This window comes from Globicephala melas, chromosome 12 (assembly GCF_963455315.2).
Source record: "Globicephala melas chromosome 12, mGloMel1.2, whole genome shotgun sequence".
Lineage (NCBI taxonomy): Eukaryota > Metazoa > Chordata > Mammalia > Artiodactyla > Delphinidae > Globicephala > Globicephala melas.
The window spans coordinates 81,674,096-81,816,571 of record NC_083325.1 but is presented as its reverse complement, the minus strand read 5'-3'; the positions used below and the strand labels follow the sequence as shown (position 1 = coordinate 81,816,571).

Below are 142,476 nucleotides of genomic sequence, written 5' to 3'. Positions count from 1 at the left end.
AGGTTGCAGATGGAATTCAGATTACTCATCACCGACTTTAAAATAGGGAGATTATCCTGGATTACCCCGGTGGGCCGGACGTAATCCCATGAGTTCAGAGAATGGGTCAGAGACATGGGACGTCAGAGGCACTCAACCTGCCCTCGAGAGCTTTGAAGATGGAGCAAGTGCTATTAACCTCATTTTGTAGTTGAAGAAACTGAATTTCTAAGACATGAAGTGACCTACCCAAGGCCAAGCATTATTAAGTATTATAACCAGGGCTTAGATCCAGTTCTCTTGAGTACAGACTCTCTTTCCATTTCTACACTAGTCGAAGGGACCCTGGGGGACGCAGGTTAGAGTCTGACTGGGTCCAGTTCCAGCCCCACCTGTGGTGTCCTCCTCTTCACCCCGTCTCCTTCCAACCAGAGCAAACCCTTCCTTATCCTCATCCCTTACTTCAGATCGTATTGACAGAGGGTGCTGGGCTCAGAAGAGGGGGATCTTGGCATTGGAATCATGATGTAGGAGGGCACGTGCATTTAGGCTTATAGAAATTTGGAGATAAAGAGCACTTAGTGTAATTCTGTCCTTTGACAGAAGAAAAACTGAAACCCAGAGAAGGGAAGTACCTTGTCCAAGGCCCCCTCCAAGTTAGTAAGACAGTCAGGACTAAATCCTGAATTGCTTCCTCCCCAGACCAAGGCTCCTCCCACTGCACCCTGGGCTGTTCCCAGGTGTTCCTGGAATCCTCAGCTGGCGTTTGGATGCATTTTCCCATAAAAGGAGGCTGTATAAACCGTACTGCCAGCAGGTCCCTGGTGGTACAGCTCAGCCTTGCTTCAGTTCATCTAGGCCATGGCTTCCTCTGCCTTTCCTCCCCTGGAAAAACGAACTCACTTGGATGGAACACTTTCTATGCGAAAATGTTACTCTTTATTTAAAAAGAAGTTCAGATGAACAAATGAACCTTAGAATGTGTAAACTGGGACGCGCCTGGCCTATCACTGTGGACTTAAGGCCTGACGATCTGGAAGACTTTGTCTCCAAAGTCTCCCTCTTTCTCCTTCTGTGTGGTGGGAGTTCTGTGGTCCAAATGTTTCTCCATCAGTGAAACGGCAGCAAGAGCTTTGGGGTCACGCCGACCTGAATTTGAATTTGGATTTAGGCCCATATATGTGACCTCCAGCAAATCACGGGCAAAGGCCCTACGAGGAACACAGGAGACTGTGTCCTGGACTTTGACCTTCATCAGGCTGCCATCGAGATTCAAATTCACCTTCATTGAGCACCTACCATATGCTGGTCACTTTCAAGTACATCTCTCACTTAACTCCCACAGCAGCCCCGAGGTGGGTAGTGTCATGTAGGTTCTTTAGAAGAGGAAACGGAAGCTCAGAGAGGGTGAGTCAGTGGTTCAGTATTATTCTACTTATACGTGGCAGAGGCCCTGACCAGGACCAGTCTTTGTGGTTCTATTTCAACTGCCCTACACCCCATAATGATTAATATAGTCAAGTGAACAAGCAAATCCACACAGCATAAAGGAAAAGACAAGAGGAAAGTATCTATCTATCTCCTATCTATTATTGTATCTACACTTACTAGGTCCATTCTCCAACCATTTTTTCATTTCTCTATATCCGTCTGTCTATCATCTATCTGTGCGTTACTGTATTTATCGAAGGACAAAAGATGGTTCAAAACATAACAGAATTTCTGTCTTGATCAGCTGAGGCTGTTATAACAAAAATACCACAGACTGGGTGGCTTAAACAACAGAAATTTATGTCTCATAGTTCTGGAGGCTAAAGAAGTTGTGGGTGCAAATACAGTTTAGTTCTGCTGGGAGCCCTCCCCCTGGCTTGTAGGTGATGTATCACCTTCGTGATGTATCCTTACATGGCAGAGAGAGAGCTCATTTCTCTCCTATCTCTTCTTTTAAAGGCACTAATCCCATCACAAGGACTCCACCCTTATGACCTTATTACCTCTCAGAGACCCCACCTCCACGTACCATCACACTGGGGATTAGGGCTTCAAATATGAATTTGGGAGGGACACAAACATTCAGTTCATGGCAGTTACATATGTCTAAATTAAGTGAGGAATAAAAGAAAATAAGAGGTAGAGGCAGAAAATAGAGCCAAGAATGAGGCTAACACAAACATGCATTTCATAGAGTCCGGCTCATTTATAAGGAGTAGAGCAGAAGTGTGGCTCTGGCCCCCAATGTCTCAGGAAAGACCTGAGCAATTACACATTTCATGGTATAAATAAGGTGAAAGCAAACCAGCTGTTCAGAAGATGCTCACCTGTTCCTGACACTGAGACTTCCGTGCTATCATCAGCCAGGATTAGCAATTAAAATTTGTGCACTGTTGTTTTACACAGTATTATATCTTTTCTTTCTTACATCAGCTCCAGAACTATTTTATTTTTCTCTTCCTTTTACAGATGAGAAGATTGAGGCTTAGGAAGGTTACATTCCTTGCTAAAGGCCATACAGCTCTTATTGGAAGAAGGGGGTTCAAACCCAAATTCATTTTTGGCTTCGCCCAGGGTTGCTAACTGCTTGGTGCCCAGGGACCAAAGGTTGGGCTTCAAATTTTGCGTTAGAATTTTTTTTTTTTTTTTTTTTTTTTGCGGTACGCGGGCCTCTCACTGTTGCGGCCTCTCCCATTGTGGAGCACAGGCTCCGGATGCGCAGGCTCAGCGGCCATGGCTCACGGGCCCAGCCGCTCCGTGGCATGTGGGATCTTCCCGGACCGGGGCACGAACCCGCGTCCCCTGCATCGGCAGGTGGACTCCCAACCACTGCGCCACCAGGGAAGCCCTGCGTTAGAATTTTGAATGACAACAGACAAATAGCTGTGGGGTGGAATGAGATTATTTTCTTCTTAGCTTTGAGAGAAATGACTGTTGAAATGCAGGGGTTCACCATTTTTGGTGTTCTTGTGTTTATTTTTAATCTCTGAAATCAAAGCAAATTTCTGGGGGGTCAGAGTCATTGCTCCCATGGCAGCAAAAAATATATTTGGTATTTGATTAGAAACTTCATTTTTAATTGGGACCAAATCCAAGCATTGTGAATTTGAACTGCTGCCAGTCTTCCTAGCCTACCTCGTGAGTGTAAAATCCGTGCAACTGTTGTACCAGCGCGTGCTGGCGGGCATGGGACTATGTTTGTGTCCCATGAGGAATTTGAGGTGGGTGGTTCAGAACATCTGTACCCAAGTGGCATGATTTTTTGCAGAATGCTGGAATACTCTAGAGGAGCTAAAATGGAGGTAGTAACTGGACTTCCAGAAGTGTTTCAAATGCATTGATTGGTTGAAACCAGGACTGAAATAATTACTATATTAAGCAATTTATAGATGCAGAAACCAATCGCCTTGTCCGCTCTCCCTACCAGGATCTGGACTTGAATAGAATTCCTTAACTCACACCTACCTTCCTTCCTGGGTTCTGTCTTAGAGGAAAATCTATCCTTTTTATTACAGATCTTCCAGAATACTCTAAGAGTCCTCCCCAAATTTACCCTTTCAGTTTTCCTCATTGAGTGATGCTTAATGATACCATCATCTACCAAGTCACCCAGGCCAGAAACTTCAGTCATCCTCAAACTCTCCCTGTTCTTCACCCATCCGACCATCCGAGTCAATCACTAAGCCCGGGGGCCTCTCCCACTAGGCAGCGCTCACAGCCGCCCCTTCCTCTTCCCCCCCACTGTCACCACCTTCCTTCACACCCTGGCCACGCTTTGCTAGAATAGCCTTCAAAGAAAAAAAAAAAGGAATTCCACGGCCGTCCAGTGGTTAGGACTCCGCGCTTTCACTGCTGAGGGCTTGGGGGTTGAATCCCTGGTTCCGGAACTAAGATCCCACAAGCTATGCGGCTAAGGGAAAAAAAAAAAAGCCTTTAAATTTGCTTCTCTGCGTCCAAAACACAGATGTCAGAGTGATCCTATAAAACACAGGCCTGACCATCCCGCCCCTCGGCAGCTCCCCACCGTGTACAGTCGCCGTTCTCAAACTGTGTTCTCTGAAGCCAGGGCTCTGCACCCAAGCCTGGGGACGCCAGGCCTCTTCCCTGAAATGACCACAGCATTCCCCTTCTTTTTTAAAAAAAAATTATTTATTTTTATTTATGGCTGTGTTGGGTCTTCGTTTCTGTGCGAGGGCTTTCTCTAGTTGGCGGCGAGTGGGGGTCACTCTTCATCGTGGTGCGCGGGCCTCTCATTGTTGCGGCCTCTCTTGTTGCGGAGCACGGGCTCCAGACGCACAGGATCAGTAGTTGTGGCTCACGGGCCCAGCTGCTCCGCGGCATGTGGGATCTTCCCAGCCTGGGGCACGAACCCGTGTCCCCTGCATCGGCAGGCAGATTCTCAACCACTGCGCCACCAGGGAAGCCCCATTCCCCTTCTATTTACATACGGACTTCTGTAAAAGGTTTTGTTTAAGGAGGACATTTGTTAAAAAAAAAGGAACTTTTTTTAAAAATGACCCCACTCTACGCATGTCTCCTGACTGCAGACCATCCCGGGCCTGCTCTGTATCGCTTGCACACGATGGGATATTCTCCAGTCCTGGGCGCTCCTGGCTGTTCCCCAAACATATGTGTGGTGCCTTTGTTTCTTTGAACACACCCTCTTCTCTGCTTGGAATGGAATTTCTCCTCCTCTCTCCTCAGAGAGCCCCACTTATCCTTCAGAAGCAGCTCAGATGTCACCTTCTGTGGATGGCGCAGAACCTTCCTTATATTCCCCGCAAGCAAACTATTGCCTCTCTCCCGGGCTCCCACCCGACCCTGGGCGTGTCTTGGTGGTGGTCCTGGCCATGAAAACCTTTTCTACATGTCTTCCTGCCTGCCCCCCACTAGATCATGAGTGACTCAAGGACAGGATTTCTATTTTACTCATCTCCTTGTTCCCACAACCTAGCAAAGCACTTGGCCCCTGCGGGAAACTAAATGAACCATCAAGTAAAGCAACACCAGTAATTATCTGCCAATCAACAATATGGATTGGAAAAGCTAAATGCCGTAGATGAATAGCAGGTAGGGTGATGGGCAAGGGAATGAGAGGATGAGGGAAATAGGAGTAAGGGGCTTCAGGGGTTGTTGATTCTGGGCTGCTTTAGTTTCACTCAGAACATATATGGTTTTTTAAAATTTTACTTTATTTATTTATTTATTTGGTTGTGCTGGGTCTTAGTTGTGGCCCGTGGGCTCCTTAGTTGTGGCATGTGAACTCTTAGTTGCAGCACACATGTGGGATCTAGTTCCTTGACCAGGGATCAAACCCGGGCCCCATGCATTGGAAGCACAGAGTCTTAACCACTGCGTCACCAGGGAAGTCCCAGAACATATGTGTTTCTGAGTATAACTTAAGTATAGTTTAAGGACTATGAAAACGTATCACATCCCTTAGGCTGGGAGCTCTAATGGGGGCCCCTGTTGGAAAAGCAGACTGTGCAGGTCCTACTTGCTTGGATAATTTCATACCAACAGTCTTCACAGCTCATCTGTGCAGGAGGCTTTGCCCTTTCACCGGAATAGTCTCAGTGAGCGCTCACTACACACCCATCCATTCCAGGGTTGTTGTTATGCCCATTTTACAGAGAAAACTAGCCCTGTGAAGTCGTACAGCCAAGAAACAGTAGAGGCAGCACGTGAAAGCATGTCTTCGGACTCCCAATCCCATCATTTTTCCACGTTGCCTCATCTCCTGACATTTCCCCAATAGGTCCATGTGCTCTGGGAAGGAGGAGACCACAGAGAAGTAAAGGAGTGGGAGAGAGAGATTTACGACCTCACGATGTGTCGTTTCTTACCAAGACCTCACACTCTGAGTGTGTTCAGAAAAAACCTCACCAAATCCTTCTTCTTACTGCATTTCCTTTTTTTTATTGAGATATAATTCACACACCATAAAATTCACCGTGTTAAAGTGTACAGTTCGGTGGGTTTTAGTGTATTCACAAGGGTGTGCAATCGCTACCACTAATTACAGAACATTCCCATTAAGTAATTTCTAATGTTTTTGTTTTCCAGATTCCAATAATGAGAGACCCTGGATGGATTCGAAATGTATGGTCTTCAAACATTAATGTGAGTAGAGTTGCTATGAATGCCCTAATTATATCAATACTTTGACATTTCAAGATGAGAGAAAATACTCTTTGACAAACTGGTTTATTGACATGGATACATGCAGTCCCCAAACCAGGACTCTGCCATTCGACTGAAGCTTTCAGAGTTGGCCTGTCGCCCTTTCTAAAGGTTTGATGAGCCCCAGATGAAGCTAGGAACATTATGGCTAGTTTCTAACCTCTTCTCCCTGCGAGCCAACCTCTGCCACGCATAGATCTGATTTTGTCACCTCCCTGATTGAAAAGCATTCAATGGGGCTTCCCTGGTGGCGCAGTGGTTGAGAGTCCGCCTGCCGATGCAGGGGACACGGGTTCGTGCCCCGGTCTGAGAAGGTCCCACATGCCGCGGAGCGGCTGGGCCCGTGAGCCATGGCCGCTGAGCCTGCGCGTCCAGAGCCTGTGCTCCGCAACGGGAGAGGCCGCAACAGTGAGAGGCCCGCGTACCGCAAAAAAAAAAAAAGCATTCAATGGCTCCCTAATGCCAACAGGAAAATGTTCATATCAGGTTTATGCCATTTGTTTGCCCTTAACGGACTGTCACGTTTATTTAATAAGAGCCCTTGCGGCTGCCCCTGAACCCCTCAAAGCCCTCCTGAAGATTCTGCCTCTTCCTCCTGTACCCATTGGCCCCTTTTGGCACTGCCCTGTGCCTGGTCCCCAAGCCTCAGCTGTGCCCTGCAGGTTGTCTCTGTGACTGTACTTAGTGCTTTGCTCTCTGCTCTTTTGGGTCTCCCTAGACCCTGTGTTCAGCAGCCCGAGGGCCAGCACCACGCCGCCCCCATGCCCACGCCAGCTTCCAGGTTCTGCTCGTGAATCTGGCTCGCTGAGCCTCTGTAGTCCGGGGGGATAATTTGCTGAAGCATCCCTGGCAGTGGTCCACCTACACCCTGGTTCTTTTCTCACAGTATGTTCGTCTCGCCCTCACCTTGCCTAAGTTCAGCAAGTTCATACAACTTGCTCTACCCCATAGATTTTAAGCCTGGGATCCTTTCCTGTGGAGAAGAGGCTTGGAACAGCTCAAGGAAAGGCTTTTGGAATAATCCAGGGAGGAAGTGATAAAGCCTGAAGACTTATTTGTCCTGACTGTGGCCTGTCCTAAACCTTGGGGATGTAGAATAAGAGTAACACTTGGTGTCTCTCTCAAAGAGCTCAGTGCGGAGAGAGACTCTGGTCAGAGTGTGGACCGAGAGGCCTAGTGCAGGGCCAGGCAGAGGGAGAGATTCTTCCTCAGATGAATCCAGGGGCTCCAGTTGAGTGAATGAAGAAGGCTGCCGAGGAAGGCCTGGCCCCGGCGACGCTGGGAGGACCAGAAGTTCTATTGATACTTCCCAGTGGATTGGCAGAGACGGGGCCCAATCAGAGCCCAGGAATCTTAAGCAGGGCAGGCAGCTAGTGGCCTCTGAGCCTGGAGTGAGGGGAGCCGTCCTCTATGGAGGAGAGGAAGGGCAGGAGGTCCCGGTAAGTGAGCCGCTCCGCCTGTGGGTAGGCGGGCAGGCTGGCCATCACAAGGTGGTGTGAGGCTGCCATTCTCCATGGCCAAGTCCCATTCTGCAGACCTGGGGGCCGGAGCCCATGGCCACCGGGTTTCCAGGCCCAGCCTCCGGCCCAAGGTGCAGGGCAATGGCCATGGTTACAAGGGAGGCGGTCTAGGAAGGGCATCTGTTGAGCCTCTGCTGCCGGGCCCTGTACTGGGCCCGTCACAGAGCTCATGCGGTAACAAGACAGGAAGCGATGGACAGGGGATGTGAAATAGGAAGTTTCTGCTGCAAGGGCGAAATTACAGAAAATCTTACCATCTAAGCAGGGGACCTGGATGTGGAGTCCAAAGTTCTGGTCACATCTGCCACTTAGAGTACGTGTGACATCGAGCAGGTTCCCTAACTTCTCTGAGCTTTAGTTCCTCGGCTGTACGTTGGGAGTTCGTCCGATCGTGACCACAGAGTGCTTGCTGTTCACCACCAGGCATTGTGTAGAAGAGAAGAGGGCTTGGAACTCAGCTTGGAGGGGTGGGGTAGAGAGTTTAGAAGCAATTCAGAAAAATGCTTCTAAGAGAAAGTGAGTCTTAGGCAGAGTCTTGAAAGAGGTGTAAGCTAGCCAGGCACGGAGGTGAGAACTGGGTGGTGGGATTGGAAGAAGGGAAGAGTGGGAGGTGACAGTGGAGGAGAAGGGAGCAGGGTGCTCATGACGGGGGGCCTCACTTGCTTTTCTAAAGACCTTGGACTTTATCCTACAAGTAATGATAATGGGGGGTGTTGGCATTGAGGGGCCTTAAGCAGGCAGTGCTATGTCACATCTGCAGCCCTGTTCCAGGGTAGTCATGGGATGGGGCTGGAGGCAGGGAGGCCATTTAGGAGGTCATCGTCAGCCTGGTTGAGCTGAAGTGCGTGGTGGACAGTCCAAATGGAGGTTTCCAGAAGGTAGCTGGACGTTCGGTCTGGAGCTGAGAGGCAAGGTCAGGACTGGAGATACCGATCTGTGGGTCAGCAGTATTGCTGAAGTCTCCAAGGGGGACAAAATCACCCAGGGAGTGTGTGTGGCCAGGGGTGGTGGGCGAGGTCACACAGGTGGGTTTCCAATCAGAACCTTTACTGTCACAGCTTTTGGTAATTTTTATGTTGTTATCCTTAGAAGATAGGTTCATAAATTCCAAAAATGCTTAGTGATGAGAGAACCCAAACGAAGGGAAAGTACAACAGGGCAAGAGAGTAGGACTCAAAATCTCTGTCTTTGCCTGTCTGTCTCTTTCTCTGTCCCTGTCCCTGTCTCTGTCTCCTACTTATTGTGCAAATAAATGTTCTAGGCACGAGGGTACACTGATGAGTGTGTCGTGGCTGGTCTTTTGCTTGAAGGGCTCACCAACCAGTAGAGCAGATAGGGGCATACGAAATGACGCAGCGACAAGGCTCTGTGAAACGTGCCGTGACGGAGTTCCATGTGGGCTGGTTAGTACAGAGAAGCCAGTGATGAATCCTTCATGGACCCGAGGAATGTCTGAGGGAAGGCTTTCCTGGAGGTCCAGCTCTCAGTTTGAAGAATCTTGGTCTGGCCGTGGGATGCAGAAACCCCCCAAATACACACCAGCATACCCATCCCTGTACACATGGAGGTTCATTCAAGGCAAAAGGCCCCCGAGTTCTGGAGGGAAAGTTGAGCAATGAGATGTTCACCCAAACTGCGTAACCCGTCTAACTCAGGCGAGGGAACATGGTACAGTTAGTCACGTGAAGCCTCCCTCTTGGCCAGCCTGTGCTTTGATTGCCCTATTTCTAACAAAAGCATCAATTCTCAGAATTCTAGATTATCCTGGCACAGTTACGTGGAACCATATTTTTCTTATTCCTTTTCTTTCTTATCTTTCAGTTTGAAAAAGGACAGGATTTAAAATGTCTTCTTGGATGGAGAGCACATTTTGTGCAGAGAGGAAGTGGCTTTTGGTTAGATTTAAATTAATTTTTGAATTTAAATTTTAAATTAAATTTTTGAATTTAAATTAATTTTTGAATTTAAATTTTAAATTAAATTTGAATTTTAAATTAAAATTTGAAAAATTTTATCCAAGTGCTTCACGTGCCTATTTTCTAGAAAATCAACTAGGAGATGCTGACTCACGACTAAAGCCAACTACTTACGTATCTTCTTTGCACCTTATCCTATGGAGTTACTGATAAACTAGCTGATTCTCACAGAGCGTCATATGCTAATGCATCCTCCTTTTTCAGACTCTGCCATTTATGTATAATCTTATCCTGTTTTAGTTTGTTCTTTATTCAGACTCTGCCTTTCTTATATATAGAATTTTTCTTGGGGAGAGGTGTGTTTTTCCTGGAAGTTATGTTTGCCTTTCTTTTTCCTTGTTAGCAGGAAAAATTTGTGCTTCCCATTCCCTGCCCGTCCTTTCTCCCCTGCCGTCCGTTCCCACAACACACACACATAATGTCCTTAAGCTTTGACTTTAGTCTATCACTTGGAAACTATCACAGTCTTTATTTTTAAGCCCATTAACTTGTTTTAATTGGGATCTATTTATCTTATTTGGATGACCATGATTTTCATATAGCACTTCGGTTTTCTTATTTAACAAACCTTATACGGTGCTTACCAAGTGACAGGTTCTCTCCTAAGCGTATTACAAACTTAACTCATTCACTTCCTTATAGTAGTTCTATAAGTTGGTCTTATTATCTTCAGTTGAGAGATGAGAAAATGAGCACAGAGAGGTTGAGCCACTTGCTCAAGGTCACACAGCTGATAAATGGCAGGATTAGGATTCAGACCCACATCTTCTAGCTCCAGAGACTTTATTCCTAAGCACTGCAACATGCTGCCTCTATAAGAAGTTTTTCTCATTCAGTAGTTTCTTATTCTTTTCTTTTATTCCTTGCACTTAGTACTTTTATCACGTTCCCTAATTTTTCCAAACTCTCAGCTGTCTGTGCAGGAGTCGTTTTTTTTCCTATGACCTCTCTCTGCAGGAAATCTCTCTTCCTGCTTGCTCTCAGTCTTCTGCCAGAGCTGTCATCTTGGGAGGCTCTCACTACATCCACCTTTACCCAGATCCTTGTTTTCTTCTTAGTTCACTCTTTAAAAATAAGCAAACTGGAGTTTTGTTTCCATGTAACCTCCCAGAAAAGGGAGATAGAAGATAAGTTTTCGAGCCCTTGCCTGTCTGAATCTCCTTTTTAACTTGACTTCACATTTGATAGTTTGGTTGGAATTAGCATTTGAGGTTGATATTAATTTTTCACAGAATTTGAATGCATTGTTTCACTGACTTCTAATAACCAATGTTACCTCTATGCCAGTCTGACTTTTGTTCCTTCCTGGGTGACCTACTATTACTATTTTCTACCTGTAAGTTTTTAGGGTCTTCAATTAATCCTCTGTGTCCTGAAGCTTCCCAGTGATGTGCCCAGCAGTGGATCATGTCTCATTCATTCTGCCTAGACCTTGGAGCACACGTCTGTACTGTCCTAGTGGACAACATACTTGTAAGCTAATGAATATCAGCAGATTAAATATGTCAGCAGACTAAAGGAAAATGGAAAACAGATAAAGGAGTGGTGACTGGAGACCCATGAAGTTCCCCTCTGTCTCTCTTATCTCGCATAGCCCAGCTTTTTGGTCTACAATTGGTATGTTTCATTCACTTAATCTTCTACTTTTGTTATGATTCTTTTTGGCATCAGATTTTTCCTTTAACAGATTCTTTTTTGTTCTCCAGTCTTTTTCTCTTTCACAGCATTCTCCTGTTTTTTGTTTTCTGAATGAAATAACTTCCCAGATCTCTCTGAGATTTGAATTTGGGAATTTCTTCCTATTAACTTCTCTTCTGTTCCCTTCATTATTTTTATTTCTTCTGGAGTCAGGTTTCCCCCTGTCTGTCATTCTCTCTCTTGCATGTTGCAGAGTTTCCTCAAATGTCTGGTGATTGGCAGTTGACTGTATGCCTGGGGTAGGAAGGTTGCCTGGAAACTCCCATGGCTGGGGTTCACTCTAACCAGTCAGGGAGCCGGTGGTTACCCAGGGAACAGTGTGGTTCTGGCTCCGGCACCTGTTTGAGGGTCTCCTGGGCAGGTAGCCCCTCCCTTGGCTGCACCCCCCTTGCAGGTATTCCAGGTTGTAACTTGCTCCGTGTTATTTCTTTTTCTAAAATTTTATTTACTTTTTATTGAAGTATAGTTGATTTACAATGCTGTGCCAATCTCTGCTGTACAGCAAAGTGACTTGGTTCTATACATGTAGACATTCCTTTTTTAATATTTTTTCCATTATGATTTATCACAGGATATTGAATATAGTTCCCTATGCTCTACAGTAGGACCTTGTTGTCTATCCATCCTATATATACTAGTTTGCATCTGCTAATCCCAAACTCCCAGTCCATCCCTCCCCCCCCGCCCCCCCACCTCTTGGCAACCACAAGTCTGTTCTCTGTGTCCGTGAGTCTGTTTCTGTTTTGTAGATAGGTTCATTTGTGTCATATTTTAGATTCCACATATAAGTGATACCATATGGTATTTGTCTTTCTCTTTCTGACTTACTTCACTTAGTATGATGATTTCTAGTTGCATCCATGTTGCTGCAAATGGTATTATTTCATTCTTTTTCATGGCTGAGTAGTATTCCATTGTATATCTGTACCACATCTTCTCTATCCGTTCATCTGTCGATGGACATCCATGGCTGTTTCCATGACTTGGCTATTGTGAATAGTGCTGCTATGAACATAGCGGTGCACGTATCCTTTTGAATTATAATTTTGTCTGGAGTGTGCCCAGGAGTGGGATTGCTGGATCATATGGTAATTCTATTTTTAGCTTTCTGAGGAACTTCCAGACTGTTTTCCATAGGGGCCGCACCAACTTACATCCCCACCAACAGTGTAGAAGGGTTCCCTTTTCTTTTCTTTTTTTTAATGTTTATTTATGTTTATTTATTATTTATTTTTGGCTGGGCTGGGTCTTCATAGCTGCGCTGTCTTTCTCTAGCTGTGGCGAGCGGGGGCTACTCTTCGTTGCGGTGAGCAGTCTTCTCATTGCGGCGGCTTCTCTTGTTGCAGAGCATATGCACGCAGGCTTCAGTATTTATGGCCCGCGGGCTCTAGAATGCAGGCTCAGTAGTTGTGGCCCATGGGCTTAGTTGCTCCGTGGCATGTGGGATCTTCCCAGAACAGGGCTCAAACCTGTGTCCCCTGCCTTGGCAGACAGATTCTTAACCACTGAGCCACCAAGGAAGCCCTAGGGTTCCCTTTTCTCCACACCCTCTCCAGCATTTGTTATTTGTAGACTTTTTAATGATGGCCATCCTGACTGGTATGAGGTGGTACCTCACGGTAGTTTTGATTGGCGTTTTTCTAATAATTAGTGATGTTGAGCATCTTTTCATGTGCCTACTGGCCATCTGTATTTCGTCTTTGCAGAAATGTCTATTAAAGTCTTCTGCCCATTTTTCGATTGGGTTGTTTGTTTTTTTGTTATTGAGTTGTATGAGCTGTTTGTATATTTTGGAGATTAAGCCGTTGTGCTCTGCGTTCTTTCTTTACTCAACCTTTCCCTTTGCTTTCACCTTCCAAATTTGATTAGATGTCTTTTCCACAGAAGATGGCCCTCCTGTTCTCTCTCTTCACTGTTGTAAGTTTTTAAGTTCTGAAGTTGCCTTGAAATTTAATGAGATGCAGTGTCTGGAAGTAAAGGGAAAAAAAACACACCCGTGTTTGTTCTGCTTCACCTGCTACCCTGCCCCAGGATTTTCCTCCTTGTTCAGCATTGTTAATGGAGCTATTCTGTGCGTGTCCGATGACATTCACTGTGTTCCTATCTAGAAATGCACTGCATATCTCTTACAGCCGATTGCGTTTCTTAGCCTGAATCACGATAGCCCCATTCTGCCGTACACGTCCCGGGTGGACTAGTGCCAAGCACCAGCACAGTCAAATCCAACAATAATGTATTTAATTAGAATCTTACAGAGGATGATTATTCCCTGTTCAGTGAATGCTTAGGTTTTATAGAGATGTCCCAGGGCTCCTTTCTCACTTGTGATAGGTAGAAACGTTCTATGAACGTCTCATTTTAGTGTGTATTCCCAATCCTCCCTTTCACCAAATCCTTCTCCCACCCCAGCGGGCATCCTGTTCTGAATTGTTTGTGTTCGTTTTCTCTTGCTGGACACACCGTGTATCGACTTATCTTGAGCTCTTTGAGGACAGAGGCATCTCTTAATCGTTAACCCCCCACTGTACCTAGCACAGAGTAAGCACTCAGAAATGGCTGGTTCAGGACATGTCAAACCTGAGCTTTCCAGTACGGTATCCACCAGCCACGTGTGTCTCCCGAGCAGCTGAGACGTGGCTGGTCCAGACCTAAGTGTGTTACATGTATAAAATACATACTGGATTTCAAAGACAGTATAAAAGAAAAGAACGTAAAATATTTCACTAGTAATTCTAATATTGATCACCTGTTGTAATGGTAATATTTTAGATTTATTGACTTTAATAAAATATTTTATTGTAAAAAAGAGAAGTGGCTGGTTGCATAGATGGGTGCATCCTTTGTGACTTCCCTCCTGCCTCATTCATGATAAGGGCACTGGTACCTGTAACACCAGTGCATCCCTAGTTAGTCTATTTTTATTAGGATGAATATATATATTTGCAACCAGGCATTATGACCCCTATATAATAATTATGCATACATTTCAAAATATTTATTGAGCACCTACTAAGTGCCAGAAACGGTGCTAGGTATTTAGACAGAAATGGTCTTTTCCTTCCTGCAGAGTCTGTCTGCTGGGGAGAGATTTTACAATAATTGCACACACAGATGGAGCATTTAAACTATGCTCAGTACATTGAATGGAAGATATGCAGAGCAGTGTGAGTGTCTAACAGGGAGAACTGACATACATGGGGACGTTAGTGATGCTTGAACTAAGGTTGAAGAATGAGCAGTGGTTAACCAGGTGAAGAGGGGAGAGGATTCCATGCAGGGGGAACAGCAGGTGCAAAGGCCTGGTGGTAGAAGGCAACAGGACAAGCACAAAGACAGGAAAATGATCCAGCCCAGCTGGAGCTTAGACTGTGTGGAGAAATAGTGGAACCAGAGCAGCCGGGACAGCAGACACGCAGTCAGACGTTTGATGCTGGAGAAGCGGGCACGTGTGTGTGTCAGAGAACCGTTTCCCATTCAGATGCTCTCTAGCTGATCCATCTGTCTGTGAGTCTCCTGAGGACACTGCAGCTGAGCTGAGCATCAGGGGAGCCAGTCGTACCGCGGTGGGTTCGACGCTACAGAGCACAGAGTGACAGAAGAGAACTGAAACTGAGCAGTGTTGGGACCGGGGTAAATCTTTGTCTGCCAGCCCCCAGTCCCTGCCTCCCACTGGAAATTCAAGAAACCCTCAACTGATTCTTTGTCTTGAGTATGCCCCACTCTGCTCAGGATTTCCTGTAGTTAGGTTAGTGATGCCCAAACCTTCACTTACACATCCCCCGGGGAGGGAGACAGGAGAGGAGAATATTGGGTGCAGGTGTTATAGTTTAAAATTAAAGTGGAATCACATTAATTTCTTCTTCTGAAACTACCTCAATGTCCTCTGAAATGAACGGAGATGCCCTGGGGTGTCATGGGCCCAGGACTGACAGGTATCATCACACTGCATGTGTGTTTGGGGGCTTGGGCAGGGGTGACGATGCAGGACTGTCTGTACCTAGGAAGTCACAGCACAGATGTGTAGATGACAGGCCAGAGCTGACGGTCCTCTATTCCCACTTCCTCTCTTTCTGATGTGGAGACTGAGGCGACATCTTTAGGGTCTTATAAGTGGCAGAACACAGACCAGAACCCAGGTCTCCAGTTCCCCAGAACCACACCCTGCCCAGGAAACCTCAGATTCCAGAAAGTTCTGTGGGATTTTATTACTGGGCCAATGTCCTTACTGTTTGGGGAGGAAAAAAATCACAGAGTGTGGCCAAGACCCAGGTCAAATTTATTGTTTTTAAGCTTTTTAACGAAATTAAAAAAAAATTTTTTTTTCTTGCTGCGTTGGGTCTTCATTGCTGTGTGTGGGCTTTCTCTAGCTGCGGTGAGCAGGGGCTTCTCTTGTTGTGGAGCACGGGCTCTAAGCTCGCGGGCTTCAGTAGTTGCGGTGAGTGGGCTCAGTAGTTGTGGCATGTGGGCTCAGTAGTTGTGTTGCAGGCTTTAGAGTGCAGGCTCAGTAGTTGTGGTGCACAGGGTTAGTTGTTCTGCGGCATGTGGGATCTTCCCGGACCAGGGCTTGAACCCATGTCACCTGCACCAGGGAAGTCCCCCAGATCAACTTTAGTGTGGAGCTTGGGGAGGGCCACTTTCCCTCTGGGGACATGGGTTACCTTACAGATGCAACCTGAGCGCTGGACCAGGTGCAGATCTAAAACTCAGAATTAGCTTTTGGAACCAGCTTGCTCTCAGAATCCCTTTAGACAGAGTGTCCCTGGCCCTTTTCTCCTCTTGGGGCAGAAGCCTCGTTCACCTCTGTTTTACCCAACATAGAGCTTCCCTAGAACCAGGTCATCCTCTTTGGGGGGCGGGGTGGAGGTAGAGAGCAGCTAATTCACTCCAGGAGCCGAAGAATCAGGTGGCAGCATTTTGAGCCCGACCTGCCCACCTCTACACAGACCACCATTCCTCTGCGGGCTGCTCGGGTGGGACACAGCGAGGCTAAGCCCAGAATTCTCAAACTGGTTATGCAAAAGATCCAGCAGTTCACTCTGGATCTGCCTCCCGTTCAGAACCCTCCACAGCCCTGCTCCAAGTGGGGATCCAGCTGGGAGCTCCCAGGCTCCAGACGCAGCCCAGATGGTCTCTGTACACGCCTTACCTGTCTCCTTCGGTCTTTTTATCACGATCACAAATCCACCTACTTTCATCCTTCAGATCCTTTGGAATCTGCAGGCAGATATGATCGTATCCTCGCATTAGGCCACCATTTTTCCATCTCCTGTTCCCCCCCAGTGGGTTTTCTTTTGCAGGTTGAACAGCTTTTGTTATTAGAGAGTGGTTTGACCTCACCTCTCAGGTTGTGGGTCGTTCCTTCCAGAGAGGCGTGTGCCATCCTTACGGAGCTCAAGTATGAAGGTGGCACCAAACGTGGTTTTGTGAGTGTGGCATGACCTGCAGAGAAAGCCAGGAAAAATGACTTCCTTTGTTTCGGGCTAACAGTCGTCTATCTGTGCAGCCCAATACCACAGGTTTGGGGAAGTGTGAAGGTTCGGGATCTTCTTCTCCTGAGGCTGGCAGAGGGGCACAGAGGCTGGAATCTTGTGGCCATGCATATGCTGGCTTCATATCTCAGTAGAAAACTGTACACTTTAAAGATGAGAATCACAATTTAAGAAGCGAGTTAACGTTTTTTAGCCTCCAAACTTTGGTAAGGCTGGGTTGACATGATCTGGAGAAACTACAAGAAGAGCCTCATATTTGGTGGAAATGATTTGTAGGTAGCTTAGATACTGCTGCTTCCAATGGCATTCTCTCACACAGGACAGAATGTGCTAGATTGGCACGTGACTTCCTGAAACGTGCTGGGTTGCATGGTGACAAGTCAACAGAGCAATGTACAAATCCCACGCAGCTACTGGGACCTACTGCTCAGCCTTTTCACATTAGAACGTCCTTTTCAGGACTCTGCCTTAACCACAAATCTATCCAAGCTACGATGAGCTAGAGACGAAAGGAACAATTCTCTTCCTTGTTAAGAATTGGTCTTACAGACGCGACTTTTCCATTAAGATTCAAAAGCACCATCTGAAGAAGACATGGGAAGGGGTAAGTGGGTTGTGTAGATCTGGAAGACCAACTCTGGCTGTAACTCTGGATTTTCCCAAAGAATGAGAAGGCCCATGGTTTGTGAACCAGTATTTTCAAGTTTTACCTTCTACTCTGATGTTTAACATCTGGTGGTAGGCATTCTGGTCATGCCTAAAGAAATTGCTTGTGAGAAAACAATCCCACTGTAATCTTAAGCATCTATATAAAGACTGGGTGCAAGGTGGTCCTCGAGATTCAGCTAAAAGTTTGAGTTCACAGTGTCACACCTGAGCAAAGACGTCTAACGCTGTGTAGCAGTATTGTCATATTTCAAAGGATTCCAGTCTAACTGTATAATAACTTTCCAGTTGATCACCATTTAAAAATATTTTTAGTTGATGGATAATACTTAAACAACTGTATCCTGTAATTACTCATCATTTTTGTCCGTGACTTAGGCATTTCAAAGGGTTCCTATATAGTTTAAATTTCTTGGAATTGATGCTTTTTCTGCAAAAAGGTCTATTATATAAATATCTTACTAGTATACTTAGTAGATAACACCAAATTTTCGTGTTCTATAAAAAATGGATCTGCTAATTCCTCTCTCAATGTTTTCTCACTTTGTTAGAGTGACAGAAAAGTCCCTTCTAGTTAGCTTTTTATAACTCAGAATTCAGCCAGGCAAAATCTGATTTCATGGAAGAATTTGGTCACATTGTGCTCCAAGCTTTCGATCAGCCCCAGCGTTGACTAGGTTCAGCTCCACGCAGCAGCCTTACTGAGCCCTCTCTCTCCTCCCCTGAGCATCACCAAATGCTGACATCATAACCCCAGTGGGGTCATCAGAATCCTGCCACCCAACAATGAGCTTTTCCCGGAGTCTTTGCAGAGGGCACGGGTGAAAGGACAGTGGAGAAGGAGAGAAAATGGCAGTGGACGAGGCAGGTTGAGGGGCAAGATCAAGGAGGAAAGAGAGAGGAGGGTAAGGCTGGGATGGGAGCCAGCCACGTGTGTCCTAACAACAGCCCGTAAGCAGTGGCCTGGGCTGAGGGGAACTAGAAAGCTAGGAGAAAGAGGAAAATCAACCAGGAGGCCAGTGTTCCCATGAGCAGCGACCTCCAGATGAAATTAATGGACGTTGAATGGGGTCCTGCCAACACGCCCTCCAAGTGGGGAAGGTGAGGATTTCTGCTGGCAGTGAAGGTAAACGGCTGGTTTGCGGGGGTGGACATAATGGGGCATCAATCCCCACACGACACGTCCAAACGTCCCCCGTGCTGGCTTCTCAGCCACTGAACCCACAGAAGAATGGCATCAGTGGCTGAGATCTGGGGACACTAGAGCCCTATCACGAGACTCTTGGGGTCTCAATTCTACCTTCTGTGAATTGGTTTGCTCTGGGGTGTTACACAGGTTTCCTCATCTGTTCGGTGTCACGGATTGCCTTCTTGTGGAGTTCTTTGAAGAATGGTAAACCATGGTGCATTATTTATACAAATATTTTCCAATATTTTATCTTAATGGGAAATGCAAAGGAAATGCCATTTAGATGTACGTGCAGGCATGTGATACTGAGAGTATTTTCAGGGAGTCCTGCAAGTTGGTGCCTAATTCTCATTAGAAGGACGAAGCAATAGGGACAGGAGCTTCGATTCGCAGACCAGGACCCAAGCAGAGCCCACAGCACCCCTGTGAATAGGTGACTCTGCCTTTTCCCTCCACCCCCTCCTGGTTCCCTCCTCCTCCCCTTGGTATAGGCCCAGAGCAGCTAGTCATGAATATATCAGCACACAAGCATTTATAGGAGGTGCAGTTTCGTTGGGATTTAAGAGAGTGGTTTCTTTCTTTGTTTTGTTATGTTTCTGAGTTGGGATATGGTGGTAGCCACAGACCTCTCCAAACAGCCAGCTTGTGTGGACAGACACCCACACCAGGGTCCCAGCTGGGAAACAGGCAAGCACAGCTCCCGAATCACTTTCTCTCCCTGGTCTCTTGCCCTTCTTTAATGGATGATGGCAGAAACAAATGAAAAATCTGGTTTTTTACATCCAAGAAGGATTTCAGTTCCAGGGAAGTTCTAAGGGCTCTCATTTCACAACGTGGGGCAGGACTTATCCCACCCGGAGCCAGTGTGGGGATTAGTGTTGTTACTTGAGAAAACCCGAGGAGTTTGGAAAGGTGCTGTCCCTTCATCCGTTCTCCATGACAACTGAGGCCTGATCATTGCTTGACCCCGGAACTGGATACCTAGACCATCGCAGAAGCCGCCTACCTCTACTGTCTTCTGCCGCCCAGCCTTCCCGCCATCCCGCATGGCCAGCCCACCCTGGCCAGATTCATTTCCATAAAATGGAGGTTTCATAACATTTCCCTCCCTGCTTATAAGCTTTTAGTGGTTCTCCAGGGCCTTCAGTTTAAAGCATCATTTGCAGTGCCATTCTTTTTGCAGTAGGCGAATGTTCACTTTAATTGTAATTCTAAATTACTTACTTTCGCGTTAACAGAGATATTTCATAAACCAAAAAGAACCAAGTATTATATATTTTTTAATGGTTAATGTGACTCAAAGAATTTTTATTAAAAAGGGATCAAGAGCTGGTTGAAATTCTCACCATAAATATAAAATATCTACTGCTATCTTTATTCACAGTGAATTCAGATCTAAGCTTCCCAAAGAGCTGTACTCTCTAATATAATAGGGATGACAAGTACTTGACAGCCACGCTCAAAGGACGGGCTTGACATAAAGCGAGGTGGTTAAAAACACCAACTATAATACGAGGCTGCACTTGAGGCCATGACGTGCTGGTCTCAGCCCACTTGCCCATATTAACTGCTCAACAAACCCACGAGGATATTCGCTCTTTGATAACCTGCACGGCAAATCCCCAACACGTTTCTGACTTGCCCACTGCCAAAACTTCGATAAACTTGTCTTTCCACATTTACCTGCAGCCCTTCCTCCCACCCCTGCAAAATCCCTTCTCTATTCATTTCCACTGCTTGTTATGCAATGATCCTTCAAGGTCTGGATCAGACCCCATCTGCTTAAGTAAATTAAGCACAGCCTGTAGCACCTTTTTCCACCCAGAACTCTCCCAGCACTCCTCCCTAACTCCTTGGGCCTTTGGGTCTTTGCCAATCATTTGGCAATATCGAACCAGTCATCTATTTTTTCTCAAGCTAAGCTGCAGAATTTATTCAAATGTCGCCAGTTTTTCTGCCAATTACTTTTTCTGTTCCAGGATCGAGTCCAGGATCCTCAATGGCATTGAGTTGTCCTGCCTCCTCAGTCCCCTCCGGTGTGTGACAGTTCCTTGGTCTCGCCATGTCTTTCACTATGTTGACACTTTTGAAGGGTACTCATCAGTTACTTTGCTGGAAGTCCCCTCGACGTGGGTGTTTTTTCAGGATCAGATAAAGTTGTTCTACTGTTGGGAAGACGGTTACAGAGGGGACACGCCTCCTCAGTGCATTCCATCAGGGGCACGTGGTGTCACTGTGCATCACCTAAGATGTTAACCTGCATCCCCTGGTTAAGGTCATGTCTGCCAGGATTCTCCACTGGCTCTCCTGCGTGGTTTCTGATGAGAAATACGCTGTAATTCATATCTTGTTCCTCTGTGTAATTTCTTTTCTCAGGCTGCCTTTGAGACTTTCTCTTTCCTTACTTTTCAGTGGTTCAATATGATATGCCTACGTTCATGCGTGTGTGTGTGTGTGTGTGTGTGCGTGTGTGTGTATGGTTGCTTGGTGATCTTTGAGATTCTTGGATCTGTGGTTTGGTGTCTCTCACTCATTTTGGAAAATTCTAGGCCATAATTTCTTTAAAGATTTCTTCTGCCTAGCTATCTCACTCTCTTCTTCTGGCATTTGCTACATGAATGCTAGACAATGTTTGACATTGACCCACCACTGCAGATGTGTATTTCTTTCTTTTCTCCTCCCTTTTACTCTTTGTGTGTCAGTTTGGCTGTTTCTGGTCACCTTACTTCAGCTTCCCTGATTCTTTCCTCACTATGTTGAGTCTATTAACGAGCCCACTGAAGACAGTCTTCATCTTCATTACTGTATTTTCCATTTCTAGCATTTTCCTTAGATTCTTATAGTTTCCATCTCTCCAGTGAACTCATCTGATCTTGCATATTGTGTACCTTACACATTAGAGACTTTACCCTATACATCAAATTTAAAAAATGCAAGTCAGATAATTCCAACATCTGTGTCATATCTCATCTCTTATTGTTACTGTCTCTTGGAAGCGTGTTATCTCGCCTATTCATGTGTCTCCTCGTTTTTTCTTGAAAGCTGGACATCCTGGTAGAACTGTAGAAACTTAGACAAATTGCTTTTAATCTCTAGAAATGGACCCACTTTTCCTCCTGGCAGGCCCTTAGCGCGGGGGTGGGAGTTAACCTGGGTAGAAGTTGGGCTGGGCTTGAGGTTCCTTGTTGCTATGGTTACCCTCAGTGCACTGAACCCTTCAAATTCCTGTGGGAACACCTTGTGTTTCAGGGTGTGGTTTGCCCAAGAAATACTTGCTTGACTCTCAGCTTTAGACCTTCCCTTTGCACTGGGCCCCACAGAGGGTCCCTTTGCCTGTTATTCTTCCTCTCCCTGTGGGGTGTGGGGTGGCAGAGGGAGACGTTCTCTGTTGTTCTGACTAAGTCCCAATGGCTGCCTCCCATCCTTGGTTCTCCGAGGTCTGGCTGCCTTGGTTCCCCTGTCCCTGAGCAGCAGATCGAATAACGACCAACATTTTTAAGTAGTAATGAGTGTCTAGGCTATTTCTCAATGTCGTCAACAACTTGTTGCGCTGTGAAAATATTTGTGATCTGTAGTTGGTGGCGTTGGTCTCAGGAACTGTTGCTACCATTGTGTGTTGTTACCCTACGTTCATAATTGAAGGGAACGCTACTAAATGTGAGTTAGAAGTTAGTGAAAGAAGACTTAATTTTTTCCACATTGAACTCGTGAATGTGTGCTTTCTCTCCGTGGATCCTCTGGACTCCTAGCATGCTTTGAGAGAGAACTTGCGGGATGAGGGATGGACGGCAGTAACCACATGACCTGTGACCAGAAGCAGCTTGCAGAGCTTCTCTCGTGAGTTAACCTTGGCTGCCGCACACCGCATGCTTCCCTGTGCTGCTCGGGGAACCAAGGGGTAGGAAGGCTATGTCCTGAGGACAGCCAGGCCGGTGCTGGGACACAATACACTACCAAACGTAAAATAGCTAGCTAGTGGGAAGCAGCCGCATAGCACAGGGAGATCAGCTCGGTGCTTTGTGACCACCTAGAGGGGTGGGATAGGGAGGGTGGGAGGGAGGGAGACGCAACAAGGAGGAGATATGGGGACATATGTATATGTATAGCTGATTCACTTTGTTATACAGCAGAAACTAACACACCATTGTAAAGCAATTATACTCCAATAAAGATGTTAAAAAAAAAGAAAAAAGATCAAAATCTCCACCCAGCCCAGAAAACCTCCACAAAGGGAGATGACAAAGAAATGCGTTTAATTATCGAATAAGCATGAAACCAGGCCGTCCAATAAGAGACTGCAAAGACATGAAGGGATTTCACATGTTCATGTAGGCAGGCTGACATGTGTTCTCAGGTTAAACGACAACCAGTCCTCAGTAAGAGGACCTGACAGCACCATTTGTCACACACGGTTTACCTGGTAACGGGGTGGCCATCTGTGTTAGCTTATTGCCTTTATCCAAAGGAAAAACGAAACTTCTAGTTCCTTTGTAACAAGAGCTAGTTTTGCACCGTGGAGCGAGGCAGGACACCTGCCGAAGTTAGGCGCCTGCCCTCCCAGGGACGCTGGGAGACAGGGGGCGGGGGGGGGGCACCTTTCTGTTTACATTTCTGAGAGGTGGCTGCCAGGTGCTAGGAATATTTCTGAGTTGTACAGGTGCCCAGAGGCTTATTTAGCTTTTAGAAAGATTTACTTTTTAAGATTTACTCTCAAAGGGGCAGAGAAAGAATGTATAGTAAGTGTCCAGTAGTAAACGTGCTAAGGAGAGAGGGGAGGGGCAGGCAACCTCTTTCCCTTGTCGCACCAGGGAAGATGGAATCTTGTCTTGGTTTGTGCTGACCGTCACACCAGAAAGGAGCAGTTGAGTCACAGCTCCGTACTTCCTTCCTCAGAACGGAAGGGACGAAGGGTGGAGAGAGAGGCCAGAGGTTTACTGAGGCAGCGTTCCCATGGGTGCCAGAGGAGGCGATGTGGACGTTCCATCATCTTTGATGCTCCTCGTAGGTGCACGTCATTTTGCTCAGGTGTGATGTTAATGTTCTGCTTTGGGTTAAGGGAAAATTGAATTTAGTCCTCCTAAGCACAAAGGAACGTGTGCTTTAAAATCCAGGAAATTGACTTTAAGTCTCCGGAGTGGTTAATCCCTCTCCCAGGCTAACTAAACCTAGCCGATCAATTCAGCAGTCATTCAGCGTCTCCTCTGAGACCTCCCTGGGGGCCCAGCATGCACTGGACACCATGGAAGAGAGACGGGGATGAATTCATTCTTGCATTCAAACTGGGGAGTCCACGCCACATTTGAGCCACAGGGCACGAGCTCCCCACTTTCCCACATGCCTTCATGGGGCCTTTCCACGTGCTGGTCCTTCGGCCTGAAATATCTCCTCCCACTCACACTTCATCGGTCAGGAGTCTTCCCCAACCTGAAGGCCCAAAACGTGATACTGTGTTCCGTATCAGGCTTCTAAGTGTTCAAACTAAATAATAACAATAGTAGTAGTAGTAATTATCATTACTATTGTAAAACTCACCAGAGTGGGCCATGTATATCGTGCCAGGCATCGCACTAAGTACTTTAGATCATTTATCAAACAGCCCGTGAGACATATTTCACCCCAGTTCAGTAGAAAAGGAAACTGAGGGTCAGAGAGGTCAAGATCACATAACTAGCAAGAGGTGAAGCTGGGATCAGAGCCCAGCGTGGAGCCCCTCGCCCTGGCGTCTCCCATCAGGCTTGATCCGGTCTTCTCCGCTCTTCCATAGCACCTGCTTCTCTTCCTCCCTCAGTTCCCCCTGACATCAAGGCTCGGATGTTTGACAGACTTACGGAGGCCTTGAAGGAAGGTGCCACGTCTGGCTCAAGGCTCGCTCTCCTACAGTGTCGAACACTGTGTCTGGGGTACGCGAGGTGATGGAAAAGGGGATACGAGCAGAACTGGGGAGCACTGGACCAGGGATGGACAAGCAAAGGTAGTCATTCCTATCATGTTAGTGACCTGCGACTTTGTACTGTAGGTTGGGAGATGACCCGAGTCAATACAATTTCTCCCTTGAAATTTTGGGGTTAGGGGAACTGAGGTAGGTGGTCATGTGAAGGAAAGAGCTACCTGGTGAGCTGTGTGTAGGAGGCAACCCTGGAGAGGAAGCAGAGGAAGCAGCTGGGAGAGGGGAAGGGGGCAGAGCTAAGCAAGTGGAAAGACAGTGAGGGACAGAGAGAAATCTGCCACAGTTCAAGGCCCATTGCTGGAATCCCTGGCCCCTTTCAATGTATCATGCTCCACACACACACACACACACACACACACACACTCACACTCACTCACTCTACTTGAGTTGTCTTGTATGGGTTCTGTTATAAGGACATTTAGAAGGAACATAAATGACATGTTGACCCTTGGCACAGGGTGCTGGGAGAGGAGATGGTGGGCTTTGAGAGAGGGAAGGCCAGCCGGCCAGGGTACAGGATGAAGGGAAGTGGACTCGGAGAACACTGGGTTGTAAACGTGACTGTGCACTTGAATCTCATGGGGAGTTCTGCAGTGTACCGATGCCTGGGTCCTGCCTCCAGAGACTGTGGTTAGTTGATGTGAATGCTGGTCTGGGCATCGAGAGTTTTAACAGTTACCCAGGTGATTCTAATATGTGAGAAGTTTTCGTGGCTGGTCTGGGCATCCAGAGTTTTAGCAGTTCCCCAGGTGATTCTAATATGTGAGAAGTTTTCGTGGTAAACACTGCTTTACCGTGTTAGGGGTGGGTGAGAATGTCCAATTCGGAATAATTTTACTTATTCTCAGAACAAGAGATGATGAGAGCGATGACTTGAAGTCCTTGAGTATAGAGTGACTTTCCTCAACCAACCCCAGGTTCTAGGTCAACGATTAAAGAAGTTGTGTTTAGTTAGGCTCCAGGCAACGAGCAGATGCCAATGTGCCTGGCTATTGGCGAGTTTAAATGCTGCATGTTTACAGATATGAGAATTTGTTGGCAAATCCTGTCCCTTCTCCTTTTTTAATTGTTTGTTTAGAGATGACAAAGGATTATATCAGTTAGCATTGAAGATTTTATCTTAACTGGGTGCAAACAAAGGTCTATCAGCTGAAAATTCTAGTAGCTGAGCAATGACCTTGGGGCTGGCCCTGAGCCCACGGCCTGTAACGGGTTGCACAGTGTCTTCTTGCAGGAAGCTGATTTTATCCTGTAGCCAGCTTCCCTCAGTGAGGTCAGAGGCTGGACCACTATGTTTAGCTTTGGCGTCCAGGTTTCTGGTGGGGCTCCACCTTCATGATTTCATCTACAAGCCTAATTCCCTCCCCATCCCAAATGCCATCACACTGGGAGTTAGGGCTTCAACATATAAATTTGGGGGGGATATAAACATTTAGTCCGTAGCAGATGCATTTCCCAGTTGAATTCCAAATATGTTTTCTTCTCAGGTAGATTCATCTAGTATGGCCTTGCCAATGATTAACATACCAGTCACCAGTCACTGTCCCAGGTTCCCTAAGTGGCCTCACTCCTGCCACCTCATCTCTCCTCTTCCCTTCACCTCCCAACCTTCTCCAGAATCCAGCAGGACCCTGCTCTGCCGTGCTACATGTCTGTTCTCATTGGCAAATGCCTGTCGCAGACCAAACAGAGTGACTGTCAGTCCCGGGCCTGGCAAAGGAGAGACACTTGTTCACTACAAGGCTGGGGTAAAAACAGGGAGGGAGGAAGGCTATAGAGCGAAACTCAGACATTTGGTGTGTGTGACGTATACACCAAAGGACATACCTTCCGAGGTGTGAGGGCTGCTTCATAGAGACCTGGGTCCTGCAGGCCTGGCTGTGGAGGAGGAAGACAGAACGATGTAGTTTCTTAGCAAAAATGTATTTCTTGTCCTCACCTGACTCTTTAGGAATCTCCCCCATGCGGCCAGGGGAGAAAGGATGTCCCAGCCCCGCTTGATCACCGGGACGCAGGCGGGGAGCCACTGCCGGGGCGGTCAAGGGACTTGGCGTGCTCCCCCTCCCCCATCAGAGGCCAGCGGTGCAGGGCCGGGGCGGGGGGTGTCTTCCTTCAAGCCCCGCAGGTGCCAGGTCTGCTCCGGCACACCCGGCCTAGAGCAGTGCACGTTAGCGCCTGCCCCTCTTCCTCTGGGGCCGGGCAGGTCAAGTCCCGCAGCCATGTCCAACCGGTCAGTTCATGGTGGCACTGAATAGGGTCACAATTTTTATGTGTATCTGTGCCATCGACCGACATTACTGCCCCCAACCGAACACTCAACGGAGGACAGACGCCGCGACTGGCCTGGTCCCCGCTGGAGCCCCCAGCGCTCAGCATGGGCACAGGGCGGCACTCAACACATAAGTACTGAATGAAGGCGGGGAGACAGACGGGGCTGGGGCTTGCGGGGGTGGTGACTGCTCTCCATGCCAGGCAGTGTGGCCCGCCGGCCAGTGGGGGACCTGCGTCTCCCTCTGCCCTGAGGCTGGGGGCTCTCCTTGCTTCCCTGCTGCACGGTGTGCCTGAGTCCCATGAGTCTTGGACTCTGCCCAGCGCGTGGCCCAGGGGAGGGTGCACTGTGCTGTCTAATTAATGTATCTGTTAGGGTGAATTAGGGTGGTGTGGCCTTCAAGCTGTGGCCAATTGTCAGCCGCTCCCCTTAATCTCCCTGCGACTTCTTTTGCCCTCTTGGATGCTTCAGCCCTCATCTATGATCCTCCCCCTAATTTGGGGGTGGGCCCTCTGTGCTTTGGTTCCAAGCATTCCCTCCCCCTGGTGTACCCTCCCTCCTCCTCCTGTGGAACCCAGGACCTCTCATACCTGCCTCTTCCCCCAAGAAACTCGCTTTGGTTAGCCCGCCCACGGGCACCCTGCTGGATTGGGACCCACTCCGCCTCTGGTGGATTTCCACACTGCTCTGTGCCCTGCCCTCCAAGGGGGCGGGCAGCACTGGGTGGTCCCTGGTTCCCATCTGATTCTTGAGGCCTCGAGCAAGGGAGTGCCTGTGCTGAAGGCCTCCAGCCAAACCCTGGCCTTGCATCCTACTGAGATTCCCTCCCTCCCTAGGAGACCAAGTCAGGCACCAGAGATAAAGTATAGCCCTCTGGGGGAAATTCATTGTTCTTTCTCTGGTATCCTTTCTGCCCTGGGCATTTACCTAACTAACCACTGTTGTCAATGTCAGGAGATGAGTCAATTGCACACCCACCTGTATTGTTTCATGAGACTCAGGTGAAGAGGGGCAAGAGGTCACCCTCCTGTCTCCCCTCCCCCTTGCAGAGCCCTTTCAATTGTGTAGGTAGTTAATCTGGAAAACTTCAGAATTCCCAGGATTGTTATTGTCACTGGATAGAAGGATGGAGATTTCCAGCTGGAATAGGGCGGCTTAGATCATTCTCGTCGCTTTTCTATGTAGAGAAGAGTTCTGACAATCGAGGAGTTGTAATTGTTTAGCCTTACACATCATCAGCCTTCTCTAGGTGTCCCTCCTAGGAGGAAGGTCAGCAGCCTGCAGGGTCTTGAGGCTGGGCAAGCCGGACAGTCTCTGTATCACAGCTGGGCTAAGCACTGAACAGATCCTGGGAATCACCACTCCTTAATGTATACGGTTCTAGAACTTCAAAATCTTTCAAGTTAGCAAAGTCCATGTATTTCACGTGATGGCCATTTCCATCCTCAAAGTGGATCTGTCTCCGATTTTCCAGATAGTGAAACCGAGTCTGAGTCTTTTTAGGATCGAGGGTGCTTGCATCGCTTTGCTCTGGCATCACTCCTCCCTCCTTCCTCCTCCAGAGGCTGGAGCAAGTTTACGCATCGCATCCCGGTGGTTTCCTTCTCCTCTTCCGAGTTGGGCTGAAAGCGGCAGGTCCAGGGATTGGCCCAGGGGATCACCTCAGCTGTCCTGGCTGAGTCACAGCTGGGTGACTGCTTGGTTGCAGACCGCACAGCAAGGGCCCTCCCAGGGGGACTCCAGCCAGGGCAGGATCAGCAGGGCAGAGGGCTTTCGTGAATCCAGCTCAGTTTATACTGAAACGTGATCTAGTGTCTTCTCCTCATTGCTTGTTGGAAACAAATTCTCCCTGCAGAGTCTGGACTTGTTTAGATGCAGTGGAAATAATGGGGATAGCAGAGAAAGATAGCAGATGACCCTAAACTTCTACCTAGAGCCAGCCGGCTTCTTCAACGAGCACCAGAAGCCTTCCCCTTCCCGACATGTCTGGGTTGGCTGGAAAAAATCCCAGTCTTAGAGTGGCCAGAAGTGCGCTCGCATTTCCTTCCGAGCCCGCATCTTCCGTCTTCCTTCTGCATCTCAGTAAAGAGCTCTAAGGTAGGCGAGGAAGGAGGGGGCGGGCTGCCCCGGCACTTCCTGCGAGGGAGGCTCTGCCGCCTGGTGCCGGGCGGGCCCTGAAAGCAGCCGAGTGGCTCGAGTCTCGTGAGGCCCCTTGCGCCGCCCCGCTCGCCCCGCCCCCGGGGGCCGGGCCGCGCAGACCAGGAGCGCGAGGCGGGCTGGGTGTTTGCATACAAAGGCGGCCAAGCGTGCGGCGCCGCAAGGTGAGTACCAGCCTCCCCGCCGCCAGCCTGCCGTGTCGAGCCTCCGTGGAGCCCCGGCCAAACCCCGGCCGCCGCCGAGGTAGGGGCCACAGCCTCTGCGGGGCCAGGCTGGGCAGGGCGGGGCACCGCCCGGGGGCGGGGGGCGCGGTCGGGCCGCTGCCGGCCGGGGGATGCGGGACGACGTGATGCCCGGGGACCACACTCTGTCCCCGCGGCCCTTTCGGGGCAAGTGTTTCAGGGAGGGAGGCGGAGAACAGGCCCAGGGACCCGGCGGCCTCGTGAGCTTCCCTCGGGCCTTCTCCCAAAGGGCTGACCTTGATCGGCGTGGCGAACTCGAGGGGTGGCCGCGGGACTCCGTCCTGGCAGGACGTGTGGGTAGTACTTGGGCGGCAAGCAGCTCTTGCTTAGCGCCGGGGACTTTTATGAAACTGGTCGGGGAGGTGGGGGTGGGTTATTTGGGATTCCTGCTTTGCTGTTGAGGAAACAGGCTCGGGGAGGTTGACTTACGTGCCCAAGGTCACACAGCTGCGGGGCGGCAGGCTGAGCCCGGGTTGGAATCCTGGTTCTCGGATTACATACAGTCTGGTCCCTCCACTGCCAGCTTCTGTGCACCTTTCCTGCAGCCTGCTGGGTGCTAGGCCTTCCATCAGATGCCCCTGCGAATAATTTTATTTTGGGGAAGGTGGGGAAAATGTAGGATGAAAAGTAGTGTTTTGGAAATACCTTGAAGAGCCGCGGAGCAGGGGTGTGTATAGATGCCCGGCTGGTCATTTGCGTGCAGGGTAGTGGCTGGAGAACGCAGATGTCAACCTGGTTTTGACCAACAAACAGGAACTTGATTAAAACAACTGGCCGTGTTAATTCAGAGAATTTTTAGAGCCCAGTAGTTTAGAGGAGTTTTTTGGAGACATGAGCTTATCAACTGTTTTTATGGGAGGGGGCGGGTAATGGGGGAGTGCTTGTGAAATTTACTGTTTGTCCCTGTTCTATAATTCGGGTCTTATGAGTTAGTAAGCAATTGTGGAAAGTACAGCAACTGAGAAGTAAACACACACGTACGCGTCTTCCCCCCCCGAAATGGTGGACATCTAAGAGTTTGTCTTCCGGTTCTGTGTTTTGATAATGCTTCGTTCACATCTGCCGACATCTGTTTTATTATCGAGTGTTTTGTGTGTGGGTGTGTGGTTGGAGCTTTTATGCTTGTTTGTGTGGAGGGCCGTGTGGTGTGGTGCCAGGCCTGGACAGAGCCCTGGACCTGAACTTAGTGGGCCTGGAGGCCTGAGCTCTCGTCTGGGTTCTGCGTTAGCTTGGCAGTGGGGCCCTGCCCAGGTGCCTTCACCATCCCGGGTCTCAGTTGCCCCAAATCTCAGCACTCTGGGAAAGAATGGCTGCAGAGGGCAAACCTGCTGAGTCTTGTTGCAAGGGAGAGAACTTGGGCACTCGGGTGGGGCACTGACGGATCTCCTGGTCTTGAGGGGACCTCGGAGAGTCTGGGAAGTCTGCCCTGGGAGGGGGCAGTGTGGCCAGCCCGGCCAGAAGGAAGTCTGTAAGCCTGCCCCCCACCCAGTCAGCTGTGTTCAGGGCCCTGGACCAGAGGGCGGGGTGGAGGGCAGGAGATGGAGAGAGATTTCAAAGGAAGGCCTGAGGCCTGTGGCGCGCACAGGCTGGTGCAAAGAACTTGGCTTTGTAGTTTTACCCACTTGTAACTTGGGCCAAAGACACATGCTCTCGAGTGTCTCTTGAGTGTTTCTTCTCCTAGGCAATGAAGAGAGACTCACACCCATTTGCAAGTTATGGTAAACGTGTTCACTGAGATACACAAGAGCCCCTGGGAAAGAATGCGGGGTCCCTGTGGTCACTGCTATTTTAAGGGAGGAACGCAGGGTGCCAGTGAGGAGGGCTAATTGTGGAGTTGGGACAGTCCTGCCTGACTCTGGCCTCTGGGCTGTGAATCAGCGCTGTGGGTCACCCCTCACGCTGCGAGTTGGCCTCCGCTGGGTCCTTTCTCTTCTGGGTTCAAGGTCTAAAAGGTACCCAAATGTGATGAATTGATTTGGGCAGGGGTGCCGATGGGCATGGATGACACTGCAGGCAGCTCATTCCAGGGAAGGCCTGTTGACGGGAATGGCCTTTGGAGAATTTTGAAAAAGACCTAGGAGACGGTGGTCCCGTTGGGACACTGAGGCTGGTGGTTTGACCTGTTTGCACTTCAACTTCCTCAGCGTGACCGAGCCATGAGAACCGGGGGCTGTTGAGGTGACAAGGAACGTGCGAGGCCGCGACGTCCGGTCAGCGTTGGGGCGAGTGCCCTGGGGAGGGCGGGCGAAGTCCCACTTCTTAGGTTTCACTGAACCCTGGCCGGGTTTATTACGCCCGGAGCCCACTCACTTAGAATCGGAGTGGGATTTGTGAAAAGAAGTCGAGCAAAGTCCGAGCAAAGCCCATCAGCGGGAGCTTTCTAAGCTGTGAGCAGAGGGTCTAGAAAGAGCAGGGGCCTGACACCTGCTTTCATTCCCGGCAGCAGGTCCAGCTCGGGGGATGCAATGTGCCGGGCTCGGGAGACCCTCCTGACAGTGGGGGGGGGGGCTGTCAGGGAGACTGTGACCTGTCCCCCTGTCCTGTGTCCTCCACACTTCCCTGTGTGCCCCTTCTCCTTCCTCTTCCCATGTCTCCCCCTTGACCCCGCCCCACCTTTTATTTAAGCAACAAGAAGTGAATACTGGCCCAGGCCAGTATTCTTCACAGTGCCGCCTGTCACCCTCTGGTCCTAAAATCAGTTTAGTAGGCCCATGGGCATTTTAGAAAAGGTGAAATAGAATAGAAGAGAAAATCCCAGACCCGGACATACTAATCTTAGGTGAGGTATTGTTTTGTGAAACTTGTTTAGCTGAGATGGCGTGTGTGTGTGCCCGTGTGCCGCCGCGTGCGAACTCTGGTGGAGGGAAGCGGGGTGTGTGAGACCCAGTGCCTGGTGTGCGGGGAGGGGCCCGCGTGTGTCAGGTGTTGGGCGAAGGGGCAGGGCTCCGTCTGGAGAGGATGCTTTTCCGCGCCGGTGATGGAAACCACATCTCTCAACACGCTGAGCAGGTTTGGGATTCTTGGAACAACCGTTTTTCCTGCTGCTGAATGCTGGGCTTTCGAGTAAAGAGCTACAGGTTGTTAGAGCAGAGTCATGGCTCTGCATCGACTGCCTGCCGACCACAGACCCTGCATTCGAGACACCCTGTGTGCCCAGTGCTCCTGGGACACCATCAGCACGCTTCTACCACGTGCCTCCTTCCCGGAAGGCCCGTTATCTCCTTGGACACATGTCTTCTCTCTTTTTGGTGAAATCTTCCTCTGCATTGATTGGTCTCTCTAGGCATCCACCTTTGGTTTACAGAAGATAGAGGCAGCGAGGGTCGTGGGATAACCGGGCACCCACAAGGCAGCTCCCCGCTTTGGCCAGAGAATTTCCTGCCGGTGGACTCTGCATCACTCCAGCCTGTGGCCCGGTCTTCGGGGTGCCTTTGGGCTCAGATTTTTGGATAAATTGGAAATGTATTCCCAGCCTATTGGAATCTAACCATACCCTTCTGATATTTCTGTATTACTTTCAACCAGTAGTATTCTTTGGCCCTGTCTTTTTGGGAGGGTTCGATCTAAATAGTTGACGTATGCAAAGCGCTGTCAGGCTGCAGCCTTAACTCACAGTCCGGCCTTCGGTGCCGTGTGTGACCAGAGGGTTAGCACCTGGCTTTCGTTTGGCCGTGCACTTGGAAAAGAACTCCACGTTTACCCGTCCTATGAGGTGGGTGCTGTTAGGGTCGTCCGTTTTATAGATATGAGACTGGGCGGCCGAGGGGTCGGTCAGTCGTTCATGGTCATGGCTTAGCAGGTGGTGGAGCTGGGAGGTGAAGGCCGGCTGTCTGCCTCTGCGGACTAAGCTTTTACCCCTGAGCTGTAGGCAGCACTCTTGAGCGTCCAGGCGATATTTGGGTGGAGGGAGCAGGGTTCACGCAGAAGTCACAGAAGCAGGGCTTTCTTTTTGGCCAAGACACAGACCTGGACAGAGGGCCCTTGCTGGGGTGGAAAGAGAGGCTGCAAGCCCTGTGCTCCATTCGTGAGTTGCGGGGTCAAGAGCTGGGGGATCGGGGTCTAAACCTGGGCCTGTTTTTCCAGCACATTGGCCACCGGGGTAGTTCAGCTGCCTCCACCCTCCACCACCCAGGCCTTTTGTGCTCCTTGGCAAGGACCTGAGAACACTCATCACACGGGATTGTAAGATCGGAGCATTGCACAATCCCAGCGCTGGAGGAGCGGTCACCCATCTGACCCTTCCGACCAAAGCAGGACCACCCCGCATCGCCCCCGCCTGTCCAGCAGTTTCAGTGCTGGGGAGACCCTGACACCGAGCAGACCAGAGTTTGCCATCCCTCCCCCAGTTCTCTGAGGTCATTAAAAATTAACCTTAAAGCAGTACATGCGCATGTAGAAAACAAAACCCAGGAACCAACGCCTTGGAAATATTTGTGATGAAAAGTGAAGGTCTCCTCCCCTTCCCCAGGCCTGTTCCCTAGGGTGAGCCTGTGAACCTTTTTGGTATGTACATCAGTCCATAATTTTTTTGTGCATATGAGAATATGTATAAATGTAATTCTTAGAAATGGGTTCATATTATAAATATTTTTGTACTTTTTTCACACAGTATATATACCTTTTCATGTTAGTATTTGGAGAACTACCTCTCCCTCCCTTTTTTTTTTTTAACAGCCTCAAAATATTCAATTATATGGTGTGGGTGGTCTCTCATTTACTTAACTGAAGTCCTGTAGATATTTGCTTCTAAGTGTCCTTATTATAATCAGTGCCCTGATTACTGTTTTGTGCATAGCAGAAGAATTGCTGGAGTTTGCTGGTGTGTGCAAAAAATGACAGCTATTGCCACGATGCTTACCCCGTTTATTACCCCTCCGGCAGGGAGTGGTGAGTGTTCGTTTCCTCCTGTTCTCACCAACCCCTCAGGTTTTTACAAAATGCTTTGATTTTGGACCACCTGAAAGGCCTCCTTTGATTTGCATATCTTAAATTATGAATAGGATTGAGTATCTTCTCATACATCTTTGACCAAATGGACTTCTTTCTCTGTGAACTCTCTCTCTCTCTTTTGCTCATTTTTCTGTTGGGATGGTCTGAGGCCATCTTAAATTGACATTAATATTTTAGAGGTGGATGGTATTAGCAGAGCCACGGGGTTACGAGAGCTATGGCTGGGGTATTGAATTTTGGCAGAAGTTCCAAGAAAGCAGTGTTTCTTGGCAATCTGTGAACCCTGGAGAAGGATTCTGCCAATTTTGGATGAAATGCTGACTCTTCTGGTGTCACAATGAGGAGAGAAGTCATGAGACCTCCCTTCCCTCATCTTGACAGGTGTTCGCAGCGCTGCCCCCTGGACCCATACGAGACTGGGGCAGCTGGCGCGTTTGTGCATCTGCTGTGTGCCCAGAGTGTGGGGCTCCTCCCCTGTGGGCGGCCTTGAAGGAGGAGAAAATCTCCTCGGCCTTCCCTTCCCTCTCTGTCTTTGCTGAGTGTCTGGAGTTATTGTGGACGCCCGCTTTCCTGACTGACTTTGCAGAGCGGCAGCCCCCTGCATCCTGGGCACACTCACGCCCCACGCCTCCTGCCGTGTACCCTGCGTCCTGCAGGATGGCCTGCAGCTGGCTCGCCCTTCCTCTGGGCCTGGAGCTGAGCTGTGGTGGGCAGGACCTGCTTAATTCAGAGAGGGCTTTGGCGCGGGGACCCCAGCGTGGGCTGGTTTTGCTTTTTGTCAGGAAGTATTGATATTAGTGTGACCTGCAAGCTTTTCAAAAGCATTGCAGGGTTTTCTGGTGACTTTTTCTTACTTTGGACCAGAGTGCCTCCTGAAGAACACTGGCGTGCCAATAAAGTCCCTGCATCCCCAGGGGTACTGACGGACACAGAAGTTTGCTCCCTTGCGTACGAAGTTTCTCTTAGTGCTCCGTTCAAGATGGTCGGACATGGGCTTCCCTGGTGGCGCAGTGGTTGAGAGTCCGCCTGCCGATGCAGGGGACACGGGTTTGTGCCCCGGTCCAGGAGGATCCCATATGCCGCGGAGCGGCTGGGCCCGTGAGCCATGGCCGCTGAGCCTGCGCGTCCAGAGCCTGTGCTCCTCAAGGGGAGAGGCCACAACCGTGAGAGGCCCGCGAACAGCCAAAAAAAAAAAAAAGATGGTCAGACTAATACATGGGGCAGCTGCTGCCAGACTCACCTGGTCCAGACTGGCCAGGGGGAGGGGACCTGCCCCAGCGTGTGCTGTCAGCGCGGCAGGGGTGGGCGTGAAGCCCAGGCACCTGGACTTCCAGTCTGGCGTTGTTTACCCTGCGTCACGCTGCACCTAAGTCATACTTCCTCGTTGGTCTATATAATTTATCACACTTGCCAACTGATAAGTATCAGTGCGCAGTGCTCTGAAGAAAGACTTCCTCTTTGCCGTTACTGTAAATAGCACGAGGAAGATACGCTGTTTATAAACCAATTTCATTTTCATGTAAGTCTTACTAGTCATAATATCATTTTTGGAATTTCTTAGAAATTGCCTTTTTTTAATGCTTTGTATGAAAACCAGCGTTTGCCTCGTAACCTCCCAGGTGAATGTGATCTTGGCCAGTTCCAGAGCAGCACGATGTTTCTGTTGTTACTCAGAGCTGATCAGACCTCACATTTGGACCCCAGACGTGGAGACAGAGTCTGGAACGTGCTGAGCAGAGCTCAGCCAGGGGTGATGGGTGGAGGCCCCCCACCCATCCCTGTGAGGCCCGGCTAGAGTGCTGGGGCGCAAGGGGCAGTCACACAGCCGTCCTCAGATGAAGAGAGAGACGTGCCAGGGCTTCAGGGAGCTGTGGGGAGAACCCCAGAGAGGCAGCCTCTGTCGTGTCCTCGAGGAAGAATGGTCCTAGCTAATAAAAGCCAAATGGCTTAAATACGCCCATGGTAGATGCTCGCTCTCCCAGAGCAAATTCTTCAGTGTCCAGAAAGGTTATAGATGGACGTCCACGTTCAGTTGTTCAGTAACTGAGCCAGCTAAGATGTAAGACTTCCAGCTTCTCAGGACAGGAGTTAGCCTTGGCTGGTGTCAAGCCCCGTGCTGGGCACAGGTGAGCTTTTGTGTCATCTGCTGGGTGCAGGGGGAGTGGACGTGTGTGGGAAGGGCTGGGATTGGCTAGTTACTCACCAGTCCTCAGAGGTGACTTTCAGATGCTTGAGGTAGATCAGGATAAAAAGGAGGAGGGGAAGGTTTTATCCATGGGCATTTAATTTAGATTTTAATGGTAAAATCTCTTTGCCCTTTTTCTTCGTTAACTCAAAAGTAATGAGACCCTTTCCAGAGCTGCAAGGTCCCTGGGGCACGGCCCTGACTATTAGCTGGTGGCAGGGCTCGGCCGAGCCTGTGCGCCTGCCCTGAGCACCTTCTGCTCACCTGCGTGTGCCACCTGGACACGTCAGAGGATGAGGCTAGTCTGCCGCTCCTGGACCAACCGGCAAGCACAGACATACCCCTGGAGCAAGCAGACCAGTTTCCAAGCCAGCAGATACAGCTCTTAAAACGTACCGCGGTGGATAACTTTGCCTTCACCGTTGGAGAAGTGAATTTATTTTTAAATGCTGTGCGTTGTATTTACCTTTCCGCAGGTGTAATTTAAAGTCTGCGCGCGCCGCCCCATAGGTAGGTCGGACCATCAAGTCATACGGGAGGCTGGCAGGATTGTCATAGTGTTGGATATAGACTGAACCTGGGTTGGATGTACTTCTACCCCTTACCCTGCCCAGGTTATATATAGACTCTCTGCAAACTGGGAAAATTATATCCCTTGCATCATGATGATAACTAAGCAAACTACTTAAACTCTTGATGATTATCCCATCTGGACAGCGGACCAGCCTTAATGGTATGTGAACACGGACAGCAGGTTTAAAGGTTTGTGTCGCGCCGGTTTGCTGCGTTATTGTCTTCGCCTAGCGTTGCCGGTAAGTATCCACTCAGTGGATATCGAGAAGTCCCTCGGATGCGCTCCTTTGACCAGAGTAGCTGGCAGGCCGGCCCGCCGGCCCCGGAGAGCAGCAGCTGGTTGGGTTTCTGGGGGTGTGATCCTGCTGCCGATCACAGGAGCACAGAGTCAGAGGCCTCGCCCTGCGTGATGTTGGGTTGGTTTTCCAACCAGGACACTCCCTGCATGTGCCTTAAACCCAGAGTCCACAGGAGTCCCTTAGGCACCTGCGGTGAGGGGAGAGGTGACAGAGCACACGGCTGTGTGCACAGGTGGGGGATTCCCGGCAGGCTCGCTCCAGGAAGCCAGGAGTCATCCCGAGGACAGAAGTGCCGAAGATGTCTTCAGATCCCAGACTGCATGAAGGAGGGTGTCTGACCTTTTAGACCCTGAGGACTGTGGGGGAAGGTTTTGGATTGACCTTCTGCAGCCCCGAGGAGGGGTAGCTGAGGAAGGTGTGAACGCTTGTGAGAATGTCGCACCCAGAGCCCACGACTGAGTCCCACTTATCGAGTCATTTGCTCAGGGAAGAAATGGCAGACGTTTGGCCTGTGCTTTCCAAGGGCAAAGACCTTTTCAAAGTCACCGTCTTGTACCTCGCTCTTGGTGACAGCGGCGAGGCCTCATCAGAGAGGCCGTGTGAAGACCCGGCCGCCGTGCACACAGCTCACAAGTGCCGGAGGAAGGCGAGCACATCCAGGCCTTCGGAGCCCCATTGACTAAACACACATGCACACCTGAAAGCGGAGAGCTATGTTTATCTGTGACCTTGTTGAGGACTAGCAGCCTGGGTGCTCCAGAGAGGTAAGAGGGGAGCCAGCGGATAGAGGAATTTTTTTGCTGAAAACAAAAAATTTAGTTGAACATCAAAAGATTACTGCTGGGCTTCCCTGGTGGCGCAGTGGTTGAGAGTCCGCCTGCCGATGCAGGGGACGTGGGTTCGTGCCCCGGTCCGGGAGGATCCCACATGCCGCGGAGCGGCTGGGACCGTGAGCCATGGCCGCTGAGCCTGCGCGTCCGGAGCCTGTGCTCCGCAACGGGAGAGGCCACAACAGTGAGAGGCCCGCGTACCGCAAAAAAAAAAAAAAGAAAAAAAATTACTGCTAATGACAGAACCCCAGACATCTCAAGTTAGAGATTTGGGAAGATGCCAGAATCTGGGCTCATTGAAACGAATTCTTTGAAATAGATTTTAATTGTCTAGGGCGGGTATCCTGTTTTTCTCCATCCTGAGTGCCTTCAGGGTGCACCGTTGGGGTGGCTGCAGTGGCGGGTGGCTTGATGGTGCAGCGACATTCATTGTTTACCAGAATGGCAGGCAGCATTTATTTTTTTGTCCTCACCCCCAATTTTATGCAGTTTCTGTTTTTTCTACTTATCCTTTATCTTTCATGGCCTGTTTGTTGTCAAGAAACGTGTTATGAGCTTGTTGCCTAAACTGCGTTTGTAGTGAATTTAGTTGGGGGCATTGTCTTCGTGAGTTTTATGTTCCTGGGAGAGAACAATTCCCGTTTTCTTAATTTCTTCTAATTTTTGAATTTTAGCACTGTTCCCCTCATACCCAGACTTGCTAAGCTACTTTGAGGCGGTGTGTGCACATCTGGAATTTTTTATGATGGGACAAAAAAAAATTCCCAGACAAATCCCTCTCCCCTACATCCCCGCTCTATCCCTCCCCTGGCCAAAAAACAAAAAAAAAACCCCAATAACCCTAAAACAAAAAAACAACTCCAAACCCCTGGTTTCTTGCTTGGGATGAAAACTTGCTTTTATGATGTTGTTATGACCAGGTCACAGAATCGTCAGCTTAGAGCCCCAGTTTTGAATTTCCTTTACAACCTCTTTGTTGGATCGTGCCTGAGATTCTTTGAATACTCCCACTGATGCTGAGCTCACTCCCTCTAACGAGTCAGTTCTCGTAGAACTGACTGTTCTAGATTGTGCTTTCCACCCTGGCTCTGGGATGGCCTCTCTCTGATTCCAACTTTAATTACAATCTCTGATCACTGGGGTAGCACTGGATACCCTGTAAACGTGTGCCGAACGTTACCGACCTTTAGAACTAGATGACTGCCATCTGTTCCGCTAAAGCCACATGACTGGTCTTTCTTTAACTGGGCCTCACCCATTGATACCAGTTCTGTCCAGCAAGAACGGGAGGCAACGCTACGCACAGCAGGACAGGGAGGGCCAGGGGTTCAACCTGGGCTCCTGTCCTCACTGCCCCTTACTGGCTGTGCTGCCCTGAACACCACGCAAGCCTGGTGCCCCAGTTCCTTGTCGGAAATGGAGTGATGATGTCGGTCCTGAGTACTCAACCTAGGCAAAGGAGTTTCATAGATTTGCATCAGATGAGCTGCCCTGGGCAAAGGAGTTTCTTGTGTCGTGAAGTGCTGAGTAAATGTCGTGTGGAGGCTTGCGTGGCCTTTCACCTGGGATTCGGGAAAAGGTGATTATTAGTGATTAGTGGCCTGCTGAGGATTTGCGGCACCCACGGGGTGGGCGTTAGGTCTGATGGCTTTGGAGTATTCCTTGTTCTCCAGAGTCAGTAGGCACCCGTCGTGGTTTTCCAAGCCCATTTAAATCTTTCTCCAAACCATCATTTTATCTTCTTGTCTCCACTTATTCTCCCTGGAGTTCCTGGTTGTTGCGTCAGGTAAGAAGCACGTGTGTTCAGACTGCACCTGCAGCTCCCCGGAGAGCCTCACGGAAACAAGAATCGGTCTGGGGGCGGGGGGGGGGGGCTGGGTTGACCGACAAAAAGTTAACATCATACGGCAGTAGAATTTGTTTTCTCAGAGAGCCTGAAATTCTGTTTCATTCTGTATGTCCTTTCAGAGATGATCCACAGGTTAGCCTTTGCTGAAATTCTAGTAGAGTTGGGGAATTTGTTTTCAGTAGTTCTCTTTCATTAGCTTCTGGTACGTTTCCTCTTTTCTCTTTATGTGATGACCTGTCTCCTCGTTCCTCATTAAAGCACTAGAATATTGTGCCCACCCGTGTGGCCATGTCTGCCCTGGGGGCCCCCTCTGTGACATAGCTTCGCATCCCCCTGCCTGCCACCGCCCCAGTCCTGTTGTGCCACGATGGTCACCAGGGAGAAATAGGCTTCTCCTGCACTCTGGTCCGTCACTCTGGGACGTGCGTTTGTTTCAAAGTGATAAGAGTAGGACCGGGGCAGCTTTGATTGTGCGTCCTCTGTTTCCATCGAACCAATGCAAAAGCGTTCCCAACCAATGAAGCATTTTCACTTTTTGGAAGACAGTCACCATATAGATTTAATTCAATCACGTCATTCCACACGTACCTATCTTAATAGACAAATACAAGAGATTAGGCTCCTGGCAAATGCTGAAGAATGTAGTCAAAGGTAGCCTGGGAAGTTAAAGGAAACGTGGTCGTGTGTGGCCGCAACATTTCCTGGGTGCCCAGAGATGAGCAGGCCCCCTCCCCGTCCTCAAGGGGGGCAGACAGCTTGCTGGATGGGGTCTCTCCAGCAGCTTGACAAATGACAGCCTGCGTTTATCAAGCAACTTTCCAGGATGGGAGGGGTTGGTGTTAACTGAACAGGAGGGCCAGTGGAAGGTTCAGTTTGCAAAACGATGAGTGATTTTGGGCGCGTAGATGAACAAGGTATCCTGATATGCAGATGAGGACGTTGGAGACGCGATGGGAAATACAGGTTAAGGGGTGATTGTAGAACTCTTGCGGGACTTAAAGAGATGAAGGTAGAAGGAAATGATGAAGGTGAGGAAGGTTTAACAAACATGGGGATTCTGAGAATTGTGTTTATTGAGACAGTTTTGCACTCTTTTTGACCTTTGCTAAGGTGAGGTTTCTCAGCCCCGCGCCCTGATCCACCAGCCTTCCTGGAGAGGAGTAGCTCCGACTTGGGTGTCGCCTGTCCTGTCGTAGCATCACTGTGTCACGGCCGGGAAGCACAGCCACAGTATGAAAATGAAGACACTGTTATTTCCTAGATAACATGCCTTCGATAATAGTCTCCTTGACAGACCCGGGAAGGGAATTAAAATCACTTTTATCCACTTGCATAATAAATGAGTGGGGATGATTCCTGAATTGACGATTAAAGGGACTGGCCTAAAATAATTCAAAGCCCCGTATTTAGGTTCTTTTTTTTTTAAATTAATTAATTTATTTTTGGCTGCGTTGGGTCTTTGTTGCTGCGCAGGGGCTTTCTCTAGTTACGGCGAGCGGAGACTGCTCTTCGTTGCGGTGCGCGGGCTTCTCATTGCGGTGGCTTCTCTTGTTGCGGAGCACGGGCTCTAGGCGCACGGGCCTCAGTAGTTGTGGCTCGCGGGCTCTAGAGCGCAGGCTAAGCAGTAGTGGCACACGAGCTTCGTTGCTCCGCGGCATGTGGGATCTTCCTGGACCAGGGCTCAAACCCGTGTCCCCTGCATTGGCAGGTGGATTCTTAACCACTGCGCCACCAGGGAAGTCCCTAGTTTTAATAATTGATGCTCTTCAAGCTGAAGACGCTGTTGATTATGAATGTTGTAGATAGAATCCCCAGTGGGAATATGCTTTTGGAGTTTTGTGCTCCATGGTGTATTATCTATTTGGGTCTAACACCACTACTGCAGTGGTTTCTAACTTAGGGAAGAGTATCCAGAAAGACGCTGTTCCAACGGCATGGAAGAATCTTAGAAAATTAGTAGTATTCCAGGAGGTCAAGCTGGAAGATGTCATGTTGAGAAAAATATATTTACCTGTTTCCTAACCTCAGAGTTAAGCACAGCTTAGAGAGCCCCAGTCTGGCCAGAGGGTTTTTTTTGGAGGTTTGGCTCAACTTTCCTTGAAAAACTTTGGAACGAGGGCTGTGGAATCCCGTTTCACGTGGTCAGTGAAGCCTTGTCAGGTGAAGCAGGCGTTTCCTGCCAAATCCTGAGATTAAAAGCAAGAGATTGAAAAGTAACTTGGAATGGGGTGAGTGGAGAGCAGGTGTCTCAAAGCCGTTCAGCGGAAGTTGCAGCGTTTGTTTTGTGCACATCTTTGGCTTCTCTTGAGGTCCTGAGGCACTTTCTTCTTCGGGGCAAACGTTCCCCTCAACGCCTGCTGGTGTGTCTCTGCGGACACCGTGGCGGGAGGGAGGTGAAGGGCGGCAGGACTCGGGCTGGCCTGGCTTCTTCACTGACATCAACTTAGCTTCTTCCTTGAGCCTTTTACTTCAAACAGAACTGACGGAAGTGAAACTTGGGAACCGGCGCCCAGCCGGTTCATTCTTGTATTCGGTACCTATTCGCCAGCCCGTATTTGCAAGAGACCCTGGACGAAGGGAAGGTCAAGGAGAGTGTGGTTGCCTTCACGCCCCTCGGCCAGGCAGGCACTGGAGGTGACGTGGGCCCAAGCTGTCACTCAGAGAAGCTTTTTAACCAAATAATGGTTCCTCTTCCTGAAATGAGTTTTGGTTAATGCAGTATTCTCCTTTACCCTCCTTGTAAAAAAATTTAAAAATGGTGGTAAAATGCACGTGACATAGAATTTATTCTTTGAACCACTTTTGAGTGAACAGTTCAGTAGACTTAATGCAATACATGCACGTGGTTGTGCGTTCACACGGGGGACGGTCACCATCCAGCTCCAGAACTTTCTCATCTTGCACAACTGAAGCTCTGTCCCCGTTAGACGTGAACTTCCCCTGCCCTGTCCCTACCCCCTGGTAACCACCGTTCTGCCTTCTGTTTCTCTGGGTTTATCTGCTCTAGGTACCTCAGATAAGTAGGAGCATACAGTATTTGTCCTTTTGTAACCGGCTTGTGTCACTTAGCGTCATGCCCTCAAGGCTCATGCGTGTTGTAACGTGCCAGAGTTTCCTTCCTTTTTAAGGCTGAGTAGTATTCCATTGTGTCTGTAATACTGCATTCTGCTTATCCATTTATCCATCTGTGGCCTCTTGGGTCATTCCCACCTTTTGGCTGTTGGGAGTAATGCGGCTGTGAACACGGGTGTGCAGGTTATCTCTTTGAGACCTAGCTTTCAGCTCTCTCAACTGTATACCCAGAGGTGGCATTGCTAGGTCATGTGGCAGCCCTGTCTTAAGTTTGTTGGGGGGTCACCACGCCGTCGCTGCACCTGGCTGGGCAGCCAGGCGGGTGTGGCTCACGCCGGGGTGGCCGTCAGAGCCCCAGCTGTGAGGAGGGCCAGGGCTCGGTGCCGGCGGGGCTCCCGTTGCCCTGTGCCCCAGCGTCTCCCGGATTGGCGCTCTGCCTCGTTTCTTCCGTCACTGCCGCCTTTCAGGCTGGCATCCTGTCTTGTCGGCACCATCACCAGAAGCCACAGGTTGGTCTTCCTGCCTTCAGTGTCTTTTCTTGGCCACCTGCTCTACATTTTTACCACAGCGCTCTATCTAAATCACGGATCGCATCCCGATCTTGTGGTTCCCAAGTCCCCAACGGCTTCAGTTGCTACAAAGCACCTTCCGAGTCTCCTGGCAGGTGTCGGCTCTCGTCCTCCCACTGCGTGTTCTCTGCCGCAGGCGCCACCCCCTCTGTGCCTGTGCGCACACCTGTCTGTCTGCGGCGGCCTGTCCACCTTCCTCTGCCGGGGAGCATCCCAGCCCTGCTCCCCACCCATCGACTGTCGGCTGCTCTGGGATGGCTCTCCTCTTTCCCTGGACGTAAGTCCCTCAGCGTCTCCTTAAGTCCAAGCAGACACGACCACGCGGACGTGTGTTCTCCTTCTCTCTCCTTCACGAGCCCGAGTCCCTCCGGGGGACGGGGTCTGCGTCTTTTTAATCTGTGTTCCCGGCGCCAGACCCCTGGTGGAGCAGAGGCCCTGGATGTTTGCTGAGTGGACTTCGGTTGATCGTCTGGGCAGACAGACCGAAGCCGAGCGCAAGTGTCCCTCGAGATGTGAGAGCATCAGGCGGGCAGAGAAGGACCAGGGTGGAAACTGTTCAAAATAAAAGTCACTTATTTTTTCCTTCTCGAGTAAAAATAGTCGCTTTTTTCTACCAGCGTTATTAAGCACCTACTCTTTTTGGCGTGGTGGGGAGTATGAAGAGGTCTCAAATACAGTCTCTCTTCCCAAGAGTCTGAAGATTTGGTCTGTAAAACCTGCACGTGATGCAAGAGCGAGCGCCACACGTACTGTGGACTCAGAGAGGAAGAGCCCGGTGACGACGGAGATCAGGCCTCCTGGGGTGGCCAGGGCTTGGGGTGGGGAGCGCTGGGTGGGGCCCGTTCCAGGGGAGCCAGACGCCCTGAGCTGGGTGTCTTTGAAGTCGGGCGTGCGGCGCGGGCACGTTCACCTTGACTGGCTCTGGAGCCTGCCCCGAGTTAATCGTTTGTGCACCTTGTGTCTCTGTCTCCTAGGCTCAAACCATGAACTACGTCGGGCAGCTGGCAGGCCAGGTGTTTGTCACCGTGAAGGAGCTCTACAAGGGGCTGAACCCTGCCACCCTGTCCGGATGCATTGACATCATCGTGGTCCGCCAGCCCAACGGGAACCTGCAGTGCTCCCCCTTCCACGTCCGCTTTGGGAAGATGGGGGTCCTGCGTTCCCGAGAGAAGGTGGTACGTGACCTGGGGGACGGGTTCTCTCCTTAGAGAAAAATCCTCGCACTTCTGCGGCCTTACGTATCCGGAGCTCCTCGCGGACCCCGAGTTTTAGCTTTCCGTTGGAAAGGGCCGGTCCCTGAGTTGACAGTTACTCAGATTGTTCTGATCTCTATGCTTGTGTAAATTTCTCCAAGATTTAGTGGCATAAACCAACTGTTTATTAAGCTCCGGGGGTTCTGTGGGTCAGGAATTCACAGCAAGTGCCTCAGGCTGGCCCATCTCTGCTCTTTGCCGCCTGGGGCCTCAGCTGAAGACTCAGGGCTGGGGGCTGGGACCCTGGGTAGATGCACTTGCTCACTCGGCTGGTGGCCCTTGGCTGGACTGAGCCGAGGCTGTCACCCAGACGCCTCCGCGTGGGCTCCCCATGTGGCCTGGGCTTCCTCACACCATGGCGGCTGGCTGCAAGGGGGGGAGCCGGGCGGACTCTGCCTTCTTTTTCTTGTCTAGCCTCGGAAGCCACGTGGCCTTACCTGTGTTGTGCTCTCTCACTGGGGCAATCACAAGCTTGCATGGACCCAGGATGGTGGTGGTGGGGGAGTAGACTCCGTTTCTTGACCGGAGTGACCAGCGGAGGTTTGGAACTGTGAGATATCTTGGGGACGTGTGTGACTGAAGTGTACGTAGAGACCTGGTCATTGCCCATGAGGTTTCCTGTTGTGATGAAGAACATATGTTTTTCCTTCAGGTTGACATAGAAATCAATGGGGAAGCAGTGGATTTGCACATGAAATTGGGAGATAATGGAGAAGCATTTTTTGTTCAAGAGACTGATAACGATCAGGTAAGGGAGCCTGGGTGGTGAAGCTGTCTCCCGCATTTTGAGCTTTGAGCAGGGCTCATCTGGGAGCGTGTGTGGAGAGGTGATGCTGGGGCCGGCTGTGTGGGTGACGGAAGAGGAGAAAAGTGGCTGTTTACCTGTCCTGGGGATTTGAGCCACAGGGTAAGTGTGTGCTATGTCTACCCAAGACTCAGCCTGATGCGTTCGCTCCCTGGTTCCAGGGAGACAGAGGAGTTGAATGACACTGGCCTGAAACCATCATCCAAAAGCATGCAAGTTATACTCGCGTGTCAAATCTCAGACGGCTAAAATGTTCTAATTTTTGTTTAGTGAGTGACTAAATCACATTACTTTTTTACTATGAAAAGATGTTTAACAGCTGTGGAGATATCATTCTCCCACCACGTGCTTCAGCCATCTCACATGTACAGCTCTGTGGTTTTTAGTGTTTTCACGGATACATGCAAGTCATCCCCGCAGTCAGTTTTAGAACATCTTCGTCGCCTCAGAAATAGACTCTGTACCCTTTAGCTACCCCTCCCCTATCCCTAAAGCCCTAACTCCCCACCACCCCGAGCCCTGAGCAACCATTAATCAAACTTTCTGTCTCTATAGATTTCCCTAATCTGAACTTCCATCTGAATAGAATCACATTGTTTGTGGTCTTTTGTGCCTGACTTTCGTGTAGCGTAATGTTTTCAAGATTCATCCGTGTTCTGGCTGTGTCAGTACTTCATTCCATTGTATGGCCGAATGATAGTCCACTGTATCTGTTTACCACATTTCGTTTATCTTTTCACGTGTTGGTGGACCCTTGGGTTTGTTTTCCACCTTTTGGCTGTTGTGAATAACGCTCTGTACAAGTTTCCGTATAGACACATGCTTTCATCTTGAGGGGTATATACCTGGGAGTGGAATTGCCGGGTCATATGTAACACTGAATTTACCACTGAGGAACTGCCAGGCTGTTGTCCAAAGCTGCTGCCCCATTTTACATTCCCACCAGCAGTGCACGAGGGTTCCGATTTGTCTATACCCTCATCAGTACTTGCTCTTTGACTTGGTGATTCTAGCCATCCTGGTGGGTGTGAGGTGGTGTCCCATCATGGTATTGATTTGCATTTCCCTAATGACTAATGATGTTGAGCATCTTTTCATGTGCTTATTGGCCATTTGTATGTATTCTTTGGAGAAGTGTCTGTTCAGATCCTTTGATCGTTTTTTTATTGGGTTATTTGTCTTTTTATCCTTGAGTTATAAGAGTTCATTATATATTCTAGATACGAGTCCCTTATCAGGTAGACGATTTGTAAATATTTTCTTCCATTGTGTGAGTTGTGTTTTCACTTTCTTGATGTTGTCCTTTGAAACACACAAGTTTTAAATTTATCTGTTTTCTCTTTGTGGCTCGTGCATTTGTTGTCACAGGTAAGAATCCTTGGCCGAGTTCCAAGTCATGAAGATTTACCCCCATGTTTTCTTCTAAGACAAACCGTTTGTTTTTACTCTTTCATTCACTGGGAAAGCCACTTTGAAGGGATCTGATGTAGAGATTCCTCAATAAAAACCGCTTGAGCTAGTTCCTTTATGAGAAGATAGCCTTTCTAGAGGAACGGCTGTAAATAGCTCCAGGCTCTAAAATGAATGCCCATAGTTTCAATTTCAGGACAAAAACATCCCAGGCTCTGCTTCCTTCTGGTCTTCCCAGAGGTGCCAGGGTCTCTCCCAGCCTCAGCCTTCCCGCTCACATGTGGATCTCATACGTGTAGCACATTGTCTGATGCTCTGTAACCCACTTTATTTATTTAATTATTTATCTTTTGGCCATGCCGCAGCCTGCGGGATTTAGTTCCCTGACCAGGGATCGAACCTGAGCCCCCTGCAGTGGAAGTGCGGAGTCTTAACCACTGGACCGCCAGGGAAGTCCCTCTCTAAGCTACTTTAAACGATCAGCAGCATGCTTGTTAATCCCCCCTCTCTTTTGTATATATTCTTTACTTCTTTTTTTCCCTAGATTTTCTTTCAAACTAGTTTATTTAGGGGTTCCATTGTCTCTCCTCAATACATTTTATGTATTTCTCATATGCTTCTTCACTCACTAGTTCACCTAGTTCCGGTTGTCATCTTGATCAGCCAACCATCTTCGTAACAAGATTTATTGACAAGTCCTGGATTTTCTGATAGAGCTTCATTAATTTCATTTACTTCTCCTGATAGAGGAGAATAGAGTTCACGAGCAGCTTTCACGCTTTCCAAAGCACCAAACTCCTCTTGTTTGTTCAGTTCTGTTGCAACTTCGGGCAGACGACAGTACACAACATCTCCCAAAGCTTCCTGGGTAAAACTGCTGATTCCCGCCGTTCCAATACCGTTTTCTGTTGTTATCCATTCATGTTTGTGAATTTTTGCATATGTGTCAGGCTGTATGTACAGTAGTTACGTTGTTCCCTTTTATCTGACGACGCCGTAAGGTCGGGATTATCACTTCCATTTTTCTGATGAGGGAAACAGACTCAGAAGTTAAGTGACTCTGCCCAAGATCACATAGCTCATCAGAGGTGGAACCCTATTTTTTACTACCTGTTACCAGGTTTCTGATAAGAAATGAGTCATATGATAATAAAATGATGGCTATCGTTTTTTAAAAAACTGGTGAATCATTATAAAACAACTATTAAATTGACAGGCGGTGGAGGTTTTTTTTTTGGTTGTTGTTATTTTTGTTTTCTTGTAGAGAAGAGGGTCAGTACCTAATCACTTGACAGCCGCATACCTAGGTGTGCTCTGGTGCAGGTGGGCACTTGGGGCACGGTGTGGGGACACTGTCAGATGTTTTCTTTAAAAATTATTATTATCCTAATTCAGTGCATGTTAAAAACACACACACACATTCTCTCTTACACACACACACCCACACACACACGAGTGCAAAACGGAGTCCAGTTCCCAGGGTAATGTGAGACTCCAAGCCCATTTTTCCTCTTTACCCTGGAAATTTCAGACCAAGTGGAATTTTGGTAGCCTGAAATAACTGATAATTCCCTCGCTTTGTTATAATTACGAAAACGCAGGATTCAGTACAAAATGGCAGTTAGCGACTTGTTGACTTTATGACCAGCTGTCAAATTCGGCAGCCGCGTCTGCAGATCGCCGTGACGCCCTGTGCTCCCCACTGCCCCCCGTGCCTGGGCCCCGGAATGAGCACTGGTGGGTCGTCGGCACCACCGGCTCCTTAAACCCCAACTAACGACGCTCCTTCTCGGAAATGTGTTCTGTCTTTCAGGAGGTGATCCCCGTGCACCTGGCCACCTCCCCGATCCTGTCGGAAGGAGCCTCGAGGATGGAGTCCCAGCTGAGGAGGAGCTCCGTAGATTGGATGAGAAGCCTGGACCCCAACACGTCAGTGCAGGTCTTACCTCCCAGCGAGACCCCTTCAAGTGGCTCTTTAGTGAAGAAGCGAAGGAAGAGGAGGAGGAAGTTGCAGCTGGACAGCCTGAAGCGGGACGACAACACGAACACGTCCGAGGATGAAGACATGTTCCCCATAGAGATGAGCTCGGATGAGCTGCAGGACAACAGTAGGTACGTGTGGGTGAAAGGCAGGGCCTCAGCTAGAACTGGGTGAATTCATTGTTTAGGATGATCCTTTTATTTATTTATTTATTTTTAAATTGACGTATAGTTGATTTATAATGTTGCGTTAGTTTCAGGTGTACAGGAGTGAATCGGTTTTTTTAATATATACATATATATATATATGTATATATCTGTTCTTTTTCAGATTCTTTTCCCTTATAAGTTATTACAGAATATTGACTAGAGTTCCCTGTGCTCTACAGTAGGTCCTTGTGGTTTATCTATTTTGTATATACTAGTGTGTATCTGTTAATCCCAAACTGCTAATTTATCCCTCCCCCCTTTTCCCTTTGGTAACCGTAAGTTTGTTTTCTATGTCTGTGGGTCTATTTCATTTGTATCTTTTTTTTTTTCGATTGCACATATAAGTGATATGGTACGATATTTGTCTTTCTCTGTCTAGCTTACTTCACTTAGTATGATGATCTCTAGGTCCATTCATGTTGCTGCAAATGGCATTGTTTCATTCTTTTTGATGGCTGAGTGATATTCCATTATGTATATATACACCACATCTTCTTTATCCATTCATCTGCTGATGGACATTTAGGTTGCTTCCATGTCTTGGCTGTTGTGAATAGTGCTGCTATGAACATTGGGGTGCAGGTATCTTTTCGAATTGTGGTTTTCTCCATATATTGGCCCAGCAGTGGGATTGCAGTAGGATTATTCTTATAAACTTTTCTTCCCCCAGAATTTCTTACTCTTCTGTTAATGCATCTGAGACTGAATTTTGGAATCCTGCAGGCCCGATTCTAAAGTTGCATAAAGATGGGATGTAGCTTGTGACAGAGAGACGATTGGTAACATCCTTGGTGATAACTCCAGCTTTCCAGATCAGAACCAAGAAACAGGAGCTCAGCAAATGAATACTTCATGCATGAAACTGTTGTTTCAGAACCCGCTTATTCCTATTTGAGCACCACCTGTGAGCCCGGTAGTTGGGCTGATGGATAGCTGGAGGCCAGTCTGTTATAGACTTAGGGCCACAGGTGAATGTAGAACATGACCGGTTTCTCCACAAGCAGACTTCAATTTTGATGAGGCCCAAAGTTGAGTGGACACCTGTTGTTTTTTTTTCTTTGCTTTTAATAGTGTGGCAGAATGCTGTTTCTGGGTATTACTATTTTGGTGAAAAATGCCATTTTTAAAAGGCAAAACATTTGTAAAGAATATTTGATGTTTCATATTTTTATGTAATTCAGTGTAATTTTTGCTCATTGTTTTTGTGTCTTGTTAACACAAAAGGGAGAAGGATGGGTAACTGAATCGCTTTGGTGTACACTTGAAGCTAACATAACCTTGTAAATTAACTATACTTCAATTAAAAAAAAAAAGGGAGAAGGACCATCAGGGTTAAGCTCTGCTTTGTTATTTAGAATAGAATTTTTTTTTTTTTTCCTGGCTGAAAATAAAGGCACATTGGCAACGTCGATTTTCCTAACTGTGGCCTCTGATCTGCTGTGGGCTCAGAAGCTGGGTGGTTGGGTTAATTACAGTCGCCTTCCCTGCATGGCTTTTAGTTCCAGAACTTAGTGTTAGGTATTTCAGATAACATCCAAAAATAGAGACCAGTGGCCTCTGCGTGAGTGAAATAGTGAATCCTATTTCATTGAGCATGCTGTACCTGAAACGAGGTAGATTTGCAACCATTTCATAATGATAAGACTACGACTGGTTGTGACATTTATTTAATTCTGCTGGACGAAACATTATCTGTGTACGGCCATACAGGGATTTGGTAGCTCACTCGTACATGGCAAGAGTTTTATTAACCCTCTGGGTACAGTTTTGGGCCCAATCTACCTCTCAGGCTTTTGAGACATGAGATGTGAAAGACAACTCCGTAGGCCCTACAGTGTAAGTAAGAAGCAGTGTGGTCATCGAGCCCATGTCTAAGTCCCAATTCTTGAACAAAATCACTTTACATTTATAATTCAGCCAAAGCATGAGCACACAAAACATTTCTCTGAGTCACTTTTTTCCTGTCCATTCCTGTCCTGGAATGTGCCTGGAATATGCCTGGGTAGTTTATTTATTTTATTTTTTTAAATCTTATTATTTATTTATTTATTTATTTATGGCTTGTATTGGGTCTTCGTTGCTACATGCGGGCTTTCTCTAGTTGCGGCAAGCAGGGGCTACTCTTCGTTGCGGTGCATGGGCTTTTCATGGAGGTGGCTTTTCTTATTGCAGAGCACAGGTTCTAGGCGCATGGGCTTCAGTAGTTGTGGCACATGGGCTCAGGAGTTATGGCTCGCGGGCTGTAGAGCACAGGCTCAGTAGTTGTGGCGCGTGGGCTTAGTTGCTCCGCGACGTGTGGGATCTTCCGGGACCAGGGCTCGAACCCATGTCCCCTGCATTGGCAGGTGGATTCTTAACCACTGTGCCACCAGGGAAGTCCCGCCGGGGTAGTTTAAAAGGAGATCATGTTAATCTATGAAGTATTAGCGATAATCAAGGAAAAAATGGAAACTTGCCTTTATTATGAATCTATCACTAATAATTCTCTGACTTTGATTTTTTTTTTTTTTTTTTGGTCTCCAGAACTCTTTCTAATGATATACCTCCATTCCAAGGAGATATCCCTAAGGAAAACCTTTCCTCAGTCATGACTTACCTTCAGTCAGCATCTTACCCAAATTCCGACAGAGAGTGGTCACCTAGTGCCAGGTGAGTGGCTGGTGTGTGTACGTGTGTGTTCACCTGTCCTGGTCCAGAGGATTCCAAGTCAGTTACAGGAAACATGTTTAATAAAATGGTGAAATCTAAGTAAAAAATGAAACAAAGTAGGACTGGAAAAAACACAGTTTAGAGTAAGAGGTACAGATCAGGATTAAAACCAGAGAATGTGCAGATCATACACTTCTATCTAAAGCAAAATGGAACTACAGATACGGCTCTTAGCTTCCCCAGGAGACACTGAAAGGCCAACCACTTGTTAAGTTACATAAAGCTAATTGTCAACAGCAGCAGACAGGTGACAGAACCTTTCTGGATACTGAGCCCTGAAGTGGGATTCAAGAGCAAAGAGATTGCTTCGGGGGCCCCTGCGGTCCTTCGGGGCTGTGAGAATGAGGCCTTCTTCCCTTGCTGCGTTTACGAATATTGATTTCCCTGAAATGAGCTCTCAAGGGGCCCTAGACTTCCTGTATCAACTTGGAGAACCAGAGCTGCTCGGTGTGCGGGGAAGACTCTAAAGCCTTGAAGGCTGTGAAACCTGTGAGGATATGTGAGCCCTTCTGAGCAGTTTTCAGGACTGGGGAGGGGACAGAACTGACGCGTGCCTTCTCAGCAGGGATAATATCACCCCTGTCGGGACACAACTTGGTCCTGGGGTGGCAAAAAAATCTTAGATACTATAATAGTGTGTAGGCTTCAAAGGGCCACAGTACATAAGCAGATGCATGGTGTATCCATGGCGTTACAGTTTCATGGTGGAGGGAGGGCTATCGGGAAAAAAAGGTCCCGGAGGTGTGGCGAGAATAGAAAAGAGGCTGGGAAGCACTGATCTAAGTGACAGCGACATCCTCAGGTTACTCGTGCCTCTAACGTGTTAGGTTTGCTTCTGGTCTAAAGGGGAGGTTTCGGAGCCCCTGAGCCCTGGCACGGCTGCAGGGCTTCCCACCTGAAGCCAGGCTCACATAGACGCCACTCCCGGTTCCAGTTTGACCCACGTAATCTCATTAATGAGATGGCACAGTCAGCGCTGTGTGCTGAAGCTGAGGTTGGAGAGAAATGGAGGCATCACATGCCTGGTTTCTAGCCGGGACCGTGACAGTGAATGTTCGTCAGCCGAGGTGGGGCTGGGGGCCTGTGGAGTCCCCTCATGGGGGGCTGTCTGTCCTCAGGCCAGCCCTGTCCAGTGGAAACATAATGCTAGCTACATACGTAATTGAAAATTTTCTAGTAACCATCCTTAAAAAATGAAAAGAAACTGATGAAATTAATTTTGATGATCTATTTCAATGACCTGGTATATCCAAAATATTTTCATTTCAGGTAATCAGTTTTTTAAAACATTATTGAGCTGTTTCAGTTCTCATTTTCATAAGCCTTGGAGTCGTGTGTCTCATGTGTACAGAACATCTCGGTGTGGACCAGTCACATTTCAAATGCTCAGTAGCCACATGCAGCCCGTGGCTATCATATTGGACAGTGCAAGTGTAAGACCTTTCTAGAACCTTGTACATTCTCTCCCTAGGCCTGTGGAGTTAAACCCTGAGGGAAAAAACACAGTACTTTTAGGAAGAAAATGATGTGGAATATTTAGAAACCACTAATAGGTAGAAAAATCTGTTCAAACACTCTAATTTTAAGCATTTTAAACAAATGTTTTAAACACAATCCTGAATATGTTTCTCTGTCTTTCGTGTTTGGCTCTGTGAATCTAGAAGAATGACCACGTCAGATTAAGTGATCTGGCCACTGTTAAATGCAATTACAAGTTAGGATAAACAGATACATTTCCATACTTGGGTTTATGTGTTTTCTTTTAAGAGACAGTTACCAGCCCAAATTATCCAGCCTTTTGGAGTAAGTCATTTGATTAGGCACTAAATTCTGACCCAAGAAGAGCAAGCGTTTATGGGCCTATGGTTGAAATAGAAAGTGAAATGGGTGTCTTGGCAGTGTCCTGCTTCTGTGGTTCAGAAGATTCGTGTTGATTTCTTAGTGATTTCAACATGTGATCCTCTGCTATTGTTGGATGTCCAAGTACCTTCACTTTCTTAAAGATGTTAGCGTGGAGAGTAGTCAAATAATTGATAAGAAATTTTGTTTAATTGAATTGACCTGTGATTTCTCTCTCCTTTAATGTGGATCACGTGGCATCCAGTAGCCTGACAGATTGCAGGGGGAGCCCCCCTCGTCTGACAGCTGCGGCTGAGGGCGGTCTTTCTAGTTCTTGCCCTCCACAGTCTTCCCACTTCCACGCTTCGGAAAGGTAGATGGGTTATCTTCCCACCGTGGATGTCTTTGATAATAAAAACTTTGATCTAACTCTTAGAACTGTGTGTTGCCATTAACCAAATTACTTATGTGGAAAATACATATAGATTCTATGAAGTGAAAATGTAGATTTAACTCTTACCAATCTATTTTACCAACTAACCAAATCACTTATGAAGAAAATACGTATAGATTATTACTTTTCCTTTCATTTGAAGCATTTGTCGATGGTTAGATTTTTTTTTTTTAAGTACTAAATTTAACTCTCTGGAAATTAGGGTCACGCATATAATTCTTTCTAATTTTGGGAAGTGCTTTGAAAAATACAACAGTGCATTGAAAATTGGGAATATGATCTCTGTTTTGTGTCTGGGGTTGTTCAACAAATAAGTTTACGAGACTTTTTTAAGATGTTGCTTAAGCATAAGGAGAGTTATTATTATAACTCACTAAATAGCTTATGGACCTTCCGGGACGTCCCTGGCAGTCCAGTGGTTAAGACTTCACCTTCCAAGGCAGGGGGTGTGGGTTCAGTTCCTGGTCGGGGAGCTAAGATCCCACGCACTTCACGGCCAGAAAACCAAAACATAAAACAGAAGCAATATTGTGACAAATTCAGTAAAGACTTTAAAATGGTCTACATCAAAAAAAAAAAAATTCCTAAAAAAAAATAGCTTATAGACTTTCTGCGTAATATAATCAGATGTTTCCACAGCACTTGTAGCATAGAATTTTGGAGAATAGCATAGGATGGACTTGAAGGTTTGGGATCCTAGGTTAGAGTCTTCATCTGAGGCAGAGGGCTTAGATTCTTGCCTCCATTCCCTCAACGTTGCCCACGCTTTGACCTGCCTGCTTTGTAGACTTACAGGGTTTTCTTTAGAAACCTGAACAGAGAAGCTGTGATTAACTTCTACCTGGGAAACTGTTTTTCTTTTTGATTCAAGAACCCAATCTCAGGACGTACTTCACTCACAGCTTACTGTGCAGAAGAAAGGCCACTTTCAAATGAGATCAGCTAAGTTGTGAGCAGTTATAACGGATGTCCCTGATTGGGATTTCAGGAAAAATGCTGAAAACTATTATGGCTAATAAATGCATTCGTTATGAAAATCAGTGACCTTGAAGCTTACTTTTGAACAACCCTTATCTTAAAAGTCTAATATTTGGTAATCGTATTAGAAATTTTGGAACCATCTTTCTCATCGATCACAGTCAGCATTGGGAGTCTTTTTCCTAATTCATCTTCTGTCTATCTGAATTCTCTCAACAAGGGCGCCGACTGTGCTCACGTATTTGGGTGCAGCATCCTTCTGAGAGGCTGGTGCGGCCTGGGGGCCAGCGTTTACTGTAGTGGCACAGTGAACGTGAGAGGTGGCACGTCTGGCTTATGGCTCACACAGGGCCGGGTCCTTTGTGAATATGAATTTGCCCACCTGCATGCCTCTATGGAAACCGTATGGCTTGTAACTTTTATCACAGAATCAGAATGTTAGGGATTCTGGAGTTGAGTGGGGTGACAGAGCGCCGTGTTCAGCGTGTGCATTCTTCTAGAGTGGGGTTTGGTAAACTACAGCCCGTGGCCCCAGTCCGGCCCACCCTCTGTTTCTGTAGTTTTATGGGGCACAGCCAGTTTGTCCATATATTGTCTGTGGCTGCCTTTGCACCGCGCGGGCAGAATTGAGTAGTTGCTGCAAAGATCCCATAACCCACAAAGCTTGGAATCCTTGCTACCTGGCGTCTTAGAGAAAACGTTTGCCAACACCTGTCTCCAGAGCAGGCCCAGTCTAAAGGGCTTGACTTCATTTTGTGCCGTGGGTAAGACGATGTATTGTTCCAAAGAATTTATAACGAAATATAAATAAATTGTGTTCTTTTCAAACAAATGATTTGAGGTTTGGGTGCAGCGCCGATGAGCGTGGGAAGTCAGTTACGATGGATTTTCCCCCGTGATGCCTCTGGAGAAAGAATGACCCAGGTCACAGTTGTCGGCACAAAGTCCCCTCGCTGGAGGCCACAGCGCTCCATTTGCGCATGTCACTGATGCTGAACGTGTAATTCTGGACACTTCGGTGCCAGAAAAGCACGGACCCTTTGGAGAAAAGTAGACTTAGGAAACTAGAGGAAGCAAGACAGATCGGAGGTGATGAACGCTTCACCTCTCAGATGTCTGGAGGGCCCAGCGTTCCTTCTCCGGGTAATCCTTCCTTATGGGCACGAGTGCGTGTGTGTGTATATGTGTGTGTGCACGCACGCATGCACGCTCATGCGTGTAGAGGTGTCCCATCGTTTACACGCCCACGGTATGCTATCTCAGGGTCCTCCTCTCCGCAGACTGGCCAGGCGGAGCCCGGGGGCTGCCACGTGCCGTTGACATGGGTGGAGGGCAGCGGGCGCCCAGGGAGGAGGAACCAGCCAGCGTCCCCCTCAGTGTGAAACGATGGAGAGAAGCAGCATTTAGTCTGTTTGTCCGAATGGCTGGACTAAAGAGAGCCAGGAGCAGTTTAGCCATTCAGGGTCCCTGTTTGCCTGAAACATGGCTGTGTGTCTTCCACGGGCTCTCTTTGTCCTGGCAGGAAAGTTCTTTTCCCTTGGAGCTGACATCCAACTCGAACAGATAAATGAAACCAAGCACATGGATGAGAGGTGACTTAGGGGAGACTGTGTGAGGTCTGTGAGAGAAGGTGCAAAAGGAAAATTACAGGGGCTTTCTTTCTCACATCATTTAAAACTGTCATCTTAGAGGAAACGGTGCAGGAGACGGAAGACCAGAGGTAATTAAATGGGTCTTCCTTCTCCTCCGGTTGTTGCTTAGAAGGCTGTGAGAACTCTGTAGATAAGGTGATGGTTTCTGTGCTTGGACAGAGGTATGACGGCTCAGGGCTCAGGAATGAAAATGTAGAAAACGCAGAGAGGCAAACCCAAGTTACAGCCACTTAAAAGCTGGTCTGAGAATTAAGCATCATGATGTGTTGTTGCAGGAAGAGCTTAGCAAATAGGAATCTTTGAAGTATTCTTGGAAGAGATAATATTTTGCAAAATCTCAGCTTGGAGGTCCCTGCCACGTTAGTGAGTTATTTGTGGTAAAGTTGGCCCATGATCAGTCTCCCGTTCCATCTCTCTTTTTTCCAACTTGCCCTTTTAAATGCTCCTTCTTTTCATCTTTACTTACTTGGAATTTGGCGGCAGGTTGGGACAGGGCTATGCAACTTGGGAGCACCTTCCCCCTTGGCACGTGTTCTGTCGACCCCTGGTGGCCATAGAGGGGATAGTCATGAAGCCGTGGACATAAGGCAGTGGCGGGTTGGGTGCATTTTTCTGGGCTCTCCCGAACCCTAGAATTCTGGGCCAAAAACAAGTTTTAAAAGTTTCCCTTCCCACTTTAATCATGCATTTGTGTTTTCTTAAGTCCTTCAGTTTCCCGACCTTCAACACCTAAAAGTGATTCGGAATTGGTCAGCAAGTCTGTGGACAGGACAATGCAAAAGGATAATCTAGAAATGCTCTGGCTTTGGGGAGAATTGCCCCAAGCCGCAAAGGTAAGTTCCCCCCCCCGCCCGCCGCCCGCTCAATTCTGCTACGCACTGAAGGTAGTTTCGAAAAACATGTAATGGGCACAGTTCTTTCTTTCAAGAAATTTTATTTCATATTCCAATGTGTTACAAGAACCTTGAATTATATTATTATATCGCAAGCTGGGGCTTTTTTTTTTTTTAAATAATAATATTGTAAGATCCTTGGAAGATGCTACGGCCTCTTGTATCCCCAGTAAATCTTTGTGATATGAATAAATGAATGAGTGAGTGAGTGAAGATGGAAAGCATTCCTATTATGACTCAAGAAGGGCAGCTCTTTGGAGACTGGGTCTGTTGAGGCTGTAGTTGGGGGTTAATTCGCTTTCTAGGTTATTTAACTTCCACGGAAAATGATGACTTCTCTGCCCACAAGTGGTAGTGCTGACCCAGCCAACCATCTTTACAAATTCACGTCGTTTGTTGCTGGAGAAACGGCACGAAAGTGCAAACCCATCACTTTTTCTGGCAAAACAGTTCCGGCCACAGATCCGCTGTTGCATTGTTTCCATTTGTGTTCGAAGCTGTGGGATCAGATACAGAAATGCATACCCTCTCCCCACTTTCTGGCCCACAAATGGCATTTCGGTTTCTGTTTGGATAAATCTTTTCCATAACTGGAAACTCCTTGGAGAGATAGAGACAGAAATGCTAATTTCCCACTCATGTGAGCCAGCCACCAAGTCTGCCCTTGTTCATTCACGTTTTGGGGGGGTAGACTTCGTTGAAATATAACACACGGGCAGAGAAATACCCAGATCCTAAGTGCTGAGATCAGTAAATTTTCACACTGTGAACGTGGCCACGTGACTTGCACCCAGACCAGGAAGTGGGGCTAAATCAGAACTTGGAAACCCTCCAACCCTTTGCAGTTACTGTTCCAACTGACCGCCCACCCCCCCCACAAACCCCCAGGATAAACCCAATCTTGACTCTAACAGCAGAGATTAGTTTTGCAAGATTCATCATGTTGTTGGGTGTAATCGTAATTCACTTGTTATTCTTATTACTGCAAACGCCCTGTGGTGTGAATACACTTCCCATTTGCCTGCTGGACGTTTGCGTTCCGTTGCTAATCTCACTCACTGCTCTTTGGTAGTTGATGTTTTCTGTGAAAGTTCATTCACTTTGGAAGTACTGTCCTTGGTTTCCAGACCTTTCGACAGGTACGGAATCACCAGGTGGCTCCCGAGGCTTCACCGTGTCCTGCCAAGTGTGGGCTCTGGAGATCCTTGCCTGCCCGGTGGTTCTTTGGTGACTCAGTTTCTCTCTGACCTTCTCTCTCCCTCCCTGCCCCTTTGATCTAGTCATCTGCACACAAGATGAAAGAGTCCAGCCCGCTGAACAGTAGAAAAGTCTGTGATGAGATGCACTTTCAAGCCATCCACAGTGAATCTTCAGACGCGTTTAGTGACCAGTCACCGACACTGGCTGGGGCGTCTCCCGTGCAGCCGCTGTTGGAGCAGAACAATCCGCAGACGGAGATTCAGTTCGCGAACGAAGAAGATGTTGAGGCCTTAGGAGCTGCAGCGCCCCCGTTGCCTACGATTGAAGAGTCCAAAGCCCTCTCCGCCAGTGCTGCCCCCGCAGCCAGCAAGACGGATTCGCCTTCTAGGAAAAAGGGTGAGAGTGCCGGCGCTTCCCAGCTCCCTCCTGCGAACTTGGGGCTCGGCAAACTACAGCTTCTTCCCCCCAAAGTTCGGGGTGCTTCAGAGTGGAAACAGGACATCTCTCCTGTTCGGTCCGTACCCTTTTGCTGAATATGTGAGTTCTCAGAATTTAGTCATAGAAAATCCGGCCTGAAGGAGGCCTCGGGGATGGTGTGGTGAGCCCCGCCCTGTGCAGGTCAGGGGTGCTGGGGTCTGGCACACGCTGGGACTGCACAAGACGTTGATGGCTAAGCTAATCTCTGCCCCCTCTCCCCTTGCCCCTAGTTTCTCTCTAGTGCATTATCCTGTTTTAATTTCTGCGTACTGTGTGTCACTATTTCAAATGATCATTTGTTTCTTTTTTTGCCTGACTTCCCTACTAGAACATATGTGCTCTACAAGGTCAAGAATCTTTTTGGTCTGTTTACCTGTTTCCGTGGTACTTAGAATAGTGGTTGGCACGTAGTGGGGGCTCCTTACATATAGCTGAATGGCCGCCTGGTTGCCTGTCTGGAGGAATGACGTTAAGCCTGTCTGTTAGCCGTGTGGCTTTGTGCAGTGTTCTAGGTTTGTATGAACCAGTGACGTAATTCTCCAGCAGAAGTAAACTGGAAGGCTGCAGTCATGGTGCCCAGGGGCCGATGGTACCCTCATTAGGGTACTGTGCTTCAGAGTCTCGATGGGGAAGTGCTTAATGAAAGCGTTATTGTTTAGTAATAATAATAATAACAAAGCCAATGCCATTAATACCAATAATAATAACAATAGTAATGGTGTCAGTATATCGAGTGCTTAGTGCTCTTCAGGTCCTTCCCAGCTGGGGAGCTGAGGCTCAGCGAAGTTAGGCGACCGGCCCAGGCCACACGGCTGGCGAGGGTGGGAGCCGCATGCGAACCTGGGCCGTCAGCCTCGGTGGCGACGCTGTGCCGCTGGCTTCCAGCTCTTGGGTTTCTTGCAGCATCTGCACACTGTGCTCAAGTGCCCTTTCTGGAGACGCTCAGAAGTCCATGAGGTTGTCTCTGGAGAACGGTGCTCTGATCTGACCCCTTTGCTGTTTTAGACAAACGGAGCAGACACCTTGGTGCCGACGGCGTCTACCTGGATGACCTCACAGACATGGATCCTGAAGTCGCTGCCCTGTATTTTCCCAAAAAGTAACAACCTTTTTATTCTTCGTATCATTTTCTGTAATCTGAATATTAATCCGGGAGTCCGCTTTTTCCTTACATTTGATTAGAAAGTGAGTGAGCAAAGGCCGCGGGAGGCTCACGTTTTACTGTGAGAAGAAACCAATGAAAGCAGTGGACCCTCTGTGGAGATGAGAGTGGGTGGGCGTGTCCCCGGGTGGCATCTGAGCGGGAACGCAGGCACGAGGCCACCTCCCCGATGGCACCAGGGTGGTGTCGCAGGGGTCAGTGGCCCGCAGCCCGAATCAGTGGCCAAGAGCGGGCAGCTGTGTGGCCCTGTCCCTCCCCAGGGGAGAGTCCCCCGTGGCCATTGGGGGCCCATCTTCAGTTCTCCCGTGATTTGCAGGGAGGGCCAGATCCTCGGAGCATGTAACAGAGGACTGTGGCCTCCTAGGACAGCGTGCTTTCTCTTCCGTCGGTTTCAATGTGTCTGGGAGAGGGTGCAGGGAGACGTAGAGGCCAAAAATGACCGTCTTCCCTCCTGAGGTCGTTCACTGAGCTTGTCTGTCTTTGTCATGGTGCCTGAATGAAAGTCTGTCCTGGGATGAAATCATTGGCTCCTCTGATTGCCAGAGCCCCTTGATACCCATGTGAGACCTCACAGCCCGTTCCACTTTTCTGCTTCCAGCGGAGACCCTTCTGGGCTCACAAAACACGCCAGCGACAACGGAGCCCGCTCAGCCAACCAGTCCCCGCAGTCCGTGGGCAGCTCTGGCGCTGACAGTGGCATGGAGAGCACCTCGGACAGCCTGAGGGACCTGCCGTCCATCGCCATCTCCCTGTGCGGCGGCCTCAGCGACAACAGGGAGATCACCAAAGGTACCGTCCGGGAGCCGGACTCAAGCCAAGAGCGCCCCCTGGTGGCCTCTTGTGGGAACGGCTCGAAGCCTGGGCTCCTAGAATGCGTTCAGGTCACGGGCGATGTTCTCTGGCCCGGTTAGTGGAGCACACGTGACCCACTGTTGCTCAGGACCCGAACGTTGCTGCCTGGCGGTTGGCTGACCTCAGGGTTCTGTGGGTCACACGTGGCTCCAGGCGACAGCAAAGCCACTGGGGTCTCGGGTCGTCAAGTGTGCTCGCAGAGCACAGCGTGTGCCCGTCCTGCAGGGGTGTCCCAGGGCGGCAGGGTCAACACGGGGAAAACGCAGTACGTTGCAAGTGTGCAGAAGTGCCGGAGGAGGGAGGGATGTCTGAGCAAGTGCTGGGACACATCCCGGCTGCATCCGAAGGGGGCACCCACCCTACTTATAACAGTGGTGTCCCAGCGTCTTACGCCAGTTATGTGGTGAGGTGGCCCTGAGACCCCCAGTCGATGCAGTCAGCCATTCCAGCTGATGATTCCTGGCCCTGGTGGCCCTGGGTGTTTCCCACCCCCAACCTGCCTTAGGCAGGTCACCGTGCTTTCATTTGTGACTTTGTTCATCCTCACGACTACCGAGGGAGTAGGCGAGGTTCTTGTTCCCACGTTACACGTGAGGGAACTGAGGTTTGGGCAGGTGGATCACTTGCCAAGGTCACACCAGTGACTGTGACTTAAACCCGGGTGGCCGGACCTTGAGCCCTGCTCCCCCGTCGTCTGCTTCTGCGGACACGTGTGTTTACCGTAGTCCCACACGCCTGCTGCCGCGTAAGCGCGTGTGCACTGATTAAGGGTCAGCCTGCCCCCCATCCTCCGAACGCCCCACCTCCCTCCATTTATGTGCAGACACTGCCCCCAAAGTAACGGAAGCCCCCTTTGCAAATAGATTTTATAGGATTGTCTGCACAGTTGGAATGTATAAACTCTCAAAATACCTGTGAACATGAGCGACTGAAAAACAGGCCTGGTTTTTGAACCAAATTTTCCTTATGTTTTCCCTATGCTTGCTTTCGCAGATGCGTTTTTGGAACAAGCTGTGTCATATCAGCAGTTTGTGGACAACCCTGCCCTCATTGACGACCCCAATCTTGTGGTGAAGATCGGGAATAAGTAAGTTGCTCCCGAAAGTCATTTCAGCTGTCGTGTGATAATGCTTCAGCTTCAGTTTCTCAACTCTAGAGACCTGGACGATAGCTCTTGGAAATATGTGAAATTAAGTCTCTGTTAAAAGTCTACTACTATCTCTTCACTCTTGGCAAAATGCTGCGTCACCATATAGCGAGAGCGTTGACGTAACTGGATCCCCGGGCGTCTACACTCACCTGCATGAGATTTCATGATGGGAGGTGTGATGTCACAACCTTGGCCCGTGGGGCTCGGCCCGTATGATGCGCGGGTGTCGCACGCTAGACAGTGCACACACCCTGTGAAAGCTTCGTTGTCTAGGGTCAAGGGGCGTGCACGTGTTTTTACAGACTGTTGGCAAACTTTTCTCTCCAAGAGGAAGCCATGGACGTTTACGCGTTAACTGAGGGTCCTAGTTTCCTTTTCCTTGAAAGGTGGCAAGAAACGCCCCAGCGCATTGGTGGTTGATGCGCTGCGGGGCGAGGGCTGCTCTCAGCTGGCCTCTTGGTCGCCCGCCACGCCGTGTGTGGTGCCAGACGGCCGTGGCCGCTGTGGGTTTGATGGAGGAGGGGCTCCTGCAAGGGCGGGGCACGTGGGGGGGCTGGGCCGGGGTGCTGGCCACAGTCGTGGGCTCTTTAAGGACCTAGCTAGGGTTCCAGAGCCTTCCACGACCGCTTCTCAGGACATGAGGTTTTCAGTCTGAGCCTTGGTCTTCTGACATCTTTTTTGTTGTTTCGTGTCAGGTACTATAACTGGACGACGGCGGCACCTCTGCTCCTGGCGATGCAGGCCTTCCAGAAACCTTTGCCAAAGGTGAGCTTTACCATGAGACAGAAAGGGACATGGAAAATGATGGCGAGATGAATGTGGGGGGTTGGAACTTAGCTTTTAATTTAGAAACCACGAGGTGAATTACACTGTGCTGTTTGGAAGTCCAAGGGTGTAAACGTCAGGGTCTCTCTTGCACCTTGACTGTCCTTCCCCTGTCCTCGCAATCAAGGCAGTGCCGGTCTGAGCCCTGCCCCCTCCAGTCCCCTGTCCCCGCACCCACCGTGCCAGGGACACAGGTGGAGGCAGAGCAGACGGGCCGACGTCTGAGCCCAAGGGAGATAAGGGGAGAAAGGGTGGGAGCAGGCAGCAGTGTTGGGCGCAGGGAGGCGCTGTACCAGGTGCCAGGTGTCACCGTCAGCATGAGGCGTCCCTCAGCCAGGAAGCGGGTCTGGGGCCGATGGGCCGAGCAGGAGCAGGTGCGGGCTCCGGGCAGCTCGTAGCTGCACCTGAGCGCAGGTGAGCAGTTGCAGGGAAGAGGCAGGGCGAGGGGCAGACGCACCGCCGCGGCCCCGCTGTGCCCGCATCCTCCCCCTGCCGGCTCCCTGGGCCTCGCCTGGGATTGACCGTTTTCTGGCGTTGAGTCTTTCTACCAGATGCTACGTTCTTTTTGCTGCAGAGGCCACGTCTCACACTTGCCTCCCTCATGTGCTTAGCGAGCGCTTTGTGCTGCCGTGGATGTTGTGGTCTGTCGGAACTCTCATCTCTGAGGTTCCTGAAGGTCTAATCCGGCTTCGTGGAGCCCCTGCTCGCTCCTTTGTGGTTGTGTGTGTGCGTGCTTTGGGATTGTGACCTCGTCCTTAGTGGTGCTTTATCTGTGAGTATCCTTTGTTGGACGGGGCCGAGGGCATGTTCTCCAGAGCGGGTTTTGTTTTGTCCTCGGCAGCTTCTGCATAGCATCCGTGGCCCAGGACAGACTTTTATGTTACGTGTCTCAGCTCTGAACAGCTCAAAAAGAAGAAAGAACGATGCACTAGATATTTAGTGATAAAGTTCACAGAAAAAGAAATGCCTCCTGAACTTAAAGAAATTAGTCTTTGTGGTAGGCGTTCTCAATCTTCCTACAGGTTGTCAGTAATTTTTTGCATTCTGTTTTCGGTGTTTATCTAATACAGAATTTATCTTTATATGTAGAATTTTTCACCGTTTTCTTTTGTGGCTGCTGGGTTTTGTATCACACTTGGATATTTTGAGAGTCATGAATGAGGTGTCAGGACCCAAATCAGTTTTTTTTTTTTTTTTTTCTCTTCAGCTGGTTATTGAATTAGGATATGCTTTGGTTGCAAGAAACAGAGTGACTACAAGTGCCTAAAATAATAGGGGTTTATTATCTGCCATAGTAAAAATGTTAGAGGTTGGTAGTTTCAGGCTTGATGAGTCTGGGTGAGCTGCTTTGATTTCCTTGGCTTCCCCTTTACGATCCCAAGATGACTGTTTTACCCATCATCTCGCATCCAAAATAGGAAGGATAGAGGCAGGCTTCTCACATTTCATTGGCCACAACTTGGTCACATGACCACCTCCAAGCCAGTTGTTGGCAACACGGTGGAAGGGCCAGTCGAAGTGGTGCTGACCCATCGAAGTTCCTCCCCTGGAGGTGAGCCTGCCTTCCCAGAACATCCTGTACAGTGTAGTCTGGTTCTCGAGCAAAGTGTTGGCTATGTTGGCAAGAAAGAAAGGGGATGATTCACCCAGGGAAGAACCGAGAGGGTCTGTCAAAGCTACCTAATTATCCCGATACCTTTCATTAGATAACTCTTTCTCCCCCTGATAGGCAGTTACAACTCTATCATATGACTACTTCCTCCGTGAATTTAGATTTATCTCTGGACTTTGTCTTCTGTTGCATCAACATGTTTACTCATGTCCCAACACTGCATTCTTTTAAATACTATGGTTTTTAAATGTATTTTAATAAAATAAATTTTATTAAGGCTCATGCCTACTTATTATTCTGTCTGAGTTTTCTTGGTGAGTTTTGTTTGTTTGTTTTATAATTGAACTTTAGAATCAGTTTGTCTAGGTTTGGAAAGAATCCTGTTAGTTTTTTTTACTTGGAGTTTTGTTATATTTATGGATGGAATAGGGTAATTGACATCTTCATGAATTGTCCTATTCGTGAATTGGGTATGCGTGGTTTGCTTTTTGGTGTATTTTGTGGTTTTCTTTTGTGTCAGGTAGGGATTTTTAAATGATAGAGAGAAGCACACGTCAGGCTAAATATGTGAATTATTTCTCTTTCCACTTACCTGCAACTCGTTCGGTTGAAAGACTTAAATCTTCCTTTCATTACTAGCTGAGGTATCAGCTACCTGATAGTTCTGTAAACCAAGGAAAGGAAATTAGATAACATTTACCTTGGTCCTGGAATTAGCCTCAAGATGGCTATTTTGTTCTTTGGAAATATGTGGAAAATTATAATTATTTAAAAAAAATTTATTTTATTAAAGTACAGTTGGTTTATAAAGAAAATTATTAATTAACATTTAATCTCCTCCTATTCCATTGGCATTTATTTAGGGCAAGAGTATGAATTTTCTTTCTAATCCTTGAGCTTTTAAATCAGATGCATCTATTAATACTCAGTGTGCCACAATTTGGAAACTTACATTTGCTAAAAAGATCCTGTGCGTTTTACCTTTCGTGGAAGACTGTTTACCCTATACCTCATGTTAATCATTTCATTTTTTATTTTACAATCATCTTATTGAGAATAACAATATCTTAATCAGTAAACCACTTTAATTTGAAAACCTCTGGTCTGACTAATCACTAATGATTTTCAATGCTTTCTTTTTCTGTTGTTGTTGTGTTGTATTTCATTTGTTGTTTGTTGATTCCTTTAACATCTTCTTAAGTCTTCATGCTTAAGTTATCTTAATGTAATTTTGGACTCCATTAGGTTTTGCTTCTCAAAAATTTTTAATTCACAAATAGTATGTTGTGTTTTCTCTGATTTTTTTTTTTTTTTAAATCTTACTTTAATTTGCATGTGTGTGTCTTTTGGTTTGAATGTGCTAAGTTGATCTTTTTTTGGTTCCATTATTTATGTTACCATCCATTTAAAACAGGCCACGGTGGAATCTATCATGAGGGATAAGATGCCCAGAAAGGGAGGAAGATGGTGGTTTTCATGGAGGGGAAGAAACAGCACAATCAAAGAGGTGAGTCTGAAAAACAAGAGTGTTCCTGCTTAGCTCAGCAAATTTTGGGTTTGGGTAGTAGGGTTTGTCTCCATGCGCGTGTCAGTGAAAGAACCCATCACACTGAGTGTGCAAGAGTCAGTCCTGCCACAGGGTACGCAAAGGCAGCACAGAATGAGGGGAGGTGGAGAAGGGCCCGGAGCGGTGAGCAGAGTTGCCGTCACCTCCTGGCTCTGTTACCTCTCAGCCTGGGGACCGTGGTCGGGTCACTCCTGCTCTGAAATGTGTCTTCATCTGTAAAAAGAAGAGATTCAACGTGATGTTTAATTTTTTTTTTTTAAGTTAAATATCTTCCTGTTGCTTGTGAGAACAGTTTTAACGAGGTAGACTTACAGCCTAGACTAATTCCCATTAGTCGTTCCACTTCGGTGGCTTTGGTTTCCATTTCTATAAATGCCTATAATTTGTTTCAGATCTTTGCCAACCTCTCAGCCTATTTCTGGAAGCACTTTCTTTGCTTGGCTTCTGTGCCAGTGTGTCTGCCTGGTCTTCCCCCCCGCCTCGGGGGCTGTTCCTCCCCTGGCTCAGCCCCTTTGTAAGTGGGTCCTCGAGGGTTGTCTTAGAGCCTTCTCTCCTGCTTCGACTGCCTGTTTTTCCCTAGGCAGCCTCATTCACGCCCATGTGATGACTCCATTTTTATTAACAAGGAGGGCGTTTTGTACTCCATGTCCGTTTATCAGATAGCCAGCTAGGCAGATACCTCCACGTGGACGCTTCAGGTACTTCAAACTTGTCATTTCTGAAATCGATCTGATGGTTTTCTCTAGAGTTCTTCCTTTGTTGGACCACCGTCAGCAAACGGCACACTGTCCGCCCACAGGCTAGCACTTCCTTCTTCCCTCACCCCTCCTGTCAGTTTACCATCCTGAATATCGCTCAGGCTTTCCATTTCTCTCTAGCTCCACACCCCACAACTCAAGGCTGCCACCTTCCCTCCGAGGATTGCTTCCAAACGGTCTTTCTGTATCCATTCTTGCCGTTTCTTCCTCATTCTCTGCAGTTGACATTGGTCTATGTAGTATAATGGCCCCATTTATATTTCTCCCTGCTTAAAAGCTTTCCGTGGTTTCCCAGCACTCTTGTAATTAAGACCAGTATCCCTAGCATGGTCTGCAGGGCTTGTGTATCCTGGCCCCTGCCTCTGTAGAGCCTCACCCTTTGCCATTCTCCCCCTGCCCTCTGTGCTTTGGTGGCCCTGGCTGAAAGTACCTTCTACCCCAGGACTCTTGCATGTGTTATTTCTCTGCCTAGTGTTCTTAGGACCCCTGTCGCCCTTCTTCACTTAATTAACTAGCATCTCAAATGGCCCTTTCAGGGCAGGTTAGTCTAGTCTGCTGTTCTCTGCTCTCCTAACCCTGCCTGTGAACTTGTCCTTCACAGGTTTTCTCATCGTTTATAATTATACACCGATTAGTACGACTATTTGATTAACATCCCTGTGTCCCCTCCAGACCCCAAACTCCATGAAGGCAGAGACCACACGTGCTCGTGGCTTGGATCCCTGGGGTCTCCCGAGCACCCGTTTTGGGACCCAGAGCAGGGGTTCGGCAGGTATTTGAGGGAATGCTGATAGTACTTTTGGAATCTAGTGTGAAGAAACCCCAAGGGCAGCGGTCAAGTTGGTTATTATAAGAGTAAAAGAAATCCCAGGAGCTCAGTTTGTTTATTTCATTAGTTCAAAGGGAAAGAGTCTGTTGGGAGGGTTTCATCAAGATAAAACTGTTCTTGGGCATTTTCTGTTGGCATACCTGAGCTTTACTGACTGTCCCATTATCTCCAAGGGGTATAGACACGGTAGAGCAAGCACGCGCTTTACTTTAGGAGACTTAAGGTGTAAGGGGCCTTTCTGATTCTCTTACTGGAGAGCAGAATGTTCGAGAATTTAAGAAGAAGGCTACTTCAGAGACCTATTTTTGCAGAGTGTCCAGAGTTTCATTGGTTGGAACTGAGAATACGGCATGCAATAAGGAAGAGTTATGAAATCTCTTAAAAACCTGAAATATATTTCAGATAGATACACATTTTTGTGCTGGTCTAATAAAGAATTGTTAATAGTGGCGGCTAAGTTACCTGCCTCAACAGATAAATTAAACATTACTGGGCCTGTTCTCACATCAATTATTTGCATGCTTATAAAAAGCTAAAGAATATTTGAAAATAGCTTGTCCCCATCAAATGTTAAGCTCATCACCCTGTTACACAGTTTCTATCACTCATTTTCTTTATTCATATTGAAAACATCAATCTCTACCCCCTGACCAAATGACCACAGATCGTGAAATTTGTAAATTCTGTGGCCTTTGACACACGTGTCTGGCCTGTGATGACTTCCTGTGACGTCTGTGGGGCTCGTGGATGTTCTCCTCCTCCCTTGCCTGCTGTGGGCCAGGCTCTGTGTTTATTTGCAGCATCTCTGTGGTCCCCATGGCAGCACTAAGAGAGGCATGTCATCATCCCTGTGTTGCTGGTGAGGAAACGAGGCTCCAGAAGGTTGCATGACTTGCCCGAGGTTCCTAAGCCAGGGAAGCAGGACTGAGCCCAGAGCTCTTAGAATTCCAAAGCTCTTTCCAGTACATCAAAGGAGCATCTTCTATTAAGAGCATGCGGTATTGAGAAAGAGAATGCGCCCATGTTTTTCTCAGGCAAAATATGGTGTGAAAATATTTTCAGGCATTTCTATCAGCAATTATAAGAAAATATTTTGAAAGCCCTCGCGTATCCAAGCAGCCCTTGATAGAGCATTTGCATAAGCTACAGTGATTATGAAGTTTGGTTTGGTGCCAAGAATACTTATGGAAAACAGACTTATTTTTGTCAAAAATACTTCTCAGCTTAATTGTAGACGGCTAAGCAAAGGAGTAACTAGGGCCCACCATCCCTGTGGGGGCGTTGCCGTTGGGGAGGGCACTGGGACCCTGCTCTGGACTTTGAGGAGCCCGTCACAGAGCGCCAGTGGTTGTGTAGGTGGTTTCCCTTTGGTGTGTTCATGATTCTTTGTCTTCTTCTTCTCCAGGAAAGTAAGCCAGAGCAGTGCCTAGCAGGAAAGAGCCACAGCACTGGGGAGCAGCCGTCACAGCTGGGCATGGCCACCAGGTACAGTGCCAAGTCACCTTGGGGCGTTGCGGCTCCTTTCCGTGTCTACGGTCAAGGCACAGATGCTGATAGCGTTCACCGAATAGCCCGGGCCTTGGACCCGGACGGACCTGGGTTGCAGACCTGGCTCTGTCCTTTACTCCATGACCTGGAGCAATTTACTCAAATGGTTGTTCCCAAGAATCAGATGGAAGCGCTTGCTCCTCAGATACCGAATTTCCAAAGTAAACGTGAGGCGTGCGTGAGATGATGTAACGAGCACCCCTCGTGCTCTTGGCATGTGCTAGCCCTCCGTTTACAGAAGGTGGGAGCAGTGCTGGTAAATAATGATGATGAGGTTGAACAGCGGCGTTAACGGGCATGAAAACAAGTTGCCCTTCTGAAGGAACTTGCCTTTCTCTAGAGTTGAAACACTTACCAGGACCTACATTGATACTTTCCTAAGTATTGGTAGGGATTCATGTTAACTTGGTACAGGAGCCCTTAGATTTTGATAATACGGACCGTATGCGTCGTGTTGTGTCTTCAGGGTAACCTACGTGTACGGGATTTGAGGGTAACTACAGTGAGGGCCATGCCGTCGCCCTCTAATTCGACGGTGTTTCTGCATATTGACGCTGAGTGATCCGAGCTTGTATAACACCTTTTACATATGACCTCACCCTTCTGGTATTCCTGTGCTTGAGAAACCCAGGGTTGCGTTTCTTATTTGGCAGGCAGAAGATGCTAACATGTTCATTGAGGGCAAGATGCATATCTCTATCCTTTTTTTTTTTTCTTTTTAAATTTTATTTATTTATTTACTTATGGCTGTGTTGGGTCTTCGTTCTGTGCGAGGGCTTTCTCTAGTTGCAGCGAGCGGGGCCCACTCTTCATCGCGGTGCGCGGGCCTCTCACTGTCGCGGCCTCTCTTGTTGCGGAGCACAGGCTCCAGACGTGCAGGCTCAGCAGTTGTGGCTCATGGGCCTAGTTGCTCCACGGCATGTGGGTTCCTCCCAGACTGGGGCTCGAACCCGTGTCCCCTGCACTGGCAGGCAGATTCTCAACACTGCACCACCAGGGAAGCCCTCTATCCTCTTTATAGCTTAGAGGCCAAGCCAGCGGCTGACCCAGAGCAGGCATGTCTTCAATGTGCTATTACTGAACTGATGAGATTTTTCCAGTATATTGTTGTTTCCTAGGGGAGGCGGGCTTAGATTTCAAGTCCTTGGATTCCTGGCCAGAGCTCTGTATCTTAAACTATTTTATTTCTAGAACTCATTGTTGGAAATAGAAACTCATGTAGGTGTCACGTAGGAAACAGTCTGATTTCTTTCTTGTCCTCTGTGGAGAAGAGTGTGCAGGACCTGATAAAACTGCATGGCAGGACCGGCTCTCGGCTGGGATGCTATCACAGGACACCCTTTCTGTTCCCTCTGCTGGTGCCCTGGCGCTGTTCCTTCCCACCTGACCCCCTGCCGGTCTGCCCTGGACAAGGGAGCAGGGTTGAAGAGCTTGTGTGTTTCTTTTCCAATCTTCACCCTCCATCTCTGGCTCATTCTCTGGGGAGGGGCTTTCCGGCACGGTTATCTGGATACCTTCCCGACCTGGAATTTTGAGTGTACCTTGAGTGAGCTTGGAGGGGGGAAGGCAGGTGGAGCCCGGGCTAGAAATGCGCGGTCCTGAGGGGGTGTAGGAGGCCGCTAGGATAGAAGGCGGTGGGTTTTCGGTAAGTAGGTGTTTGAAGCAGCAGGATGTACACGGCAGACTTTGGAGTCAGGCAGATCCGGCTTGGAGTCCTGGCTTTGGGTAAACTCCTTTCCGTATCTGAGGGAAGGAACTAGCTTGCTGTCCGTTCCCAGAGCAACCAAGGAGGGAGACACAAGCAAAGATGCCACCCTTCTGTCCTGAGCAGTTGAAACCAGCAGTTTGGCTGCACTGGAAATACCCTGCTCTCCTGGGGCTCTTTTTGAGACCCTCTGTGTCCTGCAGTAATTTCCAAGCAGAAGAGGCAGCATGAGCTGGGACTTTGTCACTCTTCTCTATGATCTTTGGCGAATTCATCAGCCCCTCGGTGTTTCCTCCTTCATCTGTGAAATGGGCACAAGACTGACACCCACACCGCAGGTGTTGGCTCATCTAATCCTCACGGCAGCCTCATGAGAAAGGAGGTGCAGAACGTGAAACCCAACAAGGCCACATGGGCTGTGCCTGTGGTCAGGAGGGTGGGTGGCTCTGTGGTGGCCTGGAAGACACAGGCTCATCTTTTTTTTTTTTTTTTTTTTTTTTTGCGGTACGCGGGCCTCTCACTGTTGTGGCCTCTCCCGTTGCGGAGCACAGGCTCCGGACACGCAGGCTCAGCAGCCATGGCTCACGGGCGCAGCTGCTCCGCAGCATGTGGGATTTTCCCGGACCAGGGCACGAACCCGTGTCCCCTGCATCGGCAGGCGGACTCTCAACCACTGCGCCACCAGGGAAGCCCAGGCTCATCTTAACCATGCAGTTGCAAGTGTTTAAAATTATACTCCACAATATGGGCCAAACGCAGGATGTCCGCCAAATCCGGCCTGTGATATGCCAGTCTGAGACCTGGGGAAGGCTGGCCAGGGGCTCAGAGAGGTTTAAAAGGGACAGAACACGACGGTGGCTGGTACGGGCTGTGTGTTCTTCTCCTTTCCAGCCGCGTGACCGCTCCCGGAGGCCGCCCGGTGGGCCGAGGGTGGAGGAGGCAGCAGGGCGCTCCTGCAGCTCTTCCTGAGCTGGAACATCGGCTGACACAGTTCATCTGAAGCGCTTCGGATTTTCTTAGTATCTGATATGATCCTATTCAGATGTTGACAGAAACGCTCTGCCCTCTTAGATAGAGTTTGGCTGTTGGCCACTCTGAGTTAGTCAGTCAGGCTACATTTTTTTTACGAAACCTGAAACACGAAGAATTGACTGTTGCGAAAAGGATTTGAGGCTCTGAAAAGTCTTCGTGTAAAGTCTCCTGAGCAGTGTACATCTTTTCATTTTTACTGGCATCCTAGTCCCCTAATTAGATTCATGCAGTTGACTGAAAAAAAGTGTCGGAGTGCTTTCCTAATTGACAGACTTGTGATTGACAGAACAGTCCCTGAAGTCTCATAATTGAGCAAACAGCTTGTCACCATGCAAGTCATTAAAATACCATCAAAAACTGCACACTGACAAGTGCGAACTTCAGTGTTGTTCACAGCTCCTTGGCGGAAGACAGACACTCGAGTGAGATGAGCCCTTTTGTTTCGTTCTGTCGCTCCTTGCAGACGCCGCGAAGCCAGTGACGTTAAGGACTGTTGCAGGACTGGGGAAGGGGGTGGCCAGGTCCACAGATGACCGTGCCCTCGCCCTAAGCGGGCACCGCCAGCTGAGGTGTACAGCTCCCACGGCAGTTTCCGTATCTGTGTTTTCCTTCCCGCGCTCCCTCAAACGTGGCATGCCGCACCGATCTAGGCGTTTTGGTTTTTGTTTTAAAGCAGCAGATGGAGATAAGAGCTCTTCTGCCTTGCTTCCGCATCCCACCAGCAGAGGCTCACATCAATCTGTTGCCACTGAGAGCTTCAGTTCACATTTGGATCTCATTTCCCACCAAACTGTTTGCGTGGAACGTAAACATTTTCCAATTCAATGAGGGGCCTGTAGCTTCATCTCCTGGGTTCCCACCCAGGCACTGGTCAGGCCGCTTGGTGCCAGGACCACGTGTACCCGTCTGTCTGAAAACCAGCCTCTAGGTCGTTGGTTGAAAAGGATCAGCGTTGTTTGTAGGATCGGCAGAGGTCGGAAGGGGAAGGGACTTCTGTGTCGTTTTACAGATGAGCCACTGAGGCCCAGAGAGGAATCCTGAGGTTGTGAGGCCTTTCCTGGGACGCCTGTTTCCCGGTCCACTTCTTTCTGTCTCGTACCTGCCAACCTCCGGGATCTCTTGGTCGGTGGGATGCCGTTTGCTCCCCTGCACTTTAAGATGAGGAAATCTAGTCTGAAAGAAAATAGTCTGAGCAGGATAACACAGCCTGAAGTTCCTGGGGTTCAAACCCGGGCTTCTCAGGTCTCCACTCTACCTAGAACCGGCCCCCAGCGTCGCAGGTGTAGATTCATTCATCCAGTTGTAGCTTAACCCCGCCATGGACCAGCCGGGATTCTAGGCTACGTGCTCTTTCCCCGTGGACATAGTCACCTGTCCCCACGGCTCGTTCACCAGGGCTGTGTCCCCCTGATGGGCAAGTCTGTGGCTCCAGCCCAGATTGTTCTGTGTAGCTCCTGGAGCCCTCGTCCGGCTGCTCTCAGATGTCCTCTGCCTTCTTAGTGTAGCACTTGTCCAGCTCTGTTGTGATTGTTCAGATAGAAAGCCCCGGGGAGCGCAGGGGCCAGGCTGCTTGCTGTATCCTCCACGCCTGGCATGGTGCCTAGAGACATCGGTGGCATGAGCTCCAGTCCACCAGCCCGCAGCCCACAGGCCGCCCCTCGTAGGGCCCCGGGAGCAGGGGCCTGGGGAGGGGCGGCTCATTCTGGACATGGAAGGAGCCGGTAGAAAGAACACAGAAGCGGGGTGCCGTGTAGTGGAGTCTTCCCTCTTGTCTGCCCTAGTGCGGGGCAGTATCGGATTGTAGGAGCTGCTTCTGGAACGAGCACATGGGGCAAGAAAGCAACAGGCTGCAGAGGAAATACCCAGTCATTTCCTGGTAGAAGGGAAGGGAGGGCGAGGGGGCAGGAGTTCACTGAGATGCAAAGCTAAGATGGAGCCCCGTGCGCCTGTCTTGCATAAAGGGATGCGCTGAGCCAGAAGCTTTGCGGCGGGGCGGGGGGCCGGGGGGGCCGTGCATCCCGGGAGTCGGGCGGGGCCTGCTCTGGGGCTGCCTAGCTTTCTCCATTTAGCCTAACAAACGTCTACGGAGCCCTTTGTAGGGCGTTAACGGCATTTTCAAAGAAAATGGTCCCGGGAAGCAGGTCTAGTACTGCTGGGTTGGGGATATGCCATAGCAGGATTTGAATCCAGGGGACAGCTAATTGCTGACATGCCTTATCTGAGCTATTTAAAGAAAGTGAGCCTGCTTCCCACCCGCACCTCCCAGCCCCGGCCACGTGGAGAAGTCCAGAAGCGCTCGGAGCGCTGGATCCTGTGCAGGTGAATAAGGTACGGCTCTGGATCCTGGGGCAGGAGTCCAGGGGAGCATCGGGGGGCCTTTCTTGGCTCCCCCGGCACCTGTTCGTGAGGCCTAGAGTATCCTCGTTACCTGGGATTGCGCGTTTGGAGCGGTGTGTACCGGGAACTGGTCAGCTTGGACGTGCAGGAAATTTGGGCTCCTGTGCTTGGCCAGCAGCCTGGGACACGGCAAGAGAGGGAATGTGAGCATCCTCCAAGGCCAGGAGGGAGCTTGAGCCCGCTGATCAGGATGGGAGCCTCCTGGTTTAAAGCAGAGTGATGATGACAGGGTGAATGAGGAGAGGCAGTCCCGGATGAATAATGCAGGAGCCGCATGGATGGCGTTAGTGATGGCATCTGGTCAGTGACCACCCAGAGATGGCACCGGGAGACACCCGATGGGCTCCGTCATCGAGTCTGGCCTGATGCTTTTTTTTTTTTTTTTTTTTGCGGTACGCGGGCCTCTCACTGTTGTGGCCTCTCCCGTTGCGGAGCACAGGCTCCGGACGCGCAGGCTCAGCGTCCATGGCTCACGGGCCCAGCCGCTCCGCAGCATGTGGGATCTTCCCGGACCGGGGCACGAACCCGTGTCCCCTGCATTGGCAGGTGGACTCTCAACCACTGCGCCACCAGGGAAGCCTGGCCTGATGCATTTTTAATGGCTACCCAGATGTACTTCCTAATTGGCAGTTACATCACTATGTGTTCCAGAATAAAGCATGAGTCATCCTCCAGTGAGGAGGAACACGCGTCCGCCAGGCTGCCCAGCACGAGCCGCCCCCCCCTGCTGTCCAGCGTTGGCTACAAGAAGACCCTGCGCCTCACGTCAGAGCAGCTGGTGAGTGTCCTGTCCTCCCCCTCCACCACGCTGTGGGCACTGGCCCAGCCATGGCCACCTGGACTCGGTGGGTTCAATGATCCGGGCGTCCCTCCCGTGCTCTGGCTCCGGCTTCAGCTCTGGCACCTTCTCTATCCAACTGCCTGCCGCCCCCCCGCGACCTCACATCCCCCTTTTGGTGCCTCCGGTTCGCGCCCCACGTCAGCTCCTGTCCAGGCTGGCTCCAAAGCATCACTTCCCCTGTGCCGGCCCTGCCGCTGCCCGGGAGGCTCCTGTCCGCAAGTGTTGGCGGAGGGCGGCCTGAAGGCGTGAATTTGTCCTGAACTATGAATGCCTGAGAGCCCAGATCTCGCAGGGCTGTTTCCACTTTTCCAGAGATGTTTAAGTCAACCGCATCTCCTGAATTGGGGGAAAAGGAGGACTTGTGATGGGATTCAGAGAGCTTCCGGTAGCAGGGGCCATCCTGGTCACAGCGTCCTCTGCTCTGTGGCCGTGCCACCAGTTTTAATCCCTGGACCCTGTTTCCCAGGAGCAGACAGCGAGCAGGTATCTGCGCTCTGCTGCTCTCCTAGGAGTTCACGGGGGCCAGGCTTAGTTGTGATGGTGTCTGATGGGAAAAGAGAACGGTCAGGCCTGACACCCTGCGCCGCTGGGGGTGACCTGGACTCCTGCCCCCAGCTGGCTTGCACTCGAGGGCCCCGGTGCCGAGATTCAGAACCGCTGAGAGGGGATTCTGCCTTCGGAATCTGATGTGATTTCCTGGGGTCTAGCTTCTGGGCTTCTGGATATGAGATGTACCTGATAACTGAGACGACTGCTTTCTTCCAGTTTGTGTCCGTGTATTAACTAGTACTCGTGGCTGGTTCGGGGAACGTATTTTCACCCTTGACTTAGATTCATCTCCCCGGCCATGGCCCTTCGTACTCAGCCGTGACCTAGTAAACGCATCCCAGTCTGAAGTTGTGATTTCCTGCGGCGACCCTCAGAGCCCGTCACTTACAAACCCCAGGGGGCGTGGGTGAGGGTGAGCTGCGCTATGCTGGGGCCTGCGAGGGGGCCTGGGGTTCAGGTTGCCCAAGTCCTGGAAAGACCAGTCCTCCTCGAGAGCAAGACAGGAAAAGAACTGTACGGTGGCCTAGGGTGGTGCTTTGAAAAGAATAAAATCCGGATCCGGTTTCTCGTGGAACAGAAACCGAATATCCCTCTCCCTGAGCCTCGTCCTCCAGCAGACACAGAGCGCATATCTTTCAGAAAAGCCTGAAGTTGAAGAACGGACCCAACGACGTGGTCTTCAGCGTCACCACGCAGTACCAGGGCACGTGCCGCTGCGAAGGCACCATCTACTTGTGGAACTGGGACGATAAGGTTATCATCTCTGACATCGATGGAACCATCACTAGGTGGGTCCCGCCGACGCGGGGCTGTGGGACCCCGGGGCCTGGAGCCAGCGCGTCAGTTCCTCTTTCCGGGGCGTCGTGCGGCTCATGCAGCTCAGTTTCTGGGGCGGTCGGTGCCGCCCGCGGAGCCATAGCTCCTTGATTTAAACAGCTGCAGTGGGGGATTGGGGGTCGCTTCCCTCTGGGGCGGTGGCTCCCTGGCTTTGTTGCTCAGTTTCGGGGTTTCCGTCCAGAGAGCAAGTCGTGCATCCCATTTGCATTTTTTAATGAGGCATTTGGTGCGATGAGTCAGAATGACTTTTTTTTTTTCCCCCTTTCGCGATGCCCTTTTAACCTTATTTTTCCTGTCTCTGTTTTTATTTAGATCAGATACTCTTGGCCACATTTTGCCCACCCTTGGGAAGGATTGGACCCACCAGGGCATCGCCAAGTTGTACCATAAAGTGAGCCAGTAAGTACCCAGCGAAGTGCTTGCGGCAAATCCGCACACGGAACCTTTGCCGACGGGCTGACTTACAGACGGGTGCCCCTCGGCCAGGGAGGATGAGCGGGTGGTGACTCCCGCCAACTCCAGATCTGAATTCAGTACCAAAAGGCAAGAGAGGAAGTGGCCGGGGAATTGCAAACTGACAGAGGAGGAAGGCGGTGGCAGCCTTAGGGGAGGGCTTGAGGTTCAGTTCATACTGAGGAATGGCGCAGATAGTCGGGTGAGGACATGGTAGTCTCTGATGTAGACCAAGGGAGTTATTTTAGGCTGAAAAGGTCCAGATTCCAAGCAGGTTTTGTGGGCCAGCCAGCAGTGCACCCCTTGCCCACCTGGTCTGGGGAGCGCTCTGCTGAGGGGCCGTACCTGAGACGTCAGTGTGGGAGGGAAGATCCTGAGTTGCTCTCGTGTGTCGGGTACATCTGTCACTTCACTTAACTCTTACAGTAGTTCCGAGAAGCAAGTAATATCATTTCTAGATTTAGAGGGTTAAAACAATTTGTCCAAATTCCCGTAGCTGCTAAGAGGCAGAACTCACTGAAACCCTGGTCGACCTATAGCTCCAAGTGCAGTACTTCTGCTCTGGTTCGTCTCCAGGGTTCAGAGCCCTTGGGGTCCCCATCCCTGCACCACCACCAGCAGGTGCTTGGTCCCACTGTCTCCATCTCTCTGTGGACTAGAGTCTCCCACGTAAGTGAAACCTCTCTGTCCTCCAGTTAGTTACAGCCGGGAGGTGCAGACATGGTCTCTGGCCTGCTGGACCTCACGCTTCAGGTTGGTGGGGCACGAGGTGCCTGGGAGGACCTTTCCTCCTGGTGGATTCAAAGCTTCTCACTTCTTAGATGCCCAGCTCGTTGATTTGACTTTCCTTTTCTGGATGTCTTCCTTAAGAAATGCTAAAAGTAATACACGCTTCTTCGAAAAAATAAATAAGAAAAACGAGAGAAATATAAAAGTACAAAGGTCACATCTTTCTCCTGCCTTACCGATAAGCTGAAAGTTATCGGCTACGAGTATTATACGTTCTCTACCAGCGGAACCACCGTGACCGGTTTGGTTCCGTGTATGCTGAAAATTCATTTACATGCTCCCCCGCCCCACGTGCACATTATTTAATGAAAGATCCTTCTGTTTCATTATGTGTGAGGTTTACCTCGTTCTTCTTAACTGCAGTACAAAATTCCATGCTGTGGATAAACCATCCTGCAGTTAACTAGTCCTGTTGGTGAACACGATAGGGCGTTTCCGGTTTTTCACTCTTTCCAATAGTGATGCAGTAAGCATTTACAGAAAGTCCTTATTATGTACAACGAGCGTACAGATAAGTAGAGAAGGTATGACGCTTACACAGGGGCCTCTGTAAGGTGGATTCTCAGAAGCAGAATTGCCGATGGAAGGTGAGCACACGGAAAGGTTTGGTCGATATTCCCGAGCTGCCCCCTGAGAGGTTCTCCCGGCCTCCCTCCTGTAGGCGGTGTGTTCAGGGCCTTCCCGCCACCTCCGCACGTCCGACTCTTTGCCTCGAAGGATTAATGCACTGATGAGCTGCCTTGACTGGCCTCACACTGAAAACTGTCTCTATTTTTAGTCGAAAGAAACCCCTGTGGATCAGGATACAGAGTAGTTCACAGGCTCATTCATTGTGGGTTTTGGAACATAAAGCTATTCCTGTTCTTACTGTAAAGTTAAAAAAAAAAAGGCACTGTGTTTTGCCGGTTTTTTTTTTTTTTTGGTTTTGATTTGTGTCTCTCTTGGGTTTTCCTAGAAAAGGTATCTTCTTGAAAAATAAAGTTGCGTAGCTTACCAAGGAATGCCTGGTTGTTGTTCTGGTTCAGTTGATTGATTGAGAATGAGTCCGGTCTGTGGGTGAGGACCTGAGGATCACAGAGTGCTTGTTGTGTTTTCATTCTGGTTGAGAGGAAGGAGCCTGACACTTAACTTGTTCACTGAGTTTGACGTGTGTCCTCAGTGGCACCCGGACGGTTAGACCAGTGATGTCCTGGCCGTCCCCCAGCTCGGCCGTCGCCTTCAGGGGCTCTGTACAGGAGCACGGGCAGCCTCCTCAGCGTGGCTCTCAAACCCTGCGGTTTCGGGTCAGCTTCCGCTAGTTCCTGATCTGCTGCTGCTTCTCCGCAGACCTTCCTGCTCGAATCCAGTCTGACTGTTCCCCACCCTGTATCCATCGTTTTCCCATCTTCCCACCTTTGCTCACACGGTGCCTTCTGCTTGGCCTGCCTTTACCTCTGATTTTTGCCTCCCGCAGTTTTTCAGCCTGTCATGCCCGGCTCAGACCCCGTGGTCCCCACCAAGCCCCTCCAGGCCAGAATCGGTGCCCCGGGCAGCCCTACGTCCTCCTCCTCTAGGCTTCCTGATACCCAAGGGCTCGGCCTGGCTTGGTGGCCTTGGTACCATCCCAGAGTTCCAGCCCAGGCTGGACGTGGTGTCGGCTTCCGTAGCTGGTTAGAACGAATGCCCGTCCAGCCAGCGTCTCAGCTGCTACCTCCTCCAAGTCTTCGGCAGCCCCAGCTGGGAGAAGGGCAGGGACGGACTGAGAACTGGCAAAGGCTGGGTGGCCGTTTCTGCGGGTGTCATGTTTGTGATCACCCAGAGACGTATTTAGAGAAATGTTTCGCATGAAAGAGTACCAGGAGGAAGGGCCGTTTAATGAGTTTTGGACTGATCGCTCTTCCCTGCTGCTTCTTTCCTTGCATTTGGGTACCCCTCAAATTTTATGCCCTGCAGTATTTTTCTAACGGAAAAACCAGTCTTGCAGATGACCACTTGCCTGGAAACAACAGAAAATGAGGACCATTGTATTTATTTTTCGCCAAATGTAATTACTCGTTTGAATAAGTCAGCCCGTGAGAAATTACCTGCCAGGTTGATTATCACCTTGTTCGTAGGGAGGATCTAAAGCTCGCTTGGTTATTGATTTTAAAAAGCGGACTTGGTCATTGATTAAAAGGAGCTATAGCAGATACAAATAGAAGAGATGTGAAACTCCCGCATGTTCAAATATACGTGTCCAATAAGTAGAAGGAAAATAAAGCAGGACTGTTTCCTAAAATATGTAGATCATTGAGCCAGTGGGGATTTGCGGGGGGCTAAGTATGGACAAAAACTGCTCTAATTTCCTACCTTCCTGGATAAATATTTTTATATTCACGTAACCGGAAATCAGCGGCTCCATGACTTAGTGAGAGGAACGCTTCCTGGGTTTCCGTGGATAAGTTAGTTCATCTGCGGACTGTACCGTCTGAAGCCGAGATGCTGAAGGCGGGGGCCGGTCGTTAGCAGACTCATTAGCGTCTTTCTTCTTTTCCTGCCCACAGCGCTGCTTTCTTGCCCTCACCTCAGGTCTTCCTAAGTTATCGCGTCATCGCTGTCTGCCAGGAAGGGAGAGTGTGGTGTGGCGAATGGGAGGGAGTTGGGGACCTGGGCTCTAGGGGCCGTAGCCGTCGGGCCACCACAGACCTTCCGACCCGTCTCCTGCTCGCGGCTTTGGCTTCCTCATCCCCGAAGGGCGGAGTTGGATCCCACCATCCCTTCGGTCGGTCCCTGCTAGGCTGGCAGCACTGCGCCGCTAGGTCGGGTGGTTCCAGTCAGTCCCGAGCCCGCGTGCGCTCCGTGAGAGCCCTGAGGATGCGCGGAGCCCGACCCCAAACCCGCTGTGCACCGGGCGCTGTTCTGGGTGCGCTACGGGGTGCTGCCAGCCCCTCCCGTCGGGCACCCTGTGACCCCCAAGAAGGACCCCTACGGCGCGCCCCGTAACGAGGCACTGGGGCGGGGTGTAGTGAGAGAGGCAGATTTTACAGACGTCAGTGAAGGAGAAATGAATTCTGATTGGAAGGGCGAGGAACCAAAGAAGGCTTCAGCGAGAAGGTGGCACCTGAGCTGAGCCTTACTGGGTGAGCAGAGTTTTGAAAGAGAGGAAGGCTCATCACAGGTGGAGGTAGCAGTGGGAAGAGGGGCTGAGAGATGGGCAGGTTCGTGGGGGTGAGGAGTGCTCACAGAAAGGAGGTCCCGGTGCAGGGGGCCTGCGGTGCAGGGGGCCGGCGGTGCAGGGGGCCGGTGGTGCAGGGGGCCCGCGGTGCAGGGGGCCTGCGGTACAGGGGGCCGGCGGTGCAGGGGGCCCGCGGTGCAGGGGGTCGGCGGTGCAGGGGGCCTGCAGTGCAGGGAGTCAGCGGCCTATGAGACTTGGAAGTTGGCTGGCACCAGACAGCAGGGCCCGTGGAGGCGGGGCTGAGAACGAGCCTGCGTTTGGCCCTGAGCTTTCCTTTCTTAAGGTGGCAGGCGAGTACCCTTCCTCTAGGGCTGCAGACAGGGCTACCGAGTTCCCTTTCCTCTACATCACTGTCGTTCAGTGGGGATTTTGCCCCCCATGGTGTGTGGCAATGTCTGGAGACATCTTTGATTGTCATGACTGGGGCGTATCATTGGCAACTAATAATTGAGAAACTCCAATATAGAAGCTTATCTTGGAAAATTAAGTAGAAGAGGTAGAAGGTTACCCAAAGGGAATCTTTCCAGTCTATTTCAGTATCTCTCCAGGCCTCTAAGAGGGATGTAGAGATTGGGACAAAAGGAGAAAATCATTTGTACCAAGCCTGGCCGTGGAATGATGCCTTCTTTTTGTCTCTGGCGTTTCCCCAGAGCCCTGTTCTAGTTGCTGAGATGTCGGAGGGTAAGTGTGACCCACGTTTGTGTGTTGCACCTCTGTTCACTGGTACCTCTTCAGGCAGGGCTGTCCTTCCTGCCCTGGGGTCCCTCGTGGCCACCTTGCTCCATCCCGTGTCCTGTTTCCGTTATAGTTGGTCCCGCGGTACACTCTACTGCAGGGAAGGGCTGTGCTGGGCCCTGAGCACGCCCAGCCCAGCCTGGCTCGGGAGTGTCCGGTGGGTATGCCTGCTGTATCCTGCTACTGGCTGCCCTTCTGAGCGAGGGTCTTATCCACGAGGGGTACCGTTGAGAGTCATCTTTCTGGTGACTCTCTGCCACCTGAGTGACTGATGGGAACACCTGGCGTTTCACAGCTTTCACCGGGATGAAGGCTCTGGAGAGGTGATCCCTGCTGCCACCAACAGGCATTTCTGCCGTTAGGACGTCCTTGAGCTGCTTTTCCAGCTACGTTTAGTAACGGCCTTTGAAGCAGAACACTGTGTGGTGAGGAGAGCCAGTGGCAGGCTCAAGCCGTGAAGCGTATTTGCAAACCAGGCCTTAAATAAAATTAGCGTCTCAGACCCCTGCAGGTGGCAGCTTTTAGGACTTTGACGTGAAGAGCTATATACAGAAATAGTGATTTTTTAAAAAAAGATTGCATTAATTAGACGGCTCAGATACAAAGATGTTTCCTTAAAGTGCTTGCTTGATTTTCAGATACATCCCTGTATTCCAAACAACCTGATATTTCTAGATTCTCTTCGTCCCAGCACGTTCCTGTTTCTTGGTTTTAAAGAACATATTATTAGGCAAATCTCAAGACAAGTCCTTTGGCCAGCACTGAGTATTCACGGTGGAGACAAGTCCTTTGGCCAGCACTAAGTATTCACGGTGGAGCAGTAGGTCGGATAGGAAGCGGGTAGTTTGTATTTACCCATCAGCAAAGATGTACAGAGTGTCTGCTACTTGCCAAGCACTGTTTTTGGCGCTGGAGTTAACAGCAAGGAATGAGACAAGGTCCCCACCCTCAGGGAGCTCATGAATTAATGAGACACAGTCAAACGGGGGGCTGTCGTGTAATATTAGTGACCGGTGGTACATGAGGAAAAAAGCAGAGCGAGGGCTTAGTGCCTGGGGTGAGGGTGAGGGAGGGTGTGTTTTATTAGCTAGGCGGACGAGGGAGGGCCCGCCGAGGAGGTACTGTCTGAGCAGGTCTCGACGAGGTGAGGGGGCAGGCAAGCCCGGAGGTCTAGGGGAACAGTGTGCAGGCAGCAGGAACGGCAGGTGCAGGAAGGGGTGTGGTGAGTGCGAGGATCGGTGAGGACACCTGGTGTCCAGCCCGGTGCCAGGGAGCAGATGGGGCTGGAGAGAAAGGCAGGGACCAGGTCTCAGTGGCCTTGCGGGTCCCGGCGAGGAATTTGGATTATATCTGAGAGAACTGGCAAGGCTTTGGAGAGCTGAGTATTAAGTTTTCTTTCTCTGTGGAGGCTCGGCGGGGGGCAGGGAGATGATTGATGCTGTTGCAGGAATAGAGGTCAGAGGTCCCGCTGGCGGGGGCAGGGGGACTGAGGGGCGGCACGGGGTTCACGGTGTTACGGGTGGGACTGAGCGGGCTTGCCGATGGGTTGCAGTGGGGATAGAAACCCAGGGGGGGCCCCTGAGATGTGGGCCCTACCCCTGGGCTTCCAGGGGTGCCTGGAAGTGTTTGAGGTACTACTCGTGGGTATCTGATGGGTAGTGTGGGGTGTGCCGCTGAGTCTATTGCTCTGGAGCTGAAGAGAGGGGTCTGGGCTACGAATGTAAAGTTGAGAGATATCCGTGTACAGATGGGGGTAAACATTTTTTGTCATGTATTTAATCCAGTATATTAAAATACTACCATTTAATCATGTACTCGATATCAAAACTGAATGGGTGGTATCTCATATTCTGTCTTTATAGTAAGGCCTTGAAATCTGGCCTGTATTTTATATTTGTAGCACAACATCTCATTTCGGACTCCTAAGTTTTTAGCGGTTCAAAAACAGGGACATGTAGTTCTCCTAAAGTGATAAAGTTGTGTTTAACAGAAGAACCCTCCTGTGATCTGTTTCTTCACTCGCGACACTTCCGACACCAGATGTGTGGGGGTTTCACACGTTTCACAATTCCCAAGTTCTCTTCAGACACCAACTGGGTGTCCATTAGTTTAATTCTGACACTAACTACCTAGTTAGTGCAGACCCCACGGGTTAGGGGCTCATTCCTGCAAGGCCTCCCCAAAGTCAGACACCAGTCGTAAGTAGTAGGTCCTCAGCTTACCCACACTTCTGCCTGACTTGGCTACAAAGTGAGGGTTCCCACATGCCCTCCCCAGGTTTGATGACGGCTCATAGGACTTGGGGAAACGCATTCACCGGTCTACGTTATCAGGGTATTATAAAGGATACAGCTGAGCAGCCAGATGGAGATGTATGAATGGTCCGGGTGCAGCTAAGTTGGACAGTTTGATGCCTCCGGCCTCAGTTTCCCTAACTGTAAAGCGAGAGGAAGACACCTACCGAACAAGGTTCCCTTGAGGATTAAACCGAGTGAGGCCGTGAGGGTCCTTTAGCAGACGGCAGGGAAAGGTGTTCAGGCTTCTTTCGCCATTAAGGTTTTATAGAATGAGGCCTTTTGTTTGGGAACTAGAGCCGCGCCCGTCCTCCGGAAACAGGTACAGATGAGGGTTTGTGCGCGAGAGGCTCCATCGTGTGATGCTGTTAAGCGGGAACGTTTCATCTTTTTCAGAAACGGGTACAAGTTCCTCTACTGCTCCGCACGGGCCATCGGGATGGCGGACATGACGCGGGGCTACCTGCACTGGGTCAACGAGCGGGGCACGGTGCTGCCCCAGGGGCCGCTGCTCCTCAGCCCCAGTAGCCTCTTCTCCGCCTTGCACAGGTGAGGGCTCAACCTGCCCGCCCCCCGCCCCGCACCGCTGGGCCGGCTCGGGACCCCTCTCTCGCTCACCGGAGGTTTTGCCAGAATAGCTGCTTTACTCGTCCTCCCAGCCGACACCCCCGCTCCGTGCTGGGCCCCGGAGATGCAGCCTCAAGTGCGGGTCTGGCCTCGTCACCCATCAGCATCCTTCGCTGGCTCGTCACGGCCCTCGGGAGAAAGCCCGAGGCCACGAGCTCGGCGTCACAGGCTCTTCACCACCCGCCTTGTCCTTCTCGCCCATCTCATTCTCTCCGGGTTCTGGGATGCAGTCGTGCTGAGCTGTCTCCGTTGTCCAGAGAGACGGTCTCTGCTCTGAGCCTTAGCACGTGCTGCCCTCCTTCGTGGGGAGCTGCCCCTCTCCCTGCGTCGCTGGCCTGAGTCTTAGTGACTCTGAGAATCTATCTATGTGCTTTCCGTCGAATCAGGGACCTCGGCTGGGTCCAGTGGCCCCTCTACCAGCCACCATCACCACCTGCCTGATCTGAGACCTCCCGTAATGAGGAGTCCAGGTCACACCGTTTATTTTTATAGACCACCAGCCCAGTTCTTTTCTTTCATTGGTTATTTTTAAAAATATTTATTTATTTTTAACATCTTTATGGGAGTATAATTGCTTTACAATGGTGTGTTAGTTTCTGCTGTATAACAAAGTGAATCAGCTATACGTATACATACATCCCCATATCCCCTCCTTCTTGTGTCTCCCTCCCTCCCACCCTCCCTATCCCACCCCTCTAGGTGGTCACAGAGCACTGAGCTTATCTCCCCTTGTGATGCAGCTGCTTCCCACTAGCTGTCTATTTTACATTTGGTAGTGTACATATGTCCGTGCTACGCTCTTACTTAGTCGCAGCTTACCCTTCCCCGTCCCCGTGTCCTTGAGTCCATTCTCTGCATTTGCGTCTTTATTCCTGTCCTGACCTTAGGTTCATCAGAAGCTTTTTTTTTTTTTTTTTATTCCATACATATGTGTTAGCACACATCATCTGTCGATGGACACTTAGGTTGCTTCCATGTCCTGGCTATTGTAAATAGTGCTACAGTGAACATTGTGGTACATGACTCTTCTTGAATTATGGTTTTCTCAGGGTATACGCCCAGTAGTAGGATTGCTGGGTCGTATGGTAGTTCTATTTTTAGTTCTTTAAGGAACCTCCATACTGTTTTCCACAGTGACTATCAATTTGCATTCCCACCAACAGTGCAAGAGGGTTCTCTTTTCTCCACACCTCTCCAGCATTTATTGTTTGTAGATTTTTTGATGATGACCATCCTGACCGGTGTGAGGTAATACCTCATTGTAGTTTGGATTTGCATTTCTCTAATGATTAGTGATGTTGAGCATCCTTTCATGTGTTTGTTGGCAATCTGTATATCTTCTTTGGAGAAATGTTTGTTTAGGTCTTCTGGTTGTTTGTTTTTATGGTATTGAGCTGCATGAGCTGCTCGTATATTTTGGAGATTAATCCTTTGTCAGTTGCTTCATTTGCAAATATTTTCTCCCATTCTGAGGGTTGTCTTTTTGTCTTGTTTATGGTTTCCTTTGCTGTGCAAAAGCTTTTAAATTTCATTAGGTCCCATTTGTTTGTTTTTGTTTTTATTTCCCTTTCTCCAGGAGGTGGGTCAAAAAGGATCTTGCTGTGATTTATGTCATAGAGTGTTCTTTCTGCCTATGTTTTCCTCTAAAAGTTTGATAGTGTCTGGCCTTACATTTAGGTCTTTAATCCATTTTGAGCTTATTTTTGTGTATGATGTTAGGGAGTGTTCTCATTTCATTCTTTTACATGTAGCTGTCCAGTTTTCCCAGAGCCACTTATTGAAGAGGCTGTCTTTTCTCCATTGTATATTCTTGCCTCCTTTATCAAAGATAAGGTGACCGTATGTGTGGGGGTCTATCTCTGGGCTTTCCATCCTGTTCCATTGATCTATATTTCTGTTTTTTGTGCCAGTACCATGCTGTCTTGATTACTGTAGCTTTGTAGTATAGTCTGAATTCCAGGAGCCTAATTCCTCCAGCTCTGTTTTTCTTTCTCAAGATTGCTTTGGCTCTTTGGGGTCTTTTGTGTTTCCATACACATTGTGAAATTTTTTGTTCCAGTTCTGTAAAAATGCCATTGGTGGTTTGATAGGGATTGCATTGCATCTGTAGATTGCTTTGGGTAGTATAGTCATTTTGTCAAGGTTGATTCTTCCAATCCAAGAACATGGTTTATCTCTCCATCTGTTTGTATCATCTTTAATTTCTTTCATCACTGTCTTCTAGTTTCCTGCATACAGGTCTTCTGTCTCCTTGGGTAGGTTTATTCCTAGGTATTTTAGTCTTTTTGTTTCAGTGGTAAATGGGAGTGTTTCCTTAATTTCCCTTTCAGATTTTTCATCATTAGTGTCTAGGAATGCAAGAGATTTCTGTGCGTTAATTTTGTATCCTGATACTTTACCGAATTCATTGATTAGCTCTAGTAGTTTCCTGGTAGCATCTTTAGAATTCTCTATGTATAATATCATGTCATCTGCAAACAGTGACAGCTTTACTTCTTCTTTTCCGATTTGAATTCCTTTTATTTCTTTTTATTCTCTGATTGCTGTAGCTAAAACTTTGTTGAATAACCGTGGTGAGAGTGGGCATCCTTGTCTTGTTCCTGATTTTAGAGGAAATGGTTTCAGTTTTTCACCATTGAGAACGCTGTTGGCTGTGGGTTTGTCATATGTGGCCTTTATTATGTTGAGGTAAGCTCCCTCTATGCCTACTTTCTGGAGAGTTTTTATCATAAATGGGTGTTGAACACCAGCCCGTTTCTGATGACCCTCTCCCCTTCCCTTCATGCCCGCATTCAGGACAGCCCAACCAAACTAAGTCTGGCCTCCTAGTGGGGGGCAGGAAAGCAGCGGCCTCCCTGGAGCTGGGGGCCCAGGGCAGTGTCCTGAGCTGCTCTCAAAGCAGTGGATTGAAGTTTGAGACTTATAATCATACATTCACTCATGTGTCTCTGTATAAGAGTCCTGAGATGTAGACTGTAAGGCCCTTTTAGTGCTAAGGAGGGTTCTGGAGTCCATAGAAGTCCATGCAGAGCCAGGACCAGCCCCTGGGCCTTCTGACACTCAGTTTGGGGCTCATCAGCGTCATCTAAATTACGTTCTGTTGAGGCGCCAAAGAATAGTTCAAAAAATACATGCAAGGCATCTGTCGATAGATAGATAGATAGATATGCAGTATCTCTGTAATATACGCAAGCTGAAAGGGACCCTTGAGATCATCCAATAATCAGACAGTGAACACCAGCCTGCCCACGACCGAGATAAAGCGAGAGGATGTGCTCTCACTCCACCCTCGGAGCCGTAATAGTGGCTGCTATCCCTGGTTGTGCGTTAGTCATTCCCTGCTCCTCTAAATAGTTAGCACGTGTATGTGTGATCCTAACCAGTATGCGGAATTGTGCCCATTTGTGAACTTCATGGAAATGAGTCACATGTTCTTCCGGAGCTCACTTCTACTGCTCAACGTGACGTTCCCAGGATCGTTGAGAGTCGCTATAACTGGCTTGTCTTTGCTTCTGTGTGGGTCCCGTTGTTAGACTCCACCACAGCCCGCTTATCTTTTCTGCTGTTGGTGGGTGCTTGAGCCACTTGTGGTTTTCTGCTCTCGGGCGCAGTGCTGCCTGTGTGTGTCCTCTGGGGGCACCTGTGCAGTGTGCTCCGGGGTACACCCCCAGGAGCAGGATTGCTGGGCCACAGAGCATGCACATGTGTGGTCTTCTTTGGCCATTGCAAACTGTTGTCCAAAGTAGTTGAGCCAGTTCGTACACCAGAAGCAAACAGTGCGAAGTGTTCCTTCCATCGGCTTTACTTTCTTACCTACATGTTGTCAGCCGTTTACATGTTTGCTACTCTGGTGGGTACGAAATGTCTCTTTCCACGCGTTTATTGGCCGTGTGGGCGTCACCTTCTGTGATGTGCCTGTTCACGTCTGTCCCTTATTTTCCTTTTGATTTGTAACAGTGTTAGAGATTGTGCACACGTAGCCTTTGTTACGAGCGCTACAAATATCTTTCTCCAGTTTATGGCTTTTGATGGACATAAATCTGAGTTGCCTTTAGTTGAACAGATCATTTCCCCTGTCGTTTTGTTCTTTCTGTGTGTTGACAAAGCCTTCCCTGACTGTGGGCCTGAGGAAAGTCTCCTGTATTTTACCTAAAGGTGTCGCCTTTCGCATTGAAGTCTGTAATTCACCAGGAATTGCTTTTTGTATATCGAGTGCACTAGGGGTCCATTTGCTTTTTCTTTATACCTGTATGGATATTCAGTTGTCTCAGCACCATTTGCTGCAATGAGTGCCCTTCTCCTCTGCTTTGACTTGTCGTCGTGGTCGTAAATGGAAGGCCCGGAAATGTGTGCCTCCATTTCTGGCCTTCGTTCGTCTCTGTAGCGATTTGAGTCACATTCCATAAAAACGTGCAGACAACAACCTGGTGAGAGTTTAACTGAAATGACAGTGAATCTGTAGACCAATGGAGAATTAATATCTCATTATAATATTGAATATTCCAATTCAATTGTAGGGTATATTTCTTCATTTATTTAGGTCTTCGCTAGTATATTGCAATAAAGTTTTTAACTCATTTAGAATTTTTGCACTGGCGTTCCCGAGTGAGATCGGCCCCCACTTTCCCCATACTTTCCTACCTCTTTCGGTTTAGTTTTCGAGGTCATGCTGGCCTCGTGAAGTGAGTCAGGAGAGGTTTTCTCTTCCTCTGTGCCCTGGAATCCTTTGTTCCTTGGATGACTGGTGGAAGTCTCTGTCGAAATCACTTGTCTGCGGTGTTTTCCTTGTGGGAAGACTTGAAAGTACGGATTCACTTTCTGTCCAGCGCTTCTCTGGGATGGCTTGACCGACTTCCGCATATTTAACTTCTGAAGATACAAAAGAAAGCGCTCTTAGTATCCCAGCACCTCTGACGGTTAAAAGTAGTTTGTTGCTAATGAAGCTGATGCTCTCGTGCTGACCCGTTATTTATTTGTTTTAACAGAGAAGTGATCGAAAAGAAGCCAGAGAAGTTTAAAGTCCAGTGTTTGACAGACATCAAAAACTTGTTTTCTCCAAATACAGAACCCTTTTATGCTGCTTTTGGAAACCGACCAGCTGTAAGTAGTCGTCGGGTATATACGAGTTCTTGAAATTACTGTCTGTTCAGATAGCCGTCATCTGAAAGGCCGGCCTAGACTCCCATGTGAAGCCAGATTCTCCTACTACTAGAAATAACTGCTAAGGAGCCGCTTGCCTACATCTAAAGGCAAGGAGATCGTCATTATTTCGTGGCCTCTAGTTTTCTTTGAAGGTGGGCTTGTGGGTTTCAGTTTGAAACTAGAAACTTTAAATTCCAAATTGCTTGCTAAATTAGTAAAACAAGAACATTAAATGGGACTAGATCCTTTCTGCCGGAATGGGACCACAGAGCACAAAGGTGAATTCAGTGTCTCAAGTTTTAAGAGTGTTATTTCCTGTAGTAAAAGTAGTACTTTGAGATTTTGTGCATACTTCCCAAATTTGCTAGAAGGGTCGGCATTCTGGAGAAGGTAGTTGGGGACTTACTTCCCAGTCAGAAAATTCTCCTGCTTTTGAAACTCATGCCCAAGAAAATGGGTCACGGAGTAACCTTAAGGAATGTTAGAATTGCAGGGGATGTCGTAGGTGGTTTACATTTTAACTCAGTTCTTGAATAGAGGGGTGAACTGAGGCCCAGAGAGGACAACTTACTTACTAGTTTCACATCCAGAGACTTTCTTTCTCTACACTACTTGGAGGTATTATTCGAGTTTAATGAAAGTTTTATAACGCAGGCAGACCTCGTTTTATTGCGCTTCGATTTGTGACACTCTGCCAATGTTGCTTTTTTTTTTTTTTTACAAATTAAAAGTTTGTGGCATCGAGCAAGTCTGTCAGCACCATTCTTCCAACGGCATTTGCTCACTTCCTGTTTCTGTGTCACGTTTTGGTAATTCTTGTGATATTTCAAGCTTTTTCATGATTTTATACATTACGGTGATCTGGGATCAGAGATCTTTGATGTGACTGCTAGGACTCGCTGAAGACTCAGATAAGGGTTAGCATTTTCAGCAATAAAGTGTTCTTTTAAACTTTTTTTTTTTTTTTTTTTTTTTTTTTGCGGTACACGGGCCTCTCACCATCGTGGCCTCTCCCGTTGCGGAGCACAGGCTCCGGACGCGCAGGCTCAGCGGCCATGGCTCACGGGCCCAGCCGCTCCGCGGCACGTGGGATCCTCCCGGACCGGGGCACGAACCCGCGTCCCCTGCATCGGCAGGCAGACTCTCAACCACTGCGCCACCAGGGACTCCCTGAAGTGTCTTTTGTATGCACTTTTTCTAGACATAAAGCTGTCGCACGCTTAGTAGAGTGCAGTGTAGTGTAAACATGACTCTTATATACACCGGCAGACCAAAATGTTCGTGTGCTTGGCTTTGTCGTGGTGTCTGGAACCGAACCCGCAGTAACTCTGTGGTCTGCCTGTGTTTGTATCAAATCTGAAATATTTGTATTTACGATGAACTCTCTTCTTCTCATTAACACTTTACCAAATATAGGATGTGTACTCGTACAAGCAAGTGGGCGTGTCTCTGAACCGGATATTCACCGTCAATCCCAAAGGAGAGCTGGTGCAGGAACACGCGAAGACCAACGTCTCCTCGTGAGTATTGTGGCCCCTCGCTGTCATCGCTGTGTCATTGCCTGTTGTCGTCATCTTGACCTTGGAGTGGTGTTTCACAGTCAACAGTATTATACCTTTTTAATCCTTCGGTGCCTGTATTTTAATCTTTAATTCCTACAAGGGAAACATACGTTAACGTGTCGGATTTTGTCCAGAACCTAACTTTTGGACAGCCTGCATTATTAAATCAGATCCCCACCAGGTCGAAAATTTAAACGAGTGGTTAGATGCTGCTGCAGAGTGGAATGGCATGAATTTGAAAACCACTGGCTTACATTTGCCGAATTCGTTTTGAAAGCCTAGAATGGGAATTAGAAATATAGCCAGATTAAAATATCATGAGAAGATATATTTACAGATGAAGAACCTATGTAGCCCTTCACATTACTGACCTGTAATAACATTCTCACCAGAAACATGGCTATGTGACGGTAAGAATTCTCGTAGTTTTGGCCGAAGCGCATTCTCCCCAAGGCCGTGGGCTGAACTGGGTTACTGTTTGCAGTGACGCCCCCTGGCTGGCCGGGAATCTCCCTTGACTGGGATATGTCTCTCTTTGGGTTCCTGACTTCTTAGAGTGGAGAGCGTTTCCTCAGCTTTGCCCACTGGGTGATGTCGGGCAGACAGGTGTCGTCCTGCCTTGTCCGTTTCAGAGGCCGTACCCCTGTTGGCCTGATCCCTGCAGACCTGGAAAACAGCTTCTGGCCTGAGCGACCCCAGGGGGCCTGCTGGGGCCCTCCTTATGTGGAGGAGTTGGACCGGGGGAGTTCGGGTCTAGCGGCTTCCCAGGGATTGGTTTTTTTGTTTGATAGAGATCTACGTTCCCCTAGGGCAGATTTTCACTTTCAAGATGATCCTTTTACCCGTTGGGAGTCTAATCCAGGGTAAAGAGGATAGTTCCAGGCTAGAGGGCGCCCTGGGGTCTGCCTCCCTCCCCCATAGCCAGGCCAGGGCCTAAGTAAGCAGTTCCCAGGGTATGTGGGGCGAGAGGGGAGTGGGGGAGCCAGGACCCGCCTCCATCCTTCACAAGGGGAGGCCGTGCAGGTGCTGCCTGATGGGCAGAACGACAGCAGGGACTCTTTCTTCCACACCCCTTTCCTTACGGTTTCTCCCTCTCCTGAGTCCTGAGCGGCCGCCCTGATAACGTCTCAGTTCCCTCTTCTCCGTCGTTCCCCACGTGAAAGTCTCTCCTCGATCTCGAGGGGAGAGCGGATTTCCATTTAGGGTTGAAAGAACTGTCAGCTGAAGGCACACTGCCCTGAAGTGGCAAAGGTTTCTGCCCAGGCAGCAGCCCAGTGGCATGTCTTGTCCTAAGAGGTGTTGAAAGGGGGATGCCAGCATCTCCGAAGGTCTGCCCAGGAGGCCTCTGAGGTTATCCCGTTCGCTGAGACGCTGGGGTAAAAATGCACGCTTTGCCCACGCCTTGGGGGAGGAAACTTTATTTATCGCCAAGGAATGGTGTCTTCTTCCACCTAGACCGGGAGATGTGATTCTCCCTGTGGGAGAGAGACTCTCCTGCCCCAGTTTAAGCACACACTTTTCTCTGGTGGTACCAAACTCGGTACCACCATTTCAGAGCCAAGTGGGTGCTTGCCCCTTGGAAGCTGGGACATTGTCTCGGAGAAGTCAGGGGCCCACGCCGATGGGGGGCTTCAGTGCTTTCCTTCTTGGCATTTATGGCCAGCAGTGTGTGAGCTCTGCCTGCTCTGAAGGAGCCCCGTGCATGGAGGGTTGGTCCGAGAGGCACAGACGGAGCTGATGATGAGCCGTGAACTGCCCCCTGCAGGGAGGGGCCACCTTCCAGAGCCAGAAAACTCAAACAGACAGGTCTCCAAGCGAGAGGGTATTTTAAAATTTTGTTTTAATCCCTAGGAAAGACGATCCTTGCTTATTAAGAGAGATTTTCCCCATTTTGTGCAAGCACAATGTTTCTCATAAGTCTTTGGAGGTCCTTTATTAAATACACACACACACACTCATCCTTATTTAAAAGTTATTTTATGCCTCAGAACATGCTAACTCCTTGAGTTTGGATTTCAAAAGCCTTTTTGGTTCTTAGCAAATTAGAGCTGGAGAGGGACCGGCGGCTGTCAGGGAGGACTCCGAGGATATGCAGGGAGGCCTGGGCTTGTCACAGTTTCTGGTTGGAGGTGCCCGGAGGTCTGAGAATGCATATTCAGTAGAGCAACTTTCTTTTGGTAGTTCTAGGCCACAGAAACTAATACGCAACATCTTCTTGGGAATACACAGAAAACAGAGTGAGAGAGTCTTGCAGGGAGCGTTGAGAAACACTGATCAGGTCCAAGTCCATATTCGTAAGGACCTGAGGCCCAGAGAGGGCAAGACACCTGCCCAGGGTTCCACAGCAGTAAGGCGGGGGTCTTGACCCAGGTCTCTTGACCCTCATGCCAACTATGGCTTTTTTTCCTGAGGCTGACAGTTAGCCAGGGCGAATTATTTTGTAGTGTTCATGGTTTATTGTTGAATAAATTTATGGAACATCGGCTCACGTTATTTTCCCGTGGCATACGTTATCTGATTTAATTCTCACGTGAGCACTGTGCACAGTTTCTCCCTTTACGGCTGAGGGAATCGTGGCTTAGAGGGATGAAGCCACTTGTCAGAGGTGGCACAGCCCATAAATGGCAGAGCTGAAGGTCAGATTGGAGTCTCCTAACCCCGGGGCCCAGTGCCCTTTCATTGCACAGTGAGGCAGCCTCTGGGTGACGCTCCGAAGATGTGCCTTCTCTGCGATTCTTGTCTCCACTGCCCCCAGGGCGGGCGGCTGTACGTCTGTCATGCTGTCTTGCTTCTGCTCCTTTGAGTGAAGTCAGGTCACACCCGCCTTACCCACGAGGCCATCTCCGACTCCCCTCCTTGGCAGACTCTCTGATTTCCTGTTAATTAGTGAGGGATTATTCTAGAACAGCCTCCCTCGTGTTAAGCACATGGTCCATTCTTGGGGGTCCTGGATCCCTCCTGACTCCCGGGCACCGCTCGGGGGATACGTGCTGGTGTCCTGCGTGGCCGAATGTCCCTCCCAGGCGGTGACGTTGTCCATCTTCCTCCCAGGTATGTGAGACTCTGCGAGGTGGTCGACCACGTTTTCCCCTTGCTGAAAAGGAGCCATTCTTCAGACTTTCCCTGTTCAGATACATTCAGTAACTTCACCTTTTGGAGAGAACCACCGCCACCCTTTGAAAACCAGGACGTTCATTCTGCATCAGCATAGTACGTTCCGGGCCACTTCCTGGCATCCTGTGGAGATCAGGCGCCCCCATTAAAGGATAGGTTTGGGAACCTGCAGTCATTTGCTTAAGAGCAGAGGAGCATTTCTCTCCCGGTGCCCCTGGCCGGGGTTGACATTTCTAAGCGACGTGTACGTCCTAGACAGGGCGTCGGGTGCGTCCCTGGTGGGGAGGCCATGCCCGGTTGAGGCTTCGAGCCTGTGGCAGCGCTGCCCTCCCCAGCCTGCTGCAGGTGGTAGCGGTTAGTGTGCAAGATGGGCTGTGAAGCGGGGGTCCCTGTGATGATGGGATCCAAGGAGGGGCACCAGGTGTGCACGACTTCTGGGAGAGTGGGGGACACATCTGTGCCACGTGGAGGGCTGTGCAGGGTCCCGTGACCTGAATCTGAGGTCTCAGAAGGGACTCCAAACCCCACCGTTCTGGGCCTTGACCTTGCGGATGTCCCCTTGTGGTGTTTGCCGACCGGTCTGATGGTTTTAATTCCTCTGGTTAAAGCTAACCTATGTAACTGGCATATTTTCCCCTACTTTTGTGGCACAAGGCTGGAATATTTATGCCTTAACGCACCCGTGGCAGATGTTTTATTTAGAATGTGCTTTTTCCAGCTTCCTGTACCTCTGCGATGCCTTAAGTTCAGATTATAGGAAATATTATTAGGGCAGTATTTCGAATCAGTTCGACACTCTGCCAGCAACCTGTCTGGCAACGCGCCGCTGAAAACGTGGGCTCGCGCAGAGCTTATGCCAAGCGGTGACGGTGTCAGTTTCTTTTGGGAGCTCTCGACAGAAACTGGTTGGTTTTAAGAAAATAGTTTGAAGAAGTTAAATTATATTCTTTGTAGATAGTATTATTTATTACCTTACTCTGATTGGGTTACTGCTATAAGCATTTTAGCCATGTTCTTTCTATTATAACTGTCAGTAATACATTAAAAAGATATACGTGTTAGACCATCCAAAGAGCCTTATTCTGTAATTCTCACAGCACTGACCTTCTTTTGGAATTTATGAGTCATACTTTTTATTTCCCTTAGCTTTTCCCACTCAGATTTAAGGGCAAGTGGATAAGTAGTCATTTGAGTGACATTCGTCAAGCCGGTAGAAGATGATTCTTTTACTTGTTTGTTAAATTGGCCTGTGGAGAAGAGAATAATTTGAAAAGTGAAAGAATTATTTTGGTAAAAGATTTCGCTTTTCGAGCTCTTACTTTGTTAAAGAGCGTTTTACTCCGGTGGTTGAGATGCTCTCCTATTTAAATCGCATGGTTAGAGTCCTGGAGGCACACAGTGAAACAGTTGAATGCAGTTTTACTCTTTCTGTGAAAGAAAACCCAGAGGCGTTGCCTCCCCTGTCGCCGGTGGGCTCTGCTGGCAGCGGACGCCTTTCCCGAGCGGTTCGCGCGGCCACCCAGAGAAACGCAAACACCTGTGCGTAGCTGGTCGCAGATTCGCGGAGCAGCACACGCCTCATGTGCAGATGCCCTTTTGGAGGCATTAAAAATGATTTAAAATAGTCCTGCCTTAACCTGGGCTAGCCATTAGTGACCTTCAGAGGCTACCTTCATTCTTTCTGTCACGAGGGTATTTTGCGGTGAACTTTAACTGCTGTGAACTAAGTAGAAGGCGACCAGCTGTAGTCCTCTCGCAAAAGCATGCAACTTTGGAACCCCCAATTTTGATGCACCCTAAGCTTCCACGCCACTGCCCTCTGAAACAGAGCACGCCTTCCAGAAAGTCGCACTCGGGTCTGTGTCAGGTTCAGAGTGTGACCCCTGGAGAGGCAGTGACATTCACACCTGCCTCGTGGCTTCGGAAAGCGGGATTTGTGCCCGGGCCGTGCTCACGCATGTGCGAGCTTGTTTATCTGTGTTCACACAACCGTAACTCAGTGACCCCAAAGCCACGTGCTAGGATGCTGTGTTTGGGCCACACATTTCAGAGTTGCCCGATGGAAACGAATCCCTCCATCGCGACAAGTCATCAAACATTCATCACACGTGATGAAGAAAAGTATATGTCCCTGGTACATTGGAGAAAATGATGACACCTTCAAAGAGGAGTCCCTTTTCCATTTTAGGTTTGGATCGCCACTTTAAATATATTTTATTTACAATGCTTGGTCTGTATTTGTGTATGCTGGTACGATGATAAAAATCACTGTAATACTTCATTGCATTGTGTTGGATGCAAAGCTAGGATGTATTGTAACAAATGAGACGAATGACAGACTTCCCTGAAAATCAGGTGTGTGAATTTTAAATAGTTTTTGGTAAGTTATTAAGATGCTGATTTCCTACTGTGTGATATCAAGCATGTTATTTTCTACTCAGTAAACAAAAAAACGAAACGCTTAATGCTGTGAACTGTTCATTCAATATTTGGAATAAAAGAGCCCGTCTCTTCTGATGCCTTCGGTGAAATACTGACCCTCTGTGTGCACTCGGCGGGGGGCGGGTGGGGGGTGGGGGAAGGAGGGGTGAAGACAGAGAGGAGAGGAGAGGGCTGCCCCCCTGGGCTTGTCCCACCTTGATGGGAGTGACTCTGGAGCAGGGAGGGTTCCGTTAAACGCTGTACCTGAGGTGCCTCCCAGGACCTGGCCTGTAATCGGTGTTTAACACGTGGCTCTTACACGGGTGGGCTCCGTTCCCTGTTCTTGAATGGGATGTCAGTCAGGTGGCAGCCACAAGAGAAAACACAGGAGAGGCTCAGGAAAACCAAGCTTATTATACTAGCGGCTTCTCAGAATGGGAGGCAGCTCGCCAGCAGGGCCACGTGGGGAAGCACCAGGGTGGTCAGGAGGCAAAAGACAAGTGATGGGGGGGGCGGGACTGAGGCCACGGCCTTTGCTGGGATTTCTGCAGGAAAGGCAGGGCAAGGTGAACAGCTTAGGACTGCCTAGTGCAAATCATTTCAGTGGCCTCTGAGCTATAGGGGTGGCCCTTGGTTGCCTGATTAAGGCAGAGGACTAGTGCCTCCTGGGGGTGCACAGGCCAGACAGGAGGCCTGGCTCTGGATCAGCTAGTTGGCACATCACAGGCGTGCTTCAGCTGGGCCCTTTGCTATCCCTAAAACATGGCCAGCCCGTCTTTCCCAGCCGGCAAGTTTTTTAAGATCCCAAAACACTATAATATACGTAAAATAAAAGACACGATACAGGTTCCCTTGCGTCATGTCCACTGTCCTCATTTTTTGGACACTTTCTGTGGTATACCCGATTTGTCTCTCATTTTGAACAAATCAGTCAAAACCCTTGGCGAGTTTACCCAGATCACCTGAACGCTGTCCGTAACTCCTATCGATGTTGTGCATCGTCGACACAATAGGATGCCTGAGGCATCCTGTTACTTACCTGTGTGCATCAGCCTGAGTGTTTCGGGAATAAGTGTAAGAATACTGGTCCCTCTTTGAAATGCTTCAAAGATGTCTCTGGTACTCTGGTACAGGGTGCCGGGCTGAGCTCCTCCTGAAGCCCAGATCCAAACAGTTCATCTCTTCACGCCTCTGTATCTTAAAAACAAAACAAACTCTCATTTAGCTGAACATCACAGATTTATTCCAACCCTGATTTCAAGTTGTAGGTGCTTGTATCTGGAAAGCAAAAATCAGTATAAACTGCATCTTGGGCCCGGCGATCCCCACCTGCTCTCCCATCACCACTTTGTCTCCGTGGAGCCAGTAGGCTCTGCTGTTTCCATTCGGTTGTGCAAGCAGCCTTCACACATGCGCCGGGGAAACCAGTTCGGTAGCTTGCATTTCCCCAATGTCTCAGCTGTAATCACCTGAATATTCAAAATAATTCCTGTCCTTGTTTTCAAACCCTGATACACCCCACCAGGTTTGCCAGTGCCGTCATGGGACCTCAAGGAACATTGCCGATGGGTCAGTGACCGCCGGCTTTGGACCTCAGAGTGACCTTTCCTATAAAAGGTAACACAGGCAGCCCTGGTACACACCTGGGACAGGAGAACAGGAGTGGAGGAAAGTTACACAAGCCCCATTTAAAAAAATGAAACTCTGGAATCTGACTTCCTTGTTCCAGCAGGAGTGTTGTCCTAACCAGCTGTTCCAGGGAGCTTTGTGACATCACCCATCATTTCCTACTTATCTGCCTCCCCTTGAAAGTGTCTGTACAAAGCACTGTGCCCTGCTTCTACGGGTCTGCAGTGGTGAAGGGTGGCGGGGTATCCCGTCTCTGTGCTAGGCAAAGATAAGGTGGTTAAAAGCGCCACTAGAGGGCTTCCCTGGTGGTGCAGTGGTTAAGAATCTGCCTGCCAGTGCAGGGGACATGGGTTCGAGACCTGGTCCGGGAAGATCCCACATGCCGTGGAGCAACTAAGCCCGTGCACCACAACTACTGAGCCTGCGCTCTAGAGCCCGCGAGCCACAGCTACTGAGCCCACGTGCCACAACTGCTGAAGCCCGTGCTCCTAGAGCCTGTGCTGTGCAACAAGAGAAGCCACCGCAATGAGAAGCCCGGGCACTGCCCCGCTCGCCGCAACTAGAGAAAGCCCGCGCGCAGCAACGAAGACCACGCGCAGCAGCGAAGACCCAACGCAGCCAAAGATAAAATAAATAAAATAATTAAAAAAAAAAAAAAACCAACCCAACCAAAAAAAAAATGCCACTAGAGTCTCCTTCCTGTTTCTGACCCCTTTTTCAACTCCTGCTGCAGTGGAAGGTGGAGGTGGGTGTCACCACCACCGCGATAGGTCTTGGTGTCTGCAGAAAACCAGAATTTGAGCAGACAGAAGCTGGCCCTGGAAGTCATTGGCCCCCAGATGGCCACCGGGGGGCGCAATCTGTTTTGGTTGGCAGTTCAACCTTTAAACACATTGTCCTGGCTTGACAAAGGCCCCTCCCTGTAGTGCTTGCCTTGGAGGCCAGCCAGGTGTGTTGTGAGCTTATGGGGAGAGAAAGGAGGGACCATTCTGGTACCAAAGTGCCTTCAGTTGGCATGGCCCCAGGTCAAACGTCATTAACCAGCCTCGAGGACGGAGCAGTTTGTGGCAGCTCGTCATTCAGGTCTAAGACCCATTTAGATTCGTGGTTCTCAAAAGTATATGGTCTCAGGGCCTGTAGCGGCAGCATCAGAGCTTGCTAGAAATGCACGTTCCTGGGCTCTTCCCTGGGCCTCCTGAATCAAACCCTGGGCATGGGGCCCACAGTCTGTGCTAATAAATCCTCCCCAGGATTCTGATGCACGCTCAAGTTCCAGAGGACACACCTGAGGCCGGATCCTGTTCCCAGGGAGCCGCTTCTGTATTATAGCCGCTGACATCTACCTTTGGCCTGGTCAGGGCCACAGAAAGCTGCTGAAGGTTGGGGGCCCCTGGAAACCCAATACAGCGCCTCGACCGAGTCCAGGGTGTCCCGAGCCTTTGAGGCTCAGCTGCCAGCCGGAACCACCTTCCTGGGCATCTCGGGCCGCTGGTCCCGGCTGGGAGGAGATGGGAGTGCGTGTGAACCCGCAGACCTGGGCTCGGCCCGGATTTCTGACGGCTCCCTTCCTCCCCCAGATTGCTGGAGCCTTGAGCTGCTGTCCTGATGCCAGCGATCCTTTCACTGGTGCAGGAAGTCCATTCAGCCTTGCATTGCTTTTAATGAGTTTTGCAAGCAAGTAGCCTCTTCCGGTGACTCATTCTGCCTTTTGTGAACCGGAGATGGTGGTTTTAGGTTTCACTTTGGAAAGTAACCACGACTTCTCTGCTGCTGGAATCCGAACAAGTTACATTCATTTTGCAACAAAGAAATGTAAGTGTAGGAGCGCCAGTCATATTTCTGCTCTGATTGTAAAAACATCCTTTTCCGAGATGCACGACAGAGCCAAGCTAGGAAGAAATGGTTTATATTTTCAAGGAACACATTCATTTGGGAACTTTATATTTTTCCTTCCAGAGTGGCCTGATAGTTTCGCTTTTATTCTTTTGTCTTTTTGATTCATATTTCAGGGATATTCTAAAAATAAACAGTGCCTGTTGACTGAGTGAAGCAGTTAACCTCTGTTTTATTGAGGGAGATCTAGTTCTGGACAAAAGTTCGCGTTCTTGTCTTCATGCAGCACACAAAGGATGATAATGGAAATAATTTCTTACGCAGTAAAATTGTTTTCGTCTGGACCTTCCGCAGAAATAAGTTTACGGTACCCGAATAGGCGAACCTCTTAGGACTGGAGAGCGTGTGTTAAGTGGACAAATGCTACGTAGCGTCTTTTCTCCAATTCAAACAATACAGGGATCTTCAAAGTGTTGCGGTGTTGAACTAAATCATTTTTATATAGTTGTATTAAGTACGCATAAACAGAAAGCAAGAGCCCTTATACAATAATAAAAACAAAATGCCTTCAAAATTAAGAGCAGATAAAACTAAAGCACCAATGAAATTCAAATGAACCTGAATGTTATGTGGTAGAAAATGGTGTATTAAGGCTGGCGAGATGGTGCTGGGTTTGGGTTTATAATAGACGTATCCGTGTTTTATGTTTCATTTGTCAGCCTGATCCTTTTGGTTTTTTGAGCATGGTGGGTCATCGTTTAAATCATTATTAACACTGACTTCTGCAAAACACAGTAATGAAGAAGTTCTTATTTCCCATTTCCAGCAACACTGACGGCTAATGAGCGGTTGCAGATTCTTCCAACAGGATGGAGGTCCCCTCAGTAAATTGTCTGATGGGATAAGCGTGGCACTGATTTGGAAATGGGGACTTTGGTATTTAGCCAGGGCTCGCACTACCATTCCATCGTCCTAATCTTCTCTGTTTGAAGTGCCCTAAAACTATCGTTTGGACATCGTGCGACATCATTCGGTACTTAACGCATCAGCACACTTGGAGGCTGGGTCTGGGGTGCCCATTGCCCTTCTCTCCTCCAGGATTCTGGTTGATGGAGCACAAGTGAAGAAAATGGGCACTCACGGGTCAGCTTTTTTCCCCAAAATGACAGAAGTTATGGAAGTTGCCTGAAGTTTCATTGGAGCGTTTAAATATCTCTTTTCACCCCCCACACTAGAAAATTCCTCCCGTCTTTGGCTCCGTGGAGAAGGGAGCGTGCCTGCCGCTTTTGGGCCCAGCTGGCCTGCACCCGCATCGTGCAGCAGAAGCTCAGCGCCCCCACCCGCCAGAGGGAACAGCGAGGATGAGGCCTGCTTGGCAGCCCCTCACACAGGGCGGGGACCGTCCCTCCAACGATGTGGAGGGTCTGATGGGCTAAATGCACATCTGCATGCATTAGGGGAGGCAGGTGGGCAATTCTGTTTCCAGGGAACCAAAGCGATTTTGAAACTTCTAAGGGTGGTTTTGCTTGCTTTGGGAGAAAGTTGGCGAGTGGTCAGGTAAGAACCTTTGTATGAATTTGGGGGGCCCTGGAATGGCTTTCCCAGGGACTGGGGAACCAGGCCTGGCACCTCTCCTGCCCATGAATGACAATGAACTTGACTTGGGCCTCAGAGAAGGCGTGGCTTTTTCTTTCCGCAGAATGGCAGTACCTGGCAACGAGCATCCTTTTACAACAGTGTAAAATCATCAGCTAAAGTACAGAAATTGAAATTCAGATACAAGAAATAACTTAGGGCTGTCGATGTACAACGTATGAAAACGAGAGCTTATGAAAAGGGCAGACATTAAAACTGAGCGTGTCCTGCATGTCTGTGGGAAGGTCTCACCCATGCCTGTGGATAAAACATGGCTTTTCTGAGGCCGTTTGTTTTCGGTATAGTTGATATGCCTGTTCATATTGATAAAAGAAATGCTCACATATTGAGTTCCGGGGAAGTCATTCTGGCTTATACATGCGCTAACTCGAATTTTATGCTAATTAGAACAGCTTTCTTTGTGACCTACCAAGCACACCTTGTACATCTGCTTTAATTATTAACGAAAAGGGCGCAGTGACCAGAGCTAAAGAATGTCCATTTAAAAAATAAAGATGAAACGCCTCCGTTCCTGGGACACCAGTGCTGGGACTCCTTTGACGGTAGGACTCCCTTCCCAGGTGCCGAGGCCATACTGACTCGCTGTGCACATGCTGGTCTGTTTTTTTGTTTTTTTTTTAAGGTTGAAGAAATATATCCCTGACTTCTTCCATGTCCTTTGTTCTGATAACATATAAAACTGTGCTGAAAACCGTGCTTCTCTGGAGCACTTTCTCAGAGTAATCTGGGAAGGTGGCTTCTGGGCTGTAGGTCCTCAGTGTGGCTCAAATAAAACGCTTTTTTATTCTTATTAGAGATCGTTTATTGATTATTTTCTTTGACAATATGTTCATTGAAACAAGTCCTCTAAGGACATCTCTCAACTCGCGTGCCGATAGGCCGCACTTACAGTAGTGCCCCTCTGAGCATCTCTTTCCAGTGTACGGAGTGCTTGCACATTCCTGGGCTCACTGGCTTGGTCCCTGCCGCCCCCCTCCCCCCGCCCCCTTCCGCAGGCGCGCCTCAAGCATCTCTCAAGGCCTGGTGTAAGCCTCACCTTCCTGTGGTCTCCGTGAAGCTCTCTGGACGGCTGCCGCACGCCAGTCATTCAGTTCATCCTGACTTGCTGAGCAAGACGGAGCCGGGCCAGGAGCAGGGAAGTCTCCCTTTCCCTGTGTCATCCCACTTCAACTCTGAGCCCCGTAGAAGGACAAGCTCTTATATTTCTTTTCCAAAGCAGTGATTGCACTGCCTGGCGCCCCATTTATGTCCAGAAAGGTTGATTTGTAACCCTAGTCGGTCTTGCAGTCTTTCCTCATGGGCACCAGCATCCTACCTGGGCATGAGTTTCCTCATCTGTGAAGTGGGAGAGCATCGTTATCCCTGCTGGCTCCACACGGTTGCCATGCAGCAAATAATGGCGCAAAATTATGGGCATGTCTGTGCTTTGGACATGGCACTATCCTAAGCTTTATTGTCATTGCTGTTTCAGATCACTTTTTACATTCGCTCTGTTTTACTGAGGAGAAAATTGACGTTCAGAGAGACTGTGATTGGTCGAAGGCAGAGCAGGAACCGGGGTCTCCAAATCTAGCATGATCTCAAGTGTTAACAGGCCCTGTCCCACTGCACCCACCGAGAGTGGCAGACGTATGGGTGGCCACTGGGGCGATGGAGGTGAAGTGAGCTAAGATCAGAGCAGCCCCACGGTGTGCCCAGAACTCTGCACACAAGAGAGGCACCAACACGTGTCCTGGCTGAGCTGATGGAGACAAGAGGACACAGAGCAGGGATTAGGCCGTGAAAAAGACCTGAAGCATCTTCCACAGATTACTCAGGGCTGAATCATTGTGCGTACCGCAGTGCCTTTTCGAACTAACACATTTTGAAAAAGGGGGTAAGCGCTTCCTGTTTTGACCAGAAACGAATGCAAACCAGGCCCTGTTCCTCTCACCAAGCAGAGCTTGACCTTTCAATTCAGAAGTATCTGCAAGGACCCAATTCTGCTTGGGTGGGCGAATGGAGCACGTGTCACTGAAACTCCTGCCAAAGACACCGACTCTGGGCTGCACTGGAGGACTCGCCAGGCACCATGAAACCTACCGATTGGACGCACCGGAGTGTGAACTGAGGAAATAGCGTCTGGGGCGCGGGAGTGAGTGAATGGTACTCGTCTTCGGCCTTCTGCTCTTTGTTTGCCACAGATGTGTTACAGCAGCCTAGGAACACAAAGGAATGACACTCATGTTCAGTTGCTGAATTCCTGCTGTATAATATCCTGGTGGAAATGTTAATTGGTTTTGGACTTCCTGTGAAAATGGGGTAGGGCATTTGGAGACCCTGAGCTTTAGGAGGTAGAGCAGAGGTGGTTAGCTGTCCTCTGAAGAGTCCTGCTGTCCTGGAGAGTCGTTGCTGAAAAACAGCTTCCGCCCAGGGACTAAGTTCCCTAGACCCCAGCCTCCAGCCCCACATCTAGGTGGGGCTGTGTCACCCCCATCTTGGCAATGGAATTATAAGCAGCAGTGATCTGACCACCTCGGGGCCAAAGCGGTTGAAAACCAGGTGTGCCTTTTCACATTCCCTGTCTCTGCATCACTGGAAGCGAAGGTCTCCAGGGCAGAGCCACAGGATGGAAGGAACCTGGATCCCCGACTCACTCTGTAGTGGGCCGCCTGCCAAATACGCAGATGAACTTTGCAGAGGGAGAAGTAAGTTTCCATGGTGATAACCTCTGAGATTCAGAGGTTTATTTGCGACAGCAGCTGGTGCCACCTAACCGATCCACAGAACGAGAGAACAGATGAGGGAAGGGATTCTGGTTGGAGAGAAGCACGATGACAGAGCAGTCCTGGGGAGGGAGGCGGCCCAGGCCTCCTGTGACAGCGAGGTCACTGTGCTTTAGGAGAAGTGGTGTTTCATCCTGAGTTCTGTGTTTTCTTTTCCTGTTTGTTAAAGAAGGAGAAAAAAGGAGGGAGGTATTTGACAATGTGAAAAATGCTACTGAGAAGCTTTCTTCTCCCGTAAGATGTTTTTTTGGAGAAGGGAGGAATTAGAACTACATTGAAAGAATGATAAGCAATAACAAAGGAGCAACTCTCCGCCCCAGGAAAAGTAAAAAGTTATAGAAATACAAAATATCATGGCGTTTATACTAGGAGGTTTGGGGATGGGAAAAGAGGGCATATGAAAGATAAAATCTTCATCTGTCATAGTAAGTCAGTAAGTATCTCAATTTGGTTAATGCAAATATTATAGTACGTTCATGTTATTTAGAAATAGAAAAAGTGAAATCCAGAATCAACAGCTGAAAGAGTTGGAAAGGCCCGTCTCCAAGGAGCAGAATGGGTATGTGTGTGGTGGCCAGGCCAGGCTAGAGTTTGGTTCTGTGTCTTCTAGTAACACTCTTTGACTTTTAGGACTATGTGAATATATTATTATGGTTTCAATAAAACAGATGAAAATTTTCAAAGGATGCCAGCAAAATAAAGTGAGAAAGAAACAAAAACAACAACACAGCAGGAGCAGGAAAGAAGCAGGAAGAAGAGAGAGAAACGACCTGCGGAGACTAGACCCAGCACCCGCCTCCCGTCGCCTCCATGCTTCCACTGTTCCTAAGGGACAAGGCTTCTTCACTCATCAGACTCTTCAAGGACAGTCCTTTTTATTCCATCCAGTGGCCAGATCTCAAGAGCGCCAATCCATTTATTTATAAGCTGCTTTTTGCCTAGAGTGAGTGTTTATGGGACAATGAGTGGTGTCTGGTACCTTAGAGCTAGTACTTGACAATAAAGCCAGCCTCTGAAGGAGTAAAGTACATTGCAGACCCACTATACGCCTGAAGAAATGCTAGCTGCTAGGGGCTCCGAGGAGCCCGTGCTCAGGAGGAGATAGACGTTTAAGAAATGGTGTGCTGAGGTGGGGCAGGTGCAGCGATAGAAACGTCCAGGGTCCTAGGCGGGGGTGGCAGCGTGGAGGGAAGGGTAAGTTTATCTGGGGGCGGGGACGGTGGGTGTTAGGGAGGTGCCTGGACTGAGTCTCACTTCTGGCTGAACAAGTCTCAGGCCCTCTCAGAGCCCCCCGGAGCCCAGCTCCGAAAACGTGTGAGCAGGGGGGACCCACCTTCTGCTCGCTCCCCTCTCGACCTCCGAGCCCAAGGCTGGCCGGGTGGGCTCCCAGCATCTTCACACCTGAGGAGAGGGAGGCGGAGCCTCATCTGGGCTCAGGTCCAGGTCATCTCCATCCCAGCTCTTCTCCTGTTCTTCCAGGAGAGAGGGGGCTGTGGACACCTTGTCCAGGTTAAAAAAAAAAAAAAACCTGACATTTGGTTCCTGCAGGCCTGTTAGTTCCTGGTGCAGAATGGAGGAGGAGTCGCTGATAGATCTCGGTGCGTTCCGGCTGGGAATCTCTGAGCATAAAGTTTGCGAGTTTTACATGAAGAGAAGCAGATTCTTGGTGGGGAGGCAGAGTGTTTACAGACCCTGTGGGCCTCCGTTGTCCTTGGGGAGGCTGCAGCTCTGTGCCCCCATCAGCATTACAGCTGTGACTGATGCTGGTTTAGAACAGAGAACCTTCGAGTTCCTACCATCAGAGATCCTCAACCTTGATTGGATTTTAGAATTAATGGGAGGGGGGTGGTATTTTAAACATCACTGATGTGAAAGTCCCGCCCCAGACCAACTGGATCTGAGTCTCTGGATCTCCATCCTCCAGGGAGGTGGGGCTCGGCTTCCTTGTCAGTGCTCACGTCGTAAACTCTGATTATTAGGGATTTGAAAGACCCAGACAGTGGGTTCAACCACAGCAGCGTGATGGTGGATTTTATCTACAAAAGGATAAAGACCTTTGTGAGCCGGGGGAAGGAGTTGTTTTATGAGGGTTATTCCATCTTCTTGAGTAACGCAGAGAGAAAAAAACCAAAACGGAATTGTCAGGAAACAAAACGCTACACATAAATGTGGTTTGCTCTGCTGAGGGAGCAGAGATTGATGGGATACACGGTTAGGCACTGGGGGTGCCAGGAACGCCTGGGGAAACAAATGAAGAGACTTTAAGAGGCAGAAGGGAGCCCGTAATAAATACGGAGACTTCAAATTTCTCAAGTTTTCAGGAAGACGGCAGTGTCTCAAATGTCACTTTCTGAAGAGCCATCTACTCGCAGCCATCACCCCGAACCTCCTCCAAGGGAAGGCTTCCTGCTGAATTTGTGCTTCTGGAAAAAAAAACGCAACCAAAAAATGGCCAGACTCACTGGGCTTCTGCTGCAGCTGAAACCAAGCAGACTGAACTTTTCCCGTGTATTTTCCATTTCTTGTCCTCTCACAGGAATTTCTGAAGTCTGTAGCGGTGGGCTGGGTGCTGAACTGTGCAGGGAACTGGTCTCGCCACCCTAATTTTCACAGAGCGAGGGATTTGCTAGGGTTTTGTAACGTGTGGGTGGTGGTGGTGGTGCTGAGGTAATCTTGTGGTTCTTCATGGATCTTTGGCAAAATGAGGCATACGAGAGACTTGGCATTGGATTTCTGCCCCTTTGCGAGTGTTAAAAAAAAAAATCATATCCCTTCCATTGGAAGGAGCTCAGGAAGCAGCCGCTTTGGAACAAATCCGTCCAGAATCTACTTTCATCAGGACCTCTTTCTCTAATTCTGAGTAGAATGAGACATTTGAAAGGAGAATTATTTTAGATGCGATTTCTTTGGCCTTTAATTCCTATGTGGAAATTTAAAAATGGGCAACAATTTAGTGTCCATATTTCAGAGCATTCTTTAATATATATTTGGGCTCCGTGGACAATCTCTCCAGGGCTGTGTTAGACTATATGGCTGAACTTAACATACAAAGCGGAATAGAATAAAGGTGAATTTTCAGAAGAGGGGAAATGTGGCCTTGGAGTTAATTATTGTCTTGTTTTTTCCCATCAGAGCTTTTGGTGATACACATGGAATAGTGATAGGAATTGAGGGAGTGGGTTCACACCTTGGGGAGTGTGAACCCCCAAGGTTCACACCTTGTGAGGGACACCTCGGGGAGTCCCCATCAGGAGGACAGCTGCACTCATAGACACGCATGGAATTCGATGTGAATGCAGAGTCTGGTGGCAGCAGCCACCCTGTTGGTTTCAGTCTGCATTTGATCAGATGGAATAGCCTGGGGGACTATGGGTGACGTAAAACATTCCAAACACTATCCCAACAGCCTACTCGCTCACTGACCTTTCTGCGGTTGGTAAAGTGGTCCTCAGAAGAGATCACATTTTAGAATCATCTTTCAGTTTTCAGTTGTGCAACATTTCAGGTGGATTATGGGTTTGCTACCACCTCATCTCAGGCAAATATCCGCTCTCCGGTTGCATTAAGTTTTCTGTTTATTTAACCAAAGGTGCAGACACCTATTGGAAGTGAGGTGGTCACACAGCGCGGAGAGCAGAGGATTCACTGTGATGCATTAGAGTTTCCTCTGGCCCTTCGTTTATCTGCAGGACAATAGCCAAGTAGGATAGTCTCTCACTGGGTCTATGAAAGTAAATTTTTTATTGTTCTGTAATATCCAAGACAGCCCAGTCCTGCAAGTTCACCCCTGGACTGTCATTTAATATTTTTTTATTTAGAGAGAGAAAGAGGGTGAGGGAGAGGGAGAGAGAGAGAGAAGAATTGGTTCACAGAGTTGTGGGTGCTGCAAGTCTGAAATTTGCAGGGCAGGCTGGCAGCCTGGAGACCCAGGGAAGAGGTGATGTAACTCAAGTCCAAAGGGAGTCTGGAGGCAGAAGTCTTTCTTCCTCAGGGGACCTCAGTCTTTTCCTCCGAAGGTCTTCAATTGATTGGATGAAACCAATCACATCATGGCGGGTCCTCTGCTTAACTCAAAGTCTACTGATTTAAGTGTTAATCCCACCTAAAAAAATACCTTCACAGCAACATCTGGACTAGTGTTTGACCAAACATCTGGGCACCAGGCATAGTCTAGCCAAGTTGATGCAGAAAAATTAACCATCACAGATGATAAAGCTGAAACTCAGAGAAACGGGCTGGTGTACCTAGGACTTGAGTCAGGAGCTGACTCCAGAATTTGTTCCATCAAAGCCACACCGTCTCATTTAGCGCGTGTATGGATGGGTAGGGGCACCGGACCTGTTAACCCCGGGGTCTGCTGATGGCAGCAGGCATTTTTCCTGCCTTGATAACCTTCTGGTCACCTTCCTGGGAGAAAAATCTGGGATTCCCCCGGGCTTCTCAGGATAGCATCTCTGGAAGACAGTTCTCGAAGACCTGGCTTTGTGGGAAGGTAAGGATTCCTGGGTAGATGCTGGAGGCTGGCCCAGTTCAGTTCAGTTCGATTGAATCCAGCCTGAATTCTTTTGCCCTGACCGTGTGTTGGTTTGCTGTGGGCTACAGTGTAGGGTAGGAGAAACAGAAGAAAATACGTGGCTCGTGCCCTGTGGCTTTGGTGGAGAGGGAGGCAGGCAAGCACAGAAACAAAGACTGCACAGAATAGAGAGGACTGGGGTACATATTATAGTGGGAACCCAGGGCTGCCCCCGGGGATGACCTGCCGCATTACTCAAATCAAACCTTTCTAATTCAGTCCTTAATAGACAATACCGAAAAACACAATTTTTAAAAGGCCTATTTAAATATGTGTTGCTTTGACATTTTAGCCAAGCTTATTTTGCCTTTGACAGAGAGCTTTATGATAAAGAACTTGTGATCAGCGGTGACGTGAGTATGTGTATGTGTGTGTATAATTTATCAGAAAGAACCAACAAACATGGATTTGAATCCTAATTGCTGCTGAAATTAAAATAAAGGTAAAATCGAGACTCTCATGGAAATACATAATGAATACACGCCGAGAATTTTATTTAACTCATTAATTAATGAGGAAACCAGTAAAATGTACAGGCAGGTCCAATGGAGAATTCAAAGAACACACAAACACAGGCAGTCAGGAATTGGGAAATGAATTTGCAAATAGATGCAAAACAATTCAGTGTCCACAGGGCAATAATCAGCTGTGTCTCCGAGGACCAAAATTCACTTGCATTTCCGTGGACAAGAATTGTTTGCATTACTGTCAGTTTTCTACAGTTTACAGAGTAGTAAATAGCACAGAAGTTTTAGATATCTTGAAAGGATGCTCTAGAAAAAACACCTAGTAATCTGTTTTATTCCCATTTCAGAGACTTTCACAATTTTTTCTGTGACCCGGGAGAAGGCTGGGATAGTGGCTTTGGGCGTGTTATTTAACCCCTTCATTCCTCATCTGTAAAATCAAGCTGATATTTCTTCACCGTCTTGTTTTGCAGATGAAAAATAACAACATACATATAAAGTTTCTGACATAGAGGATTTTTCCAATCAATATTAGATCTTCTTCTTGCACTGTATTTTTTTTCAAACGGATACGCGAATTTGCTCTCCCATAATCACCCGTGCATTTGTCCCTTCCACTTTTGCTGTAGGCCCATGACACCAGGCACGTGCCAGGCTCTCACGCACAGCTAACGATCACACGATGAGCAAATCGAAGGCTAGGAGGAGCTTTAGACCGGAGGCAGGGGGTGTTGAAGAGACAGACCCACAAGTACATCAGTAATTATGATTTCCTGTGACACGCACAGGGATAACTGGAATCCTGGGAGGGTAGCCCAGGGCGTGTAAGTAGTGGCTCAAAGCAATGACTCGGGAGCCACACAGCCTGGGCTAATGAACTGTGTCCACGGGCAAGTTACTTACCCTCTCTGTGCCTCAGCGTCTTCGCCTTTAAAATGGGGAGGATACCTGTAGCTTGTGCAGGTTGAATAAATGAATTAATGTTTGTGAACATTTGAAGCAGCTCCTGGTGCCTATTCAGTGCATTCTAAGTATTAGCTATTACTAGTTAATGAATTAATATACGTAGATTGAACAAAAATAGTTTCTCCATAAAAACCCAAGTCAGGGAAGGACAAAAATCACAGGACAACATTCATATCTCCTGTTGCTAGACTGCGCTGATACACCACACTCAGGCAATCACTTGATGTTACCGTGTTCTGTTTTCTCCCGCAAGTCGTTTCTTCCCCAGGCTGAGCTGGTACGGAATTAAATCTTATGGACCCCACTCGGGCCCTAGCCCGGCCAAGGCGCTCTGTGTTGGTGGGAAGGGTTCTTTTTCCGTTCGGGTAGGAGCAGCGGGAATAATGAAACTGAAGCTGAGATCAAAGCTGCACAGGCTTTATTCAGTGGCCAAAAGATGGAGAAGCGGGAACTAAGTTCACAGAGCAATTTCTTGCCCACGTGGCAAGAGGAATTTAATTTAAAGAGTAAAGACAAAGGGAGGAGGAGTGAGGCTAATGACGGGGGGCATATGCATTAGTCTATGGGGAAGGGGTGGGACTTTTCGAGGGAGAGGAGTGCCACCCCCTTTTTATCCTTTTTTGGTCCTTAATGTCTGGCCCTGGTCGTTGGTAGGTAGGCGTGTCATTTAATATGCTGATGTAGTCAAATCAGCATATAAGGAGACGGGATCTGTTGGAGGTCAGATTGGTCACCACCTTGGTCCCAGCTGGTTCCGTCTGTTTTTGTTTGTTTGTTTCTTGGGGGCTTCCTTTCTTATCTCTGGACTCTTTAGCTTAAAGATTTATGTTTCACTCCTGCTAAAGACTGGTTGGGCTGGTCTTTTGGCCTCAGTGGCTGCCGGTCCTGAATGCAGGGGACACGTGAAGGAGGTTGAAAACAGACTAGATTTAAAAAGCTCTTGCAAACCCTTAACGACCCCCAGAAAGGGTGAAGCTGCTGACGCTATGGGCCTTTTCTCCTACCCAAATGGACCAGCTCCTGTCAGCTCTGCGGAACAGCCTCCGAAGGCATTTTTCACAGTTTCCACCTCGTCAGAGAAGGCATCTCTGATTCTCTGCTGTTTTTTTCTGTGTGTGGCACAGTCTTCAGTGCATATAGAAATCTGATGAGTCACCGTTTGGCCCAGGGTCAGAACTACAAGGGGTGAAGTGATGACTTGAGCACGTGTTATGTACCAGGCATCGTGAGGGGAGCTTCGGACTATTATCAACCTCATGCTCAAGACCACCCTCAAGGTGAGGGCAGTGAAGGCCGTGTGTATAATGGACGTAGACTCGAACCCAAAGCCGGTGTCAAAGCGGCTGAGTTCCTCTGCACGGAGATGGTGAAGACCTGGCTCTTCACTGGCTATGACTGGCTGTTGGGCAAGCTTCCCTGAGCCATGCTGCTCAGTGGTAAATGGAGGGACAGGTGAGCAGAGAAGGGGGTATGGACAGGGAATCTCTCACAAGGCTTGGGGCCCGGCCGGGTGGGCTGCGGGGCTGGGCTGGACTGGAATGGATCTCACCGGCCACGCCTTCCCGGCCCACTGCCCCCAGCCCAGCCACACTGAGCCACCAGCCCTCCCCATCGCCCCAGCTCTTTCCTCCCCTGAGAAATCTGGGGACCATTTTCTGAAAACGTTGGACAGATCTCAGGCAATCCCTACGCTAACTTCTGTTAGTAGTTCCCAGTCGTAGAGACAAGAGCGTCACCGCAAAAGCAAGCTCGAAGGGCCCTGGGCGGGCGGGCTAAGACTGCCTTGCCTGTCAGGAGCCCCCCTCCTCACTCCTGGTGTCACCCCCGGAGAGTCCCTTCCCCTCTCCGGGCTCCTGTTTCTCCACCGTGAAGTTAACTGATGGGGCTGGACCACAGTTCTCCAAGTGCGGGCTCTGGGCGGGCGGCCTCAGCACCCCCTGAGAACTCATTAGAAATGTGTGTTCTCAGGCCGCACCCCAGACCTCTGGAATCAGCGTTCAGGGCTCAGGGAGCAGCAGTCTGTTTCCCCAGGCCCTTCGGAAGGGGGTGGTTCTAGTATAACCTAAAGTTTGAGAACCACTGGTTAGGTGAATTTTAAGTTTCCTTCTGGCTCAAAGAGTCTACGCTTCTCTCCTCTAATCTACGAAGAGGACAGAGTATACCTATTACCAGTACCACCTGGGATGATGACCGGCAGGAGAGTGGCCTCACACGATGAAAATGGAGCTAAAATAGGTGGCTCTGGAAGTTCCTTTCAAGGCATCGCCTATTATCGCTATTACCTAAATGCCATTTGCTAGTTTACTGAAGCAAAAAGCAGACCCGTGGGAAGGTCCTGACAGCCTGCAGTGAACGCATTAGGAACAGCTCTGTTGTCCCTGGAAAGGTGCCCTGTGGGCAGCACCTGAAGAGGGAGGCTGACAGCACCATTGTGCATCTCAGAGCGGACACTGTTTCTCCTACTGGTTGCTGACACAATCGGGCAAGTGTGCACTGGCCCGGCCGGCCTCCAGCTGCAGCTGTGTGCCCCGCGCTCCCTGGAAGGGCGCCTGGCAGTCCGAGAAGGGGCGATCTGTTTCCCCGGGAGGATCCCCAGCTCCTGTGGACAGGTTTGTCGTTCACAAAACTTCTGCTTTCCGGAGCTAGCCTGGGACGGAGCCAGGAAACAGTTATCTCAGAGCCTAGCACGTAGTAGGTGGGATGAACATCACACATCATCATCACTGCTAAGAGTTGCTTCAGGGCTCAAGCGGAATCCCAGAATCAAATTTGGGCAGCTCCTTGGCTCCTGGTGTTGCAGGGAGGGACACATGATCTCAGCTTCCTGCTTTCCCCAGCTCCTGTCTAACGGATAAGCCGTGGAACGAAATTACATTTTGCCACGTGGCAGGCTTGATGGTTTCACGTCTACGGTATCGCATTACACTCACCATGGCATTGCTGGGTGGAAGTTGTTTCTAATTTCCAGATGAAAACTCTAAGGTGCAGAAAATAAAGATCCTGACCAAAGTCACACAAAAAGTGAGTCTAGAGTCAAGATACTAAATTTAATTTCATTTATTGAGTACTTATTATGCAGACAAATAATGTACTCATTATAGAATGGGTTTCTGTTTCTAATTATCCTATGTATTTAGTTATTATATCTACTTCTTTTTATTGATTTTATTTAATATATCTATTTAATTATTCTAATCATCCCAGTAATGCTTTAAATAGGTGTTATTGTCACCATTTTACAGATGAGTAAACTGAGGCTTAAAGGGATAAATTAACCTACCCTTGGTCACAGAGCTAGGAAGTGGCTGGGCTTGAACTGTACCCCAGTAGGTATTTGGATGGATGGAAAACGTCATAGTCTGTTCTCAGCCGTGTTCCTCTGCGGTGTGGATTTGAGTGCATCCTGGAAGAACCTTGCTTCCTATCCGTGGTTGCAGTGTCTGAATTTTCACCAGCTTAGAATACTTAGGCTTCTAATCTCCTTTAGCCCCCTTTAGCAAGTGATTCATTTTCTCAGTGAGTGTGGTTAGTCCTGGACAGGTGAGCCATCAGATAAGTCACATGAACTGTACCTGATGAGACATTTGGTGAGGCGTTGATGTCACAAGCTCACACACTGAGCACGTAGTTCATCTACAGGCTTTCCTTTGGGCAGAGGCACCTCGAGGGGTATGGGAACCCCTGGAGCTTGGGCAGGAGGTGGGGCACCTGTCCAGAGGAGAATTCCGAAAGGAAAGGGATGGATGAAGAAGAGGGAAGGAAAGGAGAGGGATGAAGAAAACCTTCACTACATTTGCCTCTTGGGGCCATGTGCTCTCCATCTTTCAGATGAAGAAGTGGGCCTAGAGATGTTGGAAGACAGGTTCCAACTGGAGTCACTCAGTCAGCAAATCATTGACGCCCACGACAAACTTATTCTGAGCACCTCTCTGTGCCAAAGAAGGGGAAGACAGACAGAAGACACCATCCCCACCTGCAAGAAACCCACCATCGCATGGCAGATAGAAACCCACCATCGAGTGCAGATAGATAGGCTATCCTAAGGGATCACACAACAGGACACGGTCTGTAATTTTTGTCAAATAACCTAAATTTCACAGATACGAGAACAGTGGAGAAAACGCCCTTCCTGACTTCCAAGTAACAACGATGAGCGTGGGGTCTGCAGGTCACAGAGCACATTCACACGTCAGCCAGAGGATTGAACGCATGGCTGGTGAGGGAATAAATACCACCCCACGTAGACATGTTTTGCTGAGTCTAAGATCACACGACCTGTGAGGGGCAGAGCTGCAACTTAAACCTGTGTCTGAGGTTTGAAATCTCACGTGGTTGCCAGCATCAGGGTAGGTGGGCAGGGGCAGGGCTGGGACAGTGAAGTCTATGGATGGGAATAAGCTGGGGAAGGCTGGGGTGACATCACCAAAGTGTATCCCTCAGACCTGAGAGATTCAGGTCAGAGCCGAGAGCAGGAGATAGAGGCAGAGAGGTCACAGAATGGCAGCGTGCCTCACGGCAGAGTCCTGGGGAGGCCAGGGAGGGGAGGGAGGAGGGATGAGCAATTACTGACTCTGATCGGGCGTTCATGATCTTGCTTAGGGATGAAGGGAAGTGGCTTGCTCAAGTCTGCCTTGTTAAGCAGTGTCAGAGGTGGGTTTTGAACGCTGCTCCCTGCCTGACTCCAAGTCCACTTCTATTCCTACACTGGCCGGCATCCCCATACTGGGTTCCACCCCATCCTGTAAGATCTTTACTGTGGCATCCGTCTCAGCTGTCCTGCCCCAGCCGTGTTTCCTGTGGTGACTCGTGGTGGATCATACTCTAGTAACAATTTTAGTTTGGTGTTAGGGTCTTACAACCATCTAGTGGAGTAAACTGGTAGCCATCGATCCAAGAGACTTGCTGTAAGAGGCTCAAATGGGAAATATCAATATACTGGTGTGGGACTAACTCGGAAGAAGTGCTTCATTCTAGAGAGATGGAGAGAAAGGAAGCGAGCAATCCAGGCTCAGGGAACAAGTGTAAGCAAAAGCTTAGCTGGGCATGCAGAAGTCTTGGAGTTTATATGCCTGGAGTGCAGGCCCTCTGAGCTGGTGGTGGGAGATGAGGCCAGAGTGGGCAATCTGGGCTGAATACAATGGCTTGGAGTGCCTGTAGGTGATAAGGAGCTAATGGAGGGTCTTAGGGAGAAACGCAACACCAAACAATGGAGAAAATTCTTGTCCTGTTAGTTGGGGCCAGGGAGCAGGGACTCCTGCAAAGATAAAGGTTTTTGATTGAGTGGGTCTTTCCCAAATGCTGAGAGGGAAATGCATCTCAGGTGGCCAGGACTAGAGTCCCCCTCAGACACCTCCTCTGAATGGCCTGAGTCACTGGAGGCTAGAACATTCTGAGGGCCGGCCACGTGCGTCTGTCCAGGATGACGCCGTGTGAGCGCTTAGATCCCAGTGCTTCTGTTCATGTCTCCGCTGATGCCTCTGCTCAGCTGGGGCTCCTTCTTCTATCCGCACTGGTCCAGTGACAGGAGTCAAGGTCCCTGCTGCCTTGGCATTGCCCTTGTAGTTGAAGTACAGACAGTAACCGTGTAATCAAGAGGCTGCTCTGAAAGGTGCCACCTGGAGGTGAGGCAGCATTATTGCAGGGGCCGGGTGGGGGGAGTGGTTGCTCTGGGGAGGTGACTGGCTAAGGTCTGTGCTGAAGTTGAGCATTGAGGGTGAGAACAAGTCATCCATGAGATGGGCTGGGGAGAGGGCTTTCCAGGCAGAGGGAACAGTAAGTACAGAGACCTGGGGCTGGAGAGAGCCAGGTGTGCTCAGAGCAGTGAAAGAAGGCCAGTGTGACAGCAGGGGAGGGAAGGGACATGACAGGAGCTGAGAGAAAATGGCAGGTGGCTCATTGCTCAGGGCCTTCCTGAGCCATGGGGAGGAGGTGGAGTTTTAAGAGCACGGGGAAGTCACTGAGGTATTTTAAGGAGGTGGGGGGAAGTGGTGGGAAGGATGAGTAACAGCAACAGTGAACGTGAGGGTCAGGTGGAGGCTAGCCCCAAGGAAGGGGTGGTGGGGGCAGTGAACAGCAGGTGGATTTAGGAAATTCTGGAGGTAGAGCCAGAGGGATTTTGGTTGTTTAGATGGGAGGCTTAAAGGAAAAAGAGAAATCAAGGGTGTTTCTTGTGTTTGGGGTTAATCTAGCAAGACGGTGGTAGCAGATAAAGTGAATTAGGAAAGGCAAAGGGAGAAGCCCACTTAACTCCATGCTGGACACGTTAAATTTAGGATACCCGTTGGGTGGTTGGATACACGGGTCCGTTGGACTTGGCACCATGGAAGGCTTTAGAATCCTAAGAAGAACATTTTCAGAAGAATGGATATGAAGACATGGAAGCAATGAATTTGGATGACCACTTTGAGGTGTTCTGCTCTGAAGGGGTCAAGGGGAACTTTTTTTTTTTAGACAATTTAAATTTCTTTCTTTTTTTAATTGAAGTATAGTGATTTACAATATCACGTTAGGTTCACGTGTATAGCACAGTGATTCAGTTCTACATATGTATTTTTTTCAGATTATTTTCCATTATAGGTTAATACAAGATACTGAATATTGTTCCCTGAGTTATATGGTAAATCCTTGTTGCTTATCTATTTCATATATATAGTAGTGTGTATGTGTTAATTCCATATTCCTAATTTACCCCTCCTCCGCTCCATATCCCCTTTGGTAATCATTAGTTTGTTTTCTGTGAGTCTGTTTCAGTTTTGTAAATAGATTCATTTGCATTATTTTTTAGATTCCACGTATAAGTGATATCATATAATATTTGTCTTTCTCTGTCTGACTTACTTCACTTAGTATGGTAATCTCTAGGTCTATCCATGTGGCTGTCAATGGCAACATTTCATTCTTTTTTGTGGCTGAGTAATATTCCAGTGTGTGTGTGTGTGTGTGTGTGTGTGTGTGTGTGTACACACACACACATATATACACACACACCACCTCTTCTTCTTTATCCATGGGAAATCATTTCTTGATAAGCTAGGGGTTATGTGCTGAATGGTATCCCCTCAAGTTCATATGCTGAAGTCCCAACCCCAGTGCTTCAGAATATGACTGCATTTGGAGATGGGGCATTTAAAGAGGTGATTAAGTCAAAATGAAGTCTTTAGAGTGATCCCTAATCCAGTATGACTGAGGTTCTTATAAGAAGAGGAAATCTGAACGTGTAGAGGCACCAGGGATGTGTGGGTACAGAGGAAAGACCATGTGAGGACACAGTGAGATGGTGGCCATCTACAAAGCAAGAAGAGAAGCCTCAAAAAACCCAACCTGCTGACACCTTGATGTTGAACTTCCAGCCTCCAGAACTGGGAGAAAATTAATTTCTGTTGTTTGAGGCCCCAGTCTATGGTGTTTTGTTACAGCAGCCTGAGCTGACTGATACGTTCAGCTAGTCAACACCCCTAAGGACATTTGTCTGCCTGTGCACTTGGGCCTTTGACTGTCGGCTGAAATGCCCACCCTCCCTGCCCCCGGTCTGCTGGTCAATATTGCTCAAAGGTCACCCCCTCTGGGAAGCCTTCCTTTATCCATCCTTTTCCAGAAGCTCCTTAGGGGAGTGGAACTGTGGGAGCTGGTGCCCTGCACTGTGCGGCCTGCACTTCTCATTCCCCTGCCTTCTTCATTGTATCTTTTCTGTAGCGTGCATCACCTTCTTACGTTGCCTGTGCTTTGCAAGCTTGCCTTGTCTGTCTGTCTTCCTCCACTGGGATGTAAGCTGCATTCAGACGGGCAATTTTGTCCATCTTGTCGCTGCGGCATCTCCAGGGCCTGGGACAGTGCCTGGGACCTGGTAATCACCCAATGCACTTTTGTTAATGAATAAATAAGGGAGAAATAATGGTGCAAATCTCTCTGCCACTGCTAGGCATCTTGCTGTCCCCGAGGGAAGGTCCTGCCGTTTTGATGAGCCATTTGTTTTTGCCGTAAGGATCATAACTCGGTGTTTTTTTTGCCTTTGTGTTCCAAAAAAATGAGGCAGTGTTTGGCTTATACAGTGAGTGTTTCTGACATGCACCATAGCGATACTGTTAAGGAAGGCTGATCAAAAGTTTGCTAGCCTGAAACTTAGTTTCACATCCTGTAATATATGATCTTCTCACTTCTCCGCCTTTGCCAAGCTTTGGTAAAAAAGTGGAAGTGCACCTATTCGCAGCCCTGAACCAGGCTTAGAGTCCCAAGGCCTGCGGGACTGCCCCACAGTCAAGGTGTGGGCAGTGCGCGTTCTGTCGCTGTGCCGTGAAGGGGAGGGCCAGGCACACCTGGTCCGCAGGGGGTATACCTGCTCATCCAAAGGAGAGCAAAGGCTTCAGCTTCTGTCTTCCTCTCTGCAGTTTTCCTTGCGTAGATGGAGTTTTCCCTCAAACCCTTTGTAGAGTCCTTCCCACGTGGGATACAGAGTTGAAAAGGGGTCATTTAGAGGACAAACAGCAAAGGAAGCCAGCTGACTCTGCTACCTGCTCCCCAGCCCCCAGTGTGCGCGGGAGGCTGTCTTTGCAGTGCAGTGGGTGAGGTGCTGGAGCCAACCCCTCGAGTGAGGCCGGCTGCCCCGCTTGACAAGCTGGGCGCCCTGGGCAAGTTCCTCTGCTTCTCTGAGCCTCTGTCCTCATCTGGCAGAAGAGCCTGATGACATCTGCCTCGAAGCCGTTTGTGCAGGTCAAGCAGCTGGTGCACAGTGGATGGTCACTAACTGTTGGCGCTCTTCTCCCTTCCTGGGCGGGATCATTGTAATCTAGGACTCAGGACCTTGGGACAGGGATGAAGATCTCAGATGAGCAGATTTACCACTGGTTTTGGTCATTTTTGTCCTCTTATTTTTAAACCGTTCATTTAGAAATGAGGGAACAGTGCTGCTTCCTAGCTTGGGCACTCGGGAAATCCCATTTTCTAGGTAAATATAAAGAGAAATCAGAGCCTGAGCACAATAACTGAGTGCCCAGTGCTGGACCACGTTTGTACAGGAGCCGAGCTGGATGCAGAAGCTTCTAGATCTCAGTACTTCTGACATGCTGCTGACGTGAGGGTCATTTTTCTCTCTGACTGGCTGTGCATTGTTCCTCCGCAAGTTAGGAGCCTCCCACTTCCCCCCCCCACCCCCTCCAGAAAGTCAGCTTCCCTTGCCGAGCGGCTCCAGACCAAGGGTTGAGAGCTGCCTGGTCCTGAAGCTGGGATCTAGTGGCTGATGGTGTGCGGGTTCCTTCCCGCTTTGACTCTTTTTCTTTTTCTCAGAGGGTTTATAAGCAGCTTGTGCTCATTCTTTCCTGTACGCATTCAGTGAACGCTTACCAAGTATCTACTTCTATCTAGGACATGCACAGATGAAGATAGTGCTTTATGTATGGTAGTAAAGTATGAACAAAGTCTCTGGGTATTCAGATAAGGGAACAACTAAATAGTGAATGGGGTCGTGGGAGGAAGTTTCACAAAGGGGTGATATTGGAGATGGGTCTTGAAGGTTGAATAGGAGTTTGCCTGAGAAGGAGAGTCATCCCAACCAGAGAGAAGTACTACAAAGATTCAAAGATGTGACAGATCCCAGCGTGTTTGGGGATATTGAGGTTTCTGTGCCGGAGTCCATGACTGGTGCAATTTTTGCCTGTGTATAGGAGTATGGATAGTAGGTATGCTTCTGTGTTTATAGGAAGGTTGTGTGTGTGTGTGTGTGGGGGGGGTGATGGGGGGGGAATAAATGGAACGGTTGGTAGGGCCCAGCATGAAGAGACTTGATGAGCCTGAATATCACCAGACATTGGAGAGGAAGAAGGGTCCTAGTCTGGGACAGGAAACAAAGGGGATAAAGCTGTCACAATAGTGAATGTTTTTTCAGAACCCTCAGTGGTGGCTGCCACCGGCCACCTAGGACTGGTTCGAGTTCCTTTAATTCGGCGCCTGCCTGTGCAGCTTGATCTCCTTCCTAATGTGGCCCCTCCGGAGCAGCTCAGGGCTAGGAAGAGGTCCAAAAGGAATCAAACCCCTCCCAGGCTTTGAAGTAGTTTGTAATCTTGGAGGATGATAAAGCCCCGGGCATTTCCTGAGCGCCACTGACAAACACAGCTGCTGTTCTAATTTTTGCATTTAGTTTTTCCTATTCTGTTGGATTTATACAGACAGATTACAAAAAGATCCAGTTACTGAAGCCTGGTCCAGTCATTCACGCAGAGAACGTTTATGCTTCAGGAACTATTCCAGGCTGTATGAGCTCAGAAAGAGGATGGATTTTTCAATGACAGCAAATTCATCGTCTTGCCCTCTGTGAAATTAATTATCTCCCTGAACCTCAGTTTTCCATCTGTAAAACTGGCAGAGCAATTCTCACCTAACAGGAACGTAACATTCAAGGTACATGGAAGCATCTGGCTCATCAGAGGCAGATTTTTATTGCTCTCCTCTGACATGTACCTTCTCTCTGAAACATTGTTTTTACTTTGTTTGGGCAGGGAGATGGGTGTGGTTCCCCAGGACACCAGCAGATGGCGCCCAACAACGCACCGTGCTGGGAACGAGGTTTCCCCCGGTCCCCAGCCCTCCCCTTCCCCCTGTCTCCCCCACCCACTCCATCCCCTTCCTTGCCTTCCTCCCCTTCTCAGTCATTCCAGGACCCAGGCAGAAAGTCACACAAAACACTTTGTGTTTGTCAGCAGATTCCTGGAAGGTCAAGCTGAAGGATGAATGCTCCCGGGTAGGACTGGAAGGTTCTTTTTTCTTATTTATTTTTTTTCTTTTCTCTTCTTTTTTTTTTTTTTTTTTTTTGTCTCCCATGAGTTGCATCACTGGGCAGCCTCTTGGCTTTATTCATCAGACTCCTATGGTTTTTAGACCTTTCCCAATTGTTCTGTGTCTGCTTCCTTTCCAGGTCCCTTCTGACCAAGGCAGGATATCCAGTGCCGGCTGTGGCCAGGGAGCTGGTCCTTGTCCAGAGTTTTCTATGGTCACTCCTTCTGCCCACCCATCGTATCTCCCACTTCCAGAGCCCAAACAGATGTGGTCCTGGGGACAGAGACCTGACATTGCTGTGATCCCAGGTGACTGTCTCTCAGCCCCAAGTCCCACACAGGGGAGTCTTGTCTGGCAGGGAAATGGGTTTCATCTTCAAAGTCTGATTTTTTACGTTGGAAACCCTGGCCTTTTCCCTCCCTCTCCCTCTTCCCAACCACACATGTGCTGCTGCTGGTATTTTTAATTTTGCCAGGTGTTCAAGGAGCTATCCCAAATTGGGTAGCCATTTGTTTTGCAGGTATCCTGGGATGGTCCTAATGTACCATTCTGACCCATTGTCCCTGTGTCAGGTTTTAGGACCAGAGAATTGATATTTTGTTGGAGGAAGGGAGACTGGCCATCCAGAGGCATGCGGTATGCGCTGTAAGAAAGTGCTTCTTTGCTCATCACCCTCACTGTATGCTGGGCACTGTGAGTTATGGCAATGAAAATAGACCCGGCCCCCAAGGAGCCCTTGGACAAGGGGGCATTAGAAGACAGACACAAATATAGTCCCTGGAGTGAGACATGCTGTGGAATAGGTAGATCACACGGGTCCAGGAGCTAAGAGATGGGAGCAGGAGTGGCTCTGCTCACCATCGCCCCCTAATGACCCACTTGGGGAATTTATGTTTCCTGTCACTTCTGCAACTTTGGGCTCTGAGGGTCTAGAGGTCTTGGGTCCCAGAGTGGCAATGTCATCACCAAGGAATACAACAAGAACCCATAGACTTAAAGCTACAGCATCTGCTGGCCATTTTGGGCTCTTTGTGCCAATAATCATCAGGCAAAGAAAGGAGTTCCTCTACTGGTAGAGGTAATTGGCCGTGCTCATCATGAGGGAGTGGGGCTGCTGCTTTCTAACGAGGGCAGGGGAAGTACGTTTGGCGTTGAGTTGGCCCCCTGGGCATCTCTTGGCACTCCCACACTCGATTTTGACAGTAAATGGGCAAGTTCCACAGCTATGGCTTAATAGGGGCTCAGGCCCCCTTAGGGGATGGTCGGGTCTCCCTCTGCCTCGGGAAAATCCACATAGGTCAGCAGTGCTAGCTAACATGGTGGGAAACAGTGCGGGTGGTGGAGGAAGGAGATGATGAACTTCAGATACGACCTTGGGAACAACGCAACAGCCCCTCTCTTGTAAGTTTCCGCAGGAAGTCTGCCCAGTCAGAATCCCAAAGAAGCTGTGCCTTAATAGAGTGAACTTAATATGAGAGGCAAGGGATGTGAGTGGTGAAGCGTTGGACCGCATTGCTGATGCCCATGTAGACCCCTTCTACCTGATAGTTCCTTCTCTTGAGAATTGCCTTGGATAGTGGGTGCAGCCCTGGAAATGCTTGCAAGGTTACATTCTCCCCCAGAGGATGGGTTCCAGCCAAAGGTTAACTCGGGATACAGAAGACTAGACTGACCCCTTGCCTCAAGGTAGGACAACGCTAGGGTTTCTTTTATGGTCCACATAGGCTTCAGCTGAGCCCAGATTTTTGCTTAGCTCTCTCCACTGCCCCATCTGCTTCCCTCTCCGCTGTAAGGATCTTACTGAGAGCCCTCCCTTAATGGTTTACTTGCACAAGGATCCCTGACTTAGTTCTAGAGAGCGTGACTGAAAATCAGTAGCTGTTGGAACAGAAGAGAAGGAGATACGTTTGTCTGGGAGCTCAGAGGAGTCTTCCTTCGGGTAGGTCTCGAAGGATGCATGCGAATTTGATGATAGGAAAAGACATTCCAAGCAGAGGAACAGCATAAGAAAGGTACAATAGTCATGTGCTGTGTCTCGAGAATATCGGGATGTTTTATTTGGCTGAAGTGCTAAGCTTATGGGGTAGGAAGGGCTGTGAATGGCAGAAGCAGTTTGAAACTAATTTGTAAAAGTCCAGGTAAGAAGATGGACTTCAGGCTTTACATCCGAAATAACCCTGGCTGGAGCTTTTCCCTGGCTCTGTTGCAATTGGCTCGGACCTGAGGGACCACCACTTAGGAGTTAATGGCTATATCAAAAAAGCATCCTATGTCACATTCCAAGTCAGTGGGAGAGTTAGGGTGTAAAACTCATGCTCCCAATTTCCAGCCCAAGGCTTTATCCTTTGCTCATAATACTGAAATCCTTTGACTCCTAAAATAATATTTTTAGCCCACTCCTGCACTGTGGAGATAGATGTGTCCCGATTCATCTAGTCCTAATGTTCTTAACTTTCTTTTTTCTTAACAATTCCTAACAATAGTAGTTCAGATTCATTAGCCTCACTCTACGTCAGATGCTTTCATGTACATTAACTCATTTGATTCTCACAACTGCCCAGTGAAGCACGTAGTGTTATTCTCATGTTAGAGATTAAAAAATAGAGTCACTGGGAGGCCAAATAAAGTATCTAATGGAGAAACCCAAGATTTCGCCACTTTACTACTAGAGTATGTTTTCTTCTATGTCATTTATCTTTTGTTGCATAACAAACCACCCCAAATGTTAGTGGATTAAAACAACAACTCATTTATTTGATGACTCCCTGGGTTGGCGATTTGGACTGGAATCAGCTGGGTGGCTTTTCTGCCTCGACACCTCTGTTTCTCGAGATTAGCTGGCTTATGGCTGGGGCACTGGGACAGTTTGTCTCTCATCACGCCACAGACAAGCCCAGGCTCTGTCGCACGGTAGTTGTCTTAGGATCCAAGAGCAACCAGGTTAGACAAGCTCCAGCGTGTGAACGCCTTTTAGCCTCTGTTTGTGTCACAACCGCTAACATCCCGCTGACCAAGTTACCTGGCTCAGAATCTGTGTGGTGGTCGCTGCCCAAGGGCATGGATGCAGGGAGGGAATAATTTGTGGCACTGTTGTCCATCTATCACATTCTGTTTTCAAAACACTTCTTTTAGATTATAAAAATGAATGTATGTATGATATATTTATATCTTATACATGTATTATACGTATATTGTGTTCGTTTGGAAAATTGGGGAGATACGGAAAAATCTAAAGAAGGACAAAAATCATCTATAACGCGCCACTCAGAGATGATCATTGTCAGTATTTTAGTGTTTCCTCCTGTCTTACGAGCATGTGAGTGAATTGATGACTGTGCGTGTATATACGTTTGTGTAATATTTTCTTCTAAAAGAATATCAGAGCCTGCCTTTTAAATTGACATTATATTATGAACATTTCCCCATGTCACCAAATAATTCTTGCAAATATGGTACCTTTCAATATTCTATCGTATCTCTCCACCGTATTTATCCTTACCCTGTCTTTAATTTATTAATTTTTTTTCTGCGTTTAGGTTGCTTGTATTTCTTTTTGTTTGTTCGTTTTTAGGTATTATAAACGACAGTATATTGAAGACTCTGGAATATAAATCTTTATCCACATTTCTGGTGATTTTCCTAGGACAGATCCCCAGAAGGGAATGACTAGATCAAAGAAGATAACATTGCTAGGGCTTTTGATACATTTTGCTAAACTGCTTTCCTGGAATTTACTCTCTCACAGCCTGCATTGTGGCACTCTCAAGAGTGCTGAGTATTCTCTGGAAAAGAGAAAAATGATCACTTTTGCCAATTAGGCAAAAAAAGGTACCTTATTTTAATTTGCATTCCTGGTAAGCAGTAAGGATAAACATTTTAGAAATGCTTATTGACCATTTATAGTTCTTCTGTGAATGTCTTTTTCTTTAAAAAAATGTTGTCCATTTTACATCAATTTGTATGAATTGCCCTGTATTCATGTTTGCTAAATTACAAATATTTTCCTACTTAGGTTGTCATTTGCCTTTTAATTTTGTTTGGGGAATTGTTTTTTATTTTTATATTTTTTTAATTTTTGCGGTACACGGGCCTCTCACTGTTGTGGCCTCTCCCGTTGCGGAGCACAGGCTCCGGACGCGCAGGCACAGTGGCCATGGCTCACGGGCCTATAGCTGCTCCGCGGCATGTGGGATCTTCCCGGACCGGGGCACGAACCCGTGTCCCCTGCATCGGCAGGCGGACTCTCAACCACTGCGCCACCAGGGAAGCCCTGGGGAATTGTTTTTGACATGTGGGGTTTATCGTGTTTTGTTGTTGAATCTATTTTTCTTTCTTTTTTGATAACAGCCATTGCTTTCATGTTTAGAACATCTTTTTTGACCTATCTCTTAAAAAATGTAAGATGTAGTGGCTTTGCCACTTAGCAGAACAATGTTCAGAAAGGCTTTCTGTCTCTGGAACCAGAACTGACAGGTAGAGCTGATGTGCTGTGTGACATTTCCCCTCCAGCTGAGCTTGTGTCCACTGCCTCCAGGGTCCATGGTTAACTGACACAAGGATGCTTGGCAAAGGCCTTTGGGGCCTCGTGGTGATGCTGTGAGCCCATCAGGAAGCCTGCGCCTCGCTCACACCCGCCGCTTTTCCTCTTACCATTGGCCCCAGCCTCCCATCATCCTACCTGGGAAGCGGGGGCCACACTCTTCTTTGTGTCTTTCATAATCCTGGCTGGACTCATCACCAGATACTCTGAGGTGCACGCTGCGTGGTAGTCTGTCGTCTTCCCCATGGTGTGAACTTGAATCCCAGTGGCCGTGAGGCTGGTGTGTGACGGTGTTGCTTAGCAGAGTGATGAGCAGAGCCATCCCTGTCCATCCCTGTATTTCAAAGTAGCTTTTTAGTGCCACCTGTGGAGTAATCGAGTGGTTCTTTCTTCATGTGCACTGAAGATGCAAGGAAATAACATTGGTGTTGCAGATTCTCATTTGTACTGATGGGGATCTGAGGTTGATTTCCTAGTGGCAACTGGGAGGGAACATGGTTGTTGTGGAAAAAGGTGAGGGATACAGAGCCATTCAGAACGGGGTTCCCGTTCCTTTCAGCCTCTTATTATGTTGCTCTGACCAATCACTGACTTTCCTGAGCCTCTACCTCTGATCATTAGTAGAAACTGCCTTTCTCAGAGAACTGTTACGAGTATGGAATGAGGTGATGCAGATCATGTATGGAATGAGATAATGAGATCATGGTTGACACATAATAGGTTCTCAGTAAACGGTCAATAGTATTTTTTTTTTTCTTTTTGGCAATACCGCACGTCATGCGGGATCTTAGTTCCCTGACCAGGGATCGAACCTGTGCCCCCTGCAGTGGAAGCGTGGAGTCCTAACCACTGGACTGCCAGGGAAGTCCCGGTCAATAGTATTTTTATCCAGAAAAAAAAAGCGATCGAAGTAAAAAAAATTAAATGATGGTTTACAGATGTTGGCAATTTGTGAAAATTTCAAGAATAATTTTTTGGAATGTCAGGGATCTGTCACTATGCTTTCCCAGAAACATGAGGTGAGATGGGTTAGGTGTAATGCAAAAACACAGCACTGCCCACCTTCTGTAAGCATCGATTTTGATATTAAAACACACAGTTATATGTAATGGAGTTGGATGCAAAATTCACATGAACTTCTAGGAAGAAACATAAGGCTTCAAGGAAATTGCTCACCAGGGCAATTTGAGGGAGCAGTTTCCTCCCAGCCTCCTGGAAGAGAACCTCCCAGGAAGGTTCCCTCCTCTTGGGCACGCGCAGTATCTTTATACACTCCTTGTGGGGACATTGGAGCTGTGGAGAGACTATATCTTGTTCTTCCGGCACTCCCCTGGCCCCTTGACATTTGGTGTAACTGTGGGACTTGTCATAGACAACGAAACGTGGGCAGAAGTGATATTTGTCATGGGAGCAGAAGCTCATGAGCCAGCATCTGGTTCGCCCTTTTGCTCTGTCCAGTCTCAGCCATTGTGGAAATGGGACGAGCTTCACTGAGCCTGGGTCTCTGGCAGGGTCTCCCAGTAGGTCACAGTGACATGTATTGGGTGGGCCAGAAGGTTTGTTTGGTTTTTGCCGTAAGATGGCTCTCGTAGCACTTAGTTGCCTTTAACTTCATTAGAAACAATTTTGTTAGATTGTATGTGACAGCTGTCATATCAGCGTGCATTTAAAAAGTGACTTATCAAAATTGGTGAATTTTTGTGTAGCCATTTTAATATTGAAGATGGAAGAAAAAAAGCAACATTTTCGGCATATTATGCTTTATTGTTTCAAGAAAGGTAAAAACGCAACTGAAACGCAAAAAAAGGTGTGTGCAATGTATGGGGAAGGTGCTGTGACTGATCAAACGTGTCAACAGTGGTTTGCGATGTTTCGTGCTGGAGATTTCTCGCTGGACGATGCTCCACGATCCGGTAGACCAGCTGAAGTTGATAGCGATCAAATAGAGACACTAATTGAGAACGATCAATGTTACACCACGCAGGAGATAGCTGACATACTTAAAATATCCAAATCAAGTGTTAGTCATTTGCACCAGCTTGGTTATGTGATTCCCTTTGATGTTTGGGTTCCACATAAATTAAGTGAGAAGAACCTTCTTGACCATATTTTCTCATGCCATTTTCTACTGCAATGTATTGAAAAAGTTCTGTTTTTAAAACAAACTGTGACGGGCGATGAAAAGTGGATACTGTACAATAATGTGGAATGGAAGAGATCGTGGGGCAAGCGAAATGAACCACCACCAACCACGCCAAAAGCCGGTCTTCATCCAAAGAAGGTGATGTTGTGTATATGGTGGGATTGGAAGGAAGTCCTCTATTATGAGCTCCTTCCAGAAAACCAAACGATTAATTCCAACAAGTACTGCTCCCAGTTAGACCAACTGAAAGCGGCACTCTATGAAAAGCGTCCAGAATTAGTCAACAGAAAACATAATCTTCCATCAGGATAACGTGAGACCATATGTTTCTTTGATGACCAGGCAAAAACTGTTCCAGCTTGGCTGGGAGGTTCTGATTCATCCTCCATATTCACCAGGCATTGTACCTTGGGATTTCCATTTATTTCCGTCTTTACAAAATTCTCTTAATGGAAAAAATTTCAATACCCTGGAAGACTGTAAAAGGCACCTGGAACAGTTCTTTGCTCAAAAAGATAAAAAAATTTGGGGAAGATGGAATTATGAAGTTGCCAGAAAAATGGCAGAAGGTAGTGGAACAAAAGGGTGATACGTTGTTCAATGAAGTTCTTGGTGTAAATGAAAAATGTGTCTTTTATTTTTACTTAAAAGACCAAAAGCACTTTTTGGCCAGCCCAATAACACAAGCGAGAAATCAGCCTCTGTTGTTTTAAGTCTCTGGGCATTTGGGATTATTTCTTTCTGTAATTGCAGCAGAACCGAGCTTATCCTGACTGATACACTACTTGGGGGCAGAGGTGGAAATGCAGATGGCTTCACTTTGCCCATATGGCCTTCACAGTGCTGCATTCACAGCTGACACTCAGATGTGTTTTATTTCAGACACTAATGGAGCAGGTCTGGGCCTCGCCGAGAAGATTTGGGTGTGAGGGTGACTGAGCTGGAACATTCCATTGACACCTGCCCCCGCTGGTACTAGGGCCCCAGCACTGGTTTGGCTCATGAGGCTCATGAGGAGAAATAAGGGCAAAAGGACAGACCCTTGTTCAGCATCTACTGGGTAGCAAGGCCTGAACCAGATGCTTCCTCTATATTCTGAAGATCATAGCAGCCTAGGGAGTTATTATTATTACTTCCCTTTTATAGATGGGAATGTGGTATCTCAAGGAAGTAACTTATTCAAAGCCCCAAAGCTGGTAATGGTCCAGGCTGAGATGCAAACTCAGGCTGAGGAAATGAACTATGAAGGGAGAATCTGTGTCCTTCTCATCCATTATTTATATTTCTCTGAAGTGCTGATTCTCATCAAATTAGAGCCAGGAAGCATTTTCTGACCACTCAGTCTAAAAACGATCTTGTCCCCTGCCTCTGCATCATCGTTTTTTTCTTACCGTGTGTTTTCCTCCATAACTCTTAATTGTTTACTATCTGCCCCTCGCATCATGCTATAAACGCTAGCACAGAAAGGATCACATCCTCTCACTACCTCTGGGGTGCCCAGGACCTGTTCCCTGATGGCACATAGGAGGCATTTAGTAAATGGTTGCTTTATTCAATAAATGAAGATCCCATATGTTGATGGAGGGTAATGTAGAGGTTAAAAGCACAGGCTCTGGAGCCATACTACCTGGTGTTGAATCTCAACTTTGCTAATTCCTGGCTGTGCAACCTTGGGAAAGTTACTTAACCCCTCTGTGCCTCATGTTTCTCATCTGTTGAATGAGGATAATACTAATAACTTTCCTCATGATAGTTCTAAGGATTGAAAGGTGTGTAAAACAACTTGTAAAGCATTTAGAACAGTGCCTGGCACACAGGAAGTGCTCAGTGAGTACCAGCCATTTGTATGTGTGAGTCCACTGGACAGTGTCCAGAATATGTTTCTCATACTATCGCTGGTAGAGCCCATGAGAAAATGGTTGATGCTGCAGTGCTTGAAATCATTTGCTACAGTAGAAGGATCATGGAACTTGCAGTCAGACTGACCTGGAATGCTCTCAATACCTAAGTTCTGTGACCATTCACCAGGTTTGATAAACTGAATGTTTGTGTCCCCCCAAAATTCATGTGATGAAACTTAACCCCCAATGTGATGGTATGAGGAGGTGGGGTCTTTGGGAGGTGATCAGGTCATGAGGGTGGAGCCCTATTGATGGAATTAGTGCCCTTATCAAAGAGACTCCAGAGAACTCCCTCCTCCCTTCCACGTGAGGACACAGCAAAAAGACTATATACCGGGAAGCAGGCCCTCACCTGACATCGGATCTGCCATCATCTTCATCTTGGACCTCCAGCCTCCACAACTGTGAGAAATAAATATCTGCTGTTCATAAGCCACCCAGTCTCTGGTGTTTTTGTTACAGTAGCCTGAGTGCATGAAGGCACTAGGTGATTTGGGCAAGCCCATTGCCCACGTGAATTTGTTTCCCCGTCTGTGAGTTGTGCTGTGTTAGCAAGCACATAGACCAACATTGCTGGGAGGGAGTGATACACACAATAATGATGAGAACAGCAATGACATATATGCATGGCAGACTTAGTATGTGGATAAGATGAAACTTGGTCTGTGAAGACCTCCTGCTCAGTGTAGGCGAAGAGCCTGTGAGTGTCTGTAACAAACGTGAACAAATGTATGGATGAAGGTGGATTTTGCTGAATGAATGCAAAGAAGAGACAGCATTGCTTTTTTGGTTTAGGACTTAAAAATGTCGTACTGTGTGGGTAGAAGAGATTATGTAGGCAACAAGAATTTCTCGGGGATTAGGTGAAATTCTGGCATCGAGAATCGCATTTTGAAGATTTTGCCAGGCACAACGTTCCTCTTGCCCTCCTCGTGGGGCGGCCTGTGTGGGAACGGCTCTCTACTAATCTGTCGTGACACGGCCTGAGCTCATGATCACGTCTTCCACTTACTACTGACTATGTGGGAACAAAGAAATCAAAACCATGGTTCCTAAAAGATTCCCTAATGGCTGCAATATTTTGGCTTCCTGAGCATAACTGAATTAATTCATGGTTTTTGTAGACTAGTAATGGAATCCATCGACCTGTGGCTCTGTCATGCTTGTTTGGGAGATATGCCAATTGGTTCCATTAATTCTGGGAGAAAACAGTCGTCAGCCAGTTTTTCTTTGCACCTCACCTGCACAGTGAAACATTGGGTGGTCTTTTTCTCCAGTTGAATAGATTAATCTGTTCCTTGTATAAAAGGAATCGTGAGCTGAAACATTACATCAAACTGCTAGTCTGCACCCTACACTATGGAATATCAGTTTTATTAGTTCCATTCTTCAAGACGTTGCGAAATAATGGGAAGCACATTGTGTAACGGAGGTACACATCATCTGTATGGCAGATTTCAGTGCACACAATTCCAAATGACCTTCTTGGTTTTCTAACTAAGTGTAAATTACTTAGTAACAATGGAGTTAACGAAACTACTATTCACTCAAAACAGCATTGCTATTATTCATTTAATACAAAGCCCACGTGAGATGCCTCTAGTATATGAAATACATTATGGGTAATTATGCAGTTGTTAAAGTCTTCTAAAGCATTTGTTTGAAAATTCAGGAAATGGAAACATCAGTAAATCCAGATGTTAATTAACCTTGACAGTGATCACAGTGTAACTCTTTTGGTAAATAAGGCTGGGAAACATACTGTTATTGTTATTTGCTAAACAAGAGGGAAAACAAATCTAGAGGTTAATAAAGTTGGCAAATCACTTCTCAGTTACTCCCTCATTTGTAACTTTCGACTCCATTTTAGAGAGACTCTGGGGAAGTTATGGCTGAACATTCTGTGAGGAAATGTGACACCTCTTGAGATGATGAAGAAAGTGGTCTTCTGATGTTGTTTGGTTTGGACAAAAACATTCCCTTTCCTTGTCAAGGTCATCCTATTTTCACAACACGCAAGCAAGAGGTTTGTTTAAAAAACTCAAAGGACTTCAAAATTGTACCTAATCAGAACTTGAACTCTGGTGCCCTCCTTAGTCACTAAGCATCTTTTATTATCTTCCAGGCACAGTGAAGGCAGGTACTTAATTGGGGAGAAGATGGAGGGGGAAGATTGGGAGAACGTCTAGATTGATTTAAAAACACCAAACATCCTACTATTATTTTACTTTTTATCCTTTTTTATGTATAAAATGTTGAAATATCAGGGTTAGAGGAAACTTTACAAGTTATTTAATCCGGTTGACCACTGAATTTCCTCTAGAGAATTTGTGTCACTGGTCTTCTAACTTCGACTTGAAGTTGGGTGGTGGGAAGCTCAGCAGGAACGAGCAGTCTTCCTAGCTCAGCTGTCTTTCACTAGATTTTGTAAACAATTGAAGTGTCGTTGATTTACAATGTCATGCTAGTTTCAGGTGTACAGCACAGTGATTCAGAGATATATACATACATATTTATAGATAGATAGATAGATAGATATGGCCATTCTTTTACAGATTCTTTTCCCTCATAGTTTATTACAAAATATTGAGTAGAGTTCCCTGTACTATACATTAGGTCCTTGTTGGTTATCTCTTTTATATATGGTGGTGTGTATCTGTTAATCCCAACCTCCTAATTTATACCTCCCTCTTTTTGACTATTAATTTCTTCCTTACTTATTTTAAAATTTAGCTAAAATTCATTTCCTCATAAAGTCTCTTGGTCCTAATTCCTTCTCCACCTGCCTCCACCCTCGCTTTCCCCTTATGGTCTCACACCTACGTCTAATTCTTCTACGAGACCAGCTGTGTCTGATAACATCCCTCTGGCCCTCCAGACCCTCTCTTCACCTCGTCCCTCTGCTCCCTGCCCTGGGACGCTGACCTGTATGGAATTCAAGGGGCTTCATCCGTGGGGTCCTGTGTGCTCTGACTTCTGGTTGGCTTTGGCCATAGGAGACTGAAAGGAGAGAGGAGAGTGGGTTCGGATGTCTGTATTACCTAGGCGCCTACCTGTGGGGTTCTCTCTGGTGGGGTTTGTTCTTACTGATTGATTGTCACTGATTTTTTTTCAAGGAGATCTTCTCTCTACATGACTTTCTTCAGGTTTCAGGAACTACTTCCTCCCTACGTACTCTGTGTCTTGGGGGGACAGCTTCTCTGCTTCTAGCCTTCTTCTTTTTTTCCTTTCATACCTATTCCACTGCAAATAGTCCCTTCGTAGACAAATCTTCCTCGAATTAACCCAATTGGATAAAGCCATCTGTTTCCAGTTGGGACTCCGGCTGATACAAGAGCCCTTCAGATAATTCTAATACGCTGCATATCCACTATGTCTTCTCCACTCGAATGCCCCAAGATCCCTCAACTGTGACTAACATTGCATGGCTTTAGGAATTCTACCTATTCTCTGCAATGTTCCAATGGGGCAGTTTCCCTGATGACGTGTGGGACCTAGAGTGAAAGCAGTGGTCCCGGGCTGATCAGAACATGGCAGGGGGGCTTACTGGTGGTGCAGTGGTTAAGAATCTGCCTGCCAATGCAGGGGACAGGGGTTCGAGCCCTGGTCTGGGAAGATCCCACATACCGCGGAGCAACTGAGCCCTTGCGCCACAACTACTGAGCCTGTGCTCTAGAGCCCGCGAGCCACAACTACCAAGCCCATGTGCTGCAACTACTGAAGCCCGCACGCCTAGAGCCCGTGCTCCGCAACAAGAGAAGCCACCGCAATGAGAAGCCTGTGCACCGCCACGAAGAGTAGCCCACGCTCGCTGCAACTAGAGAAAGCCCACGCGCAGCAACGAAGACCCAACGCAGCCAAAAAAAAAAAAAGAACACAGCAGGGTTCCCTCTCATTGCCTCTGGAGACCACGTTAGCCACTGACATAGCTGAGGGCATGCGTGCAGACCGCCTTTGGACACCACATCGTGTGGTGGCAGCAGGCCGAGCTTGTAGTTGTGCTGTGTGATGTGAGGCTTGCTGTCGGTCAGACCTCAGGGTGAGTCCCGGCTCCACCACTTACCAGACGTGTGAGCGACTCTGAGTCCATAAGGTGGGCTAAAGTGCCGCTCCCTGCCTCCCGGCTGTGTCCTGAAATGAGCCAGTGTATGGGGAACTGCTCTGTGAACGGTAAAGCTATGACTACTACTATTCATCAGGTGGTGTTACCTCTGCTCTTCTCCCTTCCCCTACCTCTCCATCTCCCTCCCTCTCCTCTCCAGCAGCTGCAGGGGTGTCACCTTTGACAGAAATGTCTCTCAACACTTCATCTCCAGATCCATCAACGTTCTAGGCATTTCTCAAAGGCCAGCTCACGACGGCCGCCTTCCCAGCACTCTCCCCGATCAACCCTATGACAACCACTCTTCTCATTTTCTGCTAGAACCTTTGTATTTCTCCTGGAACGATTTGCTATTCCTAACTCTTAGAAAGCTAGAGACAGAAGGAATCTTAGTTATCCTCTGGTGCTACCTTTTTGTTTTAGAAAAATGAGTGAGTTGAAATTTAGGAAGGGGAGCAACTTGTCCAAATTTATGGAGTAAATGAGGGATGCAGTCAGAACCCAAAGGCAGGACTCAAGCCTCTGGGCCCAGAGCTGCTCCCAGGACACCCTGCACCTTGAGGACTGTCTGCCCTGCCCCATGGTGGATGGTGTGTCCACTATTCAGCTGTGATCTCTTGGAGGGCAGAGGCTGTGACTCGTTCTTCTAAGTTCTCACCTGTCGTGACATTTACCTGTAGCCTGGCCAGTCTATTCAAGGCACAGATGACTGCTGTACTGAGGCTGGAATGGAGAACAAGACTGAAAAACTGGGATGGTCTTAAGTCAACGGCTGACTGAAAGCGTCTTCATCTTCTGCCTCCTTTCTCACCCCAGATGATATACCCACTGTTTAAAATCCAAGGCCAAGATGGGATTATCCCTTTCCCCATTAATTTTGAGCGAACATTTTTGAGATTCCTGGATCTCACTGCTGAGCCCTGCTGAACAGAGGTTTTGGAGCACCGTCAAATGAAAAAGGCTCAGGAGTACGTGAAAATGGAAAATTCAGTTGCGAGGAAGTGACTTCCTTGGCTTATTGCAGTGAGAAAAGTTAGCTGACGAGAGTGAATCTTCAAAGAATTAATTCACAGAACTATGTGCTTAACATTGCAGCCTCAGCTGAAAGAGCCAGAGAGTCGGAACAAGTGCGTGTGTGGGGAAGATTACTGACGGCCTTGGTACTTTGTGAGGTAGGCAAGACAAGTCAGCATCCCAGAGCGGGGAGGATGGCCCTGGGGGCCGAATCTTCCCAATGAGGTACACTCTGCAAGGTGGCGTCTTGCCTGCTTGAGGTCCCGCCAGTAGAGCCTTCCAATGGAGTGGCCAGAGTCCTGGAGCTTCCTTTCGAGAGCCACAGAGAGCTGAGAAGCCAGGCTGCTTCTTAGCATGCCATCAAGTTCATGTTTCTCAAGGAGTGTGGTAGCCCATCGAAGCAAGACTTGTTGTGATAGCTACATGCAGGAGAGCATTTTTTTTTTAAACCATGCGAGCAGGGGCGGCTCTAACACCTGTTCCTCTGCTTCCTAACGTGGTATATCCTGTGCTCAGGTGCAAGGTTGGTATGGCGGCATGCAGGAAGTCTTAGGGAGAGAGTGGGGTATCCTGGAGACAGCACCAGCGTTGGAAGAAAACAGAACTGGGCTTGAGGCTGAGTTCTGCCTTTAACTTGCTAGGTGATAATAATTTACCTCTTTGAGGCTCAGTTTTCTCACTTGGGAAATGATGACAGAGAAACGTACCTTGACAGCTCTTGTATTGAATGGCAATCAGTATCTCCAATTATAGCTTATACTGGTACCCAGCACGTAGTAGGTGTTGCTACTGATAACGGCGCCGCTGTTAGTGATGACAGTGATGGTGGTGGTCATCATGGTGCTGGCGGCTTAGTAGCAATGGGGCTTTTTCTTCCCATTCAGTATTTTGAAGTACATGATTCTTCTTTGTGATTAGGAAGTAGCACCCAAATACAATAGAATAATGGGATTCCCTGGCTGGAGGGGATCATAGAGACCTTTTCCTCTAACCTCCTACATGTGATGCCTAAATACATTTAAATTAGTATTTCATCCTCTGTTTCAATATCCTCCTGATGGGGCATTCAGTAACTCACTACCCTGATGTCGATCAAATGGTTTCTTTCTGAGCAGTAGTTTCCTAACCTGGATAATAGGGTTGATAATGCCCAGGTATCAAGATTGTTTCAGGGGTCAGAGGTCATGCATGTCAAAGGTCAAGACAGGAGTGCAATAACTGTTTTCCTCTCTCCCTTCTCTTTCCCTTCCCTGGAAGCTGCTTGTTTCATCTTTGGATGGCTCTATTTTTTTTAAAATCAATTTCTGACTCCCCGGGCTTTCGCTCATCAGTCTCAGTTTCCCTCTCTGTGGCCACCAGTCAGTCTTCCCTAAGCCAGCCCTGCAGACATCACTCTTGTCCCTCAGTGTCTCATCTCTATCCCTGGTTCCTTTGGTCACTCCTTGTCGTCACGTGGTTTCCAGGCCTCTTGCCTTATTTAATCTTCTCTGAGTGTGTGCCTACTTCCTACTCAAACCATGGTACCTCTCAGAGCCAAGGGAGAGAGGGTGTTTAGAGAGCATCTCACTTGTAGTTTTGTATCTGGGGAAACAGACGCCCAACATGAGGAGTATTAGCACAGCAAGTTCTGTCGTGGTCGGCGACATATCCTAGTAGGTGTTTGCTGATTTATCTGTTTACAGCTGTGATGCCATTGTGGCAGCAACTTTTATACTTTCATTGCAGTGTTTCTTTACTCTTTCGAGAATGGGCTCCAGATACAGCAAAAGGGTTCTCTTGGTGGTAAGAGTATCTGGATTCGTTTTTTTTAAAATAAATGTATTTATTTATTCATTTATTTTTGGCTGCGGTGAGTCTTCGTTGCTGCGCACGGGCTTTCTCTAGTTGCGGCAAGCGGGGGCTACTCTTTGTTGCGGTGCATGGGCTTCTCATTGCGGTGGCTTCTCTTGTTGCGGAGCACGGGCTCTAGGCGCGTGGGCTTCAGTACTTGTGGCGCACGGGCCCAGTAGTTGTGGCTTGAGGGCTCTTCCCGGATCAGGGCTCGAACCCGTGTCCCCTGCACTGGCAGGTTTATTCTTAACCACTGCGCCCCCAGGGAAGCCCTGAATTTTTTAAGAACATTTTACATGCAACAGCAATTGGTGTTCCTTAGCACAACAACTTGAAATTTGGATGAGCATCCACTCTTTGAAGCTGGTGCAGCTGTACGGCAGAGGCGTGGAGCTGGTTATTTTTATTCCACATGGCAACAGGGTGGAGAAGAAGAAGGCAAGCTTCCCTGTGAGATGGGGCTGAAGTACTTCCTCCAGTTACATCTAGTAGTTCAAGTGCAGGTGCATCATCCTATCTCTCTAGACCTCAGTTTCTTCTTAAAAGGAGGGTTATGACCTGTTCATTGCCTAACGCTAAGGGTTGTGGGAAGATTATGTGAAAATAATGTATCAAAGGATTTTTTAGAACTATAAAGCATGATGCATAAACACATTTTCTTGCAATCTAGGCTGAGTAAATTTTCTACTGCCCAGTTATCTTCCGTGAATTCACAGCCATCTTGGTCACCTGAGGCAGGTTGCCAAGTATGAAGTACACTCAAGTTCACTGTTCTGGATTTTTCTTTTCTCAAGCTCAAGTTCAAGACTCCAGTTTTCCTGAATGTCTTCTTGGACGACATCAGCCATGGTGAGTTTTCTGTCATCTGAGCCTAGTCCTACCTGTTGTGATTTTTATTTCGGGCACAGTTATATTATTCTACTTCATGTCTGTCTCCCCTTTAGCCAGTTTCCAGCAAGTTCTGCCAACTTCACGTCTTACAAGACTGTCCAGTTAAATCCTTTTACATATCACAAATGCATAAAAATAGAGCTTCTGAAGCAAGAGATAAAAGTTGAGAACATGTTAAGAGTTACCTTCCATTTACAATGATTTGATTATAATCAATGATTTGATTATAGTGAGTTTACTGTTTCTCTTAAGTTTTGGGCCATACATATTTCTTTTTTCCTCCCTCCTTCCTTCCTCCCTCCCTCTCTCCCTCCCTCCCTCCCTCCTTCCCTCCCTTCCTTCCTTCTGTTACTGGACTAAACTTGGGTCCGCTTGCCCGCGCACAGTAAAGCCAATCTACTGACACCAGGCTTTGGTGAAGGAAAATGAAGCGTTTATTCGGGGCGACAAGCAAGGAATCCAGATAGCTAGTGCTTAAAAGACCAGAACTCCCCAAAGGCTTTCAGGGAAAGGTTTATAAAGACAGGGTGACGGAGGGGCATTGTGGGGTGTGTGATCAGCTCGTGGACATTCTTCTGATTGGTTGCTGCTGAGGTCATCAGGAGTCAACATCATCAACCTTCTGGTTCCAACTGATCTGGGGTCTATGTCATTGTGGGCAGCATACAGTTCACTTCTTCCACCTGGTGGGAGTTTCAGTATCTGCAAAACAGCTCAAAGGACATGGTTCCAAATATTATCTACAGCCCTTGAGGAGGAACTAAATGTCCTTGACTTTGCTTAATGGCCAAACTAATATTAGTTTGTCTTGCTTGACTGTTTTCCTTTCTTTCTGCATTTTCTCACTTCTCTGATTAAATTTATTCTTTGACTAAAGTTTTTGTACAGACAAAAGGCAAGCAGAGGGCATGGGGGAAGCCCTGTTCTGGGAAGACCCCACAGTCTCCTGCTCAGTTACACTTCCCTCCTTCCACCCTCTTTCTCTCTCTTTCTTCTTTTCTTTCCTTTTAAAAACAATTCTCATTTGTATCTTTTCCCATTACCTTCAATGTTTATTTTTCTAAATTTGTTAGATTTTGCTCTATGGTTTTTATCTTTGTTGATATACTTCAAACGTCTTCTTATATATGAAGATTATGTAAATATTGATCAATTTTATCTAAGTATTCTTATGTATTAAAAAATGAAATCTTTAATTCATTTAGAACTTAGATTATAAAATATAAGTCAGGGCTCTAGTATGGTATTTTTTCCCTAAGTGGTTAGCTAGGAGTTTCATTGCCTTTGCCAAGTAGAATCCTTTTTCTTTCCAGCTGAAACAAAATTATACCATTCCATTTATTTGCCTACCTATATTGGCAAGAGGCTATGATTCTTTCTGTTTTTGTTATTTTAGTTTTAAAGTTCATTTTAATATATTTTATTGCATGGACCCCCTCCTTTTATTTCTACTCTTCCCCATTCCCTCCCTCATAATGTCCCATTTAGTTTTATAGATTTTTTCCTATAGATAATCTTTAGGATGTCAAGTCTCCCAAGATATTCCACTGTATTTTGATTGAAATTGCATTACCACGATTGGATAAAACAGACTCCAGAAAATAAAGTAAAACAAATAATAGCAGAGTAGAAATTCAGTCTTGTACAAAAATAATAACAGAGCACCAAATCAAAGTGAAATTTGGATGGAGAGAAAAATGACAGATGTAAAAAGTCAGAAAAAAGATGATGTAAATAAACATGGACTAGAAAAAAGAATAACTGCTAGGCCTGAAGAACAAATCAGAAAAAAATATTCAAAGTAATACAGAATAAAATGTTTCTAAAACCAAATAAGTTGTGAACCTGTCAGGTGAACTTTATCCACTTTATCCAGAAGATTTAATTAAATCTGACAAACATTTTTACATATCCTGGTGAAAATATTGAATTCCATGGACAACCAAAGAATCCTAAAAAACTTGACAGAAAAAAAAAAAAAAAGTACAGTGGGAAAAAGTCAAGGAGTCCTCAGACTTCTGTCTACAACACTGGATAAAGGCAGTCAGTGGAATAGCATCTATAAAGTTTGGGAGGATTATGACTCAAAAATTCTATACCCAGCCAAATGGTCCTTTGTAATTTCAACAATTAACAGGCATTTTCTTATTATAGAAGAAAAAATATGTTCATGATAGAAAATAAAGACTTACTATTAAAATTTAAAACAGCTTAAAAACTTAGAACCACATGGAATCCATATTTTTAAAAAAATTCTAGTTTCTCCACTGCTTCCTTTTTCCTGCAGCTGCGTGCGGTGGGGCTTAGGGACTTTGTGGATATAACTTGTTTACATTCATTCTGCTCCCACAGTCCTCACAATGATGACTGGAATTTGGCTCCATATTTGTACTACCTACCAGGCAGAAACATTTGATTTTGATTTTGGTTAAAGCAGACTTTAGAAACAAGTTAGGAATGAACACATAGCATGGAAATGAATGGACTTATGTGCCTGTAGATTCGAGATTGAAATGTCCTCCTAAGTTTGAATGAAAACCAGGCAAAGCCATTGGAATAAATTCTCAGTCATTTGAAGCTTCATAATCCAGAATTGTCAAGGGGTTCATTTGGAGGAAAGGTCATTGCCGTGGGCGGAATTGGGCAGACACAAATTTGTGTATGCAGTGCTTTATTTAACTTGTGTAACTTTGGCTTCTTAGATCACAGAGCCTATATATATATATTACTTTTAGCACATATAAAATGATAATTACGTCCATCTTACGTAGTTGTTATGAGGGTTAAATGAAATGATATGTATAATCAGCCCAGCAAGACACTGAGTATTAACTCATTAATAAATGATGACTGTTTGTTAAACTAATAATTTAGTAAACATAATAATTGTTAGCTTCATTTCAATGCTGGATAAAATCAGTGGATACTTGAAACCAAGAGATCAAGAAATGAAACATTCCTTCAATATCTGGGCCAAGTAATTAACTCTCATATTCATAAACCTTGGTGATACATTATCAAGTAATATAGGCCTCTTGTGAATGATAACTTTTTAATGAATTCACCTCAGGGGTACTGATTAGTACTAATTTATAGCTTAGTTTGCATATACTTGAAAGAGGTAAACCTGTGTGCCTTTTGTGTGCACGTACTTACGCGCTCCTCAGACTGTGCTCTAAGCCAGCCCAGTCCCTCCTCTCAGTCTGTCTTCCTCCTTGTGCATAAGATTTTCCTGCAGTTTTTAATAATCCTGGCCAAACAGGCAAACCATATAGTAATCTGTCCCATTTGCAGGCCTATAGAGATATCTTCCCTCTCTCCCTTTTTCCTTCCATCGGCTCCATTTTCTGCCACTGGCCCTCCTCATGGGATGGAAGCCAAATGCCATCATTGTGTCTTAGTGGAAAGATCTTTAGGTTTGGTGTCAGAAAACTTGGTTTAAGTCTTGGCACCATTAACTATTTACCATTTATGTCACAGAGGCTGTTATTTATCCTCTCTGACACTCAGTTTCCTCTTGGAGGAAGATAGCTTACAGAATATCTACTTTACCAGGTTGTGTAAGAATTGGAAAGATACACAGGTTAAATTGAGTTGCTCTGTTTATGGCTATTTCCAATGGGCGGGTGTTGCAATGTCAGAAACAATAAAGCCATTTCTCTGAAAGGAGAATTCCTCCCTGACTTCCTCCAACAAAGAGAGAAAGGGGGGCTGAGAGAGGCAGAAAGGACGCCACGCAGGGAGGTGGACGTTCTGGCTGGGTCGTCACCCTTTCCCTGAACCGGGCGGACGCTGGCAAGACAAGGGAGGGCTTGGACGTGGCTGGCCTTCTTTCATCCTGAGAAATGGTGAGTGGGGTTGAGGACAAGCCCCAGGGTTGGGGTGGGGGGGAGTGTCAAGAGCATGGCTCTGGGT

The 142,476-nt window shown here is 48.2% G+C and overlaps 1 protein-coding gene and 1 long non-coding RNA gene across 8 annotated transcripts; one reads left to right on the top strand and one right to left on the bottom strand.

The window, feature by feature from the left end:
* Positions 1–22,947: 22,947 nt before the first annotated feature.
* Positions 22,948–29,270, bottom strand: LOC115846115 (uncharacterized). The gene is made up of 3 exons (XR_009566142.1): positions 27,886–29,270; positions 26,466–26,516; positions 22,948–23,732 (listed from the first exon to the last, which is right to left on the bottom strand). It is a non-coding gene; the product is annotated as an uncharacterized lncRNA (long non-coding RNA).
* On the top strand, positions 29,080–97,531 carry LPIN1 (lipin 1). Of its 7 annotated transcripts, none has more exons than XM_060309281.1 (22): positions 29,080–29,228; positions 44,608–44,808; positions 45,539–45,634; positions 48,915–49,213; positions 51,815–51,940; positions 54,105–54,212; positions 57,627–57,756; positions 59,097–59,412; positions 60,499–60,592; positions 61,254–61,444; positions 62,501–62,594; positions 63,353–63,422; positions 66,296–66,373; positions 66,509–66,601; positions 69,654–69,733; positions 75,582–75,708; positions 76,960–77,108; positions 77,470–77,556; positions 85,018–85,170; positions 90,234–90,348; positions 91,807–91,910; positions 95,004–97,531. In XM_060309281.1, the coding sequence occupies exons 2-22, from the start codon at positions 44,617–44,619 to the stop codon at positions 95,161–95,163; spliced, it is 2,862 nt and encodes a 953-aa protein (XP_060165264.1). In that variant the 5' UTR covers positions 29,080–29,228; positions 44,608–44,616; the 3' UTR covers positions 95,164–97,531. The 7 variants fall into 7 exon arrangements, with proteins under 7 accessions (XP_060165264.1, XP_030700448.1, XP_060165261.1 ...); XM_060309278.2 differs by having other exon boundaries at positions 29,178–29,307; XM_060309279.1 differs by lacking the exon at positions 29,080–29,228 and adding an exon at positions 29,473–29,599.
* Positions 97,532–142,476: the final 44,945 nt, after the last annotated feature.

What these genes read in the sequence shown, in the direction of transcription:
- LPIN1 (XM_060309281.1), top strand. Translation starts at nt 44,617, where the DNA reads ATGAACTACGTCGGGCAGCTGGCAGGCCAGGTGTTTGTCACCGTGAAG. An exon ending in CACTTCCACGCTTCGGAAAG is followed by an intron (nt 54,213 to 57,626) that starts GTAGATGGGTTA and finishes TGTTTTCTTAAG; the next exon opens with TCCTTCAGTTTCCCGACCTT. An exon ending in GCCTCACGTCAGAGCAGCTG is followed by an intron (nt 75,709 to 76,959) that starts GTGAGTGTCCTG and finishes CATATCTTTCAG; the next exon opens with AAAAGCCTGAAGTTGAAGAA.